This window comes from Trachurus japonicus, chromosome 17, assembly GCF_045865225.1.
Source record: "Trachurus japonicus isolate A0001 chromosome 17, Traja_1.0".
Taxonomy (NCBI): Eukaryota; Metazoa; Chordata; class Actinopteri; order Carangiformes; family Carangidae; genus Trachurus; species Trachurus japonicus.
The window spans coordinates 27,709,803-27,846,808 of record NC_140923.1 but is presented as its reverse complement, the minus strand read 5'-3'; the positions used below and the strand labels follow the sequence as shown (position 1 = coordinate 27,846,808).

The 137,006-nt window shown below is 42.6% G+C and overlaps 6 protein-coding genes across 8 annotated transcripts; 4 read left to right on the top strand and 2 right to left on the bottom strand.

The window, feature by feature from the left end:
- Positions 1-2,306: 2,306 nt before the first annotated feature.
- Positions 2,307-8,441, top strand: LOC146970858 (uncharacterized). The gene is made up of 7 exons (XM_085804713.1): positions 2,307-2,469; positions 5,074-5,218; positions 5,335-5,430; positions 6,834-6,978; positions 7,081-7,226; positions 7,446-7,585; positions 8,144-8,441. Exons 1-7 carry the CDS (start codon positions 2,370-2,372, stop codon positions 8,290-8,292), a joined length of 921 nt encoding a protein of 306 aa, XP_085660839.1. The 5' UTR covers positions 2,307-2,369; the 3' UTR covers positions 8,293-8,441.
- A 3,384-nt stretch (positions 8,442-11,825) lies between these two features.
- On the top strand, positions 11,826-21,405 carry LOC146970857 (actin-related protein 2/3 complex subunit 5-A-like). Its single transcript, XM_085804712.1, has 4 exons — positions 11,826-12,066; positions 14,968-15,040; positions 18,402-18,578; positions 20,722-21,405. Exons 1-4 carry the CDS (start codon positions 11,927-11,929, stop codon positions 20,782-20,784), a joined length of 453 nt encoding a protein of 150 aa, XP_085660838.1. The 5' UTR covers positions 11,826-11,926; the 3' UTR covers positions 20,785-21,405.
- A 6,195-nt stretch (positions 21,406-27,600) lies between these two features.
- On the bottom strand, positions 27,601-40,288 carry rnf2 (ring finger protein 2). Its single transcript, XM_085804711.1, has 8 exons — positions 40,196-40,288; positions 39,733-39,893; positions 32,474-32,556; positions 32,266-32,398; positions 32,075-32,174; positions 30,508-30,680; positions 30,049-30,238; positions 27,601-28,250 (listed from the first exon to the last, which is right to left on the bottom strand). Exons 1-8 carry the CDS (start codon positions 40,280-40,282, stop codon positions 28,149-28,151), a joined length of 1,029 nt encoding a protein of 342 aa, XP_085660837.1. The 5' UTR covers positions 40,283-40,288; the 3' UTR covers positions 27,601-28,148.
- An 8,444-nt stretch (positions 40,289-48,732) lies between these two features.
- On the top strand, positions 48,733-80,002 carry LOC146970855 (ADAMTS-like protein 2). The gene is made up of 20 exons (XM_085804708.1): positions 48,733-48,906; positions 53,465-53,554; positions 54,877-54,980; positions 59,766-59,841; positions 60,784-60,886; positions 61,196-61,341; positions 61,531-61,654; positions 62,035-62,115; positions 62,330-62,505; positions 63,316-63,748; positions 65,120-65,185; positions 74,579-74,942; positions 75,358-75,458; positions 75,613-75,739; positions 76,376-76,589; positions 77,729-77,884; positions 77,967-78,137; positions 78,233-78,409; positions 79,343-79,496; positions 79,647-80,002. Exons 1-20 carry the CDS (start codon positions 48,814-48,816, stop codon positions 79,793-79,795), a joined length of 3,105 nt encoding a protein of 1,034 aa, XP_085660834.1. The 5' UTR covers positions 48,733-48,813; the 3' UTR covers positions 79,796-80,002.
- A 4,940-nt stretch (positions 80,003-84,942) lies between these two features.
- Positions 84,943-89,453, top strand: LOC146970854 (ferric reductase 1). The gene is made up of 6 exons (XM_085804724.1): positions 84,943-85,193; positions 86,744-86,821; positions 86,951-87,027; positions 87,980-88,077; positions 88,353-88,443; positions 89,245-89,453. Exons 1-6 carry the CDS (start codon positions 84,989-84,991, stop codon positions 89,302-89,304), a joined length of 609 nt encoding a protein of 202 aa, XP_085660850.1. The 5' UTR covers positions 84,943-84,988; the 3' UTR covers positions 89,305-89,453.
- A 2,308-nt stretch (positions 89,454-91,761) lies between these two features.
- agla (amylo-alpha-1, 6-glucosidase, 4-alpha-glucanotransferase a) lies at positions 91,762-135,510 on the bottom strand. Of its 3 annotated transcripts, none has more exons than XM_085804720.1 (35): positions 135,417-135,510; positions 133,403-133,530; positions 130,517-130,727; positions 129,538-129,707; positions 125,590-125,793; positions 119,442-119,623; positions 112,670-112,781; positions 112,332-112,458; positions 111,875-111,977; positions 111,513-111,610; positions 110,595-110,734; positions 110,303-110,490; positions 109,355-109,478; positions 107,350-107,513; positions 107,135-107,236; positions 105,398-105,553; positions 105,090-105,240; positions 104,794-104,918; positions 104,585-104,697; positions 104,334-104,468; positions 103,137-103,267; positions 102,815-102,951; positions 102,576-102,709; positions 102,312-102,487; positions 102,095-102,197; positions 101,117-101,240; positions 100,589-100,690; positions 100,336-100,447; positions 100,031-100,166; positions 98,753-98,865; positions 98,453-98,664; positions 98,233-98,330; positions 93,434-93,521; positions 93,181-93,314; positions 91,762-93,089 (listed from the first exon to the last, which is right to left on the bottom strand). In XM_085804720.1, exons 2-35 carry the CDS (start codon positions 133,488-133,490, stop codon positions 92,972-92,974), a joined length of 4,611 nt encoding a protein of 1,536 aa, XP_085660846.1. In that variant the 5' UTR covers positions 133,491-133,530; positions 135,417-135,510; the 3' UTR covers positions 91,762-92,971. The 3 variants fall into 3 exon arrangements, with proteins under 3 accessions (XP_085660846.1, XP_085660843.1, XP_085660844.1); XM_085804717.1 differs by having other exon boundaries at positions 135,454-135,510; XM_085804718.1 differs by lacking the exon at positions 109,355-109,478 and adding an exon at positions 108,929-109,052 and having other exon boundaries at positions 135,454-135,510.
- Positions 135,511-137,006: the final 1,496 nt, after the last annotated feature.

The window sequence follows — 137,006 nt, the reverse complement described above, 5'->3', positions numbered from 1 at the left end:
AGAGCTATGCTACGGAGGCTAATGGGATTTCTTGGTTTTCCTCATCAGATACAAAACGCTCTGGTGGATAAATTGTGACCTGCACATTCACCACGCTATGAGAATAACGGAACGTTACGAGACAAAGTTGTTTTCGAGGCAAATGCAGAGACTGCTTGCCATAAACTGCCCCCGACGGGAACGTGCATGAGTGGTTTTGCATGAATTTACGTCTAAAACAACTCTGTCTCGTAACGTTCCGTTGTTATCTCATAGCGTGGTGAATGTGCAGGTCACAACTTGTCCAGAGCGTTTTACAGTTGTTGGATTGTGTATTTGATGAGTTTGATGAGGGAAACCAAGAAATCCCATGAGCCCCCGTAGCTTAGCTCTGAGCAGCTCGCCGCTCTGCTCCGCTGTTCTGAAAATACCTTGCACCAACAATTAAAGGTAAAGAACCTACTCCTAAAACTATAGGGATTATGGCAATGGGCCAATTTGCCAAAATGTTGAACTATCCCTTTAAGGATAGGTCTGGAGTTCTGTTTTCCTTCAACAAAGCCCCTGTGGAGATTACCAGTAAAACCAACCCTGAGTTTATCCTACTTACTATTGTTTGTGCCATAGAGCTCCTTTGTAACTATACAACACTGATGAACTGGGTGATGTGTTCCTTTAGTGCACATACAGTCTATGAGCATAGTAGCAGTCAGTTTTAAAAGGTCTATGTGTTCAGTAGTTATTACTGGGTTATGACACAGACAGCAGGGAAGTCTGAAAATACTGAGAGTCTGGTCTACTGTTGGTGGTCATAAAAAAAATATCCAATCTGTCCAGAGTACATCAGTATGCTTATTGATGGCATAGTGCCTGTACTGATAACACTGTCCATGGAGTGTGTGCATTGTAAGGTTTTTTTTTTTTTTTTTTTTTAATCTTTCTGTTGAATTGTAGAAACTGACGTATTTACTGTTACAGCTTTTCTGTTTATAGCAGTAAATCTGTTGAACTCTGTATTAAAGTCATTAGAATACTGTGCTGCTAAGGCGGTGATTATCATTTTTTGGATTCATCTGCTGTAGTAGATTTTTATTAGTTTTTAACAGTTAGACTGCATTCCTGTGAAATCTAACAGACCAGGGACATGGAGTGAATCCCTCCCAGGCCTAAACACGGTGGTCCTGGCTCCTGGCAGTATGGAGACAGGGTCTTGTTTACCACTCTTACAACGCTTGATGTAAAATTTCAGCTACTTAACAGTTTAGGGTTTTTTTTACCTTTATGTCAGTGAAGGTTCTCGGTCATCCAGGTCATCATAGTCTTTTGGACAGTAGCCTTCAACTTTAGCACTTCTTTTATCCTGTTTTACATTTCATAACTAAGGATACGTTTGAGTGATCTACTTGGTAGAATATGTTGCTCCAATCCCGCATATATCATTCAGCATTATTAGTGCTATCACATATGGTTTCCCATGCCATGTACACGTGTCCAGTCCACTACTGAACCTTGGACCTTGGACTCTGCACAGACTAGAGAAACTGCATTTCATCATTTTACAATGAGAAGTATTCTTACGTTGTTACACTATTTGCCAGTATTTACACAGTGTGCCAACTTTTGTAGAAATGGGTTGTAATTTACTCTCACAGCAGCAAACAAAGAAACTTTGCAATTCAGAACTTCTTACTAAGGGTATCAGCAGGTTATGTCTGTGTAGGTTCAGGTCATAGTAGTTATAAAGTGTTAAAGTGGAAGGCAACTGGACTTATTTTTCAGTTGTTGGAGATGTTTTGCCTCTAATCTGAAAGACTTCATCAGCTCTACAGAATGGGTCAGGGTGACACCTTGGGGTTGGGGCCCTTGGGGGTGGTCCTAGGAGTGGATTTTAAGGATTATCTGGACTAAAGTCCACCTGGCTCCAACTTTAGCAATCAACATTGTCAACAAGTTATTTTTCTAGTGACTGACTGGACAAAACATAAAACATTCACAAGCAACACTTGAAGTTTTTTTTTTTTTTTTTTTGCACATGTAACCCTACGAGGATTGTTTTGATTGTGACCTCTCTATTGCTACAGAGGGCGCCATTACGTCTCCAATGACTGCCCTTAACTTATTTGACAATGACAGGAAACTCTTTTTCCTGCCTCAAAGTCCAGTTATAATTTATGTTAGTTTATAATTCATAATATGAATGTACCGTACATACGTTAACGTGTGAAAACCAAGAGTTTGGCTGTTTGCTCCATGACTGAGGGCGTTTACTTAGAGCACGTGAAAGCATCAGTTGGTCAACGTGCATCAGCGTGTGTCTCCGCCCCCTGACAGACAGTCAGTGAGTGAGGAGACTACAGACGGTGGACAGACGGAGCAGGAACCTTGTCAAAATGAAGGCGAACAGTTTGAGTCGAATTTGCCTGATTATCGTGTGTGCCGTGGTTTATGTTGCCGTTTTAGTTGTGAACGCTTTGGCCGGAGCGGGAAGAGGTGAGTCTGAACAGTGTCAGACATTTCAATGTTTTCAGAGCAGTAAGTTAACACAAAGACTCAACTGTGAACCGTTAAAGGTTTTATCTTCACTATTTCCTCTCCTTTACATTCTCCTCAATGCGTAACATACGACAGCGGTCCTCCACTTCAAACTGTGCATTGACTGATTATGAAACTCCAGACAAAAGGCAGAGGAGCCAGTTGATGAAGTGCAGCTGGCAGCTCATTATGTCACAACCATTGTTACCAAACACGTTCTCTCGCTTACATGACCGTGTTTGTGTCAGTAGCATGTTTAACGTTAGCTAATAGTTAGCAATTAACTGTTAGCCTACTTGTTTTAGAGAGAGCTGGATTTTTGCTTGTGATCACTTTTTCGAAGAAAAATGGTTTTTGTTTGTTTGTTTGTTTCACCATTTGGAAACGTCTGCTCACCCACAACAGGCAACACATTGATGTACTTCTACTGTCCACTAACTGTTCCTCCGTTTGTGTATTAAAATGTGAATTTCATCCAAAATAACGTTAGATTGAGACCGTCGTGGACCGACCACATCACTAACGTGTTAAAATCAACAGACTTCAGTTTTATTTACAACATTTTTGAGTAAGGCATTGTTTCAGTCAACTAAGAAACTTAAACCCACCGTTTCTGTCTGAGAGACGAAAAGGTTTATTAAAAGTGCAGGGCTTCATCCCTGGACAGGGTGGGGCACTTTCCCTGCGCCAGGAATGCATGGAACACCCCAGAGTGTTGCACCGTTATTTTCCACTTAGCTCCAACCAGCAGCTGGAAACAATTTATTTATTTATCATTGACGATCTAACCAGCAGCCGGAAACAGTTAAATTTATTTATTTATTATACAGAAATTAACCGTAAGCGACAATGATGTGGTGATGATTGAGAGTAACACAGCTGTGTGTTCAAAAGCACTGGCAGAAAGGTACATAACACTGAACTTATAGTAAGCCTACAGTTTAGAGATTGTTTTCCTTCTACACATGTGCTCCTGGCATTTTATGTGAAATATTGTACTGTACATGATGTACTCAATGTTATTACATAAGAAAATTCAGGATAAGATTAAAACAAGGATTAGCCTATTTCTGCTTCAAAAAATGCAGTTTCTTTTTTGAGTACCTCATCATATGTTTGAGCTGTTAGCTCAGTGTTTTTTTTTAACAGAAGTTCAGAGAAAATTGAAAAAAGAAAATGAATGTTTGTGCACCAAGTGCCTATTTAGTGAATCACTGGAAACACAAAGCTCCAGGGAGCCACACGGCTAAAGTAGCTGCATAGAAACTTGATGCATTTCTGTACTTGTAGTGAAGTGGGGTTTTGAATAGAGGACTTTTACTTGCATGGATTATCTGTAGATTATTATGGGCTGCTGCTATTTTTTCTTAAAATATCAATGTACTAGCCTACTTCAACCGCTGCACTAAAATAGGGAGCAAAGTTTCTGAGTTGAAATGTTACTGTTCAGTGCTCATGTTAAACAACAGACATGTCCTTTACTTTTGTCTCTGATAGAATAATCCTGTTGTTTTGATATATTTCACATATCCAAAGAGGCAAGGCAACTTTATTTGTAGAGCCCTGTTTAGGGTCTTCACACTGCATCATAACAACATCCTCTGTCCTTAGACCCTCACATCCACTGAGGGAAAGCTCCCAAGACAAAACAGGAGACACCTCAGGGTCAGAGACGGAGGAGGATCCCTCACCCAGGACGGACAGACAGGACATAGATGTTGTATAAGAAAAAAACGTGGTAGGAGCGCACACCAGAATTGAAGAGGATCTGACAGCCGGAACAAAAACAGTGAAGGAAGAAAAAAGCAGTCACTCGACTCATAGCCTTGATGTAGAAAAATATAATTTATTTAAAAAAAGGACAGACGTTTCGACCTCACACAGGTCTTCCTCAGGGTGTCCTTTTTTAAATAAATTATATTTTTCTATATCAAGTATACAGACAAGAAAACAGTTTATTACACAGAATATGCAAAAACATGGAAATGGTTAAAATGGGAAAGATTTACTGGTGTGGGCGGAGTTATGTTTTGTTTAGTTTTTGGTTAAACAAGCTGATGAAGGCAGCTTCTGGTGGGAGGAAAGGCAGGCAGAGCAGGCCAGTTTAATGGGAGGACTGGATGGCAGACTGGTTCATGGAAAGGGAGGGCATAGGCCGGTTTAACAGCAGGGATGGTGCAGAGAGAGTGAAAGACAGACACCAAGGCCAAACTACAAAGTGCAACAGGTAATGACACATAGGGCTCTTTAGCAGTTCAGTAGACCATGTTTCCTTAAGTTTAATATCCTGAGTTCCAGACCAGGACATGTTAAAGCCTCTGCCTAGTGCCTACACTCATTATTTAGACAATGGTGAATTAGCACCAGTTTTCTGGTCCTTTCCTGTTGAACATGGCACTGCTTCTACATCTACAGCCAGCTTCATAAAGAACTGTTGTCCCCAGTTTGGTGTTGGCTGAACCAACCATATCCAATGTCTTTGTGAACCAGACTTTATTAACCAGTGGCAGGATTGTGAATACTTCTTTTGTGGCTAAAGTCTTTTTCTGTTTTTCTGTTCAGGACCTTTCCATTCCTCTACTGGTAATGTGTCAGCCCGCTATGAGACAGACATCACTCCAGCTGGCTGGACCTTCTCTATCTGGGGGGTTATCTATACCTGGCTCACCCTGATGGTCATCTACATCACCTCATATGTATTCAGAGGGTAAGGAGACATCAGAGTGGTTGTAGTAAATATTTACCAGTGTAGCTTCAGCCTTTCTGTATTCATTACTGTGAGCAACATGCACATGAAACTGATAGCTCTCTTTCTGTTTATAGATCATGGGCACAGTGCCTGCTGCCCTGTGGCTTCTATTTCTGCTGGCTGGCCAATATGGTTATGAACATGACGTGGCTGCTGCTGTGGGACAGAGAGTATGTCTGCCGTGTCTACTAATTAATTTATGTCTTTGCACAAAAAAGCAGAAAACAAAGGGTTAAAATAGTATGAATGTTTTTTGTAGACAGCTGTTGAGAAGAGCACAGACCCTCCACCCAAACTCAGGTTCACAATCAGAATCAGAATCCTTTGGCTGATTGGAGTGTTTGTACAGAATGATCTCTCTATGGAATGATGTCATTTTTATCATTTCAAAGAAAAAAGGGCTATAATAAAGCATATAGAGGGCTTTGGTCTGCCTGTTGGTGACCTGTAATATCAATTATAAATGTACTGTGGTTTAACACAGCCAAGTTAAGAGATGTTCACCTTGGAGCATTTTGATATTAAAGAGGACATGCAACAGCCAGCACACTAAACATAATTCAGTAAATGGATTCTCAGTGTCTTCAAAATGGTCTAACCAACACATGAAACGTAAACATATAAATGGCAAGGCAAGGCGATTTTATTTGTGTCCATTTTTACAAACAGTTTGTCTCAAAGGGCTTCATATGGCATCATAACAACATCTTCTGAAAGAAAAGACAAGTTTAATCTAGCGTTTTTTAGCCAACCGTCTGTGGCTGTCTGCCAGCGGAGGAAACCAATCCATTGACAAACTAAACTTAAATCTTTTCCTTAATGTTTACGTTTCATGTGTTAGTTTGACAATTTTGAAGTACACTGGAAATCCATTTAATGAATTATGTTTTGTTGGCTGGCTGTTGCATGTCCTCTTTAAAAATATAAAATAAGAGGAGAGCCTTATGGTAGGCAGTAGCTGATGTAGTGTTTGCTCAGGAAACAAATCTGCAGTGATTATTATTGTCTTTATACCCGTGATTCCCAACCTTTTTTGGCTTGTGACCCCATTTTGACATCACAAATTTCTGGTGACCCTGTGATCACGTGCAGTCATGTGATCGTGCCAGCTCAGCTATTTTTATATGCTGCATTGTATTTGAACTCAATTTATTGTCGAGAAAGTGAAAGTATAGAATACAGTTGTTTAAGATTGTGTGTGTGGTGATTTTAATCATAAATTTAAAAAAAATAATAATTACCGGTAGTTAAAATAATGTTTATTTTTTATCAATTACTAGACATTTCAGGCGACCCTATTTGAATTCCAGGCGACCCCATGTGGGGTCCCGACCCCAAGGTTGAAAAACACTGCTCTATACATTGAAGTTTATATAGTTAATCATCAGTGCAGTTTAGTGTCTCAGGCTTGTGTGTGGAGCTCTAGTAACAACAGACTGGTTAGCCAATCAGAAGAAGAGGGGAGTTTTGCCTGCAGGGCCTTAGCACCATGAAGCCTGACAGACAGGCTGCTATAGAATTTGCTGAGTGCTGTGTTCATGGTCCTGCTCTGTTTTCTGTCCATGTCTTTCAGGTTGATGCTGGCTGCTCTGGTTGTTATTATTCTAATCGCGATTACCAACTACACCGCCTTGTTCCTCTGCTGCTTTGCCACAGATTACTATGGGATGTGGTTGAAGACATACCATCGTAGGGACCTGGCCTGTCTCACAGTTCTGGTAGGGGCCAGTTAGTGTTAACTTAGGGAGTTGCTTTATTCTGGATGCTGCTGATGGAAGAAGAATCTCATTTCTGTCTCCTCTGGATGTTGACATTTGCAGGTGCAGAACGGCTTGGCTGTGTACACCACATGGACATCCATCGCTTCTCTGATCAACTTCTCATTGGTTCTCCACTTGTGGGGCGTGGACAGGAGCACAGCCGCCACTGCATCTCTGTGCATCCTGTTTGCAGAGGTGATGGCATGGTGAGCTCCGCCTGGACAAACTCCACTGATGAGCATTTCATTAGCAGAGAGGAACACACTCATCATCGGAGACGAGAAGTTGGAGTAGACTTCACTTCATCTCTGATAATGATTTTTTTCACCATAGATCCATCACTTCAGAGGTTAATGAAATGTCACAAGCCTCTGGGAGGAGAGACTGAATATTGGTAATCTCAGTGCTTTCATGTATGTGTGTAGGTTCATCCTTGAGAACTGGGTTCTGGACCGCTGGGTGCGGAACATCCTGTCAGTCTACCCTGTGGTGATCGTAGCGCTGGTTGGAAATGTCCTGAGACACTTTAACCCAGATGATCCCACTCCCAACTCTGTGTTCATGGGTGAGTTCAACACAAACACCAAGACCAGTCTCTGTGAGTTCCCCCACACCAGCAAACAAGCTGCCTCCTTTGTCCTGGGTTAGTCTGTCCTCATCCTGCCATGGGGTGACTCATAGACGTAGCATCGTCCTCCCCTTCCACTTATACTATACTCTATAATCATGTTTTTACTGCCACAGAGGAAAACAACCAACACTGTACTGTAGGCATGGCCCCATTACCAGTTCACCAGTTTACCAGTTTCAGTCTGGAGTCCTGTGGAGACATTTATTTACCTAAACATTTCAAAATGACACATTTTTAGAGCTGTAACTGCAATACCATGAAACTGTGATATTTTTGCTCAACCGTCATAATCTCATACCGGCCCTACCGAACCAAATAGATTGCAGATCAGCTCTCACCCTCTCCCTGGAGGTTGTCAGGATGAGCCACAAATTAAAGAAATTCATAGTCTGTCATCTCTCTGTGTTCCCTAATAGAACTTCCATTTTTAAACTTGAGGTTGTCACGTTCTTGAGGCTGACAGCCCTTTTTTTTCTGCTCGTCTTCCACCAGTTGTCCTGTTGGTGTTGGCGTGCGTCCTGCTGGTTTCCCGGGTGTGTACAGTCATCTGGAGGAACATGTGGAGGCCTCTCCACTCCCCCGGCTCAGCACGACTGATGGTCTCGCCTCTGGACGGCAGCAAGTTCAGGCTCTTTGGTTAAACTGTGCCCTCCCAGCCAACATGCACTCATTTTTAATATTTGCACTGCAGGCTTGATTAGGAAAAGTACCAGTTGTAAATGAAATATTACACTTGTTCAGATGTTCATCTAGTCAGAGAAGAGGGCTCCACTATTAGTTTTTCTACACAACTGAAATACTTTCTTTGAAATGCTTAGCTGTTAACCACTACTTGCATAATGTTGTCTATGTGAAGTACCTTTTATATAAATAGAGTCATTACTTCATTATCATTTTTCTGTTTTAGTGCAGATTTATTGTTGCATTGCTAGAAAGAAATTTTCAGAAATGTTTCCCCACCATGAAGAAAACATCCCATTTTCCTTGTTCCAGTTAACAAGATGGAACATTTGGACATTTTGATACATTTTTTAAAACGTCAATGATGTTGACATCTACAAGTTTGTATAGTTTGCTGTGAATGTAGATGATACAGACCTGAAGAACATGTTGGGCAGATAATTCACTGGGAACACACCTGATCCAACATTCTGGATATATCTTCATCCCACCTTATCCCATGTGCCATAAGTGCCATCAGTCATATCATGAAGCGCCTCTTGGGTCCTGCCCAGTTTTGCACTTAATTATATTTAGTCTTCATTTTGATAATTTCATTGCCTGTATCGTAAAAACTGTATTTTATCCGAGATTCTGTGCAGCATTTAACTTGACCTATTCCACTGTCTAAATGTTTTTTTGTGTGTTTGTCTGTTTTAATGTGTTTATAAGGCCTATGCTGCAAAAAGAATTTCCTCTGAGACAATAAACCTGTGTACTGAAATTAATTGAAGTGTGAGGACTATATATGACACCTGCAGGTGGCTGCAGAGGCAGTGGCATTAAACAGATGAACACCTTGCTTTGACACGTGTCCCCTGGAGCATCCTGCTGCTCACACTTCAGAGACATGTTGAGCACATTCTTGGTGACAAATGTTTTAAATAGTTTTTGTGTTATTTCAGCTGTGGGCAAAGACGAGATAAAACCAGACACTTGTACATCAGAACAACAGAGAACATACTGCTGCTCCAGCACATATGCTGATCCAAGTTCAGTTTCAGGTCGGCAAGCATCAGGCAGTGAAACATGTCTTTCTGTTTTAAGTCTTTGCCATTTCCTCTCTAAGGGCTTCCCATGGTTTATATTTGGCTGTGGGCAGTGTACTGTGGAAGATGGACACGTGCTGTTTGTCTCCATCACCAGGACAACAATGAGTAACTGAGGAAAGTGATGGTGATCCATTGTTCCTTCCTCTCCAGCTCAACCCCCCCACCTCTGATATCAGGTGAAAAGCCTGGTTTCAAATGTTGGATTTTTTTTTTTTACTTTTTCCAGACACTGGGAACTTCATTCACTATTATAGTGACTTATAGTAAAAGCTAACAAGTGAAACAGTACAGCAGAAGGCTCAGTCTTCAGAGGTCTACTCCAGAAGCAGGATTATGGCTCCAGACCGGGCCAGCTCATCTGAGACCACTTGTATGAAAAATATAAAAAGCCCCAAACCAACAACTCAACATGGTAACAGGTAAATAAAAAACAGAGCCTCCATATGAATCCATTTATAGAGCCTGAGCTGGAGAAAAGAGGCAACATGTTCAGACTGATTCCTTTTATCTTTCATTCATGCAAAATGTATCAGTAACTGACATCTTGTTAAAATGGTGTCAGACTATCTGTAGTCTGTATTCATCTAGCTTTTTCTAGATCATCATTATGTGACAACTTTGACAGGACCAACCAGAATAGGAGGAATTATCCTCACTCAAAGAAATTTTGAGTAGATTTTCTGTTGAAAAGACTTACATGCTTTGGAATATTGTATACGTTTGTTTTTTTATCCCTTCATTTTATTTTTCCCTTCTTCTCTTTACATATTTTTTATTTGAGCTTTAATTTAAGATCGTATGTACTGTTGTGCTACCATACTTGGTGTATGTTTCCTTAAAAAAATAGTTATTCACCAGTTTGTTAAAGCAGAAGTAAGTGGTCCGGTCGTTTTCGCTAATGCTGCGTTCCAGGCAGGCTTTTGAAATCGTAAATTACAGCTTCAAGTCACAACTTACGACTTTGTAGCGTTCCAGGCAACCCACTCGTGTTTTTCCGACCTGTTTTACCGGTGAAAGTCACTATAACGACCACTCGTAACTTCCGACCGGTGAACTCGTACCAGATCGAACTGGTACGACTTCACGGTCGGAAAAATACGAGTTTCCTTGAACGCACCATAACAGTCCTCGTCCCTACGTCGCCACATTCACGGCGTCCCTTGGCTGCACACACAGCCCTGCATGCCGTTCTCTCTCCTCATTGGATAAAAACTGTAGGATACGATAAATGTTTTCTCCTCGGCTCAGAGCAGAGCAGAGTGACTGACAGACCCGTGTTTCAGACCAAACACTCTATGTAAGTGATTGCTGTCGGAAGATATAACTATTTAAGACTTATATTAACACAAATAGCTATATCACTTACTTCTGCTTTAATTAACATCAGCTGATAATAGCCACCATCAGCTAATGGTTCCATCAGACTTGGTACAGTGGTTCCTACCAAACACATGACTGTACGGTAGTACTGAGTTTAGGTTTGGCTGATGAATTCAAAGGTCCATCTATAAGAGTCAGCATGTTCCATTCTCTGCTTTCATTTGTCTGTTCCTGTTTTACACTTGTCTCATTTCCTCAATGCATGGAATCCAGTAAGACATGTTTTTTTCTAATGCCTCCTAAACCATATGTGTCAACAAAGGTCAGATGACTGAGACTGGATTTCTGATCAGACAAAACATCATGCATCATTTGATTTGCAGGCCAAGAACTATTTCCTGTCCCAGTGAGAGGCGAAAGGCGTCTGGACTGATGGACACTGGAATGAAAAAAGCAGACACAGCAGGGTATGAAAGGCATGGCAAGTTTCACTCATGAACAAAAAAAGAGTCTTAAAACATTACCATAGGGGTGTCTTGGAATGTGTATGTTTTCCTCAGGGAAATTAAATTTGATATTTTATTCAACTTCATGAACCTTTACTATTCATGCACATGAATCAACAGGCCACATAGTGTAGAAAAAATCTGAAATTTTTAGACAAAAGCCATTAAATTCTGGGGATAGTTTAAATTGTGTTTTGTTTTGGAGGGGAAATATCAGAAATGATTGTTAGATATCAGACATGATGAAAAACACTCAAGGTCCTGAGCAAAGGCGCCATATGTAAGGAGATACTTCATCCTCTCGATCATCACCATCCATTATCATTATCACTTAGTTTGGAAAGACTACCTATCTACTCTATCAGACAGACAAACAATGAGTCAGCAAGTTTGTTTTTTAATTAGTTGGACTTTCTACATTGAATTGGTATGATTTCCATGATAATACCAAAGATATTCAAACCGTCTTTGATCATACTTCAACCCGCTCAGTCACCAGCACTCCTGTCCAGCAGGTGGCGGTAAAAACTAATTCACCCATCGCCAGTGAAACCAAGGAAGAAGATGAACAGGAAGTGAGAAAGTACGGAAGCGGCAGCAGAGCGGACAGCTGAGCTGCAGATCCCTGCTGTCCCCGGAGCAACTCTTTCTCTCAGATAGTCCCCACTGCGTCCAACATGTCCAAAAACACCGTGTCCGACCGCTTCAGGAAAGTGGACGTGGATGAATACGACGAGAACAAGTTCGTGGACGAGGATGACGGAGGAGAGAACCAGGGAGGTCCGGACGAGGCGGAAGTGGACGGTCTGCTCAGACAATATCCTTCTCTACCTGTCTTCTGTCTCTGTCTGTCTCCGTGTGAAGTTTGTCTTCAGTCAGACAGACATCACCGGGCTCGAGAAAACTGTCGCTGCCGCCGTCACGTGCTCAGCTCGCGGCCGTGACGAGGCAGAGCTGTGGGTCTGGTTAGTTAACAGTCGGAGCTTCTCGGTGGTTTTTTACAGTCAGAATATATCTGAGGTGAGTTACTGGTATCGCATTAGTTCAAATAGTGACACTAGAGACACGTCCTGCTCAGTTCCCGCCCTGTTCGTTGCAGGTTTGGAATATTACGTTTTGACTGACTTACTTCCGGTGTCAGGAGGGTGTGGTCGCCTCTAGCTCTGCTGTCTGTCTGTGGGGACTTCCCTGTCCACGGGTCAGCTCAGGTTACTGGGCTCAAATACATCGCCTATTTAATGGCTACTGAAAAGCAGCTGAATCCATTTATTCAGTGAATGTACATTTACTGATTCCCATATATGGTAATATGTTGCTGCTCCTCTACATTATGCAGTTTACAGCTGCTACTGTTACTCTGTTTCCCACAGCGTGATAAACTTAGCTGTCATGTAAAAGCAATTGTTGAACTACTAAAAATAGACAAAATATAAAAATTGACTCCACTGTATTCATAATAACGATAAATAGTATAAGTCTACTCTGGACCTTGGCTGATATTCAATAGTAATGATTATTACAGTATTTCCTGCCATATAGGCTACAATTATCTTCCTCCCTTCACTCCTTCGTAGCTTGATTTGTGACAAAAAACAAATGTATAACCCCCTGCTCCTCCAGATTCTATTGTATAATGTCTTTGCTGGACCCAAACCTCATGTAAACCTAACTTTGTGACTTATTATAAAGTACTTTAAATTATATTTTGCTTATACTCAATTAGAGCTGCAACAATTAATTGATTAATTGCACAATAATCGATTATTAAAGCAGAAGTAAGCGATCCGGTCGTTTTGGCTAACTTTTTATCAGCTGAGTTAGCAGTCCCCGCTCTCGTCATTAGGGATGGGTACCTTTCGCATTTGAATCGATACGGTATCGATACTCGGTACCTGGGAACCGATATCGGTACCAATCGGTACCTGTTTTCGGTACTTTTTGTGTGTGTGGTAATTTAAAAAAAAAAAAAAATCAAAATGTCTAAAATTTTAATATTTACCTCTTAACATCACAACTCCTCAGCCTTTAAGAGTATTTTATGTTTTAGGGATGGGCAATGATTTTCATATAATGGAATAGTCATTCAATGAAAAAAAAAAAAAAGTTTATGAGACTATCGTCTTGTCTGAAAAAAATGTCCGTTTTTACTGAGGAGAAACATGGAAAGACTCCTACAGCCATCAGAAAGCTCTGTGTGAAACTTTGTCAAATAAAAAACAACTGAAACTGCAGTGCAAACTCTGCAACATGTGGACTTCACGTTTTGATGAGGAGAGGGGGAGACTTCATCCTCGTTTAGATCTGCTCTCATTACGTGACGAGGACTTGAATGGCGCCGCTGTGATGAGAAGCGGGACTCGGGAGTCGGGACCGGACCGCTTCGGTACGGATTGTCACAACAGTCCGTTCTTCACGTTAAATGACGGACGGCTGTTTTTCAGGTAGTGATTTTAAACGACGGGCTGGCACTGCTGCTTCTCCGCCTCTCATTTCAGAGAGAGAGAGGGAGAGAGGGAGAGAGAGAGAAGGGGGGCGGGCGCGACTGTGCAGGGCTCATGCAGACTGTCGCACGACGAAGGTGCGTTCAGGTACCGAAATGTGGTACCGATTGACGTTATGTGAATCGATACTCGGTACTTTGGTGGGAATTCAGTCGGTACCAAAAAAGTACCGGATTTCGGTACCCATCCCTACTCGTCATGGATCTATTGGTCCTCGTCCCTACGTCACCACATTCACGCGCATCCCTTGGCTGCACACACAGCCCTTCATGCCGTTCTCTCTCCTCATTGGATAAAGGTTGTAGGATACAAGGAAGTATACAAGACGTTTTCTCCTCGGCTTACAGCAGAGCAGAGTGACTGACAGACCCGTGTTTGGGACCAAACACTCCATGTAAGTGATTGCCGTCGGAAGATATAACTATTTAAGACTTATATTAACACAAATATTCCGCTTACTTCTGCTTTAAATTAATTGTCAACAATTTTGATAATCAAATAATCATTAGAGTAGTTTTTTAAGAAAAAAAGACTAAATTCTGTGATGTCAGCTTCTTAAATGTGAATATTTCTGGTTTCTTTGTTCCTTTATGATAATAAACTGAGTCTCTCTTTGGTTTGTGGACAAAACAAGACATTTGAGGACGTCATCTGGTGGTTTGGGAAACACTGATTAACTTTTTAAAACATTTTATTGACTAAACAACTAATCGATAAATCGTTTAAATAATCGACAGATTAATCGATAATGAAAATAATTCTTAGTTGCAGCCCTATGCTCAATATTCAAGTTAAAAGTAACAGTTAAAGAAACAAATAAAGGTTGTAAACTCATAGTGGCGTTACTTTCTTGAACGATATGGAGAACACTCCCACTACTAGCCAAGATGGAAAGATAGATAGAAGAAACACAGTGGGCCCAATGGATGTTCAAACACACAGGCATCAGTGGTACCATCAACTTTTAAATTGTTTCCATGGTTACCTCAACAAGACCTGTAATTAAAAGCAGACGTCCTGCTATCATCTGTTTTAATAAATCTAGTTTCTATCAGTTTGGTAAACATCCTCCATGGTTAAATGACTGTTGCTGCTGGTTGTGACATTAATGTAAACGCTAGCATAACACCAGGAGAAGGTGTAGGAAACCTTCTCATCTCCGTGTGTTTACACATGTACCATCATGTCTTCTGTGGTCCTTGACTGTTGTTCTGCAAGGGGAACATGAATGGCGCCCTCCTTGCTGTGCTGAAGAATCCTCCAATCAACACCAAGAACCAGAACGCAAAGGTATCGCTGTCTGTCTCCCACTCACTGTCTGTTCCTTTCACTTTCACGCTGATATTCTGTCAATCATCAAGTTTTAAAAGGCAGACTGAACTTTTTCTGCTCTTTCTGCTCTCTTTTTCACGTAGCCAAGTATTGAGATTGAGTGAGATGGCTCTAATTGTGCAGTTTAACAGGAATAGCCATAGTGTTTGTGTCTGACTCAATGCACCAGTCAGCAACCAAAGGAGCAGACGGATGAGCAGCTGAAGCTACCTGATCATTGGCTGCTGCGTTCTCATTCAGCTTTTAATAGCTGTGTGCATCAGCAAAAGAGGAAGAAAGGAAGTCAGTAAATAGATTCAGTCTGTGTCCTGAGAACAAATTATGTGAGATTCATGTTGATTTTCTTTTTTTTTTTAACTTTTTTTTTGTTGTTCTCAGTATATCATTGTATATCATGTATCATTTAAAAAATATATAAGAATAGTAAATGAATTTAGCAATAAAAAAGGGGGGGGGGGGGGCAGTTAGGGTTATCACTGTGTTAGTAATTTCATTATGCGGATCTATCTTTTAAAGGGATAATTCACTCAAAATTGAAATTTCACTCATTATCTACTCATGTCGACTGGGAGAAGTTTCAGAGTCCCCCGTGCCTTCTCTGAGTTACAGCGGGGCTCCGTGCAGCACTGCATGTCCATATGACGGTTGCAAACGGAGCTCACTTTTCTTCGTCCAAAAAGACACACCAAAAAACATCCAAATACCTCCACACAGCTCGTCTGTAATGTCCCTCTTGTATTGAAACCCTAACATGAGAAATTGTTCAGAAAAAAAATTAAATAAGTCTATATTTTAAGCTTGTTTGTAGCAGAAGCTCCCAGTGTTGCTCTTCCGGAATCTCGCACGATTTGCGAAGCCATGAACTGGGTGCAAATGAAAATCCTGCAAGATTTGCACAGACACAGGCAGAGCAGTGAACTGAGACACTGGGAGCTTCCGCTACAAACAAGCTTAAAGGGATTGTTCACCCAAAATTGAAATTTAACTCGTTATCTACTAGGGGTGCAACGGTACAGGTAGCCCACGGTACAATACGTACCTCGGTTTTTGGCCACGGTTCTCGGTACGGTTTCGGTATGTGTTTTGTGCAGAGAACTTTTTTTTTCTCCCAAAATAATGTTTATAATTTATAATATTTCTAATATAGCTCTCCTCTCTATCTCTCTCACTCACACACTCACACACACACACACACACCTGAACTGTCTGTGAACAGCCCCTATTTCCTCCCTCTGCACACTCCTTTAGTCTTTCAGTATGGTGCACACTCTGAAGCCACTTTCAAACAGAGATCGCGCGAATAACTAATTAATTTCCCCCGCGATTGCGATCAGCGACCGCCTGTTTGTTTTCTTTCCCCCCCCCCCCTCTTCTGTGTGTGTGAGCTGCACTTTCAGTGTGATGGGGGGGGGGGGTCACTGTGAGTGTGTGGAGGCTCAACAGTGATTGGACATCAACTCGCGGGGGCGGGCTTTCGCCTTAAACGGCCAGGCACACACATACACGGCACAGCTGCCTGTAAAGCAGGAAGAGCTGATGCAAGCTGAATCTGAAATACCGCGGTCCAAGAGCGTATTGCACCGGTTCGGTATTTTACCGAGAACCGTTGCATCCCTATTATCTACTCACCCTCATGTCGACTAAGGGCTGGGAGAAGTTTCAGAGTCCTCCGTGCCTTCTCTGAGTTAACAGGGGGTCTCGGCGTAGCAGTGCATGTCCATATAACGGTTGCAAATGGATACCAACTGTCTTCGTAACAAAAAGACACACCAAAAAAACATCCAAATACCGACCAGACCCGAACCAGGGTCTGTCCTCTTCCCAGTTCGTCCAAATTTGACGAACCGGGAAGAGGAGCTTTGAGAAGCTTCCGCTACAAACAAGCTTGAAGCATAGACTTATTTAATTTTTTTTCAGAACAATTTCTCATGTTGAGGCTTCAATACAAGAGGGACATTACAGACGAGCACTATGGAGGTATTTGGATGTTTTTTGGTGTGTCTTTTTGGACAAAGAAAAGTGAGGCCCATTCGCTACCGTCATATGGCAGTGCAGTGCTGCACAGAGCCCCACTGTAACTCGGAGAAGGCACGGAGGACTCTGAAACTTCTCCCAGCCCTTAGTCGACATGAGGGTGAGTAGATAATGAGTGCAATTTCAATTTTGAGTGAACTATCCTTTTAACTCACTCTCAGAGAATAGGTTATCTGCTCCGTCATATAGATTTTTCCAGGTGATATGGAGGTGCTCCAGCTGATAAAAATTTGCAGCTCTTCCCTGGATGCCTTCAGGTTTTAGACTAAGTAAGGCGAGTCGTGGGTCAGGTCAACATGAAACCTCCCTAAGGGCTCCATAACCAGAATATGTGGAGATGGTTCCCTATACATTCACCACAGTTTCTTCAGGACATGTCAGTGTGTGTTGAGCTCATCGTTGTGGATATTTGTAGTGTCCAAAAGTCTCTGGTTGTTGCTTTACAACTGAATCCATGTTGATTTTCACATGGGGAATTGTTGATGTACAGCTGCTGTAATGATGATGAACTGGAGCACAGAGGACGTTTGAAAAGCAGAAGTAGATGTCTTCCTGGTTCTCACTGTTCAGACTGGAGTTGTAAAGTAGCACTAACGTTTGGAGTTTCCTTTGCACAGTGATGAGTGATGATTCCTTCTCCATCTCTATGCTCCAAGTCTGTGTATGACACACTTATTCATCTTTGACACGGACTGTTGCAAAATGTCATTTTGCCTGTTGTAAAGCAAACAGAACACTGAAAGACAGGAACCAGCAAACAGACAAGGGAACCAGATGGTGTGGTAACAACCTCATCCACACGTCTATATTCACCACTTGTAAATAAGTCAAATGAAGCAGCTTCCTTTCAGAAGACTCTAGAATTAGATTGGTGATTAGAAATGACCAACACTGTCCATCATTTACACATCTGAGGATTTCCTCTCACATAAAATGACTGGCAACTGTGACAACAATTCATTCATCAATACCCTTTTTCTAACTTGGTTTTTACCCTTGGCAACCATGGCAACTGTTCACAAACCTTTGGTGCCCAGCTACAGTATGTGATGTCTTCCTGGAAAGACGTCTAATGTAAACTTGTCTTTAATTGGGACACACTGAGGTGAGGTGCTGAGATGAGGTTGCCAGTCTCTGTCCTGTTCCCTGACTGTCTGTTGGTTCAGCACTTTGATAATTCTACCATGATTCAACAGCTGAGTCATAAGTACTTAACATTGTGTGTGTGTGTGTGTGTGTGTGTGTGTGTGTGTGTGTGTGTGTGTGTGTGTGTGTGTGTGTGTAGGAGCGAGCAGAGCTGCTGGTGGTCAAGGTGCTGAGCAGCTTCAAGAGCAGTGACATAGAGAAAGCCGTGGGCTCTCTGGACAGAGCAGGAGTGGACCTGCTGATGAAGTACATCTACAGAGGCTTCGAGAAGCCGTCAGACAACAGCAGCGCCGTGCTGCTGCAGTGGCACGAAAAGGTAACAACACAGACTGCACATGGAGCTGCAGCCGCTGAGTTAAAGTGGGCAAATGTCATGAGCAGTGATGGGAATAACTGTGTTATAAAATAACAGCACATTATGTAATAACACCGCTACAGTTACTGCTTCCCTCATTACAACGCTGTTACCTTTACTGACAGGAAAATGCACTAGGGATGTCATGATTATAGATTTTCTTGGTGCGATTATTGTCAGAGAAATAATCACGGTGTTACGATTATCACAATTATTATGCATTAATTAATTTCACGACACTATGAATGTATAAAATCAAATATAGTCCAAAAAAAATTATGTTACTTATTTTAAGTATCTATTAATATAGGACCAATTATTAATCCCCCAGGGGAAGTGTTTGAAATATCCAAGTCATTAATTGTCATCTACACCAGATGTTTAAGTTTATTTTAATCGCTTTTTTAAATTACAAACGACAGGCTAACATTTAAATTCCTACCAATTCAATGTTACATTAGGTAATTGGACCAGTATCTGTGCATTTACCTTTATTTTGGTATTTACCTTTATTTTGGTACACATCTGCTGATATGGTTCCAACATAATCTTTTTTGGAAAGTGACGGTATTTAGAACGCTTTACGATTAAATAATTGATAAAATTAAGTATATTTTTGGGCTTTTTCGTTCCTTTATTAGATAGTACAGTCAAGAGACAGGAAATAGGGACTAACCAACTCACTGTTCCTCCGCACAGACAGGCTCTGTGACGCTGTGTGGTGGAGCCTGTCTGTGACCAACACCAACACTGGTCATGGGCAAATCTAACATCGCAGGAAAAAGCATTCAAGTATTTCCTTTTGTTCACATGTTTATGCTCTGTTACTTTACATCTCACAGCTTGAATTCATTCTGAACCACTAGTGGTTTGATGTCTTTTTGTAGCATCAGTCAGTTTCACTTTCACATGCTCAGTCTGATGTTAACCACAGACCCTGAATCAGCTGATGAGCCCTAATGAGCCAGTCAGAGTCGGACAACTGTAACGGCAAAAGTACCATATGTTGTTGTTGTGAGGTTTTTTTTGTCTGGACCACAACAGTGTGGCTAGTTTTTATATCTCTAATATCGCTGAGTCAGGAATCCCAGGGAAGAGAGGAGCACTTTGAGGACAGTGGAGGACAGGAGACAGTAGGTGCATTTTCCATTATCCCTAGAAATGAAGGAAACAAGTAATGGAAACACCTGAATTTGAAAAACCTCTCAAATATCGCTAAAACATCTTTACACTCTCTTGAGGTGGTTTTTCAGACGTATCAATATAAACTGTATCGCAAAAGTGTAATGGAAACACTTTTTTCGCATTTACACGTCACCGGAGTTGTGTGTGTCCCCAGCTGTTGGACTGGAGGGGACGAATGAACTACGTGTTTTTTGGGCATTTTGGGCATTGTTTCTCAATAAATTAGAAAACCCTTTCCCCGTTTCCATGCATGGTTGAAGGATATTGGCTCGCATCCACGCTCCACTCGCTCCTCCGCCAAAATGTCCCCTCGATGTCACATAAACCAACCCGGGTGTGTGGACACAACCACCGTATATTGTTGTCAGCACATCATCAAGACTGGTGTCCCTGCCAGCTGCCAGCGCCACTTTCAGCAATCAAGCGCTGTTTTCGTCTTTGTTAAAAACAATAACAGCAGCAGCTGAGATCGCTGTACCGTCACCATGGAAACTTAAGATGCTTACGTCCAGCTTCCTCAAAGTGAAGTCTCGTGGGGTAAGAATTACGGGATATCGCGAGACTAGATTACGGCTCATTCGCCAAACAAGGATGTTGTGTGGAAACACCCGCAAATAGCAATTGCACTTTTTCTAAATTTCAGAAATATCACTTTTATTTTTGCAAAAATTTGCAATGGAAACGCAGCTCCTGAGCAGAAAGCTGGAAGTTGGACCGAGGCAGAGGGAGGGGGATGTTATGTTGTTAATGTTATGTGTGTGTTGGAGCCACTCTAGTGTTGTATTGTTTGTACTGTCCTAACTCTGCAGAAGACACACACTCAGGTTTGAACTTCATTTGTATATGCAACTAGTTGTTAATGTTGTTCAGGGGACTGATGTGAGTTTGTCCCTGTGTGTGTCTGTGTGTCTGTCCTCAGGCTCTGGCCGTGGGAGGAGTTGGCTCCATAGTCAGAGTCCTGACCGCCAGGAAGACGGTCTGATGGTCCAGGGTCCACCAGAGTCCCTGTGTGAGCAGACGTCAGCCAATCACTGGCCAAACCCGACGTCACCAGAGCCGACAGAGAGACACGTCTCTACTCTTCTGCTTTTGGACATGACCCCCGTTTATTTTTGTACTGGAACTGAGTGTCTTCTCGACGCAGCTCTTTCCTCTTTTTTTTCTGCATTCACTCTTTTCAGTCACACCTCTGCAGTTTGGAAGCGCTGGCTCTGAGGCGGTGAGGTGCTGGCACCTCACACTGTCTGTCTGCCAGCCACACACACTGAAAACACACTTGGGACGCTTCACTCTGACACATGCTGTCCACAGCAGCTCCTTGTCCTCTCAGACTGCTTCACAGCTGCTCTCATGCCTCTGCTGGCTCGCTCTAACATCCTCCTCTTTCTCCTGCCCCTCCCCCTCCTAAACCACTCATCATCCAAGGTGAGGTGGTGTCTGTCCTGTCCAGGGTCTTTCCCGCCTTTGGCCCAGTGCTTACTGGGTTCTGTTTCCCTAATGTCCTAACATCTTTGTTCTATTTTTTTCTACTTTGACCAATTCCTCATTGCTTCTATTCTTTTATATCTGAAATAAAAAGAAAATAATGTGCTACATCTGCAAACGGACTGATTCCACTTCTGTGTTGCTTGTAGGTAGTGTTGGATTTTCGTCTAATGTCTAATTTAATGAATGATAGAGGATGAGCCAGTGACCAGGCTACCAGCCTCTAGTGTGACATCTTCAGAAAGAAACCAGGTCTAGACTCCAGAGTGCTCAGAAACACTTTGTGATGAGGATGCTGTTGGTGGGGGACACAAAAATTCAAAAAAGAAGAAGGAAAATCCAAGGCACCCCCTCTGACAAAGAAATCTAAAAAGCCTTTATTGAGAGGACTATTTCACTGTGTTGTGTATAGTACATATTCAGGGTTCCCACGCGTCCTGGAAAATCTGGAAAACCTGGAAAATGGTTGACCCATTTTCCAGTCATGGAAAACACATGGAAAATGAGAAAAAAAAGTCAAAGTTGTCCTGGAAAATGATTGATCACATCATGACATCAGCTAGCTCAGAGCTCTATTTGACTTTTTCAGACTCTGCTAAGGATTTAGTTTCCAAAAAACAAACAACAACAACAAAAAAACATGTTTGTGCTGTTGAATGTCTCATTATTTCTAAGCATTTAAGAGATTATTAAATAAGTTAGAGCTGTAGACTGCACATCTTTAAATCCGATTTCTGGGAGAGAGAATTAGAGAGAGGAATAAACATAGAAACAAACTGATTAAATGTACAAAATAAGGTACCATTGTCGAAAAGAACACTTATCTAAAGCATGAATGGGACAGGGGATGAATCAGTGTATGGCGTAAAAGCTCATGTTTGTCAGATTGTAGCAACTGAAAATGTCCTGGAAAAGTCCTGGAAAACGATTTCAAGAAAAGAGTGGGAACCCTGATATTAAAACTAGAGCTTTGTGGTACAAACAGCCCTCCTCAGGATGTGACCCCCAGCTCACAGAAGCCCCTTAACTCTTTCGCGACCACACTAATTGCTCAGCACATCCGCTCCGGACCCATGGGCACTAACTCATCCCGTACAGTCAGACCTGTTGGTGGAAGCTTCAGTACCGTACCAGCTAAATTTTAAAAGAAAATAAATTTTGTACACGCACTTGAATATAAGCCGCAGGTTTTTCATGTTGTAACATGAGATATTTACACAGAAAGACAGTGCACGGAAGATGTGTAGAACTATGCAAGTCCGCTCGCTTTTTCGCTGTTTCGGTTACGCTCCTCTCAGCCATGTGCATTTGTTGACAACGAAGCCGGCGAAAAATCAATACGGAGCGGTGGATAATGTTACGGCGTGTGTGCGTTTGTGTAGTCTTAACTGTCACTGAACAAAACATTACGGAGCGCAGAGACGAGAGCTGGCCGGGACACCGGGGTGGCAGCCAGGTAGGCTACTTTGTTGCAAGGTTGGTTTTCAGCCGTGAGACGCAGGTGAAGACAGAGAGCCTCCGTTGTCACTCATAACAAGTCACAAGTCATGTAGGCTACGATCACTGCGGAGCTTTTTAAATAGCCACGGGAGAAATCCTGCTTAGTTTTTTTTTCAAACTGCCTGAACGGGGCACCAGCACGGCACAAACAGACATGCCTGATTAGAAACACTGCACCAACACAGACTGTGGCACCAACACTGAAAACTAGTGTCTTCTTCGGCGCAGCGCATAGGCTAATCTTTCCCTCTGTCTCACTTGCGCTTCCTGCTAGAGCCCCCAGGGAGGCCGTTATAGTAAAAATGTATTAGCCGCAGGGTTCAAAGCGTGTGAAAAAAGTCCGGAAGTTACGTTACTGAGAACTCAAAACGCAGAAACTGCTGTGGCACATCTTGGACCAGTCCTGCATTTTCTACTACGTCCTATTGAAATTATGAAAACCTACTTTTGGCTTTTTAAAACAAAGAATTTCATCAATTTGACAACATAAACTGCAGCTACAACACAACGAGAGGACAAACCAGGGTTGGCTCTAGCCATTTTGGTGTGAGATTACTCCCCAAACATTTTAGAAATAAGAGAATAAGAAACATTAGTCTGGCTTTATTAGTTTGTTTTCAAAAAGTTCCATTAAACTGCTTCTTTATATCAAGGCCATTCTTTTCATCATTCCCATTTGTATCTTTGTCATCATGTCTTGTATATGTACAGTATATGTGGATGTGTAACAACATCTGTAAGTGCAGTTTTTCATGTCCATGAGACTACGGTATGTGAAGTTTCCTGAAGGAATAATCAACATCAAAAAGACCTCTCCACATCATATCTCACACACTGCTGATCCGATCCAGTGTGTCATATGATGTTCCACTGACATTCCCAACACAGACCCATCATATCACTTTCACTCTCCTGCCACAAAAAATCTGTAGATACTACTTTTTTTTTTGCAGTTAATCAGCACATCCAGATGTCTTCCAGGACAGTTTGGCCAATTGAAATAATTCAAATTTAAAGTCAAATTTGAGTTTAATTGTCTTTCTAGAGAGAAGCATCCATACCACAGCTGCTGAACTGGTCTCCTGAGCAGGACCATAAAACAAATACAGTTTGGTACAATAAGATCTTTATTGGCATCGAGGGAAAAGTCGTGAAAAGTCAGAAAACACAAATGATGTGGTTCAAAAGAGGAGGTTAAGAGCACATGATGGTGGTTCCTAGGTACAGGAACCTGAAGCATCTTCGCCCAGATACTGACGGAGCCGTTTGCGCTGAAACCCAGGATCCTGTCATCACAACTGAAACCATCAGCTGGCACGTAAGGAAATGAGACGCATATGTGAGCAGAACTGCAGAGACACCAAAGGTGTGAAGACAAAGTTTCCAGATGTTCACGAAACATTAATAGATGGTGTCAGACTACAAGGGACAGGATGGACTGAAGGTTTCAGCTCATCTTCCATTTGCAGAAGACTTCAAATGTGTTTTTTGGTCCATCAAGGTGTTATGAAGCGGGTGATGGGAGTTGTTTAGAATGGCCTCTACCATCTTCAGTGTCCATCTCTCCACCATGTGAATCCATCAGGGAAACATGACTGAAGTCTTCCATCATGGCTGACAGCAGAAAGGACCTATAGGACTACATCTCCACTTCCAAGTCTTCATCTTTAACACCAACACCTCTTCATCTCAGCTGGAACAGGGTGCTGTCCTCCAGATCTGCTCCGTTTTCAATGAAAGAATCTCCTCTCCTGAACAAACTCATCTCCTCACAGAAATATCCATCAGTCAGAAGTTGACAAAATACGACAAAAACACAACAACAAAAAAGGAAAGGTTGAGCAAAAACTCAAGAGCTACCAGACTTTGCTGCAGCCAGTTGAAGCTCATGTTCTGGAATTGGCAGTGTGTTGTCGTTGTAGTTTGTCTCACCAGGTTTTTCTGAGTGGGACAATATACCAGATCAGGTTCAGAATAAAAAGTTTTAATATTGGGACATTTATGACACAAACATGGCCAGCTTCACATACTCACTCATGCTCTCACGTCCTAACAATGTAACAACTGCTCCTGGGTTTCTGTCCATCAGCTTCATGGAGACTAAAAACCCTCATCAAGTGTCTGTCCTCACGATGAAACACATCAAACCCAAAATGAACCCCCTCCTCTTCTGTGAGGTCATACTGGTGCAGTCTTTTAGAAGTCATGTTCCACTGGTGAGACTGCAGCACAGGGAGTAGGAGTGTTCAGATAGTGAATGAGATGGTGAATACTGTCTATGGTGCTGCAAAAAATACCCTCCCCACCCCACCCCGCTCCAATCACACAGACTCCCTCCACTCCATGTTACAAAAGACATTTATAAAAGGACAAGCAGCCACAGATTAAAGACAGTTTGTTTCTACAGGCAACAGATCAACACAACAGCCACGGGACTCTCCCTAACAGACCAGGGTTGACTCCTCAGTCTGTTACATGTGCTTCTTTAGCTTCTCCATCACTCTCATCTCTCCGTTCAATTTGCAGTCAGCAGCCGTTCAGATCTTCACCACTGTCTGGTTTTATTTGAAAGATGACAGACACAGCAAAAAAACAAAAACACAAAAAAAAAACCATCCAAAAAAAAAAAAAAATTAAGAACACTTGTAATATTACTGAAAAGAATTAAACAAAAACTCAATTATGTCTGCTTCAACTTATAGCTTCATATCACCGTGTACTGTATATGGGATGGGATGTGTCTGCATTACCCCCTGCTGGTCAAAACTATTATGTTCTTCACTGTGGACTGAGATGTTACTGCTTAGATTTTATTAGTCCCATCCAGCCCAGTGTGACAACTGCATGTTTGAACACTAGAGTTTATTTGCAGAGGTGTATGGAGGCTGAAACACAAGTCAGAGTGTTGGGGTCAATAAAGTTTACGCAATAGTGGGTATCGGCGGTCTGTTTGGAAGTCACTGTGTCTTGTTCCTTGTTCGCTTTTGCTGTTTTTTTATCACATTAGCACCACCTACAGGTCAGAGGAATGCTGCAGCAGGATTGTGTTATGCGTCATCCATATGCAATGTGTGCACAAGATAAACAATAGTCCCAAATTTCTGAGAGGCCAAAAAACCCCAGATTGGATTTTTAAAAGCAGAATCTGCTATTGCTACATAGCCAACGTTATAATTTAACAGCAGCTTCCTTATTGGTCTTCCAGAGAGCTTTAGTCTTTGTTGTGTTAATAATACAAGTCGTTACAATCAACCTATCAGCTACTCCTTAAGACTGGACACTACAGTGACTCAATCTGAAAATGACAAGTAACAACCAGGGGCTAGCTGGTTAGCATGCTAACTTCAGTAATGAAGAAATAGATAAAGATGCAAAAGAAGTTAACACTGGAGCTTCCACATCTGGAGACAGCTGTTGGTGCGTAGATGAATGAAATTTGAAGCTGAGCTTTTGTTTGTTGTAGACTCTTTAAGTTTAGCTATTGCTACATAGCTAATGTAAGCATTAACAGCTGTTAGCTCCTTTAGCCATCATTCATTACTTAATGTTAAATTTATGTAGATGTAATTCACCTCAGGCAAATGTCCAGCAGATCATTACAAGTTTTTTTATGCAATGTTCATGTATCTACTTTTCAAGAATAACAGGTATAAAGGTGCTCAGATTCAGCTGCTCAGCTTCAGATCAAGAAATTCACTTGAAAACAAAGATTGTTCAATCTGGATTGTGGAAATTCAACATTCACCATGAAAAGTTTTAACATTCAGGGTATCAAAGATATCAAACAATTTCTTTAATCTCATCTATTAATTCAAAAACTCTTTCAGATGAAAAACTACAAACCAAAGACTTAATCTCTCGAAAAATAAATTCCAAAACTTGAAATAATCCGAACATTTGAGAGAGGAAATTTCAAACCACGTGAAATTAAATAGGAGACAATTCAAATTCTGCTGAAACTTAATTTCAATGGGATGTATTCAGTTGCAAAAAAAAAAACTTCTCAAAACTTTCATGGCTTGTCTTTACTACCATACATGCCAGATTCATGAGCATTGGGAATATGTCTATGGGCATTTACAGCACCGGTGTCAGCCTGGTGTATGCAGCATTACCATCTTGTGACATGGGATCAATTTTAAAGGGATAGTTCAACATTTTGGCAAATTGGCCCATTGCCATAATCGCTATAGTCATAGCAGTAGGTTTGTTACCTTTAATTGTCGGTGTAAGCTGAGCGGAGCGGCGAGCTGCTCAGGCCTCTACGGAGGCTAAGGGAATTTCTTGGTTTTCCTCATCAAACTCATCAAATACACAACCTAACAACTCCAAAAGGCTGTCGTGGACAAGTTGTGAGCTGCACAATCACCACGCTATGAGATAACAACGTAACGTTATGAGACGGAGCTGTTTTAGAGGTAAATTCATGCAAAACCGCTGATGCGCGTTGCGTTCAGGGACAGTTTTTCAGCAAGCAGACTCTGTATTTACCCTGTATTTACCTCGAAAACGGCTCCATTTCGTAATGTTCCATTATTATCTCATAGCGTGGTGAATGTGCAGGTCACAACTTGTCCACGAAAGTGTTTTGGAGTTTTGGGATTTTGTATTTGATGAGTTTGATGAGGGAAACCAAGAAATTCCATTAGCCTCCATAGCGTAGCTCTGAGCACCTCGCCGCTCCGCTCCTCCGTTCTAAAAATAGCTTACACCGACAAATAAAGGTAACGAACCTACTGCTATGACTATAGCGATTATGGCAATGGGCCAATTTGCCAAAATGTTGAACTATCCCTTTAACAATGTGGTCCAAATTTTCAGAAGCTGGACACAGGGAGTTGGTCTCTAAAGCTCTGAATCAACCAGTGATGGATGCGTCTCACAGTGAGATCCAGGAACAGGAACTGGTCGGCCTTAGTCTGAGACAGACTGGGATCACACAGCAGAGAAGGGGCCTTTACTGAAGACAAATACAGTATAATACAATGTCTTTACTTGGACAACAGCACATTGCTAAATTCAGACTGAATGGACCCTGGTTTTCTGATATGGAGAGAATCTACACTGTTCACAGTCCATTATCTGAGATTGACCTGCTAGCTGCTGTACTGATCTGCTACCTCCTACTGAGAGAAAGATAGAAAGAGACACAGAAAGATACAGAGAATATAAAACAAGGGTTTTTTTTTTCTTTATACAAGAGTCCTTTTGAGGGTTTCACCATTCCCCTTAATCTCCTTCAGACACACACATTCCTCTCCTCTTGTTTCTGTGTGCGCAGGTGTAGCCGAGTCCGTCTGTTTACTTCTTACTGGTGACTGTGTGTGTGTTTGTGTGTATGCGTTGTGTGTTTTCATGTGTCTACTTGTGTTCTTTAGTGGGGGCAAAGTAGAGCTCCATGGGTTTGTTCACCTTCCAGTACTTTTCGCTGACCAGCTCCAGAGAGAAGGAACCATTCAGGACCTGTGGACAGAGTCGGATATTTGAGACATGCCTGGCTGTTCTTACACTCTTTTGTTGTCAAGTCTGTCATTCCAGTCCACCTTAAAGGGATAGTTCAACATTTTGGCAAATTGGCCCATTGCCATAATCTCTGTAGTCTAAAGAGTAGGTTTGTTACCTTTAATTCACCACGCTATGAGATAATAACGTTTTCGAGGTAAATTCATGCAAAACAGCTGATGTGCGTTGCCTTCAGGGACAGTTTTTCAGCCTCGAAATCAGCGCCATCTCATAGCGTGGTGAATGTGCAGGTCATAACTTGTCCACCAGAGCGTTTTGGAGTTGTTGGATTGTGTATTTGATGAGTTTGATGAGGGAAACCAAGAAATTCCATTAGCCTCCGTAGCGTAGCTCTGAGCAGCTCGCCACTCTGCTCCACCGTTCTAAAAATAGTTTACACCGACAATTAAAGGTGACGAACCTACTGCTATGACTATAGCGATTATGGCAATGGGCCAATTTTCCAAAATGTTGAACTATCCCTATACTTCACCCAAAATCGATAATTCATCAAAACTCTTTTGGAGTTCCGGGGGGGCGGGGGCGGATAGAGCTCACTTCTGAATCGTCCAAAACACAGACTATGAAACATCCAGATACCTCCATACAGCTCGTCCGTACTGACCCAAGTGTCGTGAAATGAAAATGTTGTTTGGAAAGAATTAATGTGATCTGTGTTTTTAGCCTTGTTGTAGTAGTAGCTCCCAGTGGCTGCGTGAGATTTGCTGCAAGATGTTCTTCCGTTTACATCATACATCCAGTGGTTTACAACGACGAACGAACATCTCGCAGCAAATCTCGCACATGCACACAAACATCAACAGAGCCACTGGGAGCTACTACTACAACAAGGAAACAAACAGAGAACACAGCCATTATATGAAAATCTGCAGCCAGCCGGAACTGCCCTGGAACTCCAAAAGCGTTTTGATAACTCCAAACCCTTCCTTGGGACGGTGAGTAGAAAATTGGTGAATTATCGATTTTGGGTGAAATATCCCTTTAAGGGAGACGTCTGTTTCAGCTGATGTGCAGACTGTTCCCTCCCTCTCCTTCTCTGCTAAAACCATGGCATTTCACAAACTCCAAGTTTTCTGTCAAGTTAAGTTTTGTAGAACAGCCCAGCTAGAAAACCACTCAACAACGTGTAAAAACATCTGTGGTGGATGAAGCCAGCCTCCACGCTCCACGCTCCAGGCTTTCTATTAGCAGATATCTCAGAAATTCATGATGCCGATGGTTCAGAGAACAGTAATCGCGATTCGACCTCTACTTTATGCAAATTTGGTCCGTCCAACGCAATGCAGCCGGCTCATGAAACTCAGTTCAAACCATCACACTAGGCAGTGTTGATCAAATATGAATCAAAATTCTGTTACAGCACTGCCCATTTTCCGCCTACAATGTTTTCAGAAACATACTTTAGTGTATTGTTTGGCTATAAAATGAGATCGTATGTGACCAGGCCGCCATGTTGAAATCGGCAGAGCAAAAATCAAGCTCCGCCCACTCGCTGGAGCGTTCAGTGATCTGTTGCGTCCAGATCCATTCTCGCCGGATTTGTTGCATCTCCACCATAAGGAGTGACATGGTTACATGCACACGCACACAGAGTAAAGAGACTGAGCTGCTAGCCATACATACAACAGTACCGTCGCCTCAGAGCGCGTGTGTGAGCTACTTCCATCAGTGGTTCTGTGTTTTCACAACCTCTTTGGGAGGCTGTGGGCTGTGTGTGTGACTGTGTGTGTGTACTCACAGTGAACTGGTTTCCAGCAGTGGGTATGTAGATGGTGTACTGTTTCTCTGAAGCTGCCTCCACGTTAACAGGACTGGCTTCAGCGTTTCTTCTCAGCTCCTCCAGAGCCAATCGGACAGCCAGGTATTTAGATAGGTGATCCACTGTAGCGTTGCCGGACGTCTTGATGTAGCGCGGGACAAACTCCACACTGCAGACACACACAACGGGTAAATAGGTAGACACAGTTGATGAGGACACAGAATGAGACATGAATGTGGTCAGACACTGATGTCAAGTTCAGGAGAGATTGAGAAATGCAACAACAATGCAAGACTTTGGTGTGTACTCTTAGTATTGCATCTCTGTGACCATATACATGCGAAAAAAAAGCTAAGCAACACACACACAGTCAAGAGATGGAAACCTCGAAAAAGTAGAAGTCAACTTTAAAGTGAAGCTGTGTTTGTGTGGCGCTACCTGTTGTGGCCGTCGTCCTTCTCCATCAGTGTGGGATGTGGCCTGAACACCAGCTCTATTTCACTTGCACCGCCGTCAATCACAGAATCCCCGCCCCCGTTCTCAGCAGCGTTGTCCATGTCCAGACCGCTGTCATCACTGGTCTTGGTGCGTTTAATGCTCGGACCTGCCTCCTGAGAACACACAGTAAAAACACATATTCAGTGAGTTGTTCCTAGGCTTGACGTTACAACCACTGCACTGCGCTGCAGCTGATTCCAGCTGTGTTAGTAAGTTGTGACACTCAGTTTGCTTGTTCTGTTGCAGCTCCCTCCTCTCTGGCATAAACCACAAGTCAGTCTGCTGCCTCTAGCTGCTTCAGAACGCAGCAGCTCGGCTTCTCTCCGGCTTTAACGCACAACATTACATCACCCTCCTCCTCCTCCATTCCCTTCACTGGCTCCCTGTCCAATTTAAAATTCATCCTTATTTTTTTCTGATCACCTTTAAAGGTCCAGTGTGTAAAATGGGGGGAAAACCATGCGTTCAGATTCTAGATCGCAGCGCTCACTTGCTCCTACTCACCCCTTCCGTCGGAAAATATACGGTGGCCTCTGAGGACAAAAAAACTTTATTTCATAGCGATTATACACTTATACAAATATATTCATGGGTAGCAGATTCAGATTCAGCCAATTAACCTTGACAATTATTACACACCAGACCTTTAAAGCACACTGGAGCCTGCCATTTTGTAAACTCTGTTTATACAGTAAATCACCTTTTATAAACAGAGTGATTATTATCATGATCAGGTGGAAGAAGGAGCTAAAAGAACGTGAGTGTTAGAAATGTGTGATACATCAGTGTTTCCTCTACATTCATTTAGGAGTGGCGGGCCGCCATTCCTAAATCCTAGCCGCCGCTCCTTCAAATTTCTTTTTTTTTTTCATTGCACCCCCGCCGCATGTCTCCACCTCCAGCAGAGTCCTGCAGTGGGTCAGGTACTTGTGACTAATAAGGTAAACTAACTATCTTGCTCAGTATCTACTCTTTGGTTCTTTTTCTAACTCTGTTATCAAAGAACCAGGGATTATGTTAAGTAACCCAACGTTACTCCTCAGCGGGGGCGGGGGCGTCATATCACGGCGACTACTCTTGCTCTCTTCTTTCGATCCTCTCGTCAGCTGCTCCAAACAAACTCATCATTAACGGACCACAGTGTGGTTTTCCACACAGCAGTCTGAACTCAGGTGAAAGAATAACAACAGTCTCAGTAGCCTACAGATCAGTGGTCGCTGCTGCCGCTGTGTTTTTAAACTTAGCGGGTTTGATTCTCGTGTCGACGTCGCGTTCAAGTGCTAGTGGAAAAGCAAAAAAAGAAAAACGAGTAGAGTGTTGAGCTGAGTCGTGCTAGTGGAAAAGGGCCATAAATAATAACCCCCCAAAAGTGTCTCAATCCGCTGGGTTTCTCACTAAACAACGTTGACATGTTGTTGTTTTTTTTGGGTGGGGGTCGGGGGGGTCGCCGCCACTACTTAAAAAAATCCTTGCAGAAACACAGTACATGTAGTAAATGCCATCTCACCTGGTTGCTGTGGACAGAAGCGTTGCTACAGTGGGAGGAGTCTCCGTTGTCTTCAGCTCCGCTCCCGTTCTCCACTGTGTGTCTCTTACCACGCTGCAGTCTGCCGGCAGCAAAGACACATCGACTTGATTAGACTTTGAGTCTACATGGTTATGACTGCTGTGAGTGTGTGTGGAGGCCGGCCTGTGTACCTGGTCATAGCCTGTATCTTCAGTCCCTCCTCTATGCTGTGGGACAGGGCTTGCTGGTTGTTGTGTTTGCTGATGCGTGCCAACACTCTCTCCTGGTGGGCTTCGTACTCGTCGCGGCTGGGATATATCTTACCTGAAAATGACACACATGTGATGTGGCTGACCTGTGACAAACAGCTGATCAAGATTAAAACCCTTCTTTACTTACTAATCAGAGCGTCAAAGTTGGGGTCTGGGCGGAGTGACCTCTTAGACACCAGCTTCTTACGACAGGTGGGACACTCTTTGTTACTGCGGAGACATGGAGGACAGACAAACACTTCAACCAATGCAGATAAAACTATGTGAGTGCTGTATCTGAGTGGAAATATATGGAGCGCTGACAGAATTATTGAACTTTTTTTTTTTTTAATTGAAAAATTATCAGCAGGTACTCTAATTCATTATTTGTGTATTACTATAATACTAATATTACTGAATCGATATTGAAGCATTTAAATCAATATTGAATCAAATTGATATAGAATCAAATTGTGACCTAAAGAATCAAAATAAAATCGAATTGTGAGATTCTTAACAATACCCAGCCCTAATGTGTGGTAATTAAAGTTATTTTATCTCTTAAAAAAAAAAAGAAAAAAAAAAAAGTGAAAACTTCTGAAATTTTAATATTTATTTTTCTACAACAGCACAACTCCTCAGCCTTTAAGAGTATTTACGTTTTAGGGATGGGCAATGATTTTCAAATTATCAAATAGTCATTCAATGAAAAAAAAGTCAAATAGTTTACGGAACTATTGTCTTGATTGAAAAAATGTAAATGTCCCTTTTTACTGTTGCAGAAGGGGAAACATGGAGAGACTCCTACAACCATCAGAAAGATCTGTGTGGAACTCAAATAAAAAAACAACGTATTGACGAGATGAGACTTCATCCTTGTTTAGCTGTGCTCCCATTACCTGACTTAATTGAACGCAACGCAAAGGTGTGTTCAGGTACCGAAACGTGGTACCGCTGGACTTCACGTGAATCGATACTCGGTAGGAATACGGCTGATACCAATAAAAGTACCAAATTCGGTACCCATCCCTAGTGTGTGAAGTACTGGGACGAGAAGATACAAATAGCTTGATGTGATTTATTAAGTCCGGAAGTCTTTGACTGCATCTGAATTGAAGACCTTTAAAAAGGAGGTGCTAATCAGCCCAGCCCATTACACACAATGGGCAAGTTGGACAAGTTCCTATCTGCATTTCCTGGTGTCTGTATCTGTTTCTGTGTCCAGGTTTCAGGTGGTGTCCCTAAAGCCAGGGACACACCGAGCCGAGCGTCGGGCCTCGTCGGACGGCGTCGGGAGCTCGTCTGTTTGGTGTGTTCCTCTCCGTCGGGGAGCGTCGGGTCTTGTCGGGTCTCGTCGGGGCCGATTGAACATGCTCAGTCGGGACTCGTCGGCCGTCTGGAGAGTAGACTCGTCGGGTACTCTGATTGGCTGTGTGCTAGCTATGGCGATTCTGATTGGCGGTGCCCTAAGCGAATCAGCGCGGTGTGTGGGAGGGACGGAAGTGACCACAGTAAACAAACGGTGTCCTAGCCTGTCCTACAGTAAAAATGGTATATAAAATAAAAAGAGGAGTAAAGCAATATATTAAGCGGCAATATATATATATATATTTAAACATCAAAGATGTTCAATCAAACCCACATAGTTTGAAACAACGTTCAAAACACACACAGCTCACAACTAAGCATATAAAGCCCGCTAGCTTAATGCTAACGTGTAATGTAAAACACCATAGACGGGCTAACAGAAATTAGCATCGGCTATCGTCAATTCGCGGCAACCGAGCCACAGCAGTAAGCTGCTAAAAACTGTTTTAATTTCGGCTTTAGCGCTGTTAACGCGTGGCTGGTTAAATTGTTTTTGGGAGATTAGTTGGTCTCATTGATGAAATTAACTGTGGCAGTGGCATTAGTTTGTTTGAATGAAAAGTGAGCAGGGCTGAATTTGTCTGTATTTCTATGGGGGAGTCCTCGCCACTCAATCGCTCTGGTCGGCAGTCGGGGCAGTGTGTTTCACTTTTTCCTTTCTCCCGACGAGAGGCGACAGACTCGTCGGCCAAAGCCGTCGGCGTCGGGACGCGTCGGGAAGCGTCGTGGTGGTGTGTCAGGGGCTTAACCCTTTAAGGATGCCTCCTCTCCTCCCTCTCCAGGACCTGAGTGCTCAGCCCTGGGACTGGGATTGAGACCTCGCCGCTGCCTTCATCCCATCTTTGATCCCTTGCTCTCACCGGAGCATTTAGGGCCATCGGACCAGATACAGTGTTGAAGTGTCCAGCCTGAGCTCAGTGCCATACACAGCTCAACACTGGTCAGAGAGATCAGGGGTAGACAATAAGGGAAATTTGCCACAGGCCCTCTGGGCCAGTGGCTTTTGAAGATCACTGGCCCCACCATTCTAACCACTGGCCCAGGACAATAGGTATCGATCCCCATATTAACGAAAAACAACATATCCCAGCCAATTCCTGCGGTCTCGCCATCGAGGCTGGAACTTTCTGATACCATTACTAGTCAATTTCCAACATTCTTGATACTTATTCAATACCACGATCTTGTAGTTTCTTGAGATTTTGGGGGATTATTTTGTTATATGTATTTTAGTGATTATGTATGAGTTGGTATATTTGTGTTTAATTTTTGTATGTTGTTATTTATTTGAGTCTGATGTAAAGGATTTATATCCTGTATCAGATATTTTTCATTCAATTTCATTAAAGAAGGTCAAAAAAAGTGCTTTTAAATTCATCAGGCTACTTTATTTAATAAATAAATAACTGTTTCACATATTTAGCCTCCACTGTGGTTTAACAATGAAGTAAAAACAGAGTTAAAATGGTAAATATGCCTCAACACAAACATCAAGTTATGTAGTCATTACTTTTATCCTCCAAGTAGTTCAGTGATATAACTGTTGTTCTCATTCATTCACGTTTAGGCTGTTTCCACAGATTGGTGCAAAACTGACTCATTGTTTCATTTTCAGCTCAGTTTTGCGTTTACACACGTTTTTTTGTTGTTGTTATTATGGTCTAAATGTCACGTGACGTGCCACCGCTGTGGCGCACACCGAACAGCTGGCGCCCCAGCGCGAGCTCTGGCCCGTGTGTAACGTTCGCGTCGGTCCCGACAGGACTCGACCCGACGCGCTGAGGAGGAGGGAAGTTTCATGGTTAAGAAAAAGGTTTTTATCGGTTCTTGTGACGACCTTCTATCAGCAGCAGTGAGTGAGCTGGAGCTGCAGCTGCAGCTGCTTGCAGGTGGTGCTGACGTGCCAGGGCACAGCGCTGGCTGCGCACAGAAAGTAGATGTCTCTGTCGTTGATCGGGTCGGGATCTCTTAGCACTAATTACCGAGACGATTTGACAGTTATCATTTCAAACCACAGGAATTTAATGTGAAATTAGATTTATTTATTTACTTGTTATATTTTTTTCAAGGCATTATTTTCACTGGCCCCACCGGGCCAGTGTTTGGAGCGTTCTGGTGGCCCTGACGGTTTGAAAAGTACGTCCGGGCCACCGGGCCATTTATATTGTCGACCCCTGGAGATAAGCACTTTTTTTGTGTGCCATCTTCTCTGAACTTCATGTGTTGCTCTTCTTGTTTCACCAACTGTATTTAATTTCTCATGTAGCGTTCCTTCTATGCAGTAACTCAACCATATGTTTTTATGGCACTTCCTTGAATATCTTAACTCCATTGAATCTAATTTCATTTTGCACTTGTGGCCATTCGGTTTTCCATCCAAACTCTCAACTCCCTCATTTAAACACTGTTGTCATTACCACCAAGTGAACCACTCGCAAAAATATGCAGCGACCTACCAGGTAAAATGTTACTACGGACACGTAATTTAACACGCTTTACTCGGGATCTTAGTGAAACAGGCCCACTGTGTGTTTAGGGAAGTAACCAACACCATAATATGATGTCAGCCTCAGTACATGGAAGTCACATCTCTTGTTTGACTACTGTCTGTTTGTTTAAATTAAACTGGACACTGTACAATATCAGGAATCTACTTGAAAGATTGATTGACCAGACCTATGAAAACTGAGGCAGGATGACATGAAGACCTGCCCCTGGTCGAAGTCTGTTGCGTTCTGGAGTTGAAGTCAATAAAAACCAGACTATTGTGGATCTCAGTCTGAGGCTGAGAGACTAAATAAGGCTTATAGCCCAGGCTCAGGGCCTCTTGGTGGATCTCCTGTTGGACTGTTTGCCATTTGCGCTTAGTTCTTACCATGGCAGCCCAGGTTCGCATCCAGGCTGTGGCCTTTTGTTATGTGTACACTGAGGTTTACACCTAATGTAGAATTACTGTTAACACAAGGGCTGCCAGAATGAACTTCGCTATTCGAACAGAATTCAAATTATTTAAAAAAATGAGAACATTCAAAAGGTGGAAACTGATGTTCGAACGTGTACCGTCCACAACAACCAAATTAATGTGGTGTGTCGCGACATTCGGGGTAGTGGTTGTTGATAAAACAAACTATTTTGTTGTTGTTGTGCGACATAGAGCTGCAGCTTCAAATTTACGAGCAGAGTTTATTTGACTGGGGCGGTGGCCTACGTGTTCCCACACTACACATACATTCTTCTTTTTATATCGATCGATCCACAGCGTGCCGATCAGGGATCAACTGTGATCCGTTGCACCACTACTTATAATATTTTGATTTCCCTTCTTGAAATTTTATTTTGAGATGGTAAAACTTAAATGTGTTGCAAATCTGTTACATAACAGATTTGATTGGAATGCCCTTTAGTGGACATGGGACGTAATAATGAGCTGGTATGGGTGTATATAATGAGCTAAAAAAAGAGAGAATTGGAATATAATTTGAATATTTAACGTAAAAAGCGTTAGAAATTTGAATCTGATTTGGGGGGAAGACTGACAGCCCCAGTTTACATACTCTCAACAGCCTGAGAAGTCACCACAGCTGACAATGGCCCTCATTTATCAAACTTGCGCAGGATCTGGTGTAGATTCTGGTGTAAATACCAGTGTACCCCAAGTGTCACGTGTGATTTACTAAAAGTGTGTACGCTGCTGATTTCGGCGTAGAACCGGCGTGGTGGTGATAAATCCGGCGGCTGAAAATGAGCGTAATTTAAATGTCACGCCCCGATATATTCCTGCTTTAGAGGCGTCGCCCTGCCCCTTTTACGACATGGAGACACGGAAGACGGCCAAGAAGACGGACTTTACTGACGTTACCGCGTTGAACAGGGAGAGGGCGGCAACATTAAATATCTGCACATTGATAGATTGATAGATTTTGTGATTGATAAGCGTCATCCCGATGGATGGAGGCTGCAGACGCACGTGTCACCGACCACCTCAGGAAACCCAGCGATTTCATGAAATGCTCCTGCAGTTTACTAAACACAAGTGACTGAGGAGAAATCATATGGGCATATTACTGCTGCGAACGCGACTTTATGACCATCAGCACCGCTGGCATGGTTCGGCTGATGGAGGGATGTGAAACACCGGCCCGATGTCCCGCTGACAGGTCCCGGTGGCGGGGAAGAAAAAAAAAAACACTCCGCCGCGGAGATCAGCTGTATCTGGACAGGTAGCGGAGCCCCCCACCCCCGCAACCGGGGGCTCCAGTGTCCGGCAGAGAGAGAGACTGAGGAGCCGTCCGGTCATGCTCTGGTGCAGGAGATGTTGGAAGTTTGTGTGTGTGATCTAACCTAACAATAACAGGTCTGTCTGTCATTGACTGTTTCTGTTTACACAGCTGATTAACGAACATCTGTCACATCGTGGTTTTTAATTCATCTCAGTTGCTCAAAATAAAAGTCGAGTTAAATTTTCAACACGGACTTGGTTGTAGCGTTTCTTTTTTTTTTTTTTGGCTACTTTTTATCTTTTTATCAATATAAACAACAACAACATGTGATCCACATCGCTGCGTTATTAGACTATGGTTTAATAATCATTTTGACACAGCAGCACTCCTTCCTGCATGTTCTACGCTGGTTCCAAATGTGCGTACACCTGGTCAGAGCTGGCGTGAGATTTGTGCGTACCGTACGCTCACGCTCAGATTGATAAATGCCGATCCTTGCGGTGAATTTGGTGTACACCCATTTTTTTGGTGTACGCAAGTTTGATAAATGAGGGCCAATATGTCTAGTGTGCCTGAGAACAGGGCTTTAGTTAGAGGGTTGTAACTGCAGGGTTTCCGCTACATGTAATTGATCGTGGCGCACCGCCACGGCAAAATAAAAGCCGCCACACCTTCAGAATGATGATTTTTTTTTTTTTTTTTTAATGTTAAAACAATGTAAAGCAGGTTTTCCACTAGGGGTTGCACAGACTAGTCCCCTGCTCCACAATGACGTTTTGAGCTTGACGTCGACTAGTCGCTGATCATGTAACAGTAGGCTACAAGAGTAGCGGCTTGAAACAACAGCTGAGTGGCTGAATGAAAAAAATACGAGCGCCGTCAAGCTGGATAGAACAATCTCGTACCAGACAGGAAGTCGGGCACAGAAAAGGAGAGAGAATCCGGTCAATTTTCAAAATAAAATAAATGATGATTAAGTTTGCTTGTCCGTCTATAAATATTTATCAGTTGCGTCTGCACACAAGACACATCCATAGGCTACATACAGCGCTAGAGACAGACCTGTGTGTGTGGAAAACCGAGTAGCCTACAGACGGGTCGATGTTTGACCGGCGTGGAGAGAGAGAGCAGGAGAAACTGCTGCTTCCGCGGGCTGTGTGTCCGGGCTGCCGGCAATTAAAAAAAAAAAAAAAAAAACTCCGCTCATATCGACAGCTTTACGTCGCGCACAACAACAACAGCAACCAACCAGGAAAAACTAAAACTGTGAGTGAAACTGTGAGTGAGCAGGACTGTGATGGTGACGAGGCCTGTGTGTCGTTTTCCTCCCTAATTGTTTAATGAACAGTAGCTACAGTATTTTCTTTTGCACCTGTATATGTTACAAAAAAACAAACAGATTTACAGCTTGTTGTTTATAAAGCTGCTGTTCTGTGGACTCATTTCTGTGCGTGAGCTGTCAGTCAGTGAATACAGATTGGTCGCCGCGGTCGCTCCGGTCGCTTTTGGTGTGAACGCCCAGTAAGAGATGACAACATCAGTAACAGTCACTTTCAGGTATCTGTAATCAGCACATTCACAGTAGTTTTGAACTCTAATTTGTTCTTTAGCCTTGTCTTGTTTTTCCTTTGCCTGACTGTGGAGGCCACACCTGACACTCTGCCCTCCCTCCGAGCTCACCATCACTCATTCTGAACTACTCTATTAGACTCCCTCAATGAGGTGGGATGATCAGAAACCTGAAAGCCACCGCAGAAACATGGGGGTTGGGGTGACAGGGGTGGGGTTTCCTGGTTCCTACTGCGAGGTACAAACTCACCCAGATCTCAAAGCTGTGATGATACAGTCCGCGCAGAAGCGGTGCAGGCATTCTTTAGTCGTCATTGTGTTCTTCAGCATGTCCAGACAGATAGGACACATTAGTTCGCTGTGCAAGGACCTTGGTGACACCGCTATCTCCAGTCCATCTGTTATTGCTTCCTGTGTCGGTACGAAACAGATTGAGATCTCGTTTACTACACACTCATCTATCTGAAGCATCGTTCGGTGTCTTAATTTCACTTTTCATACAACAACCTAATACAAAGTGTTTTACAGAATAAAACCAAACAAGGTCCTTTATTTACACATGAACCAAGTGAACCACATGAACCTGAGTTAACACTGACGACAATGACAGTGTGATATAAAATAATAAATAATAAAATACAAAAACAGAACAAGTATTGAGCTGAGTAAAACCAGAAATACAAGTGATGCGCTCCTCTGAGGAACATACGTACCTGTGGAGTTCTCTGCAGCTCATACAGACTCAGCTCCCAGGTCTTACTGAGGGGTTGCACCCCGTTGGTCTGAACTGTCTGAGTCATCACTGCACTGCAACTGAAACACACAAAACACAGTCGTTTTTTTTCTTTCTAGGATGCATTGACACTTATGAATACAAAATTTTAGGCAAAATTAGGCAATTTGAAAGTGAAAGTTCCAAAGCTGTAGCACATGTGGTTGATTTGTTATGAATTTATTTTCAATGGTTTGAAATTTAGAGGCACGCTGTAACGCCACCATCAGGACTATTGATTGTGTTTCCAGTTGAGGACATCTGGCATTTTGATATATCATCATCATCACACTAGCCGGGGCCTGAACCCACAACCTCTGACACCAAGAAGCAGCCCCTAACTAACTGAGCTAATTGACTGGAATTGGGACCTGGTGTGTGGCTTCTCAAATAGACTCATGCCTTGTCCACACGAGCCCGGGTATTTTTGAAACCGTGAACATATGTTCCCGGTTGTATGTCCTGTCCACACGCAACCGTGCTTTTGGAACCCTGAAACCGTGGTTTTTTGAAACCGGAGTCCAGGGTGGGGTTTTGGGCCGGGGTTGGTTTCACCGGGTGCGTGTGGACACTGCAACCGTGATTGTTTTTCTCGTTTACGTCATAGCTGCACACGTGCTGATGTAAACACTGCCAGCTGCAGAGGTTGTTTGCAGCGGCAGGAGTTGACGTGAGCTCGCAAAAATGGAGGTGACCCTAGTGGATTTTTATCACTTTTTTTTTTACATCATCTAAATGCTATTTGTATAGTTTTTCGATGAGAAAAATATAACGAAACGGTCGTCAGGGCGATCCTCTTGTCAGCTCCAAACTCACCCTCAATCACAGACCACAGCTGGTTTTCCACACAGCATCATTAACAGTAACAAGTGACACTACAGATCAGCGGGGGTGTGTTTTTAAAATTACAGAACTACTACAGTAGCGCCGCAGTTTCTTATTCCCCACATTGTTTGATTGAGAGTTTTTCGGGATGATTTTCATGAATGAACAGGCAATGGCCTATGTCACTGTCAGACCGGGTACGACGGGAGGGGGGGGGGGTCGCATCATGCAGTGATAAAAAAGAGCCTATGCGGAGATGAGGAACGAGCCAAAAGCCGAAAATGTATTCGTGACGTCCGCGGTCGATATAAAGTGGATATGTTTCACTCATCCATGTTTTGACAGACAACACAACAGCCAGTGATAAGGAGTTGCGCCTCACCGACAGCTCAGCCAGCCAGGTGATGCACACAGCACAACAACACAGCGCAGCAACATGTGCAGGCTGCTGCAGCAGTGCACGTCAAAGGGACACCGCCGAACATAAAATAAATAGGCTACACGTAGTTTTGAAATTGTTTTTGCGCATGTTTTCATCCATAAAATGACCAAAAATGAACACTATAAGCGGATTTCTTGATAACGAATTATTTAAACAGCATTTGTATAGAAATGATTCCGTCCCAAGCCTTTTGATCCATAAGCGGTTTCCACTGTATTTTGATTGGTTAAAACAGCCTTCCACACGTGCGGATTTCACGGTTGCGTGTGTACGGAGTGTTTTTATTACACCACTGGTGTGGACGCGAAGCAAAACTCCGGTTTCAAAAATACCCGGGCTCGTGTGGACTAGGCCTCAGATGTCATAAATACTGTTATCTAAACAAAATTCTGATGTCAATGACGTATAAGGGTTTTCAACATCGCAGTTTTAAAATACAAAAAAAGAATATCTTTTGCAACTGTTCAAACATCAAGGATGTTGTGTATACAAAAATTAATGTTAAATTTTTTAATTTTTTAATTTTAGTGTTTTTTCATATAGATGAATTGCCCGTGGCCTTAAAAAATGTCATGTGGTGCGAGCATAATTTATCTGAAAATTAATACATTTTCTTAACATACTTAATTTTTTTTTAATATAAATTATCAGTAATATCAAGTACATAGAAACAAAGTGTTTGCATTTCATTTGAATTTTTGCAAATAATACTCTCATATTTAGCTCGTTTTTTGTAGTTGACCGAATAATTTTTTCTTTAAATTGCATAATACTGATAAAAATGTTTTAAAAAATACCTTTCACTTAAGCATATTGTATCAGTTATTAATGTTTAAGTTACAGAAATTAGTTATATTAATTTGTATTTTATATAGGTATTGTCATTATCACCACATGGTCGTGGCAAATGACCTAAAGACATTGTATCATTAAAAATCAATTTAAAGAGACCAATAAACAATTAATTTCAAGCAAATTTCATATTTAAACCATATTTTATTAACATTTCAAACATGAAAACAAACATTTCACATTTTTTTTGACAAAAATCTAACCGTGTGTGCACGTGGCCCAGGCCTTTTTGAACTTTGCCCAATCTTGGCCCAGCATGTACCATTGGTTTGGTAGGAATTTTGAGAGTTTTTAAATTTAAACGCACATGTCCTTGGAGTTTTCTAAATCTGGCATGGGGCCAGACATTTCTGTAAAGTTTTTTTTTCACTGATTATGCATGGGAAGTAGGAGGAGGAGGAGAAATCTAATAAAATCTTTAGCTATTCTTTTGCAGGTGTCATGCTTTCTCTGGGCAGGAGTGAGCATTCATTTATGCTATTTTGTCTTAAAGCAGAAGTAAGCGATCCGGTCGTTTTGGCTAATGCTGCGTTCCAGGCAGGCTTTTGAAACCGTAAATTAACAGCTTCAAGTCACGACTTACGACTTTGTAGCGTTCCAGGCAACCCACTCGTGTTTTTCCGACCTGTTTTACCTGTGAAAGTAACTATAACGGCCACTCGTAACTTCCCACCCGTGAACTCGTACCAGATCTAACTGGTACGACTTCACAGTCGGAAAAACACAAGTTAATTTGAACGCACCATAACGTCCTTGTCCCTACGTCACCACATTCAGGCGCATCCCTTGGCTGCACACACAGACCTGCATGCCGTTCTCTCTCCTCATTGGATAAAACTTGTAGGATACGAGAAAAGTTTTCTCCTCGGCTCAGAGCAGAGTGACTGACAGACCCGTGTTTCGGTCCAAACACTCTATGTAAGTGATTGCTGTTGGAAGATATAACTATTTAAGACTTATATTAACACAAAAATATCGCTTACTTCTGCTTTAAGGTCATTTTAGGTGTTTTCTAAGTCATGAACATGTATGAATCAACTAAACCTGAATGACAACAAAAAGGTTATTTTTATTTCGAAATACTATGTTTAAGACATTTAGGTCATGAATATTATATCAATTTAGTTTCATATTAGAAAATCTAATGTTAAGAAGGGTTTTTAAAATGTCACACTTGGACTGCATGATTTAAATGGATGAGTGAATGAATGAATGAATGATTAAATAAATCATCATATTACTTGTTTTTGGCTGATATTATAATATTTGATTTCATCTTAATCTGTTTTTTTCCCCCCCGTTTTCCCTGAAAAAAATATTTAAATGATCATGTGATTTCCACTGAGTCTTGGATCAAACAAACTTGTTCCTTCATGTCTGGACAATGTGATACGTAAACTAGTGCTGTCAATCGATTAAAATATTTAATCACAATTAATCTCATGACTGTCATATTTAACTTGCGATTAATCGCACATTTTTATCTATTCTAAATGTCCCTTGAATTATCAACATGGAAAAGTGGGTAGGCTTGCTTTGTGCAAATGTTTTTTTGATTGAAAACAACATGTACACTGTGAGAAATAAGGGTTCCAAAAGGTTTCTTCTAGAAGGGCTCAGCTCCTACCCAGAACCATTTGCTTCTGAAAAAGCCTGTTTTGAAGGGGTTCCAGGAACCACAAACCAAAAAGGGTTCTCCTATGAGGACAAGCCAAAAAACCTTATATGGTTCTAGTTAGCACTTTTATTAAGTTTAATTTTAATCCTGTTGCACCAGAACTTTAAACTGTGATCTAGGGTTAATTTTAAACTGACAGTGGAGGAGGTTTAATTTTTTCAATGGCTGCATTTTTGAGGTGGAGTGAGCAAAATTAATTGAGAGACAGGCTCTGTCTCTCAATTTTCTCTCTTTTGCTTTGTTTTGTTGCGCACAGAGACGTTTCTGGGCGGAGAGAGACGGTGTTTTCTCTGACAAAGCTCAGGTGAAGTTACTGCAGCAGAGTAGGAGGCTCAGGGCTGCTAGCAGCACTAGCTGTCTCTGATGCTAACGAGTGCTAGCACGTCTCTCTCTCTCTTAGCAGCAGCAGTCAGGAGGACAAAAGAAAGAAATACACTCTGAGTGAAGCGCTGGAGCTGCAGACCGATTCCTGACCGTCACTGACAACTAAAGCCTCGACTGGTAACAAGTATGAGGGCCGTTGTGGGGAGTAGTGGTAGTGGTTAGCATCCACCACTAACACCGTCTTCCCAGCTCGGCTCTCCTGTTTAAAAAAACAAAACAAAACAGGCTCCGTGTTGGTGACAGCGGGTATCGGCCATAGACTGTAAAAAGAAGTATCGGCCCAGACTGTATTTTGTTTCCTCTGCGGTCTTGACTGCTGCTGTCAGGGGCAGGAGGCTAGTCTACACAGTTGAGCCGCCTAGCTTGAATGTTTTGTTTACAAACTGCAACGAACAAAACTCCATTTTGCATATTTAATTAGTTTCCTTCACACTTCCCTACTGATTTAAATCAATTTAAACTCAGTTTAAATATTTAAACTGAGTTTTACTAAACTGAGATTAATTTTAAGTGGTGCAACAGAGCTCTGCTTAATTTTAAACATGGATTAACTCATTTTAAACTGAGTTTTACTCATCTCTGATTAGAGCTAATCTTAGATTAAATTAAACCTTGTTGGTGCAATCCATTTTCATCCGTTCATTGATAGACAGTTTTACATTGTGTGAGATTTTGTTTCAAATGTGAATGACTAAAAGTGAGACTGTTAGTGTGAAATATAAACACTTTAGAGTAAAAATTAAACTGAGGTTTAAAGGGAGGTTTAGCCTAAATCTAATCTGTCTTAATTTTGAACTAGGTTTAATGCAACAGAATTTAAACTTAAACCATGATTTAATCTGGTTTTAAAGTTAAACCTTGTTGGTGCAATCCAGCAACTGACTAACCCCAGAATCATTAGGAGAGAGAGAAGCAGTGAGGAGCATGAGGGTGCTTCAGAGGATGAAAGTTTTGACTCATCTGATGAGTCAAAACTTGAGAAAGATTATGACTCTCTCTCGTCTTTTACGAGAGAGAGTTCAGACTTCAGCCTGCTCAGACAGCAGTGCCACAGCTCCAGCTCTGTATTTATGAGTAGGCTATACATTGTGTGTTTTAATCAATCCTGTAACATACAGTTGACCGCGGTACCGGCAGAGTGACAGTCCAAATTGACAATTGCGTAATTGTCCCGAAAAAAATTAAATAAGTCCACATTCCAAGCATGTTTGTAGCATTAGCTCCGGAGTGTCTATTGTCCGGTCTTCCGCTGCCAGCGCGCATGCGCAAGGTTCGCACTGATACTGAGACCGACTGAGACTCGAGTCGGTCTCAGTGCGAACCTTGCGCATGCGCGCTGGCAGCGGAAGACCGGACAACAGACACTCCGGAGCTAATGCTACAAACATGCTTGGAATGTGGACTTATTTAATTTTTTTCGGGACAATTACGCAATTTGGGGCTTCAGCACAAGACGGACATTACATACGAGCAGCATGGAGGTATTTGGATGTTTTTTTGTGTGTGTTTTTTTACGAAGAGCTCTGGTGTCCCTTTACAACCGTTGCATTGAAATGCACTGCTACGACAAGACCCCCTGTAACTAAGAGAAGGGACGGTGGACTCTGAAAGTTCTTCCAGCCCTTAGTCAACATGAGGGTGAGTAGATAATGAGCGAAATATCATTCTAGGGTGAACTATCCCTTTAACAATGTGGACGAGACTACAGCTGTTACTTTGTTCCCAACAGTGACTCCCGACATTAAACCAGAGTTGCTTCTATAGATATTCTATATCTTCTAAACTCTGACATGTCAAACTGTAGGATGTGTAGAGGACTAATTCATCTGTCTAACCATCAGAACTATGACACCTGAAATTGTTTACTAGGTCACAAAGAACATTAATCTTGCGATAAAAAAATTGACTTTGTTAAAATTGATTTGCGTTAACGTGTTAATAACACAATATTTTTGACAGCACTAACGCAATTACTACAATTCTTATGGTATTCACAATGCACAACCATATTGTGACATGAAACAAATAAAAACTGCAGCTCCACGAACTTGAATATTTGATCTAGGATTGGTAATATTATGGTGTTGATTATATTTATGACATGGTATCACTACAAGTAATCTGACTAATTAGGATAAGAGTCTATTTTATAAGTTTTTGATTATTCAAACATCTCAATTTAGTAAATTTAAATGGACAGTTCAGAGCTGATCTTTGCCTCTTCATCAGTACATCACAGCTTTAATTCATGACCAGGATACCTTGCAAGCAACCAGGGGTTACACACCTTGGATATTTGGCCTGATGTGCCACATGACAGCCCTCAGAGACAGCAAATGAAAGTAAAGAAAGCTGGATTCTTCATATATGCTCACAGATTGTTGAGTTTTAATGACCATATTGGCATACACGTGACAGACAGAGGGGATAGTGGGGGTGGTCCTGATTGAACACACTGGATGGTTAAAGGTAAACTTGCCTATATATCCACACAGACTTACTTATTTTTTTTTTTTTTTTTTTTTAAAGGAAAACAACAACAACAGCTGCTAATAAATATGCCAGGACACCTTGACCAGAACTTACACATTTTCTGTGCCGCAATCATTTATTCATGTAAAAAAAAAAAAAAAAAAATACAAAACCCAACGTGTCATACCACAGTCTCTTACATGTTCTCTTCGCCTTTTGTCTTATTATTGTTTTTGCTCGCTAGAACGACACAAGGGGGGGACACATTATATTCTGCAGCTCGTATCGGTAACGTTCTAGCTAACCAACAGCAATTAAGAGACAGACCACCCGCACAATATTTCATGTAAAATCTACGGCGCTCGGCTAATGCGAACTAGCTTCCACGGAAGGTAGCTATTCTCCGTAACGCTGCCATCAGAGACAAAATAAGCTCAGGATATAGCTCGCATGAATCCGACACATGACCACTAATGTACAGGATGTGTGAAACAATATCCTTGTGTCCATATAAATGTAACATTTTAATGATACAAGAAGCCTAAATGTGAAATATTGCGAGGGAGTCGTGAATGTAATTTGTCGCTGTGACAGAGGGAAAAACAACAACAGAGAAAAGAGCCGATGCATCAGTCTTCTGAGGAAAGCGACGAGATATTTACACGTTATTCCCATCATCTAACCTCTGGGAACGGTCGGCGACACACATACATGCAAACAAAGCGGCGAAATATTAACAAATTGTAAAAATATGATTGTTTCTGTACTTACATTTTCAGTTGTGGGTACGAACCGATCCAACCAGCGCGTTCAGGCGACGGCAATATGGCGGTTGCTCAGAAAGCGATGTAGTCTGGGAAATCGAGGCGGTATGCCAGGGACTCTGCAGGAGTCCCTTGGGCTTTTTTAGAGCATGGGAAGTTGATGCAACGTACAGGGTGTTTTGTGCACATCTTGGTCCAGCATCATCCAATATTTCGTTATTTAAGATGACTAGGGATTGATGTTCCGAACACTGGCTCTATATGCTCACACTGCAAACCTTAATGCTCAATTCGTATTTTTTTTGCTCAGATCCTATTTTTTTTGTTTGGCTGTTCACATCACCATCTAGATGGCCTGTATCAGATTCCAGTGAACGGTTTGCGGTTCCGAACTGACCCACATGCGCAAAAGATGGGCGCGAGTAGGAAGAATAGTGTCAAACGCAGTGTAGCCTTTTTTCTGATGAGCACGTATTCAACTCTGCATGATTCAACTCTAACGGCGTTTTTTAAATTAATTAAAAGATTAAGAAAGAAGAGGGAAGGAATATTTTGTTTCATCACTTCTTTCAGTGTTTTCCCTCTATTAAAAATCAGAATCACGAGCTATAGTCTCTATGGAATTGATACTAGATAACTGCACACTTTGTTCATTTTGCAGGTCAAATGTTGTAATTTTGTTGTGTAAAACCTATAACACAAATAAGTGGCTGGCTGTATTTACTAAAAACATTTGAGCCTCATATTGCTACAGTTGTTGTGTGTGTGGTAACCATAATTTGTTGGTAGCCTATATTGACAACTTAATTTGCACAGTGAGAGGCCTCTTGAGACATTGAGATAGTGTAGTCATTTCAAATGTGTTAACAACATAGTCCCAACAAAAGAAAAAAAACCTGCAAAAAAAAACAACAACAACAACCCAGCAACAAACAAACAAACAAATAATTTCATCCTATTCTCAGTGAAGGTATCCGTGTGCGCGAGTGTACATTTGTGAGCGCGAGCGACACAAGGAGGCGTGGTTACATCAAAAAGGGGGGATGAAGGGGGAGGGATGAAGAGGGCAGAAGTAGTGGAGTTGAGTGTGGAGCGGAGGTAAGGGGAGGGCGAGAGTTGTCGGTCCATGACATGAATGAACCATGTTCGGTAACGGAGGGTTAGCTCTCCCGGTTTGCTCATTTCTCCTGCTACACCTCCCGGTTCTCCCGCTACCGAGCAGCTGGTCCGTTAAGGTAAATAACTCGCGGAGTGGTCGTTTGATGATTGAGAGCACCGTAGAGTCATCCATTAGCACAGCCGTTTAAAGTTATGAAGGGGGGACTAGTTAGTCTGCTCCAGTCGAGAGCAGCAGTCACTTCTCCGGTCTGTCACTTTGATGCTGCTTTAAGTACCGTCCAGCCCGCTGTGCAGTTTTGACCTTAGACTCATTCCTGGAGCCAGTTGTCAGAGATGTAACTACCTCAGCACTGGAAATGTCTGAGTTACCAGCTCTACTCCCAGAAAGTACGAGCTCCGAACACAACACACACATAACCACAGTGTTATGTGAAGGTAAGCTAACTGTTACCGACTCACTGCGGGGACATCACTGCTCTCTGAGGCGAACCTCCTGGAAAGTTGATGCATCTTTTAATTAACTCGGTGCGTTTACAGCCGTGGAGCTGAACGGTAACGACTGTCTGAAATCTGTTTTCACCAGACGATGGTCACAGCAGCGGAGAAGTGACATTTGTGTCAGTAGTAAATGGTGTTTGGTTATCCCTTCTCCCCCCGAGCCACTGAAGAATGAGGTTCCCCCAGAGATCAATCCACATCAAATGATTGGGACCTGTTATGTGTGGTTTACTTTAATCACCAGATTAAAATTCTTTCTGAGTGGGGTAACATGTTTGGACTGTTACTGCTTTACCCCCATTCACCGTATCTGTTTGTTTATGATGGTGTAGCAAAAGCAGAAACTTTGTTGAACTTGGACCATTTTTTATAGGATGCAACAAAGTTTCCAACCATGTCCCTGTTTCATTCAGGCAGATCACTGTAAATGCACAGCATGCAAATAAGAGCTTTTGTGTATTGTGTAGGCTATAGGCTACTAACAATTTTCACATGAATTTGCAGTTTTCGTCTCTGCTGTAATGATTTTTGCTCAGAATTGTTTTTGTCTTTGGTATGAGAAATACGTTTGCTGTCTGCTAGTAGAACAATTTGAGATTTAGATAATATAGCCTAACAGTCATTCACTGAGATGCTGCTTTGTAGTAAAATTGAATGAAAAATTCAGTTCGACAACCATTCATGAATAACATTTGGTTTTATTGGAGACTTACTGGTTTAGTCATTATTTCCCCTTGAAGACCATTATTTAGACAAACGTGTTTTTTCTAAAAGAAAAAAAAACTAATTTTGTCTGTCTCATGTTAGTAATGGTTCAACAATGTTTTCAAGCTGTCAGTTTTAAATGGATAGACTTCAGCCTTCATTTCTTCATACTAATCTTCAACACTTCAAGTAATTTCAAACTTTTCATACAGCCTCCTTCTTAGATGTTTAACTTTTACTCTTCAGGTATTGTTTCATTTTTTCAAGATTGCTTCAGCCGCTTCTTCACTTAATTAACCATTGTTTCAACAATTTATTCAGCTCATTCAGCTTTCAGCATTCACCCGTATTTCCTTCAGGAAATGCATTCTCTAGTTTTGTCTTTCTTTGTAAGGTAAATGATTAAGTTATTTAGTTTGTCAGACAGAAAATACATATGAGTGAAGGATGTTGACCCCAATCTGCTAGGGATGCACCGATGCGGTTCCAGGGTGCCATTCCGAAGGGCCGCCACTCCGAACGTTTACTTTAATTTGTCGGAATGCCGACCCTTAATTATTTATGGGAAAAGGGTGCCATTACGAACCTGAAAGAAAGGGTGCCATTCCGAACCTGAAAAAATCTTGAATGGTTTACGGCACGGAGTAAATAAACCTAATTGCGGTGGTAGCGTAGTGGTCAGAGCATCTGCGCTTGACGTGGTGGATCAGGGTTCGACTCCCGGGGGAGGTACATATTAACTGAGATTTTATTGGCCTCTACCTAACCTTTTTACTAAACTTAACCAACTCCTTTCTACATTGCCTAAACCTAACCAAAGCACAGAGCAAGGACATTTATTTTCAGCAGGAGTGCCGCGGCTGCATCAGACCATGGATGTAATGCATCAGACTCGCACCTGGGTGAAACTTTGGAGGCGGAGGGGGAGGGGGAGGGGCCGGTCGGGCGCTGTCCCCGCGGCGCGTCGTGTCAAGCCGGGCAGGAAGTCAAACCACGAGAGAATCCGGTCAATTTTCAAAATAAAACACATTCGGAACGGCGGCCCCTCGGGAAGTTCGAAATGACGGACCTTCGGGAATTTTCGGACTGGCAGACCGTCGGAATGGCGGTCCTTCGGAATGGCGGTCGCCCCCCCACCGATGCATCGGCCGCGTTAACTGCCATCGGCCATCGGCAAAAAAAGATGACATTCACCGATGGCAGTGGCCGATGTTTATGTTGGTTTAAATGCCGCATGAATGCTGTGCTCGGGAGGAACCTTTATTTTTTCATTTTTTCTGGGGGGGAAGATATTAGTGGTGCAACGGATCATCATTGATCCGTGATCTGTTCGGATCAATATCTTCGGTTAGGTACACATTTAATCCGCGGATTGATTTTTGAAAAAAAAGTTGCGCGCAATAAACACACTTGTTAAGTGCAGCGTGGTCATGGCGAGCGGAGGAACGGAGGAGCTTGAACGCCCCTTGTCATTTAAATCCCCTTTATGGGCTTAATACACCCGTTAGAGAACTCGCCTGGTCGCTTTTTTTTTCTAACCTCTGCCTGGCCACGTGTATGTTTACAACGAAGCCAGCGAGAAATCAATAAATGGAGCGGTGGATTAGGCTACTGTTATAAACATTACGTTACGCAGCGCGTCTGTGTCGCGGTGCCACAGAGACAAGAGCTGGGACACGGACACCGCGGGGCGGCCAGGTAGCCTGCTACACTGATGTTGCAACGAGAGAGACGCCAGGTGAAGGCAGAGAGCCTCCGTTCTCACTCGTAACCAGTCACATGTAGTTAACTATCACAATTACTCTGGGGCTTTTTAATTGAGGTAAAAATGTAGCATAGCCACGGGAGAAATCCTGCTTAGTTCCTCTTTCAGTGTAGCCTACATTATACAGATTAGGCCTATTTTTAGTTCATAAACCGTTTGGAAAAAAAAACCTTTCATCATTCTGTCTCTGTGTTACTGCAGATAAAGGGGGTTAGGGAGAGAAGTCTAAGTAATTTGACATAGTTGAGCATTTTATTTTAAAAAAAGAAAGTAATGCTATAGTTACTTTTCCTGGTAACTACTTTTACCATGTAGCAACTCTAATACTAACTCTAGGCCACTGTAAGTGTTTTAAGGTTACCGTATGTCAAATAAAAATTGACTGAATTTGTGCTCATTAAATAATAATATGATGAAGAGCTGAAAGACTTTTAAAATAGTTCAGTAATGTTTCTGTGGCACCAAAGACGGAATAAATAACGAAAAGAAAAAACATCGGCATCGGCCATCGGCCAAGTTGTTATTTTAAACATCGGTATCGGCATCGGCCCAGAATTTCACTATCGGTGCATCCCTAATAGAAACATCTCTGCACAAAAAGCACATCTACTATTAAGCTGCACAATTCTCTGTAAGTTAAATGAAGTGTCAGCTGAAAAACAAAAAGAGTGATCTGCTCCCTCACCAAGACGCTTGATTGTTAAACTGTGTAAATAAGACAACATGGTGACGGCTAGCAGTCTGTGAGCCAGGCAGACTTGAGCTCTCATGAATGAAATTTGTTGCAGTACAATTAGTGTAATAGTGTAAGTTCTTCCTCTAAATAAAACCTGTTTTAGTTCCTGCGCATGTGAATAAACTGACCAGAGATCTGATAAATGTCTTTAATTTGTTTGGTTAGCACATATTATTTAATTCCATCCATCTATATTTGGCATTGGCAATGAGAGACAAAAAAACTTATACTGCAAAGAGAATTTAAAAAGCCCTAGATTTGTGGATGTGGAGCAGAGCCTCATGGATCAAGCTGACTACTCATAAAAATGATGGCAGTAGTAAAAAGGGATAGTTGTGTAATGTACACAAAAACTGGCATGACATCTAATATTTTTTTTTTGGCAAAGGTTGTTTAAAGATGATGTCTTCCAACAGTGGTAAAGCAGCCTTTGCACATTATTACACACAAATGTAATGCACCCTAGCAGCAGTGACGCAATGCTTTCTATTTAAAGGTTTATGTTCATCGTGGTAACATCACAGTTTGAAATGGCTTGAGTTGATTTGACTTCATCTTTTCTAAGTCAGGGTTCGTGTTAGGGGTATGGAATACTCTCTGTGTGTGTGTGTGTGTGTGTGTGTGTGTGTGTGTGTGTGTGTGTGTGTGTGTGTGTGTGTGTGTGTGTGTGTGTGTGTGTGTGTGTGTGTGTGTGTGTGTGTGTGTGTGTGTGTGTGTGTGTGTGTGTGTGGTGTGTGTGTGTGTGTGTGTGTGTGTGTGTGTGTGTGTGTGTGTGTGTGTGAGACAGCAGTTAGCCACAAAGATACTCTAGTGTTGTGGTTAACAGATGGAACTTTTACATATTTAGTTACCAATGACTTAAAGGGTCTTTTCAGCTGAACTGAGATTACTGGGTCCATGTCCTCCAAGTTCAAATGGATGTGTACTTGTGTGTGTGTGTGTGTCTGTGTATGTGGTGTGTGTCTGTCAGGACAGAAGTGAAGGGAGGGTGGAGCAGGGTAACATCCAGCTACAGTCACACAGCCATGGAAGCCTGAATGTCAGACAGACGAGCAACAAGGTACTGCAGTTAACACTCACTTTCTTTTTTAACCATTCATCATCTTCTTTTTGTGAAGTGTATTGTTGTCTGACTGTAATCAATATGTTAAGTTGTCCAGTGTTTGTGTGTTGATATCCAGAAGGAGATGTATTAGTGATATAAAATTCCAAAAATCGTCTTGTATAGTATACCTAAAGTAGATATGTCTGCAGTCACAGTTGCTAGATGTCTTCTTGGTCAGCTGGACCGTCTTTCTCTTGACCAATAGTTGTGTCTACATGCACACTCTGGCTTTGAGTCTTTCTTCTGATTGGCTGTTTATTGAGTGAGTACATAGAAATATTTGGGAAAAAAAGCTACTACTTTAGTTCACAAAACTCCAGAAGTCCTGAAAGCTTATTGTGTGGCTGTGTACATTTTTCTGTGGCACAATATTTACAATATTAACATAGGACATGGAGATGTTTTATTATCAAAGAGGACATAGGAACCTTAATACTGCATGGACCTTTAACAAGACCCAATGATAGTTTACATAGATTGAAACAGTTGGCCTATAGCTGCCCCAGTGTGTGATTACGGACTCCATCGTTTGTATCGCTCTGGTTTTGGCAGCTCTTCCTTTTTGACAGACATCCCCAGCAAAAATCCATGTTCATAGCCTTCTAAACAGAATGGTGAGGCGGAACAAGGGTGCAACATTCCCACCTTGAACAGACTGGGTAGAATGGGCTTTGAACATTCTAGGCATTCTAACATTGTGCCTGAAAAGTTCCCTGTCAGTTCACATAAGGTCTCCAAGCTCAACCAATCATATCCTTCTCTTTAAGTTTAGATATAATTGGATAGATATAGATAGATATAATTGGCCAGGTTTATTGGCAAAATCTACCCATGAATATATTAGTATAAGTGTATAATAATTGCTATAAAATAAAATTAGTTTGGTTTTCATAGTCTTATAATTCTTCTTTTATATCTACATAACAAGGGTCTTGTTTTAGAGAGTGTCGCCATCTTGCGGCGCCATGTTTTACGGCAGCTCGAACGGAAAATCCAAAATTTTACACACTGGACCTTTAATGTCAAGGACATCACACACCAACTACTTATATGTAGTTGTTGCTAGTGCTTTTGGTTGAAACCTAAACACAAGTTGGAGGCAACACTCCATCATCCCAGGTTTTTATCTTCTCTTGTCTGAATTATTAAGGCTGCTGCAATTTTTTTTCATAACCCCCAAACATCAGCTTGATCCAGCTAGTTAAAATAACATGTTTGTTGTTGAAATAACATGTTTGTTTAGGTTGTTTTTCCTAACCGTATACTTTTTCCTGTAGGAGGAGGTGTTTCAGTGGTGGGGGGAATGGTCCAGCTGGTCCTCCTGCTCCAGGAGCTGTGGAGGAGGAGTGAGGAGTCAGGAGAGACACTGTCTTATACAGAGGTAGTGTGTTTACAGGAAAAAAAAAAGCTATATGGATGCACAGACACATTTTGTGAGGAGGGAAACTGGTTACAAACAAAAATCTCAAGGTGGAAACAGGTGTGAACATGAACCATCTGTAGTTGTTCAAAGCGGGATCATCTGTTGTCCTCAGATTGTGAGCTTGCGAGGAAGGATTATGACCATGTCCTAGGAATTCTTGTGGGATGTATGGGGGCAGTGGGATTTGGTGTGTTCGTTCACCTTTGCCAACAAAAGCTCGTAAATCTGTGTTTTGTTTGTCCTTGTGAGACACACTTGTGAGTTTCTTCCAGGTGCACTGCTTTTCTCCCACGGTCCAACAATGTTCAGCTTAGACTGATTGGCAATAGTTGTGGGTGGAGTGTGTGGGGGAAAACTTTGATTACAGTCAATATTACAAGAATGTATTCATAAAATTACAAGAGGAAAGTCATAATTTCAAGAGTAAAAATTACAAATTTAAGAGTAAAATCATCGGACTGATTTCAGTATTCCAAAAATAATAATTCTCTCAGAATTCAACATTTTTAAAGGTACATTGCGTAGGAATTACTCCCATGATCTAGCGTTGCGGTTGTATATCGCAAGGAACTCAATCGTATTTTTCATGCTGCATTCACATGAAATTGGGCAGACGGCAAGACGGACGACAGCCGCTGCAAGTAATGGCATAAATAAGCCTCTATGTAAACAAGTGGTCTGTCAGCACGAGGCAAAACAATACACGTGACAATATGTTGTCATGGTGATGTCGTATTGTTTATCTGACCCACGTTTTACCGGCTTTCTCTTGACTTCCGTGACTAAAATGACATCTGGTTTGTTACCGACGGCCGTCTGCCTGACTGCACGTGAATGCAGCATCAGTGTAACGCTCCATTCCTCCTCACTGCGTTACCGCGGTGACTTTTCACAGATGCCACCTCGACCTGAGCCGACGGCTCCGGTGTCTCCGGTGAGTTTCCGTGGTTTCCTACCGTCACGCTGCCACTGAACGTAAAAACATGGCGACACGACATGGCAGCCAGCACCGAGCTTACTCACTCCATGTAGATATGAATGATATGAACGGCAAATTCAGAGCTAACCGGAACACTTCAGTTTGTTGATGGGGGTGATTACTGATTAATGAAAAACATACTTTTGAACGAAATAATCGATTTTCGTGAATAGATAACAGGAGAAATTACACAATGTCCCTTTAAAGACCCCCTCCCATGAAAATCGTGTTTTTCGTGCTTTTCACATGTTCCTGTGGCATTTTTCTTGTGTTAGAGCACATATCAGCAGAAAAGGAAGTGCAAAATTGCATTTCTGAGTTTTTCTGCCTTCAAATTGCTGTGAACCAACCTGTGCGCAGAGCAGCGCAGTCTCCGCCCAATGAGCTGGTTTTAAAATGACCAAAAAGGGTCGCAGGAGGGGGACTTTAAGTCTTGTAATATTTGTCTCGGTGAAATGATTGAAAGACTTTTCTTTGAATGTTATTACTTGACTCTCAAAATAAGAACTTCATTCTCAAAATTGTAGATTAGTTTTTTTTACCCATCAGAGTGTGGGTGTGAATGTGAGCATGGATGGTTGTTTGTCTCTATGTATGAACGCTGTAATAGACGGTCCTGTCCAGGGCGGACCTCACGTCTCACCTAGTGTTAGCTGGGATTGAGTCCCTCAAAGGACAGAATATAGGTAGTGTGTGTGTTTGTTACCTTTGACCTTCTCCTGTCAGACTTGGGGAAGTTTCTGTCAACCAAGATTAATGCCACTCTGCCTTCACTATTGGCCCTCTGTTTCTCCCCCTCTCCACCTTTCCTCACCTTTCTTTCTACAACATTTCTCTTTTTTCTTCTTACTTTTAGTCCTCTTTCCACTTCCATCTTTTTTCCCGTTGTCACCATACACTCTTCTCCTCTCTTGAGAAAGTTTACTGCTTCCACTTCCCTTTCCTGCTTTTCTTCTATCCCCTCTTCCTCTCCTCATCACCCTCTACCAATTAGATGTGACACTCTCACATAGTGACCTCCCGCTCACCTCTTCCTGCTGTCTCTTCTACTTCACCGTCTAAACAGTGTAGGAGGATGGGCTGAAGAAAGAGAGACATGGATAGACAGAGGAGGTGTTTATGTGTGGGGGTTTTGGGGTGTGGGGTTGACATGGTAATGAAAGACAGATGCATTAACTCTCTGTTAGAATTCTTTAGGTCCTCCCCAAGTTACATGTAGAATTGGAATCATATTGAACATACGGTAATCTACAGCACTCTTGGTACAACTGGTGCAAACATGTAAAGTTGTGGTATTTAGAAGAGCTGTGACCCATATTGATACATTTCAAAATGCTGGTTTAAAGATTCTTACTGCTTCATTGTCAAAAGAGCCAAGTTATTCATGTTCTTTAGTTCATCACATTTTATGTTTCCTCTGAGGACAAAAATGTGCGTACATGCTACATTATTTACACAGTCACAACAGAACTATAAACATGAGGTTTTATGATTTATTAGTTATATTTGCTGCATTAGCTGTTAGCTGCCATTATTTTTCGTAAGCGGGGGGAGAATTTATTGCTCAGATTTTGTAATATTGCCTCTCATAACCCTGCGCTTTTCCTCAAGTAGCCTCTCCCTCTTTTTTTTTTTTGCTCTGCTCGTGCTAAGTGTGCCTGCACTCATGTAGTTGTTTGCACAGATCTCAAACTACATGTTCTACTTGCACTCAGGCTGCTTCTGTGCACATCCACTGAGGAAAAACTCTCAAGAAAAAACAGGAGAAACCTTACGGTGAGCAACAGAGGAGGGATCCCTCACCCAGGACAGAGATGCAATAGATGTTGTATACAGAGAAGGAAGCACTTTATAACGCAGAAGATGCAAAAACATGGAAATTATTACTAATTAGTTAATTATTATTTAATTAGTGCAAATCGACTACATTAAGGAAATACGGAAGAGGATTAGGGCCTACTGTGAAATAAAAGGGAATTCTGATTTCTGGAAAAGTCAGAATTCTGAGTTAAAGGTCAGAATGCTGAGACTGAAGTCAGAATTCTGTGTTTAAAGTAAGAATTCTGAGTTAAAGGTCAGAATTCTAAGATAAAAGTCAGAATGCTGAGACTAAGTCAGAATTCTGAGTTAAAGGTCAGAATTCTCCGTTTAAAGTCAGAATTCTGAGAAGGGCGTCAGAACTCATGTGTATCCCTAACAGTGGTCCTAATACTCTTTTGTAAGAAAGTGCACTGAAAGTGCATTATAAACACCAGTTAAACATGTTGGGGATTTAGAAAAGAAGGTACTCTCAGAAGGGATTGGTTCCACCGCAGGGACCCCATGGATTAGAAATGGACTGAGATTGTCTGATGTGCACTAAACTGTCGTCCTTGAAGGAACACAGTGGCTAAGAAGGAGCATGAAGCTGTATGAAAGTTTCTTGCAATCTTAGTTTGGGATGAAGGTACAATTTTGATAATGATATAATGATGAAGAGTCTGATTGGCTCTCCAAGTTTAGTCCTGGAGAAGTTTAGATCAAGGTGGTGATCCTTCAGATTCCATGCAGATGGAAATGACAGGTATAGCTGGGTGTCAACAGCAGTGATATGAGAAGCCATGTGAGCAGATAAATTGGCCCAATACGGTGGTATATATTCCAAAGCGGAGGGTTCCCATGACTAATCCTTGGGGTACTCCCGTAGGGAAGGACCCTTGCCATGACACCAGGAAGGAGCACTTGGTGAGATAAGATTTAAACCAAGATTCCCATGTTAGAGCAGATGGATTGCAGGATTTGATGGATCACTGTAGCTAAGGCTGCTCAGAGGGCCAGCAAGATTAGAACTGGGCTCAGACCTGCAGCTCAAGCTGCCCTTAATGCTTTGGTCACAGACAACATTACAGTGTCCAGTGCTCTTACAGCCAGACTGGTTCTCATCTGGAAGTTGTTCCATGGTAAGAACTCTGAAAAACCTTTCTCTCTATAAACTTGGATAGGAACGGAAGCAGAGAGGTAGGGAGGAGTTACAAGGCTGGTAGAATGGACAGAGGTATGGATTTGAGGTGCATGGTTTGTTGGGTTAATAGGATAATACTAGTTCACATGTGGCTGCTGGTCAGATGTTTTTACATATTATCATGTTGCCACCTCCTTTCTGCTTTTGGTGAAGATATCACCTCAGAGGTTTCTGTCTGATGGGGGTGGTGGAGGATTGTTTGTGGTACAGCTGATCTTATCATTGTAGAAAGCAGTTTTGACAGCTCTGATGCTGGATGAGAAAGAAACAAGGAGCGACAAGGTCTGCAGGGTCGTTGGTTTTGTGCCACCTGCGACTGGTGCACAGTTTCCTCACAGTATCAAGTCAGCCACAGGTAAGACAGGTTTGAGTTGGCAGGACCCGGGGTATCCAGGCATGAGCTCACATCAGAGCAGAACCACTCTGTAGCTATTGAGCTTTACTGAGGAAGTGGGTGGCGGGTAGTGGAGGGCACAGTGGAATGAAACCAGAAGCACTAGGGTAGAGGATAATAATGATAATAATAATAATAATAATAATAATAATAATAATGCTATATAATAATGGATAGGTGCAGAGATGCAGAGGTGTGACTGTCAGATTTTCTGTGGCACAGTTTCAGGTGAGAATGAGGTCAAGTACTTAACCAGCTTTGGGAGTTGGAAGGCTGTCTCCCTGCTGTATGATTTCATGCATTCTGTGTGGTGTCCATGAAATCCGCTATATTAACCACCTTGTATTCTGTGTCCTGTCTCTGTCTCAGGCTGTCCACCACCCAGAACATAAACAGCTCATATTGTGTTGGCTCTCCTAAACAGTACCAGCTCTGTCCAAATCAGGTATGATGCTACACTGATATTTTTGACACTAAAGTTGAAATTGAATGTGTGACATTACTGTTTTAAGATATATGTAAACTAGACCAAAGAAATCTCATGGTAACGATCATATTGTTGCCCACCAATGACTTCATGCAGCAGTTTCCTACCAGAAGCATAAAAATCAAAAAGACTTGAACTATGGTATATATTTTAACTCTATTAAGAATAGTACTCATCGGATGTCTGCATCCTAAGTTATCACATACAAAAGCTAAAGGTAAGGCAGCCCAGCTGACAACTCTAAGACCACCTGTGTCTGTCAAATAGCATCAGAGGAGCATTGACCATTCATGATCATTTGGTGTATCTACTGGTTTTAATCACCTGGGGCCTCATGTACAAATGTTTCATGCTCAGAAAAATGTTGCGTACACCATCTTTCACACTCACAGGCAACTGTATGAAGAGTGAAATGAATGTGAGAGTTTGCGTTCCTCCACATTAGCTTTATGTTTACTCTACACATGTTTCACTAGGAATGGATTTATAACATTAGACCAGATGGCAAAACCTACTTCTAAGAGCCTTATTAATAATATTAATAATGCATGCACATATGCACATATACTTGTGGCATATGCATCTTTCCTGTCTGGCGTGCACACCATGTTTTAGCATGGAATCTCCACCCCAGTCTCCTTTGTTTTTGAGAAAAGAGCTGTACCAATGATACTGATTTGAACTACCTAGTCAGTGTCTTTTGGAGAGGATGAGACCCTGTGGATAATTAAAAGTAATTTTGTTCTTATTTTGAATGAGTGTCCTCTAGCAGCAAAAGTTACATAGGCCTTCTGTGCTTTCAGCAGCGGTTATATGGAAGCGATTAGAGGAAAACTAAGCATCTATTGTCATGTTTGAATTGTCCTTTAAACTGTGTGTGTGTGTTGTTGTGTTTGCCAGCCCTGTCCCAGCCCCAGTGTTAGCTTTAAGCAGCACCAGTGCTCCCAGTTTAACTCTAAAGCCTTTGGAAGAAGATACTACCAGTGGATACCTCTCTACCCAGGTATTCTGTCTATCTGTGTAACTGTCTACACTGTACTATATGAACATTCAAATCTTGGATGTTGTCCTTTTCTTGAATAAATGAAAATGAATAGTTTCAAAATTGTCAGTTGTGCATCTGCTACAAAAAATCATTCAGCTTGACTGTGTATGTGGGGAATTTCTTCAAGTCTTACTAACTTCCTGATTTACTTGAGCTAAAGCTGCATGAGGCAGCTTTTGCAGTCCAGCTGAATTTCATTACACCAAAATTATCAATTGTAATGTCAGTGAAGTAAATGTCTGTGAAAATATGTAATTTCTTGTTTAGGTGATTACATCAGCATCTCCAATAAGCCATGTGACCTGCAGTGTACAACCATCAGTGGTGAGCGACAGCTGCTGGTTCCTGCCCATGACGGTACATTCTGTCGCGATACTAAATACCACGGAGTCTGTATAGAGGGAAAATGTCAGGTAATCCAACCAAGGAAAACTGGCCCTTTCGTCTTTTTTGTGTAAGAATGATATTTATTGAATTCATTCAGTGTCATACACAATGTTCTTAATTTCTTAAATAAATAGGACAAAGTTTGATTGTTAAACTGAAAGACTGAACGAGACAAACTTTCAGATATCTTCCAATGTTTTGAACTTCCCGTGCAGCCTGTAGGTTGTGAGGGGAAACTGTACAGCAGTAAGACAGTGGACAGATGTGGAGTCTGTGGAGGCAACGGGGCGTCATGCCAGCGCATCTCTGGATCATACAGGAAGGCACTCACACAGTTAGGTAACACACACACAAAGATACATGTAGACAGATGTACACACAAGTAGAAATGATGCACTATTATCATGAAAGTCAAGTAATCAGGTGGTGGATTTTCTTACACTGATGCAACAATATTAAAATGCTGGATCCAATTTCAAATTGAACCTTTGTGGAAGCAGATAGCAAGGCTGTTGACTCTTAGGGCATGTCGATGCTTTAGGAAACACTAATACTAAAATACTAATACTAAATTCTCAGAACCCAGCACATAGTATAGTAATCAGACTCTGCTTGGCTAGACGATACCAAATCAAAGCTTGTGATTTGGTGTGATGTGCCTCTGGAGCTGGGTTGATGTGTACCACATCAGACAATCCAGCCTGTATTTTTGTCATCAGGCTACGTGTTCATCACCAACATCCCAGCTGGAGCCACAGACATTCAGATCATAGAGAGACGCAAGATGGAGAACATCCTGGGTGAGAACCTACAACTTCTGTAAGGTCAATATACTGAATACGAAATCACCAGATCTAAATAAACATTTCATACACAGAGGTGCTCTTGAGATGTTTAAATGTATCATGACTTAAGATCGATGGAGCGTGGTCTAGACAAGAACCAGGAACTACAGGTGTTTGGATTCTGATCCAGTTCTGATCTCACCCCCCTCATATTTTCTGTCTTATCCAGCCCTGTCCGATGAAGCTGGTAATTTCTTCTTCAATGGAAACACAGTTTTTGACAATCCTCAAAACTTCCGAGTGGCGGGAACAGTGTTCAAATACCGACGTCCAAGCAACGTGTTCTCTGATGGGCTGGAGTACGTCATCGCCCAGGGTCCAACGCTGCAGGGCCTCAATGTTATGGTAGGACACACACTTTGTTAATATGTGTTTGATTGTTATGCCTCCATCTCGGTTGTCTGTATGTCTGTTCCATTTCCTTGAAAAAGAAATAGAAAATGCACACACATCCCAAAATCTAAAGGCTGGGTGCCAGACAAAAAATGTCGACACACCAGCAGCAGCTCCAAGGTAATAGTTTATTATCACCTATTTCCTGACGTTTCGGGTAAAAACCCTTCTTCAGACACGAAGCAGGTGAACGAACCTTTATTTGTACCCGGCTTACATTTTTGATGTTCGGAAAAAGGTGGATACACACACATATTATAAAAAAGGAATACAGTATGTGCACTTGCATGTTCAAGAAAGCACTGCTACTAAAATCACATGACCCACATCAGGAAATAAACTGTCATACGATCATGTAATAAAATCTAAGACAAGCCACTGGGTATAATGCATCAAATCAGGCGATATACAGCTAGTAATGTGAGGAAGGTCCATCAGAAGTCACCGAAGTAACAGGAAAATATGTAATATGTTCCATTTCCTTGGAAATGATATTACAGTAATGTCTTGATGTTTGGCATCAGCCACTTGGACTCTAGGATGAACTGATTCGATTTTTTTACTCAAAGGTCCAAGGCCATGGTCACAATGAGCCCATATACCGGTAATCCGTTTTGGCCTTGTGATCTGGTTCTCTTTGTCATGGTTTGAGGGAACTACTAAAAATTGAATGCAAAGAGACAAACAACCTCACACATACAATAACAATTCTGTTGCATCGCAGTGTGAAGTCAAATCAGTGATTTTTATCTTTTTATGTAGTACTACAACTTGAATGGGAAGCTCCCTCACATCACCTACGAGTACACCATCCCCCTCAAGTCTTATGACATCACTGCTGCAGACAGAGTCACTACAAGCCCCGGCCACTCCCATCTTAACTTCACCTACAATGAGTTAAACGAGGATGTGGCAGATGAAGGAGTCAGACTGACCAACCACAGCAGAGAGAGCGTGACATCTCTCCATCACTATAACGCTCAGTTCGGGGCTGACGACCAATCGGATATTCAGCTTCAGGAGGAAGAAGAAGAAGACAAGGAAGAAGAAGAAGAAGAGGTTGTGTGGGAAATCCAGACCCCCAGCCCTCCCCCACCAGCAGCCATGTTGGTCTACAGACCAGCTGATGTCACCAGTCATGTATTCAGCCACAATGATGTGGAAGAGCGGAGACCTCCTGCACCACCTGGATACCGTGAGTCACAGACTGCTCTTTTACATCAATGACTTATTTTTGTGTCGAGGCTGCCAGTAGACAGACAACTGTAATAATAATCAATGAAGGAAGTCTATAGAGATTTGGTTGATCTAACTTTTTGAAATTAGCTTTTTTCCTTGTTGTTGTTTCCTGACATCATACAATACATTCAGAAAAGTATGTTATGTCACAGTGTTTGCTTAAAGCAGAAGTAAGCGGAATATTTGTGTTAATATAAGTCTTAAATAGTTATATCTTCCGACAGCAATCACTTACATAGAGTGTTTGGTCTGAAACACGGGTCTGTCAGTCACTCTGCTCTGCTGTAAGCCGAGGAGAAAACTTTGCTTGTATCCTACAACCTTTATCCAATGAGGAGAGAGAACGGCATAAAGGGGCGGTCCTCTCTGTGTGTGCAGCCAAGGGATGCGCGTGAATGTGGTGACGTTAAAAATTAAAATTAAAATTGTTAACATTTTTTTGTTCCCTCACCACCCATAATTCTGAAAATTAATTGACAATTAAAAACTGAAATATCACACTGACACAAGTTTCAGACACTTACCCATGACCTGGAAATGTAGCTTTGGTTCCTCCATTTGTTTTGATCATCTCTGAGCTGTTGCTACCCCCTGACTGGAATTCACCTCTGGTAAACTCAACTCAATAGACTTAATGTGGTATTTGGGGAAAAAAATACATTATGGAGAATTAAGTCTAGGTAGATCAGGGGATATTGAATTAAGCACTTTGAGCATAAGGCTACAACATAATGCATCTGAACACTGATAACAACATAACATGGCTGATACACTGTCCAGTCAAGCTCTAATGGCCAGTTATTGGTCTAACAGACTTGGACAGGATTTGTTTTAGAAAACATCCTGACCTTAAAGGGATAGTTCAACATTTTGGCAAATTGGCCCATTTCCTTAATCCCTATAGTCATAGCAGTAGGTTTATTACCTTTATTTGTCGGTGCAAGCTGTTTTTAGAATGGCGGAGCAGAGCGGCGAGCTGCTCAGAGCTATGCTACAGAGGTTTCCCTCATCAAACTCATCAAATACACAATCCAACAACTCCAAAATGCTCTGGTGGACAACTTATGACCTGCACATTCACCACGCTATGAGATAATAACAGAACGTTACGAGACAGAGTTGTTTTAGAGGAAAATGCAGAGAGTGCTTGCTGAAAATGACTATAGGGATTATGGCAAATTTGGGCCAATTTGCCAAAATGTTGAACTATCCCTTTAACATGAAGAACATGTTCACTCTTCTGTTTCCTTCTGTCCTGCCTCCTACAGCTTACCTGACTGTCTCTGCCTGTTTATCTCATTGTTTGTTTGGTTTTCTGATAATTAAGGGAGTTCCTCCAATTTGATTGATGAGCCATCCACTGCTGATAACACTGTAGTCCTCCCTTTTCCAGGTAGGAAAGATTTACTCAGCTGTTTTCCATTGTTCAATTCTAACATTTATTCTTTATTAGGGCCCGAGCGGCGACTGCGACCCCTATTGTAATTGCTCTGTATAGTATTATTCTTTCTTTCTTTCATTATTTTTCTCTCAAAAGGATCGCATTTTTGGAGGCTTCAACATGCCCCAAAACGCGTCAAATTTGGCATGCACATCAGGCCTCGCAAAAAATTTGATATTTTAAAGTCTTTGGGAATGGGCGTGGTCAAATGGCTAAATAGCGCCCCCTAGAAAATTTCAAAACATCAGCCCCGCCTTTGTGTTTCACCTAGACGTATGAAATTTGGTGGGCTTATAGAACATGCCAAGACGCCCAAAAAATCCTCTTAACGACATGGTGAAATCACAACAGGAAGTCAGCCATTTTGATTTGAACTTTTGACCTTTTTGAACGAACTCCTCCTAGGGATTGACTTCAAATTGGCTACAGACCATCGAGATGCAACTCTGATCAAAAGTTATTAAAAGAATGTCTGTAGGTCAAAGGGCGTGGCTTCTAGGGAATTTTGGCGACTTTTCGTTTGCTCGCCATTTGACCTTCGAACAGCTCTAACGTCCACATACTTTATCCGATCAGCTTCAAACTTGCTGGACATGATGATGGCTGCGTTCTGAACGTCCCGATATATTAATTTCCTACGTCACTCATAGCGCCCCCCGGTGGTAACAGGAAGTGGCCAGGTTTTACTTTAACGTGTACTTGTGAGAAAGCCCTAGAGGTGAGGCACCACCTACTGGTCAGAGACGGTAACGCGGGCTGGTGAAGTTGGGAAATGCCAGCAGCAGAGCAGACTGAAGCTGCACAGACTTTCTGTGTGTTCTTTTGTTCCTTATCCTGTGTGCGTTCCTGAAGAAATACCACATACCCATACAGATACGTACATATTGTACAATGTGGTTGAAGTCCAACAAGCTTTATTAACTCTTTCGCGACCATTGACGAGTAAACTCGTCACAGCCTGCCGAACGTTCACGACCATTGACGAGTAAACTCGTCAAAACCGTTTTTTTACAGATTACGATAATAGACACTCTGAGGTACCCTGTGTGTGAATATGGTAGTCCTCTGATATGTAAAACTGTTTTAAACTAAAATCAAAACATAATGTTTTTTATAAACTGTGTGATCTTGGTTTTGTTTGAGCAATCGTTCTCCTTGAATGCTGCTCTGCACCGCTGCACTCCACGCTGCCACACCCCCCAGATTTGCCTACAAATATATTTATTTAGCCGTAGAAATGATTTGGGAGACATGCCACACTGCAGAGTACCGGTAAAATGAGCAGATTGCCACTTGACACAAAAGTGCGTTTTTCTCTGAAACTAGAGCGGGAGCTCCGTTTTTGGAGAAACCCAGCTCTCTTCTTCTACTTCGTACTCACGAACGAAACGGCGGAAAAACTCGCCGTTTTTTCGAGGAGCACATTGGAAAGTCACTCTTCAACCACGTGAAAACCGTTTGTTTCTAGGTGATGTACAGAGTTCGGTTCGACGTGAGAAAAAGGTAAACAAATAGCCAAAAACATGTGGTCCTGAGCGGATGTGCTGAGGAATTAGTGTGGTCGCGAAAGAGTTAAAGAAGAAAGATTTGATCTCCCTCTCTCCAAGTGCCTTGATTCTTTAACTGGATTCATCGTCCATAAATCCACCACCTCAACCAGCTATCCTGTTTTCTGAGGCTCACCCTCTAACATTGGTCCTTCGAGCCGGATTGAGTGCAACCTAAGAAGAGGATTATGGACAACGCAGCATCAGGCGACGCAGAGCCCCGAAGACGTCCACAGAGAGAGCATCGCTTACCTGGATGACTACGATGTTGGATTCCAGCCATCTGCTTACCTGGATGACTACGATGTTGGATTCCAGCCATCTGCGCACCCAGACCCACTGGCTACTGTTTCCCACTCTAGCAGCCACCACAGCAGTAACCATAGCAGGTCGTCCAACAGAAGTTCACACAGCCATAGCAGATCCAGTAGGCGTACAGGTTACTCAGTTGGTACTTTTCCTACTCAGGGTCTCTCAACCACACAAGCTGCCATCTTGGAAGAGAGAATGAAGCAGTTGGAGCTGGAAGATATCCGCCATATGATTGAGCATGAGACTCAAGCTGACCTTGAGTGTAAACTGCTGGATGATCAGGCCAAGGAAGCACAGCGACTCCAAGATGAGGCACTCAAAGCCAGAGAAGCACTCACTAGGCGGCTAGAAAGAGAGCGGCTAACGAGGGCTGAACAGGACCTTGAGATCGCTAAGCTTCGTTCGTCTATGCTTTCTAATAGCTGGACACCTGCACATTCATCTTCACACTCCGTCAAGTCAGACGATTGCCTGGGCTTACCAACGCCAGTGCAGGGAAGACAGGCTGACACGTTTCTATCCACTTCCCGGCTCTCACAGTCTACCCAGTTATTTCCAACACCTGCTCCTGCAGTGCTGCCGTCGATTCCTCCCCCACAAGCGATACAAGTCATTCCAGTCTCTACAGCGCCTCCTACTGGACCACAGCGAATGCTGCAACCTGCTGCCACCCCAGCGATACCTGCGCCCCTGGCAAACTCAACAGCACAGCTCCAGGGTCCAGTACCAATGGCACCTAGGTCTGTGAGACTACCACCTGGCCCAGCATTAGTGCCCACTCTTGCGATACAACCTGTGCCACCACCTTCAGCACATGTCATCACCTCAGCAACACTCGCCCATACTCGCCCTCGGGTAGTGTCGTCCTTTCAGTCACAACTCCCTAGTGGCCTAGCACCGGCAACGAGTTCACACTCTAACCAACCTCCTCCTGCCAATCCAGTAGAGTCTCAATCTTCGACAGTGTACCAGTCCGCTTACAGCTACAGCCAACCAGCCATGAATCTATTCAACACTGCTCAGCACGCCAGCCATGGAGCTCTGCCACTCTTCTTGACTCACCACGGGCAACAGACTGCTCCAGTTCTCTCTGCTCCCTTCCCTGGTTACACACCGCTACCCGGAGCCGAGTTACTCCTTGCAACAGCCCTTGGAATCCCTCGACCTTCCCTGCCAGTGTTCGAGAGTGGTCGGGAGAGTGACTTTGCTCTGCTCAAGCTTGCACTAGACAACGTCCCGGGAAGCAACCTTCACCTCAGCGAGCAATATAAATACCAAGTGTTGATCGGACACATTAAGCTCCCAAGTGCACTGCAGCTTGCCAAGGCATACATGCATGACCTGGCACCATATACGAGTGCACTGCAGGCAAGATAAGTACGGGCAGTGACGACAGCTGGTCCAGAGTGAGCTCGGTGCCATACTCAACGCGCCCGCGCTCAAGATGGGTGACGCCAACGCCTTCGACTCGTTCGCCTTGTCCGTCCAGTCCTTGGTAGGCATGTTAAAGACCCTCGAGGGACAAAATGGATATGAGCTCCATTGCGGCTCACACGTTGATCGCCTGCTCAGCAAGATGCCTCCCACCTACCGCGATGGCTTCGTTGAGTATTGCCTGCGATATGATATTCTGCAGACTGGCACCGACAGAACCTACACTCTTCAGGACTTGGCTACCTGGCTCCAAACAAAGTCTCAAACGAGGCGCATCTCCAGTCGAGCAGCCACGCTGTATCAGACTGATACCCCCCGACCAGTCAGGAGAGATCAACGAACCGCTCAACCCAAAGAGAAGCCAACAACTGTGTGTCTCAGTGTAGCTGAGAAGGTATTCAAGGAAGAGGCATTCGGGGCAGAGCCGACACAGGCGAAGGCCAAACCCAAGCCCAAACCTTACTGTCCATATTGTGACAGTCAGGACCACTACCTTAATTCCTGCGAGAAATTCAAGAAGCTGAACACCGACCAGGTCTTAAAGTGGCTCAAGGATGGCAAGCGGTGTCGTAAATGCGGACGCAATCACACTGAGGACCGGTGCACGCTTAAACGCCCTTGTAAAACCTGTAAGGAAACGCACCTCACAGTCTTGCATGAGTCAGTTCAGGAAACCAAACAGAAGGTGTACGCAGTCAGTCTACATCCTACAAAAGTGTATCTGGACCGGCCCAATAGATCTCAAAGAGTAATGCTGAAGGTGGTCAAGGTCCTCCTCCATAACGGCAACCGGAGGATGGAAACTTATGCAGTGCTCGATGACGGATCAGAAAGGAGCATCGTCCTTCCTCAAGTAGTACAGCAGCTCAACCTCGTCTGCCATCCGGAGACTCTACCCCTGCAGACTGTGCACCAAAGCGTTAAGCAACTCAATGGCGCCTCAGTCTCACTGGAGGTTTCATCACCACTACGGCCATCCGAGAAGCACCTGATATCTCACGCCTTCACTGCAGAGGGATTGGCTCTCACTGAGCACACCTATCCAGTTGCCGTGCTGCAGCAGAAATACAAACACCTCAGAGAGCTTCCCTTACCCCCGGTGAACCGCGCCCAACCTCTACTCCTAATCGGGTCGGATATGCCACACCTGATTACCCCAGTCCAACCAGTGCATGCAGAGCCATCAGGCGGACCTGTTGCTATCTGCACTCAGCTAGGCTGGTCGCTTCAAGGGCCAGTTGATGCTGTCCATCTCTCACCTGGAGTCCAGCAGTGTCTGCATGTTGCCACAGTCTCAGCTTCCAGTGAGGTTTTCAGGAATGTGGAACGCCTCTGGCAAATGGACACTTTGCCCTACAGTGAGAAGGCTGCCACGCGCTCGAAGGAAGACCAACAAGCTCTCGCTCTGCTCCAGACAGCCACCACTAGAGTGACAGTAGATGGCATTCCATGCTATGCCACTCCTCTTCTTCGCCGTACAACTGATGTAGCTCTCTGGGCTCCTGCAGAAGCAGTGCTCCCTAGGCTTCGCAGCACAGAACGGAGGAAGTAAGCTGGAGGAAGCAGGCTACGTATCAAAGGTCTCACCAGGGGAAGCCAGCCAGTCATCAGAGTCAGGTTTATTCCACACCACATGGTCCACCACAACGGAAAGGACAGAGTTGTCTTCGACTGTTCATTCCAATACAGAGGGCAGTCACTGAACGAGCTCCTGTTGCCTGGACCAACCTTAGGGCCGTCCCTACTTGGTGTCTTGCTTAGGTTCCATCAGCATTAGGTTGCTGTGAGTGGGGACATAAAAGCGATGTTCCACCAGATCCGCTTGCAGCCCACTGACACACCGGTGCTGAGGTTCATCTGGAGAGACATGCAGAGGGAGGAGGAGCCAACCATCTATGAATGGCAGGTGCTGCCATTCGGCACTACATGCAGCCTGTCGAGGTCGTGGAGCACTCCTTTTACGTGGACAATTGTCTACATAGTACCCGCACTACTGCTGACGCCAAAGCCCTCATTGATGACTTACGGAAGCTACTCCTGAAAGGAGGATTTGATCTCAGGCAGTGGGCGAGCAATGTGCCAGCAGTGATCAAGCATCTTCCCCCAGAAGCCAAATCAGAGTGCTGTGAGCTTTGGTTGTCTAAGGGCAGTAACAACTTGCAGGAGTCGACCTTGGGCCTCCAGTGGAACTTCCTCACCGACTCTCTAGGCTTTAAGCTCCGTCCAGCGGACCACCTCGAGCCAACACTGAGGAACATTTATAAAGCCCTAGCGAGCCAGTATGATCCACTGGGCTTTATCATTCCCTTCACCACCAGGGCTAAGGTCCTCATCCAGGATATCTGGAAGCAAGACATCGGATGGGATGATCCGATTGAACCCCAGTCCCTGAGAGAGCAGTGGACAGCTTGGGTGACTGAGCTCCCTGATCTTATTCACCTCAAATTCCCCTGGACGTACGCACCTCCATGTGCTGACAAGCCTACTGCATCCACAGAGCTTCACGTCTTCTGTGACGCATCAGAGAGAGCGTACGGTTCCGTAGCATACCTACGCACCATCGATGACCAAGGTCACGTCTACACCTCCTTTGTGCTAGCCAGATCACGAGTGGCACCGAAGAAACGCCTGAGCATGCCACGTCTGGAACTTAGTGCAGCGCTTACTGGCGCTCAACTCGCCAAGCTTATTCAGACAGAGCTGACCATGCCTATCCAGCAGACGTTCCTCTGGTCAGACTCCACTACGGTGCTCCAATGGCTGAGATCAGAGTCGTGCCGTTACAAGGTCTTCGTTGGCACACGTATTGCGGAGATTCAAACCCTTACCGAGGTAGCCAGCTGGGGATATGTGGACTCTGCGAGAAATCCGGCCTCAGTTCCACACCTGGAAGGATCTAGTCCAGAAGACAAGTCTACAGAAGACAAGTCTACAGGGAAGACTGAAGTGGCAGACTACTGGAGGCCAGATGGCCATGGACCAGGTGGTCCTGATTGTTGATCCGCAACTCCCACGCGCTCTCTGGCCGGTGGGAAAGGTGGTCGAGATCTATCCTGGAGCAGATGGTAACATCAGAACAGCCAAGGTCAAGGTTAAGGGCAAGAATTACATCCGGCCGGTGGCCCGGCTCATTCAGCTGCCCAGGATCAGAGACCCAGAGGATAACGAGAGCTGATGGACTTTCTCCATGATTTCAAATGTCCTCAAGGTAGACATTTGGGGGCGGCTGTGAGAAAGCCCTAGAGGTGAGGCACCACCTACTGGTCAGAGACGGTAACGCAGTCTGGTGAAGTTGGGAAATGCCAGCAGGGATTTTGCCCGATTGACTTCAAATTGGCTACAGACCATCGAGATGCAACTCTGATCAAAAGTTATTAAAAGAATGTCTGTAGGTCAAAGGGCGTGGCTTCTATAGGGCCTTGCGAATTTTGGCGACTTTTCGTTTGCTCGCCATTTGACCTTCGAACAGCTCTAACGTCCACATACTTTATCCGATCAACTTCAAACTTGCTGGACATGATGATGGCTGCGTTCTGAACGTCCCGATATATTAATTTCCTACGTCACTCATAGCGCCCCCAGTGGTAACAGGAAGTGGCCAGGTTTTACTTTAACTTGTACTTGTGAGAAAGCCCTAGAGGTGAGGCACCACCTACTGGTCAGAGACGGTAACGCGGGCTGGTGAAGTTGGGAAATGCCAGCAGCAGAGCAGACTGAAGCTGCACAGACTTTCTGTGTGTTCTTTTGTTCCTTATCCTGTGTGCGTTCCTGAAGAAATACCACATACTCATACAAACAGATACGTACATATTGTACAATGTGGTTGAAGTCCAACAAGCTTTATTAAAGAAGAAAGATTTGATCTCCCTCTCTCCAAGTGCCTTGATTCTTTAACTGGAGTCATCGTCCATAAATCCACCACCTCAACCAGCTATCCTGTTTTCTGAGGCTCACCCTCTAACAGTACTGATGGCACATAGTTGACCCCATCAACTTCATTCCACTTCTAATACATGCAGAACTAGTTGGTGAAGCTACATCATGAACGCTGTGAAGCTGCGAGTAATGGCGTCCGTGTGGCGATGCGGCGACTATCGTCCCTCGCCACGAAATTACATTTGCCCTTTTGATGGCTTTAATGAACTCGTATCTTCGTGAAATTTGATACACGGGTCCAGAGTGGAGACCTCTTCCATTTTTTGCCTCCTTCCAGGTTTTTTCTCCCTTTCAACTTCACGCCACAGCCCCAACATGCCTCAGGCCCCGCGGTCGCATGGGTGAGCGAGGGCCCGTCATCGCCGCTTGCGGCTTTAATTAATTAATTTAATTATTATGATATGGTGCACATTAGTGATTCTTAACTCATTGAGTGCCGCGCTCCTTTCCAAAGTTTTAGTCAAGTGTACCGGCAAATTAGACCATATTTGACTTTTTATTTTAGAGCCATAGTGTATTCTATATTATTGCCACCAACACATACTGTAGCTCATTTGAAAGGTTTAACTTTATCCTTCAAATGGCCACAAACCGTTTGTTTCTACGTGCCTCCGTTCCTGAGAAAAGTCAAGCTAAACATGGCTGGGTTTCACCAAAATCCCTCCTTTTTTTCTAGAAAAGGAGATAGAGCGTCTTTTATGAAAGGTGCGCTGTTTGTGCCTGTCGCTCTTCAGACACTCGCATTTCTGGATCAAAGGGCTCGTATAAGATAAATATACACAACAATTGTTGTTCTATTCACAAAACCACCATCGGGGGCGGGGGGGGCGCCACTAAACAGCAATAACACAGACGCACCGTGCCGTGTCACAGCCTCTCGCCGCGGAACGTGAGGCTCTGCCGGCCACAGCGGCTCGCGAACACCGGTCCCGCCGGTGGTCGCGGTCCGTCTGTGGTACGGGTCGGTGGTGCCGGTCTGCTTTGGTCCAGAGACCATCAGATTTTACCGCGGGAGGACTTTGGGGAGGACACGGTGTTGCTCCAGATGAAGACCGGGCGGGACTGTCGGCTGAGAGCTTCCTGGTTCAGCTCCCAGCTGCTGCAGCCTCGCAGGTGAGAGCAGAGCAGCTGCTGCATCCACATGCAGAACTCCGTTTGCAGAAGCTGAGTTATGATAAAAAACTTCCAGATCATGAGCTGTCATGTGACTTTGATCGTCATCTATTTCAGTTCTCCTCGTCGTAGAGTCCCCAAATTTACATATAATGTGTATTAAAGTGTCTATTTTCATAATTTAAAAAAAAAGCAAAAAACGAAAAATTTCGTTTTTGGCACTCAACGCATGGGAACGAAAAACGAGAAATTACGTGGTTGGCACTCAATGAGTTAAGGAGCAATTTAGTAAACTATTTAACCAATAATTACTGGATCTGCAGACACTTTCTCCTAACACATCTTCAGCTAAGTTAAGTCAACCACACCGGACCTTATATTTTTGTCGCTGTCACTCGTATCGTTCCTTTGTCGCTTAGCTGCAATCGCTCATCAGTTTGGCAAAGACTCGCCTGTTCGCTATGATGACGTCATGCCCACTGCCATGTCTCTCTGTTTACACCGGCAACACCGGGATTACGGCAGCCAATCAGCATTGAGCGACAAGCGACTGACGAACAGAAAAATTATGTCTACTTGGGATTTCCCATCTCAAGCGACAAGCGATTTTTTTCCTCTGTCACTCGGAGCCCCAGCGATTTTTTGCCTGATCAATTAACCGCTCAGTCCTTCATTTGCATTGACTTAATATGTAAACTCGTCGCCAGCAACAAAAATAAAAGGTCCGGTGTGAATACACCTTAATTGGTGTGGGATAGTTCACAGTATGGCAAATATTCCACACAAAAAGAATAAAGAGGCTGGAAGTGGTATGTGTTATGTTTCTTGCTGCACAGGCATAGGTTGTGTGTGAGGAAGTGGATGCTGCTGATGAGCCAAAAGTTGAAGGATCTCTTTTGAAATTTCAGTATTTTTTGGTCAGTGTGGGCCCCTTCTGTATTGCTGGTCAGTTATCTCAGATTGTTGTAAAACCCCTCAGTTCATTCATGCTGTCCATTCACAGGTAGTCAAAGTGTTCATTCTGCAGCCCTGCCTGAAGAGACTCCCTATCTCCTGCTGGAGGACCTACACTGCAACCAGACACACTCACACACTCACTCCCTCACAGAGTCAAACACATACTCTGTCAAACGCACGCACACTGATCCACAGTCTCACACAGAAACACACCTGGAGACATTGTCCCCCACGGACACAGAAACACACACAGGCACACAGATGGAAATCCACCCTGACACGCTCAGAGTTTCTGACACACACTCTGTCACACACATAGAAACAGAACCTGGCACACACTCAGACACACACTCTGCCATTGTGGTGCAGCTGCAGCAGGTGTCTGCAGCTCAGGCAGCCAACACAGAGAGGTAGGAGGGAACACGATACCTACACTCAAGTACACTACTTATTTATACAGTATGTTCATAAGCTCCACCGTTTACTGCTAATTACAGTAACCACATGTGTTTTCCACTCATCTCTTGAATTGTACCAGGTTTCTTTTTTGTGTCTATGATGAAAGACAGGAAAGTGACAGTAAAGCAGCAGGATGGACAGATCATTATACACAGTGATGTTTCTTCTTGTGTAAAATAACAAGGAACTGATTACTGATGGACATACATACACATTTACAATGTTAAAATCATTAAGAAAATTGATTAACATAACATTTTGTTATGTAAGCACAATCATTTTTGCATTAATAGGCTTTTCTAAGATCAATGGGTCAGTCAGGTTTCATGACCATGCTTGCCTGTGTGTGTTTCTGATTCTCTCTAGCAATGACTTTGATGTGGGTCTGGACCCAGATATTAGTCTAGCAGACATGTATCGCTGGAAGGTTTCTGCTTACGCTCCATGCAGCTCCACCTGTACAACAGGTAAACTCATATAATATTAAGGTACCAATATGATAGTACCTACATGTAGTGAATTTCAAATATAGTTCTATACATTCAGTATAATGCACGCAGATAAATGTTGCTGATCTCCGTCTGTGTATACTCTGTTAACATTGTGTCTGTGCATCACCAGGAATTACCACTAGCTATGCCCTTTGTGTTCGATATGATGGTACTGAAGTTGATGACAGTTACTGTGACACTGTGACCAGGCCAGAGCCCACACACGAGTTCTGCACTGGGAAGGAATGTCCTCCAAGGTACGACCTTTTACTAATTTAAACCTACTGACACAAACTACTAGCCTGACCAGCCAGACTATATCATTAAAATGTATAGTCTGGCAACGACCGGTAGACCTCGGCTCAATCCAGGGGGCGGGATGAAGGCTGTCTTTCAAACTGCCTCTGCACCAATAGGGTAGCACTACGACCAATCAGAGCAAAGAGCAGGATGACGTTAGCCTGACAAACCAATTAAAATGTATGTCGTCATCGTGTGAAGCCCACCCAACGTCTCTCTAAACAGCGCTGTGATTGGTGAACACAAACGGTGTTCGAGACTCAAAAAGTTCCTATGGCTCGTTTCTAGACCCACCTGCGGAGCAAATATATTTGCTGCCGCTAGGGTGCATCTAGATTTCTGGGCTAACAAACTACACAAAACTGAACTGGAACCAGCTGATCTGTGACTGGGACCAGCTGATACGTCACTATAAAGACACTGGGATCATCAATGTTTTTTCAAGAACCATTTTTTCCAGGGATTAACCTCAGTTCTGTACATGCTAGTTTTAAAATGTTCGACTAAAATGGACTAAAATGGTTTTCCTCATTTTCCTCACCTGAAAATGAACAACTTTACCAGCTAACACCATCTCACTGGTTCCTACTCAGGTGGGAGACCAGTGGTTGGAGTGAGTGCTCTCGAACATGTGGTGAAGGTGTTCAGTACCGCACGGTGCGCTGCTGGAAGATGCTGTCCCCGGGTCTGGACTCCTCCGTCTACGACTCCCTGTGTCTGTCACATGACCTGCACAAACCAGCCAACAGAAAGGTCTGTCATGGCCAGAGCTGTGGACCTCAATGGGAGGTGTCTGAGTGGTCCGAGGTAAGAAAGCAAGTGCAGTGTTTCTGATTTTGTCATATTGATTGTTTTGATTTTGGTCTCTACACAAATCCATGGAAAGATGGTATAAATATTACCTGGAGAAGTGAGAGCATTGTTGTTGTAGCTCCCTGTTTTCTATACATATCATTACAAAGCTTCACTTAGCACACCACACTTGGCCACCACACACCACACACTGACTAATGGCTGTACGACCCCCTTCGTATAGTTGCTGAGGCCAGGCGTGGTCCCACTTTACATTCTAGGGCTGCACCCAGCTGAGCTCCACTTCTCTTAAATCGCCTCAAATCAAACACAGTCTTCTTGAAACTGGGTAACCCTCTCAAGAGCCTCCATTCCTTACAGCTGCTCCTTGGGTCTCTAGATTGCGCAAACCCCTCCACAGTGACAAGTTTGAGACGGTTACCCCTGCTCTGAGAAGCAAAATGCATGGAGCAACATCTCAGATATCCAATAGGTCCAAACGCCTCGATTTTCAGACTCCACACAGGGCTCCAGACTGACTTTTTTTTTTTTTACAAGGAGGACAGTGGTCCCTTACTTAAAATTTGAGGAGCACAAGCAGAAAATTTAGGGGCTGAACCGTTGACTGAGCAAATATTCCCATTTTTAAATTTGATTAATTGTTGTTTCTATCTGTGGAGCAACATTGTTGCCACAAGAGTCTTTTTCTAGTGTCTTTTGTGTAGATTTTATAGTGGCTTTGTTGTTTTACCTGTCATCATCATCGTAGAGTTGTGCTGTTTTGCCTCTTTGTCTCTTCCTCTCTCTTACCTTAGTGCCTGTTGTGTCTTTAAATGTCAAGCACTATGCTGTAATACCGTAATTAGCCCGTTTGGGGACAATAAAGATTTACTTGACTTTATACTTAACTCATACATGATCTTCACACACATTGGACTGCCACCTGTAATGACAGATTCCAGATTCTTTGTGTCACCCCGTCCATGTTTCACCAGTGTTAAAAGGAAAAGCAAATTTGCTGGTTGAAAAATTTACCTGCACCGTCTCAAATTTTAGGGTCAAAATGCCTCCATTCAGGGGCAGTCTGGAGCCCTGCCATGTGCAGAGAATGATTACGTCCTGTAAAAATAACTGATTTCAAATTTGTGTGTCAGTGCTCAGCACGCTGCGGCTCTCGGGGGGTTCGGACTCGGGAGGTTCGCTGCTCCATGGAAATGAAACTGTGTAACATGTCGTCCAAGCCGATAGAGACTGAGGAGTGTGAGGGTCTGCCCTGTGACCGACGGTGGACAGTTTCTGACTGGGGACCTGTGAGTTAAACAACACACACACACACACACACACCCTTTAATATTTAGTTCATGAAACTGACTAGTTGTGTTGATGTGCCAGTGCTCAGGTGTGTGTGGAGTGGGGAGAATGGTGCGTGCAGTGACGTGTCGATCATCAGGTGGGGTAGTGATGTCAGAGGAGCAGTGTGACCAATCACTGCGCCCGCTGGCCATCTATCCGTGTGGTGACAGGAACTGCCCCCCCCACTGGGTTGAGCAGGAATGGCAGCAGGTAAATTCTTTTAACTGGTGGTGGTGCGTGTGCATGTCAGTTACTCCGTAAAGATATGTTAAGTTTGTTCTGTTTGTCGTTTGTGGGTGTGTCAGTGTGATGCTAAGTGTGGCCGCGGCGTGCGGCAGCGTCAGGTGGTGTGTGCCGGCCTGGAGAGTGGTGTGTTCAAAGAGTTTCCAGAGAGCAGCTGTGACCAAGGCAACAAGCCAGAGACTAGCTCCTCCTGCTTCCAGAGACCCTGCTCCAAGTGGTTCACCACATCCTGGTCCCAGGTAGCTCACCGCCAGCTGCTCGACTGCAACAGACATCTGAAACCACAGGGGGTTATGGTGTCCAGTCTACACCTAGAAACCTTTATAGCCTCAATGAAAACATCCCTAGTGTGAACTAACATTTATTTTCTTCCTGTTCGACAGTTGCAGCCTCAGAAGTTCAAACTAAAATATGTTTTTATGTCAACATTTAAACTGGGACTATTATCAGCCTATATATAAAGAAGCTGAATATTAGAGAATATTTGGAGTGAATTTAATTAAAGGGATAGTTCAACACTTTGGCAAATTGGCCCATTGCCATAATCCCTATATACAAGTTGTGACCTGCACATTCACCACGCTATGAGATAACAGAATGTTACGAGACAGAGTCGTTTTTGAGGTAAATGCAGATACTGCTTGCTGAAAAACTGTCCCTGAAGGCAACGCGCATCAGCGGTTTTGCATGAATTTACCTCTAAAATGACTCTGTCCTGAACGTTCCGTTATTATCTCATAGCGTGGTGAATGTGCAGGTCACAACTTGTTCACAAGAGGCGTCGGGGGGCGTTGGCTTGTGTATTTGATGAGTTTGATGAGGGAAACCAAGAAATCCCATTAGCCTCCGTAGCGCAGCTCTGAACAGCTCGCCGCTCGGCTCGGCGGTTCTAAAAATAGCAAATAAAGGTAACAAACCTACTGTTATGACTATAGGGATTATGCCAATGGGCCAATTTGCCAAAATGTTGAACTATCCCTTTAAGATGTAAACTGACAGGATCATTCATGTTGATCAGCAGTTTTCTTCATCTTATTCTACATGAAAAAAAAAGATTAGTAGTAACAGAGATGTGATTGCTGTACTTTTTACCCTTTAATGTCAGTAAAATATTGTTTTGTGTGTCCAGCTGTATTTGAAGTGAAAGCAAAGTCCCCTTTGTCCCCCCTCAGTGCAGTAAGACCTGTGGGATTGGAGTCCAGGTTCGAGAAGTCAAGTGCTACCAGGGGGAGGAGCTTGTAACCAGGGGCCACAGCTGCGACTCTGCCCTCAAGCCAGAAGCCAGACAGAGCTGTGAAACCCAGAGCTGTCCGACAGAAGCACCAGGTACAAAAACAAACGCTGTGTGAGCGTCTCACGGAGCTGATGCAACATGTCGGAGCACTTTCAGGAGGAGAAATCACCTGTAGATGCGTCACTGTCACTAAGTGTTTTTCTGCTGCATCCTAATGAAAGGCCTTCTGTGTGTCGTTCCAGCGGCCGCCCCGGCAGAATCGGTATCTGTAGACGAGTCGTGCCAGGACAAGCCGACGGCCAACTGTGCCCTGGTGCTGAAGGTGAAGCTGTGTTCCCACTGGTACTACAGAAAGGCCTGCTGCCAGTCCTGTAAGGCACCAAGGTCCTGAAGTCTTCACTGTAACCTCTCACCTGGACTCCTCAGCACCAACCACTGGTACCAGCGGCCACACCACATTCTTACCGCACAGACGCCTGCTGCTAGCAACATGAGGACATTGACATAACCTTGTTACCCTTACACTATGGCTGATGTCATCCTGTGAAGTCAGCCTGTGGCCACTGTCTCCTTCCTGTCACTTCTACTCTTGGTACCTGTTGCGCCGCATTATATAATAATGTAATAGATTTTCACCTCATGATGTAATAACGCCGCATTTTGTAATAATCTGCCACATTTTGTAATAAAATTCTTGAACGCAACATGTAATAAACTTTTCCACATTTTGTAATCAGTTGTTACATAATGTATCCAATTATAACAAAATGCGGGTGTTGCACTTTTTTTCTGGAAAAAAATGTGCATTATGTAACAACTTGCAAAATGCAACAAAGTTTATTACATGTTGTGTTCAAGAATTGTATTACAAAATGTGGCAGATTATTACAAAATGCGGCTTTTATTACATCATGAGGTGGAAATCTATTACATTATTACATAATGCAGTGTTTTTACATCATGTGGCGCTACAGTCTCTGCATTTTTAAATGCTGTAGCATCAGATCCTCCAATCAGAATTACCTCCGAGTGCAAAAGCAGGCAGATGGGAACCTCCTGCCTTGTGTCAGTACTTGACAACTGGACATTTACCTAAAAGTAGTGTACACTGCTTCCTCTGACCACTTAGCCAGTGTGCTACCTACACTATTCACTGACCCCTCCTCCCCAGACACACACAGTCTTTTGATAAATATCCCATTTTAATGACTCTGTGTCTGCCCATTTGTCCATCACTGTGGGCCCTCCCTTACACACAGACACACAAAGAGTAACGCAAGTGGCTTCAGACTGACACAGTTGTGATTTTCCTAGCCGGCACCCACATAGTTTAAATATCAAATACTCTTATACGTGTGCCCATGGACTTGTTGGTCTTAAAAAGAGGTGTGGCCCTGGTCTGAAGTCAGTGGCACAGTTTTTTTTTTTATCTGAAGGGTGCGTTGTCAGGGGCACAGAGCACACACACTGTGCCTGTTACACACAAGCAGAGCCTGGCTTTTAAAGGGAATGGCAGACGGCACTGTGACGGTTTATTAGATGTTACACCCACAATGAATAATGAAAAGATGAAGTCCAACCACTCTGACCCATGTGTCTGTCCCACAGAATGTTTTCTTCACTGTTGAAATAGCAAAAAAGCCAAGTCCACACCCTGGTGCCACAGGCTTTAGACCATGAGCTTTGGATCTATACAGTATGTTTACAGTCTGTCCTGTCCATCAGCCCTTGTTAATGTGTAAACTAGACACAGATTTACCACAACGCTCTGCAGTGTCAGGCTCAATGAGTAGTCTACTGTTAGTCTTTGTTGTTGTGAAACAGCCTGACTGACTAAAAAACAGTCGACAACTTACTACCAGGCTAACTTAGCACGCAGACCGGTGTTACCATGGTAATGTGGTAATCAGTTAAGCTTTCCAGTAGCACCCAGAAACCAGAAATGGGAAAACATGGCTCATCATTTGAGCATCGAGAAGGGAAAGAGTTTTTAGACGCATCTCTTTATTTTTTATTGTTCAGCTCTTCATGTTATTTAATTTCCCAGAATTCACTTCACCACAGTCTGGTCTAAGATGGTTAAGAACTAAACCTGGTGCAACATATGAGTCCACATTCAGTCTGTCCAAGCCACAGTTAAAGTCTGTCTAGACCCTGGGAAAGCCTTGGTCCTGCTACACACACACAACCTCACAGAGAGTTTAGCCAAAACCAGAACCAGATCAGAACCAGAGACCACCTGGCAGACCACAACAGTTAGCACAGTTAGCATCTTTTTCTTGTTTATGTTGTTGGTTAGCTTGTGACTGGCTGACACAGTGTCAGTGGCTGTACAGATGCTGACTCTCCTGTCCGTACTGACAAGGTCTCAGGTTTATTCAGTTGACAGGACTGGACCCTCAGGTTTGTGACGTTTGTGTGAGTCTGTGTTGATGACACAGGCCAAGGTTTAAACACTCATCACATGTATGTTAATAAGGTGAAACACTTGATCTTCATCACTGGAGGCGTTAAAGTACAAACTAGAGCTGCAACTAACGATTATTTTCATTATCCATTAATCTGTTGATGATTTAAACGATTAATGAATTAGTTGTTTGGTCAATAAAATGTTAAAAAATGTTGAAAAATGTCAATCAGTGTTTCCCAAACCACAATATGACGTCCTCAAATGTATCAATAAACTGACATACTCAGTTTATTGTCACAAAGGAACAAAGAAACCAGAAATATTCACATTTAAGAAGCTGAAATCAGAGAATTTGGACTTTTTTCTTCTTAAAGGGGCATTGTGTAACTTCTCCTGTTATTTCTTCACGAAAATCGATTATTTCGTTCAAAAGTATGTTTGTTGCACAGAGGCTTGTTTATGTCGTTACGTACAGCAGTTGTCGTTCGTCTGCCCAATTTCACGTGAATGCAGCATGAAAAATATGATTGAGTTGCTTGCGATATACAACCGCAACGCTAGATGGGAGTAATTCCTACACAATGTACCTTTAAAAAACTACTCAAACTGATTATTCGATTATCAAACTAGTTAAGTTTTAATGTAATAATTGATTATTGCACGATGAATCGATTAATTGTTGCAGCTCTAGTACAAACTACATGGAAAATACATCACTGGAGTTTCTGCTTGAAAGATGTAAGAGCAGCACAGCAGCAGCTGAGGAGCAGGAGTGTGGTGCTCTGGGTGCAGATGGAGATGGTCGGGGATACGCTCATCTATTCAATACACTGTGTACGTCTCTCCCTAAGTGTTGTTTACCTGTTGTTATCCTGCCCACAGAGCTGCTGTTGATTTTGTTTATTGTATCACACATACAGAATAAAAGTGTGGCTGTTCGTGACGAGCACCTGTGTGAGTGTGTGAGAACTGACCAGGTCGTGCAGACTATTTAATCACGATGTGAGGACCTAACTGAAGGGAAGCTTAGGTTTCACTTGTTAGCAGCTTAACAGTGGTAATTGAAGCTGGGCATGAATGTTCTTAAACATAAACAGGTCCATGCCTCAGTTAGCTACCACCAGAAACACGACCTGTTTGTCCCTCTGTGTTGTTGTGTTGTTATAGTTGACCATTGTGTTGTTGAGGAGACTCACCCCTCTCACCCGCATATTGTCATGGTTTCAAAAGGAGGGATCCCAGTGGATCACTCCTTGGTGAAACCAAATCACACACATGAGTGCACACCAATTACCTGTCTGAGGCTGAGCTGGTCTCCACAAAGCACTCCAGCTCCTGGTCCAGGAACAGCAGCCACAGACCGCACCGCAGCAGTCAGTGTATCTGTCAGCAGGAGAACAAGGTGAGCTCCACTTCCACTCATCACATCACACACGTTTATATTGCTGTTTATAATAATTTAATAATGAACCTACACATTACCATTGGCAGTGTTGCTGCAATATCAGAATACAGCAAACACCATTAGTCATGTTATTGCATCACATTTCAAATTGTTCTGTTCATGTTACTGATTTTTGATCCATTGAAGGTTCATTTTTTTCATTGAGTAGTTTTAATGTAGTGTAGTTAATGCAGTCAGGAGGAAAGTCATGATAGGACAAGAAAAGAATTGTAATGTTAAAGAATTAAACATGAGAGAAAGCAGGATGGGGGTGAGCACTGGTGATGATGATGAGATGATAATGAGTATCTCCTCCTACAATTCCAAATTTATTCTCATTATGTTATGCCTTTTTTTTAACCAGATAAATGTGAACGTTATACTCCATCTGAAGTTACACTGCAAAAACTTGAAATCTTTCCAAGAAGATTTGTCGTATTTCTTGTCACAATGTCTACTTTCTAGTCAAAACTAAACTCTTTTCACTTAAATTAAGACTCATCACCTAAAAATGAACTTGTTTTGAGATACATTTTCATTTGTTTCAAACAAATTTTCACTTGAAATAAGTAGAAAAATTTGCCAGTGAAAGCAGGTTTTTTGTGCTTGTAATAAGGAAGAAAAACTTGATCCACTATCAGATTTTTCTACTTATTTCAAGTGAAAATATGCTTGAAAGAAGTAAAAAGTGTCTAAAAATTGGCTGATGAATCTTATTTTAAGTATAATGAGATTTGTTTTGACTAGAAATTACATTTTGACTAGAAATAAGACAAAGATTTTGAGTTTTTGCAGTGTAGGGGTGATCTAACTGTCAGTGTGACACAGAAAGAACTGAAAGAACTTCCCACGACCAGTGCAGCAGTGTGAAACCCCTCTATTATAGTAAAACAAGAAGCAGTGAATTCAACTGAAATATTAATTTACATACATGAGTAAATATCAAGTAGCCAGGCTAGCGCCGCCTACTGGTTCCGGCAAATTTCATTTGCCTCAACCATGTAGTCAGGAAACTAGCAATGCGTTTCGGTTTGCTCCGTCCGCTAATCAGCGAACAGACGGGTAAGTGAAGGCGATGACGTTGAACTCAAGCGCTCAAGATTAACCTATGAGCTTAACCGGTGTATAGCACACGTGACCACCAAGCAGCAGCGATTAGTTGAAGCAAATGTAAGCAACCGCCTCCCGGAAGCAAACGAATCCCTATGGCTCGTGTTCAGACGCTATATGAAATGTAATGAAATAAGCCGCTGATGCATCAGGCTAAATATCAAGCCCCACATTAAACAAGAACATGATTAAGTAAAATAAGCCGCTATGATTGAATTCTTAAAGCAGTTAACATGGAGACATTAAAAAAAAGAGTCCATCCGGGCTCAGAGCTCCAGACAGGTGGTTGACTTTAGTTCTCATGTAGATTGATTAATTGTATTTTATTGATGTATTTGTAATGAAAATGAACGGTAGTGTAGTGGGAACATGACCATGGCCTGCTCAATAAAACCCAGATGCTGCTGCATGTCCACCAGCCCATGTATGTGCATTTCTGGGACTTATTACATTCTTTAGAAATTCTTGCATTATTGTTTTTTACAAAGCCCATTACTGAGACTCTCCATGGGTCTCATTTCAATCATGTGTCTTCTTCCCGCTTCTGGTGTTCCATGGGACAGCGTGTTGTTGCTGTGTGAGACTAACATCTGGCTCTGCTGTGTGTCCGCCTGTTCCAGATGCCTCTCAAAGCCTCTGCGTCGCTCTTCGTGCTGATGTGTTTGTGCTGTGTGGAAGAATGTGTGTCTTTCCCCAACGGCTCTGTGGCGTTTTCCTGTGGCAACTTGATGCCCGTGCACCCGCCCTACACCCCCTCCACCAGCAGCCCTCCCTTCAACCTGTCCACCTCTAGTGCCACCTACAGGCCTGGTGATGTCATTACAGGTACATCTGTGCTCCATCCATCCATGTTGCAGGCTCACTATTTGTCAAGATCTAGTTAAAGGGATAGTTCAACATTTTTGGCAAATTGGCCTATTGCCATAATCCCTATAGTCATAGCAGTAGGTTCATTACCTTTAATTATCGGTGCATGTTGTTTTGAGATCTGCGGGGGAGATTTCAGCAAAGACAATGGACAATGTCCCTCATCAAACTCATCAAATACACAATCCAACAACTCTAAAACGCTCTGGTGGACAAGTTGTGACCTGCACATTCACCACGCTATGAGATAATAACAGAACATTACGAGGCGGAGTTGTGGCAAATGCGTAGCCGGAACTACATTCCAGACACGGCTGCTGGGCGGAGTGATTTCAAAAGCGCAAGTAGTTCTGAGTATTTGCTTCATGTGTTGTAATGTTACATGATTATTTCATAGCGTGGTGAATGTGCAGGTCACAACTTGTCCATCAGAGTGTTTTAGAGTTGTTGGATTGTGTATTTGATTAGTTTGATGAGGGTCAGGGGACCTGTACCATTCACCTCCATTGTGTAAGCTGAGCAGCTCACGTCTATGGTGAGAGGAGAATTTGCCAAAATGTTCAACTATCCCTTTAATACTAAGTCTCATTAGTCTTACTAATGACTTGCAACTGGTAAAAAGCAGTAGTCAACTGTATAACACATACATTAGAACACATTATAAGTTACCAGTTATAAATAATACTAACTAATAATTTATGATTAATTGTACACTGTATAACTAGAGTCATTTTCAGCAGTTAGAGATGTAGAGTGCAACTGTTGTAAAACTAGGATGGTGATTATAATGTTATACATATAATACTGAGGACAGCAGGTAGATGTCAATAAGACTACAGAGACCTCAGATTATAAATGTGTTCATTTGATTTGCCTGATGAAACCCTCTGACACTGAGAAGCAGCAACTACAGATGATGGATGGTGCTGGAACCTAAGGAAGTTCAGTGTGGGCTCACTTGACAATCTCATTAATAAACTACATATTATAAACTATAATAAATCATTAGCACTGCTTGTCTTATTGGAAATAGGTAACAATATTCCTAATGCAAATCTTTCTCATTGGTTGTAGTATTTGTAGTTTAATTTTTACTCCCCCCCCCCCTCTAAACCAGTATTCTTGCTCTTCACTCTTTAGCCTCCTCCAAATCCCTTTGACCCCACCCTCTGTCCCAGGGGTGGTGTTGTGGTGTTGAGTAACAGTTCAGGGGTCATAAGTCGTGTTTGGAGGAATTTCCTTTGACCTGACTCTTACCCTCAGACTGGCTGCATCCCTCTTCTCCTCCACATGTCATTAACACATTCCATCAGCAGCTTTGTTTACACTACTTCACTCAGAGTTTGAACTCAGCTCAGATGCAACGAAGCCCTCCTCCCCTCTCCTTCCTTTTCTCCCAGCAGCACACCCCTCTCACAAATTCCTCTTTCCAACCCCAGTTTATCCTCCCAGCCTCTGCACCGCCTGTGTGATGAGACCATGAATCCCTCTCTGATTGTCTCCTGCAGTGACGGTGGAGGTGGAGAAGAACAGCTCCACAGAGTTCCAGGGTTTCCTCTTACAGGCCAGGAGCAGACAGGGACAAGGTATTACAGTGTGTGCATGTTTATTTGTCATGTGTGTTCGTCTTTGTCATGAAATCGAGGCTCAGATTCATCATGAAGTGATTATTTCTAGCTGTTTGTAGGGTTACAGGTTTGTGTTTGTGTGTCCAGCTCTGCTGTGGCCTGTGGGGAAATTCACCAACATTAACTCCACCCTCTTCACTGCACTGCCCTGTAAAGACATGGAGGTAGGTGTTACATCTCTGCCGTGTCTTTGCTTTCTGTTATCAAGGATATTGATGGGAATAGCAAACATATAGGAACAAAATGCAGTTCAATTTTAGGACTTAGAAGGTCTCAGTCAGTACGTTTACATGACACTTGAAAAAACAAATTATTGCCTTAACCCGACTATAACTGGACAACTGAAGTGCATGTAAACGCCTTAGTCCGAAGTCAGAGTTCTCCAACTCCGATTAAGACACCCAGATAACGCCTTAGTCGGACTGAAGCTGGACAACGCATGTGCGCATGCTCCACAACAGTAGAGACAGCACAAAGTGGAGCAGAGAAGCCGCCCGAACCCGGCAAAGTAAAGAAAAAAACCCAACATCAGCGCAGATTCAATGCATTTCACACAGCGCGACCATGTCCTGTAGACATTTTATACCACTGAAATAGAGTATTGAAAATAAATAGAACAAAAACTGATACTGAATACAAAATGTGCTCTGTGAACCTTGATAATAAATGTGATGTGATGACTGATGGGAAATATTCCTGTCAGACTCCAGCTGGGGACTCTGAACTGAGCACCTTTGTCTCCCTGTGGTTGAAAACCTCACTGAACATGGCTGAACACCCTGTAGTGTAACAGTCCACTGGGCCATCTGAACACATCTAGAACAGCAAATCAAAAAGAGAAGCTCCTCTCTCCTGATTGGCCCACTGACCTTTTGTCATTAGAGCTCCAGACAGAGGCCTGATAAGTCTGGCTTTAGTTTGTGGGGTTCCTCAAACCACCAGTAGGCTACACCTCCTATCAACATGGAAACACACGCCTTGAGAATTATGTTACGTGTGTGTGTGTGTGTGCGTGTGTGCGTGTGTGCGTGCGTGCGTGCGTGCGTGCGTGCGTGCGTGCGTGCGTGCGTGCGTGCGTGCGTGCGTGCGTGCGTGCGTGTGTGCGTGTGTGTGTAGAACTCATCCATTAGTCAGGCATCAGGAGCCAAGAAAAAGAAGGTCCAGCTGACCTGGGAGGCACCTAGCAACAGTCACTATGGAGATATCTACTTCAGGTAGATGAAAGTACACACACACACACACACACACACACACACACACACACACACACACACACACACACACACACACACACACAGATTGTATCTTTGTGTGTCTGTATCCAAGTGTGTTTTACTGGTGCTGCAGCTATTGACAATGACATCACTACATCTGACTCCATGTTGACCTGGATCCACTGACTCAGATTTCATGTCCTTGGGGTGGTTGTTGATGATGATGATGATGATGTTGTTGTTTGTTGTTTGTTGTTTGTTGTTGTGGTTGCCAGTGCCACCCTGGTCCAGGACTACACCAGGTTCTGGGTGGGGCTGAACAGCAGCGCTGTGAGACTGGACACCAGTGGAAACTCTGCAGCTGCAGTGAGTTGTGACTGAGTGGAACACACCAACACCTACAGTAACACTGAGGACAATGAGACTGTCATTGGGACGGATCCAGATGATCAGCTGACACCTGAAGGATTCCAGCTGCTGTTGCTCAGACACAAGTCGTACTTCTGCTACACACACAACTTCATGTCATTCATATCACAACTAGGGGTGTAACGATACTTTGATCCACATCGATATATCGATTCCATAATCAGTGAGTCAATAGCATCGATCCAAAATGGAAACATTGATCAAATATTGATACATATCGTAATTTAAAAGATGCACCTTTATCAGGAAATCCCCCTGGCCTATATTATATAGCCTATATATTATATTAGTCATCTGCTGCAATGTCATATTTTCTATTTGCAAAGACATGTGTAACTAATTATTAGACATAAAATATTTCAGTCCTGCTTTAAACAGAAACTTAATGTTCTTCTAGTTTTCTTCTTCTATAGGACGTGAAAATTGTAAAGCTCAGTGAATCAGAATGTGACACTTTATATTGAACAGGAGGCTGATTTGAGTTTTTCATTGAAATATCTGGTTGATTATATTTCTGTGTCGTGATATGAATGGAAGTGACTGTGTTGAATCAGCAGATGATTTTGTTTCATATCGATCACTCATCCCTGAATTCAGTCAAATCCAAATCATATCATGACCAGTGTGTGAAATCAACGGACATCTGTGATAGCCAATCACAGAGAGTCACTGACAGCCTCTGTCTGTGGTTTGTCGTCATGCTGCTTCCTGTCTGAGCTTCTCTGTGTTTCTCCTCAGGTCATCTCCTCTTCAGCTCTGTCCTTCGTCAGTTTACTGGGTCTGGCTGCCTACTGCTGACACACACACACGCTGAAGACTAGTGGACATGGTTACATCGAAATGAGAATTAAATGTTTTGTTTTTAATGAATGAATTTAGTGAGAATGTTGTGTTGCTGTTATTTGATGTAAATCAAGTCAACAAGAAGCTGATATAAACTAACAATGCAGATATTTTTATTCATTCAGTGATTCTTTTCTCTTCATAATAATGTGACTGTCACTGGTCAGTAAGACAGCAGGTGTACCTTGAATCATGGGAGCTGTAGTTCCTGAAGTGTCCAGCACCACAGCCTCCGTCTCAGCAACTGGTTTCAGTTTTGTAAAGGAAACAGATGAAAGTAGAGCAGGAACATCTAAATCTGAATAAATCACGGACAGCCATGTTTTGTCTCTGTCTCCTCATTTTTCATGGGAGAGTTTTGGACATGACATAAACCAATCAGAGAGCTGTCTCCCTTCAAAGCCACACACACCTGGACCAGGTGGACTGGCTGCTATTATATTCTACAGGCAGGTGGGACAATGAAAATGGAATTCAACTATTACATCATTATTTTCAACGTGTGTCTGTTACTTAGGTAGAAATAAAATGAAAACGGATTAATCACAATGTCATTTTCATTGTAAACTGAATAGTGTTAGCACTATACTGTACTGTGCAGCAGTATATTTTTTTGGCGTTTTTGCCTTTTATTTGATAGCACATAGTGAGATAGACAGGAAAGGGGGAGGCAGAGAGAGGGGGAATGACATGCAGGAAAGGTCTGCCCGACACGGGATTCGAACCGGGGACGCCTGCGTTGAGGACTGTAGCCTCTACATGGGGCGGCGGCCGCCTTAACCACTGCCACGCACCGCCCCGAGCATGCCCAAACTTTTGACTGGTATTAAAGGGAAAGTTAGGTTCAAATTCAAATTAACATTTGAATATTGTCCACTGCAGTAGTAGTATTCCCTCTGTAGGCTTTCATGGTGAATGTGTGAGTATTGATTTCATAAATGTCATAATATAAACATCTATCAGAGATGTTAGTGGTCGGTTGTCCTCAGCAACAGTTGTGTACATTCTTAAGCTGGACAAATGAATGAAATAAGAATCAACTAGCATATGAGCACAGATGTGTATGGTGAAGAACAGCAGCACAGCAGGTGTTTCCGTCAGTGACTGAGATGCAGCTTTAGCTGTGGCTTGTGGGTTGGACTGGACCTGATGCTGCAGTGGTAAAGACTTTATGAGACCCTGAAACACCTCAGCTGAAGTTGTGTTTGGGTTTTGTGTGTCTGCTCATGTTTTAAAGGAGACATATTCTGCCCCCTTTCCACAAATTAAAATAGTTCCCAGGTGTCTTAAACACGTGTGTGACATGCTTCAGTCAAAATACCCCAAGGATCAAACATCACAGCTCTTTTCATCCTCTCAAAACAGCCCTGTTCGGAACGGCTGGTTTAAGTGCCTGTCCCTTTAAATGCAAATGAACCACTGCTTGCCCCGCCCCACTCCTTCTACCAGTCCCAGGTAGGGGTGGGGTTTTGCAAATTCTAAACCAAGTTACATCACTGAAAGACAACTGAGGGAACAGCTCATAAAACCATGTTGATTTCAACCTAGGGAGCCTGAAAATTACAGTTTTGTTTGGTCAATTCTCACATTTTACATCAATTGTACATCAATACAGTACATATAAATTATGAATGTTTTTATGTTATATGTATATGCCCATATGGTATTTTACATAGGCCTATACTAACAGGATATGTGATGTTTATATATTTAAACAGACAGTGAGGAGTTTTTTTTGGTTATAAGAGTATCATATTAATGTGGATGAATCTACATTACCACTTGTTAATGAGTCCATTTTTGATAAATAAATTGTTATTTTGTTATTATTGTTAGTGGTTGACTCGCCTAGCATTTCCTACTTTCGGTTTCACGGACACTGCCGGGCGGGTCATGGGAATAACGCCGCCGGATCACCGTTTATGGTCGGAACTACAACGGTATCTGATCGTCTTCGAACCTCCGACTTTCATTCTTGATCAATGAAAACATTCTTGGCAAATGTTTTGGCTTTTGTCCGTCTTCCGCCGGCCCAAGAATTTCACCGTGCGTGCGGAGGCTCATGGGAAATGTAGTGCGAAAACACATCGCTTTCCAAAACTCCTCGTTGTCCCTTCAAATGTTTTGTAATGTTGGTCTACTATAAACACACATAGCAATAGATTGTTCCTTTTCTGACTGGATCCATACATATATGTTTTTACTTCATATATAGCCCATGTATATTTGTTTGTTCCTCTCCTACAGTCGAGCACCTCATCAGTTCACCCTTTGGTGCTGTTGGTGTGTGTGATGTGATGTGATGTTGAAGTTATATCAGTCGTCATGTGTTTACTTCACCCTTGAATATAACGTGAACAAGTAGATAAAGATGTTGTGCTGAGGAGACAAGAAGTGACAGAGAGCAGAAGATCAAATCCAGAGGAGTTTAAAACACTTACACACCAGTGATACATGTGTTAGTGAAGATACACACAGACTTCTCACTAATTGATCTGCTCTCACCAGGTTCTCTCTGTTTCTGACAGCAGTAATGTTTTCTGTTAAATTTCACTACATGTTATATAGACACCCATCATCAGGAGACGTCGACAGCATGGTTACACACACGAGGAAGAAAAGCTACGTTCATGCTAACACACAGCTGAGTGATGGCAACAGTCCTACTGGAGAAATATTCATGTGTAAAGGCATCGGGTGGTGCGTTCAGGGAACAGCACAGTTTACAGAACTCTGCACGTCACTGGTGCAGCGGCTGGTCTTCAGTCACCTGGTGGTGTGTTCAGGTGTTCAGGTCACTTGTTGAGACAGAAGGTAAGAGGACAGTGAGGAGGTAGGACTCTAGGCGTAAACACAGTGACGGGTTTGTTCAGTCCTAAAGAGCCGTGTTTGTTGCTCTAATGCACAGTGAATGGTTTCAGTGGTTTGGATATGACATCATATCTCCTGGTGGATGCTGGTGTATTAAAAGGAAAAGAAACAGCAGCAGCACCTGCTCCTCAGTTTTTTATCTGTCCAACTGCTGAACTGGGATTTGATTATTTGGACTTGTTGAAGTCAGACTGGTAAATAAAGATTTTCAGGTTCAGGAGTTTAGACAGAAAACTGGAGGACAGACATATTCTACAGAATGAAATACTGTGGTGGTGACTGCAGGAGCATTGACAGGTTCAGGTTCAGGTTGTATCTGGAGGTTTACAGATGAGTGAGGACCAGCAGTGCAGCAAAGGTGTTGTATTTTAGAACTAACACTAAAGAACATCTGCTCTGAAGCTGCTTCTTGTTTCAAACTAACTGCTGTAATGCTGCTAAATCTATGGAACATGAGCAGGCTGCTAAATACCAGGATTCCCAACTTAACAAACACCAGAAAGACACACATGGTTGAGGAGATAGGCGTTAACTAACTGCTCACCTGACCATGAGTCTGAAGCTACTCTAACAGCTCCTGGATCAGCTGTGTTGAAGTTGACCACACAGGAAACAAGTGCCTCCAATTTAAAACAGGTTTAAACACAGTTTTTTTTTTTTCCAACTACACATAAATGCAGCATGAGCAGTGTCGGGGGGACAACAGGAAGTGTGAAACCAGGGGACGAGCTGACTGCTACGCTGGCGTCACCTAGAGGTCAAAGAGGACCTCCAGCACGGTGGCCAGGGACCAGGCCTGGGTCTCACAGCTGAATGGGCAGTACTGGCCGTTCTCATTGGTCAGCTCCGGCAGACCCTTCCAATGAGACCTGAGACAGCAGAGGACAGAGCAGAGTGGTCAGAGACAGAGGACACAGAGCTGCAGAGCCAGGTGGGCGGAGGCGGGGGAGACAGGTGTACCTCTCCAGGTGGGTGTAGTGTTGAGACAGAACGTTCTTCACCAGGGTCACTGTCCTGGTGTAGGCGTCGCCCCCCAGCTTCTTGGCAAAGTAGAGTTTGGCACGCAGGAAGTAGCCGACTGGCCACAGCCACTCCTACACACACACACACACACACACACACACACACACACACACACACACACACACAGGTTAAGTGTCAAACTGAACACAACCTTCAGCAGTCAGTGATGTTTGGGGACGTGGGAACTCACCGGTCCCTGGTGGTAGTTGAAGCCTCTGGCCAAATTGTAGTTGTCGTTGTCCAGTGCGTTGTCATAGACACCACAGTACACCATATCACTATGACAACACAAAGACGTAGCATGACTATGAGACTGTGAAACGCACAAGCTAAACAACACGAGCCGATTGCCATAATCCCTATAGTCATGGCAGTAGGTTCATTACCTTTAATTGTCGGTGTAAGCTATTTTTAGATCGGCGGGGCAGAGACATGAGCTCTGCATGGCGCACAGTATTTCCGCCTTCCCCTCATCAAACTCATCAAATACACAATCCAACAACTCCGAAACGCTCTCGTTGACAAATTGTGACCTGCACATTCACCACGCTATGAAATAATAATGGAACATTACGAGACGGAGTTGTTTTCGAGGTAAATGCGTAGCCGGAACTACATTCCAGACACGGCTGCTGGGCGGAGTGATTTCAAAAGCTAGTTCTGAGTATTTGCTTCATGTATTGTAATGTTACATAATTATACGTTATTATCTCATAGCGTGGTAAATGTGCAGGTCACAACTTGTCCACCAGATAGTTGGGTCATTTACAGAAGTTCCGTGACCGTGGAGAGCGAAGGTTCGTTTCTCACTGGATTTGTTATCTATGAAGGTTAAATAGAAAATTTAGCTAGGGTGCCCCGCCCAAAAATGTGGGGAAATTTTTTGAGAGCCCTAAATCCAAAATGGCTACCGTCCGCCAAGCTGGAAATGATCTTTTCAATGGTTTGGCCCACAGTGCTGCATAATACATGGTTTCTATGACTATTTGGGTCAAGAAGTTCATAAATGATGTAGATTTATTGATTTGACCTATTTTTGACCTTCAAATTCAAGATGGATGCCAATTTTTGGCCCTTTAAATGGCCATTTTTCTAAATCGTCATAGAGCCTCAATATTAGGCTCAAATGAAAGCTCTGCTCATACTGAGTTCAGTTTACGACAGTAAAATTACAAGTAGGCCACACAGAAGTCATCTCAAAGGTCAAAAAGATCAAGGTTTGTGGTGAGAAACAAACTTTGCTGATGTTCTTTTCCATTAGTTACCCGAACTGTGTTGGTCAGTGGTCCCATCAATTCATTATGAACCAGGAAATCATTTTACACTTCTCAATAGCATACAATATCTCTAAAGTTGTCTTCTGCAGTTATTCAACAAAGCTTACCTTACTCTTTAATAATACCACACTCAACCAATGCTAGTGAGTCGGGCGGCTTGTCGGGTCCGAGCTTCAGCACCCATGTGTCGGGCCACATTGGGTTTCAATCAATACGGGGATAAACTTTGCACACAAGCCCTCCAAGCAAAATTTTAATTTGGGGCCTGCTATTACTGCCAATAATACTGATTATTGATTATTTACACACCTACTACAAACTTATTTAATTTTTCTAATCAGTCATTACGAATCATCATCCTAGTCTGGCTTCTTTTTACACATCTAGCCTATGTTTTTTTTTTTAATCAGAAATGGTACCAAATTCAGCTGAATGTGCAGCCTGGGGTTGATTTACACTCAACATTCAAATGATATAGTACTCAAGTGTGATGCTATGAACTAGGCCTACAAAAAGTAACAAAATAAACCAATAAACAATGCATTTGCTGTAAACACGTCATCTGCTTTTTAATCTTTGGTTTAAAATAAACTGCACAAGTGCACAAATGTGCAACAACAACTTGAAGTGCAACAACAACAACTAAGGGTAATTGTAATTATGCAGGATTTCTGTAGGGATCGACAGAAGTTACGCACTACAGATTTAAAAAAATGAATTGTTTTTTGGGGTCCCAGTGGGCATGGGGCCCAAAGCAGGTGTTAAGTTTGCTTATGCTTTGGGCCGGCTCTGTCTGCAAGCATAACTAAACAATCACAAGTGGCTTAAGGGTCAACAGGTAGATCACAGAAAAAAATAAATAAAACGGTGACTATGTGGTGGCCGCTGGCTGTCCTGGACTACCGGCAGTTCTGTGATTCTGCAGAATACACAGATGGCCTGTCCGCCCCTGCCCCTGACCAATATTCATTCATTCATTCATTCATTCATTCTCTAGACTGCTTATCCTGCACTAAGGTTGCCAGTCTATCGCAGGGTTAACATACAGACAGACAACCGTTCACACTCACACCTATCAGAGTTAGAGTCACCAATTAACCTCACCTGCATGTCTTTGGTCTGTGGGAGGAAGCCAGAGTACCCAGAGAGAACCCACATGCACAGGGGGAACATGCAAACTCCACACACAGGGGCCCCACGGGCCTGATCAATATCACCAATATATCACCGCAATAAAAGAAATCCTCCTCCTCCTCACTCAGTCACTCCCACCCATTTACAGTATTATCTGTTGTGAGGGATAATACCAGCTATGGATTAGCTTTAGTTGTGAAAAAATGTGACCATGTTTGACATTACAAACAAACATAAAACCCCAGTCTATAACTCCTTGCCATAGCTACATAGGTAGTTTGCAGGTGACGTCACATGGAACGTCACAACTGCAGATGGGATGGGATGGGATGGCAGGAAGTGTTTTGCCGACAGGATAACGGTTGGAAAATGCCCAAGTTTTGCGCTGCTACGGCTGTACAAACCAGTCAAACCGGGAAAAACAAAATAATAACAACATTGAGGGAGAAAGAAGTTATTATCTCAATTATGTGACTGAAACATGGCATGTAATTCCCACCAGCCGCGTGGTGTTCACAGCTCGGGGCCGTTCACCGCCTGACGGCGGAGGAAGAGGTGTCATAAGACGGCCGAGGCAGATGCAACTTTTCAATGATGCGCCACAAGTCTGAGACGCCCCGTCTGCCTTGGCCGTCTTACTGACCCACCGTCCGTCCGATCCTCCGCCCGATCCTCCGCCCTTCCTGATCGGCTCCGAGCTGCAAACACCCCACAGATGAAAGCGGGGCGGTTGGTTTTTGCTCCAGTCCAGTCTCTCCACTCTGCTGGCCTTTTTTTTCCACTTTTCCTCAGTGTGTATGGATCACATCCGATATCTTTTTCTATTTTTAGACAATACCTGCTACTTGCAGGCTCACCCAACACTTTTGAGTACTTGCTTTCCATTAATTTCAAATCACCGTTCTCCACTTCCTGCCCCCCATCTGAACTTCACGCGTCATCGGAATCATGTGACTGCACACCACCTATTGGTGCACATAAAATATTACCTGGTTGTGGATTATCATTGAGCTGTTAGATTGACTCCGCCTATGGAATGATGCCAATATGTCATGATTACATGCAAAGCAATTAGCTAGCGGTGATGTTACACAAGCATGACATATTATGGATTTGCACCGTCAACAAAATCGGTCACTTACTAACTTACGTCATTTAATTGCAATATATAGTATGACATGAGCATACACTTACACTGTCGTTACATATTGCAGCCCTAATTTCAGACCCACCAATTAAATCCTGAACACAGAGATGTTGAAACAGCCTCTGAGGCCTAGCTCCACAATGACATTATGAATGGCAAAAACGCTTTTTACATGTTTACCCACTCTTTAAAGCAGATATCAGTGGAATGTTTTTGTTAATATAAGTCCTAAATAGTCCTATTTTCCGTCAGCAATCACTTACATGAAGTATTTCAGCCTAAACACGAGTCTCTCCGTCACTCTGCTCTGCTGTAACCCGAGGAGAAAATTTTCCTTGTGGGATACAAGTGTTATCCAATGAGGGGAGAGAACGGCATGAAGGGCTGTGTGTGCAGCCAAGGGATGCGCGTGAATGTGGTGACGTAGCACGAGGACCAATTGATGCCTGACAAGGGCGGGGGCTGCTAACTCATGGTGCGTTCAAGGAAACTCGTACTTTGTGTTTTTCCTTCCTGTGAAGTCATACCAGTTCGATCTGGTACGAGTTCACGGGTCGGAAGTTACGAGTGGCCGTTATAGGGAACTTTCACAGACAACAGGACGGTAAAAACACGAGCTACGGGTTACCTGGAACGCTACCAAGTCGTAGTTGTGACTTGAAGCTGTAACTTACGGTTTCAAAAGCCTGCCTTGAACACAGCATTAGCCGAAACGGCCGTGCCACTGATATCTGCTTTAAGTTTCCACACGCTAATGTCATTGGAAAATTCCTAGCTGAGACACTTTGAGGAATTGGGGCTGACTGATTTGGGAATCACTGCAGAAAACAACTTAAGAGATATTTTATGCTATTGAGAAGTGTAAAATGATTTCCTGGTTCATAATGAATTGATGGGACCACTGACCAACACCTTCGCTCTCCACGGTCACGGAACTTTTGTAAATGACCCAACTAAGAGTGTTTTGGAGTTGTTGGATTGTGATTTGATGAGTTTGATGAGGGAAAGGTGGAAATACAGTGCGCTGTGCAGAGCTCACGCCTCTGTCCTGCCAATCTAAAAACAGCTTGCACCGACAATTAAAGGTAATGAACCTACTGCTAAGACTATAGGGATTATGGCAATAGGCGAATTAGCCAAAATGTTGAACTATCCCTTTAAGATGAAACTCTGAACATAATCTGGTCGGGACCAGGTTATTTTCAGCGTCGTGGTACCATGTTAACTCTGATTGGGGCTTTAGGTTTTGTTGAGCCAGATCATGAACACAAAGCCTGGCTATTTGAGCCTCCTTCATAGTACAGCCCTCTGGTGGCCATCACCTTCTTCTGAAACCACCGGCAGAGAACTGTCTTGTTACTGACTATTAAACCTGTTAAATTGAAGTGGTTAGAAAGTGTGTGTGTGTGTGTGTGTGTGCAGGTGGATTACTCAGGGTCCAGCGTCTTCACTCCCAGTGGTCCCAGTAGTTTCTTCTCAGCCACGTCCAGAGCATGCCAGGCTCTGTCCACTGTGAACAGCTCTGGAGCCTTAAACAAGAAACGTCATGTCAGGCAGCCAATCACAGTCTGTCCACACATCACTCAGCCAATCAATCGATAGATATGATAATGATAAAAACATCAAGTTGCTAGACTGGGTGTCCACCTACCACCACCATGGCGATGGTGAAGTTGGGTCTCAGCTGGTAGTCGCACCAGGGGCTGGAGGCTCCGTAGCTGTCTTTGTAGATGCCCTTCTTATGCACCAGGTCAGGGTGTTTCTCGTTGGGGTCCTTGGGGTCGCCTGACACCCAGAACCCGTTCTCAAAGGAGTTCTGGAGCTGCTGGTTCCACTGAGAGTAAGAGATGAACACTTCTTGACCTGGAACAGAGGAAACAGCTGCTGTCATTCAGAGAGAACACAGACGACATGTCACTGCATGTGTACAGTATGTGTGTGTGTTTATTACCGTCTCTGTGTACTTCAACTCCGTCATAAGGGAACAGTCCTTTGCCATGGAGCTCCACCACCCAGCGAACAGTAGATTTACTGAGACCAACGATCTCCACAGCTGCTCCGTCTCTGCTCAGAGTCACAGAGAACCAGTCACCAACTGACTTCATAACAACAAATATACATGTCAACACTCTATCTATGAATGTATCACCACTTGAGCAACAGACGTCATTTGGGGGGGAAATCATAGCCTTTTCATAGTGGTCTTAACTGTGACCAGTACTCTGACCTCTGTGGAGGAAAGAATCTTTGATTTCAACTCATGTTTTGTCCAGTATTATCATAATTTATTCCAGAAGCATACTGCATTCACTTGGGAAAAAAAACCTAATTTTTTTTGAGTAATTTTTTTTTTTGATTTTTTTTTTTCAGTTTTTGTGACTAACTTTTCCCCCTGTTTTTCGGAGTAATTTTTTTCCCCTGTTTTTTGTGGTAATTTTTTTTCCTCCCGTTTTTTTGAATATTTTTTTTCTGACTCAAAGAGAATTCAAAATCTCACGAGAAGCTTACCTGCAAGTAACGTTTCATTTTGCTGCGGTCAAGCCTCCACTTCATCATGGATCTGTTAGATCTATAAAATCCATATTAGATCCATGATATGTATATGCTCCACTTAAAAAAATACAGTCAAGGTATCCCCGACATTGTTTTGCACTAGGCCTACATGTACATATATAGAGCCTGTAAGGACAGGTGCATGATTTGCAAGGTGATGCAGATTTTCAAAGGAAAAGCCCACTCATTTTTCTTATTTTCACTGTGTTCCCTGTAAATTCAGATTGATATTGGAAGGAGACTACTGTCATTACAGAACACCACCCTCAGAGAGTGTCACCTTTATTTTGAAATCAGTCCTTACTTTACCTGCAGGTGGGAGTTTCTCATGGGAATTTAAAATCTTGTTAAGTCAGAAAATAAAATTAGTCAGAAAAACAGGATTTTTCTTTTTCTCAAGTGAATGCAATACTCTTCCATATTTTATTGTCCTATCACCTTTTCCAAAGTCAAATCTGACTGAACATCATCTTGTTCTGCTTAAGACACTAATAAAACGTATTGAAAAATTACATAAGATACTCACTTACAATCATGTCAATGAAGAAAAAAAAAAAAAAAACGAATAGTGGTGAGAATGTGGCTGCTGTGGAGCAGATGGTTGGAGGTGATGTGTGATGTGTGATGTGTGATGTGTGTGTGTGTGTGTGTGTGTGTGTGTGTGTGTGTGTGTTACCTGGGTGTAGCAGGCATTCCTCTGTTCCTGGCTCTCTCGCTCTCTCCCATCTTGTCCATCCATGTGCCACAGTTGAAGCGGTTCCCTCCACTCACAAAGCCTGTGGCTGGGTCCACCTTAGCAGACACATTGAACCCTGGAGGAGACAGACACATCATTATACACTACTCTACATGTTCAGTCTGTCATGCACACACACACTCTCACACACACACTCTCTCACACACACACTCTCTCACACACACACACACACACACACACACACACACACACACACACACACACACACACACACACAGCTTCACCTTCATCTCTCATGTTCATGTCGATCTTGGATCCAGCATTTCTCTCTCGGAACGAAATTCCCTGCAGGTGGCGCTGCAGAGCCTCCTGGATCACATCATAGAGAGGCTGCTCCTACACACACACACACACACACACACACACACACACACACGAATAAACTATAGTGAGTAAACTCTGACAATGTTGGTTACAGGTGGTGGTGGTTTCAAAACCTACACTGAGGTGTTTGTGTGTGTGTGTGTGTGTACATACCACCTCTCCAGGTCTGCAGGGCTCACAGTCATCAGTGGGGTACATGCGTGTTACTGGGCAGCGGAGAATCTCGTGTCCTTGAGGAACATGGTTTGCGTAGTCCTGAGCAAAATAACATCATGACATCATTCTCCTGATTCATTTATTTAAAGGTACATTGTGTAGGAATTACTCCCATCTAGCGTTGCGGTTGTATTATCACAAGCAACTCAATCGTATTTTTCATGCTGCATTCACATGAAATTGGGCAGACGGCAGACAGACGACAGCCGCTGCACATAATGGCATAAGCAAGCCTCTATGTAAACAAGTGGTCCGTCATAATGAGGCAAAACAATACACTTGACAATATGTTGTCATGGCGATTTCGTATTGTTTACCTGACCCACGTTTTACCGGCTTTCTCTCGACTTCTGTGACTAAAATGACATCTGGTTTGTTACAGACGTTCGTCTGCCCGACTGCACGTGAATGCAGCAGTAGATGGAGGGTTGTGGAGTATGATGGTGGTTCATTTAGAGGCTGTACCTGGATGCACTGCAGCCACCACCACACAGCATCACGGCAGTTGAATCTGGCACAGCGACCCTCGCCCAGCAGATTGGGGATCAGACCGTGACGCAACGTCCCCGCAAAGGCCAGGATAATGTTACTATGGAGACCAGCGGATGAGAAATCAGAACAGTTCTATATGTGAGTTGAGTTAGTGTGGGCTAAACTCCATTATCTGAACCAAATCCTCATCAATTAATAATCAGCTCTGACACAAGTTGCAGATCTGATGTCACCTTTGTGTAAAACTCTCAACACATTCTACTAAAACACACTGTGCACCATGATGCACTGGTGATGCACTGGCCAACACAGGTAGCAGAAGATGAACACAATTAAAGCACAAGAAGGAGATAACCTGAGGAGGAAGAGGACCAAGACTAGTCATTTCAAAGGAAATTGGAGCAACTGTAAAAGAGTATGTTCTTGTTCATGTTCTCCTTCATCCACTTTTCTTCTGAAATGACTGTTCTCAGTCTTGTTCTCGCCCTCATGTCTTTATGATCATGTACTTATCATTTGTCTCAGGTTTTAGTGTTTGTAAATTCTGAAACCAAAGATGAAATACTTTATAGCTCACAGTAGGTCAGACTGTCACTGAGCTTTAAAGAATGAACATTTCTGGAGCTCTGTGCTCTGATCACAGTTTCCATTCTTCTTTGAGTGTGTCATGAATGATCTGTGGTTAGAGTTTGATTTTGTGCACAGATAAAAACTGTTTTAAGGTGTGCGTGTTCAGTTTTGCAACAAGTATCAAGAGGTTTGGTCAAAGTAGTCTGACTTTTGAGTTGTGTGTTTTGATGCTTTAAAGAAATGTGTTTTAGCCGGTGATACATGAAGGTTTGGTTGTTCTGGGACAAATGGTGTCTGGGTAACTGATAAAGATAGTACAGGAATGCAGCTGTATCCAGTCTCCTCTACAAAGTGTTATAGGAAGCGTCCATGCACACACACCGAGCCTCAGTGTGTCTTCCAGTGAGCAGCATCAGTCCTCTGAGAGCGATGAAGGTGTCTCTGCCCCAGCAGCGGAATATTCCAGAGGAGAAGTGAGGAAGACCTGGAGAATCCAGACAGATTAGCTTCCATACAGAGTGTATACTGTAGATATTAATTCTGAAATCCTCCAGACGTGACAGTTTTCTGACACTGTGTGTATTAAATGTGTTTCTACCTGCAGCCAGAGAGACACAGCACTGCTCCTTCTGGCCTGTGATGGGACTGATGCGATAGGGAACGCCGTCGAGCTTCTCAGAGACGGGGGGGAGGGCAGGGAAGCGTCCCACTCCACACATCTGAAGTGAACCGAGCGCCAGGTGACGAACGAAGGTGGAGCCGTTCTGGACAAAACTGTTGCGACAAAAAAGCAAAGTGCAACACATCAGTGTCAGGTTTAACATTCAGATCTCAGTGACACAGCTACCGGGGTGTCTCCCACCTGGACATCTGCTTGTAGGTCGCATCTAGGGCTGTGACGTAGGTTGAAACCAGTATGGCGTCAAAGTAAGAGGGGATGAGGTAGCGTGGGATGTGCTTCAGGTAGCTAAACATGGCTACCAACCACTGACCCACCTGTGGAGCCACAGTAACCACAGACACACTTTATTGTTGATCTGCTTATCTTCAAATAGGTAAAACCACAACTATTCGTGTGGCTAAGCTAAGAAAATGTCTCACTTGAGCCAGAGGTCCTTCTCTGTGGACCAGTCTGTTGGAGACAAAGTCAATGAGCCAGTCTCCTTGTCTGAGGTTAGAGCACACTGGATGTCCCAGGTCATTGTTTGGACGCATGTCGGCCAACACTGACATCAGACCTGCAGAGAGACCACACACACATTCACACACAGGAACAAACGCCTGACCTGCTGAGTCTGTCTGATGACCTCACACAACTCCACGTCAAATAACTTTCTGGCTCCATGTCTGGTGATGTTTTTTTTGCTGTACTGTAGATGCAGTATGAAACCTGCTGTCATATATCATATTATTCCATATGTACCTTGCAGTCCAGCATATTTGAGGCTCTCCCATCCGGGGATGCTGTAGCAGCCTCCTCCGTCCTCCTGTTCCTCTGAGTCACAGCGGAACAGCAGGACGTTCAGGTCGGCCAGCGTCAGCTTGGACATCAGCCTGAGAAAAGCACACCACTTCAAAATGAAAGGCCACATTTGCTGCTTCACCAAATGAAATACTGTCTGTGCTGATTTTTCCTTATCCCACTCAGTAATATATACACTGCCTATAAAAAGTATACACCCATTTGGATGATGTCACCTTATCAGGAATCGTGGTTGAGATACTTTGACTTTTTTTAACAAGAATTTAAAAAAAAAAATTAAAAAAAGCTCTTTTAAGGATAATTGCCGTTTTTTACAATCTGAACCTTATTTCTAGCATAAAATACGATCATTTACTCACCCAGATAACTTTGGTGTTATTACAAGTCGACAAAATTAGATCCAGCCGAGAGTCGCATATATCCATATAATGTGAGTCTACAGGGCAGCAGAATGAAGCGAAATTTGTTCATTTCACCAATATTTTGTTATGATATGCTAGTGCTATTCCCCTCTGAGTCCAGGGTTAGCCGTTAGCAACATCCGAGGTCTGTAGGTTGACCTACTGACCTGGATAATATCATCTCTGAGCGCCGCGCGGCACAGCTTGTTGCTACCGCTTATACTATGGTTCGTTTCCGCGTGTTTCCGACTTGTCAGAATAAAATGAGCAGCTGGACGAAGTTCAGCTTCTACAGGCTTCCTCTCTGCAACCTGGACTCACTAAAGCTAAAAATGGACCCAAATGCCGAAGCGAAATGATTATTATCAGAATGAGCCGGGCAGCGGTCAGAGATGACGTCATATATGTTGATAACAGGTAACCCCGGACTCAGAGGGGAATAGCACTAGCGGTATCATAACAACATATTAGTGAAATGAATGAGTTTTGTGGCAGATAATGTGTTATTTAGAGGCTGCATTCTGCTGCCCTGTAGACTCATATTATATGGATATACGTGGCTCTCGGCTGGAGGTAATTTCGTCAGAACGACTTCATGTGTACCCACATCTGTCTGTGCCCACATCCCCCCACCAATTGTCAACAGCTCTATTAGACATTTGTGTGTGCTATAGTAGTGACAACTAATGTAGAGTAATGAGATAGTTTGTTCTAATCAGACCTCGTGTGTACTCACTGTGCCAGAGGCTTCTGCATCACATCAGGTGGGTTTTCATCTACGACGCTGCCTCTCTTGTATTTTGGGCTGAACTGGGAGAGGTAATATCTCAGCACCCCCACCAGCTTCTGGGCTTTGGGGTCCAAACTCACCCTGACAGGAGGAGAGCGAGAGACAGGACATTAGTCAACAGGCGATAAGACTGAGAAGGGAAGATGCTGTGCAGTATACTCTCTGCAGTTCTGAGCGTGTGTGTGTGTGTTGTTTACCTGAAGGCGATGACGCTGCCAGGGGTCAGCTTCTGAAAGTTGATCTCCTGCACAAACTCTGAGCGACCTTTAGAGGTCGCCCCGCCCTGCTTCACCACTGTGCTGTCCTGCAACTGGGTCACATATTGGAATTATTTTATTATCAATGAGTTCCTTCCTTTTCAATAACACTAATGAGCCTAATAACAATCTGAAGAAATAATATTTACAGAGATATGCTCTTTTATTTCCACAGTGTATTCTGGCATGCCGTTGATGAAGCTGTTATGCTTATTATAGCTCCCAGCATGCCTTTCCACTGTCCTCGCCTCCAGCACCACTTCCTCTATCTTCCCTAGAGAGAGGAAGAGAAATAAGAACATCTAATCTGGTTATGTCGTTCAAGCTGAATTAGAAATAAAGACAGTGTAAGAAAGAGAAAGAAACACATACATACAAAGGTAATTAATGATAAATAACAAATTAAATATTCATTGATTTCTAACATGAATGTGATCAGTTATACCAGGTATGAACATGGGTGGGACGGTGGCGTTGTACTGGTGGTTTTGGGGGTTCCAGAAGGCGGTCCTGCACACGGCCACCACAGACTGGTGGGTGCTGGGACAGTGACGAGTCACTGCAACAACATCTGCATCAACCTGGTCCACATACACCTAATGAGAAGGACGCACACAGGTTAAACTGCTGCAGACAGGTGACCTCTGGGAAATGTAGTACACAAATACAACAGTTCTGATAAAGCACTGGCGCCTTCATGGTTATGCTGCTGTTGTGTTGTGTCCATGCAGCACACACACCACTGTCCTGTACCTGTATGAATCCCTGGGCAGCCAGTTCCTGGTGCAGCTTATTGAGAGCCAGTTTCCCTGCTATGATGCCAGTGTGGGGTCCAACCTCACCAGCGGAGGAGGGGGCTGCTGAGGGGTTCCACTTGGGGTAATAACGCTCTTCCTTCACCACAGAGATCTACACACATATATACACACACAGATTGACACAAAGAACTGTCAGGACTGTTTGTTAAAGCTACAGTTGGCAACAGTTATTTAGTCATATTTGCTGGAGCTGTCACTATATTCTGATAGTAGGACATGAAATGCGTCATTTAGGAAACATATATCAGCAAAATCTCAGATTGTTCAATTAATCAATTGATTTTGTGGTTGTTAGATTCTCTTATATTTCAAATTACAAGTTAAAAATACTGAATACATTCAAACCTGCAAAGTTAAGTGCGAGAACAGCTGGGTGGCCGTATCTCTGGTAGGTTGCATTACCAGATGGACACTTCATCAGCCAATCAGAATTGGCATAATGAGGGAAGTGACTCTGAGGTGAGTCACAGTGTGACTTGTTATGAGACTCTCACTTATGTTATTTAAAGAAACAAGGTAACATACAGAACCTTCATTTTTGAACTCTTGAGATTTCAGCTCTTTGACAAGTAGAAAACCACAGAGAAAGGTAGAAAAAAAGTGTTAAAAAGGACGTTGCTGCAAATGACCAAACCTTTTACTCATACTACAGAAATGATGGTGTCTTCATCTAAACTTGAATGCAGCTTCTTTGGTAGTTAAATGGTTGCTGTTCAGCAGTCAAAACAGGCTGTAAAAATGCTGAGATTGAATCAGCTCACTTGTTACTGTGATGCTGAGGCTTTTTTTTTTTTTTTTTTTTTAAATTTATTTTTATTAAGGTTCAATCAGGACACATATTGTTCTTTAGATATGGTTTCCACAGAACCATGCATTTTTCTGTAGCACAGGCTACTAAACAGTTATGAATAAACATTACAAAGCAAGTAACAGCTTACAAACATACAAACATAAACACATAAATACACCACCAGAGTCATCCATGTTATGTCACTTAGTGAGGGATATTGAAGCTCAGTCCAGAGGGATCCACAGCATCAAAAACTGGTTGCCATACCTTTGTAAAGCCCTCCAAGTTATCATGAATGCTATAAGTCAATTTTTCCAAAGGGATTATACTCATTAACTCTTTGTACCAATCGTCCAATGTAGGAGTGTTTTTATGAATCCAAAACTTAAGAATAGTTTTTCGTGCCATATACAAGAGTATTCCAATGAGTTTTGCGTTGTGGTTGTTCCTTGCGCTCGAGACCTTGGCCGCCAGAATACACTGAAGAGGTGATAAATCCAAGTTATGTCCAATCAAAGTGTCCAGTTCTTTCTTAACCTCATTCCAAAACATTTGTATCTTCGAGCATTTCCAAAACATATGTGCATAGGTACCAATTTCTCTGTCACATTTATTACAGTTAGAGGAGCTGAGACCAAGCCTGCCTCTCATCAGAGGTGTATAGTGGAGTCTGTGTAAAATTTTAAATTGTCTCTCTCTGTCATTATTACAGCTCAGAATGGTTAATGTGTTTTTCATAATTGTTGTCCAAGTATGCTGAGGCTTTTTTTATCTGGATTTTCAAACTGTTTTCAAAACTCTTCATTACCCACCCATAGCTATGGTTGACCTGCTCAGAAATACTGTTGAACCAATCTGTGTATGTGTGTGTGTGAGAGTAACCTGATGGGGGACCAGTTCATCATATCCTCTGGTGGAACCTGTAGCACAGCAGGCCATAGAGACAATAGCAGAGCTGGGCAGTGAGTCCAAGGCCGAGCGCAGCTGCAAACACAGGAACACTGACTCTAGTACAGCTCAACTTTTTCAACAAACATGATGCATTGTATAACGAGTTATCAGCATCCTACCAAACCCCGATCCCAACAGAGACCCACCTGGATGGGACACTCGTTGTCATGAGTTACATCAAGGAACATGGCGTGGGCGATGGAGGGCATAAGTGGGCGGAGACTGGGCTGAACAAAGGCTCCCACCGGCTCCCCTCCGTAGCGATAGACCAATCGGCCCTCCTCATGGCTGTCGCCAGCCGACATGGCCTCTGTGGACAGGGTGGGTGGTTAGAAGGGGTTGGTGAGACGGGGAAGGGCTGCAGCACCCTGGGTCAGTTCACATATTCAAGTTTGGTGCAGTTCTGGCCACATTCCAATCTGACAGACAACACAAGCCTGACTTTAGTTTTTTTTTTTTTTAAATACACACAGGATCAAAAACTAACAACCACCAAAAGCTGGAATCAAGCATTACATGCAGTTTGTAATTGGATTATTTTTTCTTCCTGTTCTCTGTGCCTGTAGAGGTCCAATCAGTGATCATCATCACTGGCTGGATCATAATCATCATTAGTAGTACTATGAATTCTAATTTTTCTCAGCTGAAAGTGCTCATAAAGCAAAAACGACTTAACAAACAACTGGATTCTCATATCATCTAGTCTACTCATGTTGTTATCAATTTCACACATGAGCTCATAAATCAAGTAACCAAGCCTGGTGTATGTTTATGGAGCGCCCAGCATTGCTATGGAGTCTAGAGACATTTTGGATTTGTTCAAAATCTGCTCATTACAATTCTATGAATAAAGCTGAGTAATGTTTGACTAAAGTGGACGTGACCTTGAATGCCTACAGAGCTTTTACGCAGCTCAGATTTTTTTTTACACATGTGATATCAACTTATGTCAAAGTGTGTGTAACACATGGTTACTAATTCAACAGCACTTCACACATACCGTATGGTATTTAAATGCATGCAAGATGCTTGGGCCCTGATGACTGCCAGCAGCAGCTAGATTCTGTCTTATGAGTGATGCTTCCAGTAGTTCCTGCCTGGTTTTCTTGGATTCATTTTGTAGCTTTCCTTTTGTCATTAAAACATAATCTCTGTCTTGCAATGTTACATTATTATTTCATAGCGTGGTGAATATGCAGCTCACAACTTGTCCACCAGAGCGTTTTGGAGGTATTGGATTGTGTATTTAGTTTGATGAGGGAAATGTGGAAATACAATGAGCCTCTGTTGCGTTAGCTGAGCAGCTCGCATCTCTGCCCCGCCGATCTAAAAACAGCTTGCACCGACAATTAAAGGTAATGAACCTACTGCTATGACTATAGGGATTATGGCAATAGGCAAATTTGCCAAAATATTGAAATATCCCTTTAACAGATTAGATTTCTGGTTAAGAGCATAGTAATACATGCCATATAGGGATGCTAAGTAAACTACTAGCTGTGTGTGGGTCAATTAATGGTACGGTGGCAGGAATGGTGCTGACACATAACAGGTCACATGGCTGACTAGAGTACTGACTACTACTATTTACTAACCACCCAAATGTACTTTCCTAAAGACAATATGCACAAGCAACATAGAGGCCTAGTCAGTATGTCTACTCTCTACTTGGACAGTCACCATTATGCTCTGTACATGTAGGTGGATATAACGTGTGTGCATTACCTCGTATGAGTGATGAGATCCCTAGCTTGGTAACGAAGATATTATCCAGCTCCTCGCTACCAGTGAACAGTTCAGCCACCACATACAGGTTAGGACACACTGTTCTGGCCACGTCCAGCATGAACTGGTCAACCACAGCAAGGCAACACACCGAAGAGCAAGAGGTGAGTGTGGGGAGAGAGGTGGGAGCGGGGCAGAAGGTAAGGAGCAAAAAAGTTTGGGGAAGAAGAGGGAGGAGAATTCATGTGGAAGGGACACAGCCAGTTAGTGAACACGGCATGCAGTCATACAGTCCACCAAGAGAGTGAGAGTACGGAGAGACAGAGGGAGGTGTTTGGGTTTGAAAAGGAACAATGCAGAACGATGCAGTGAAAAAGACAAGGAAGAGAGAAGAACATCACGTTAGCTCGTGCAACAGTTTTGTACCTCGTATAAGGCTGCTTATTCCCAGCCGGTTAACAAACACATTGTCAATGAGCTCACTTCCTGTAAACAGTTCAGCTATCACATACAGATTGGGTCTGACCGCTCGGGCAGCATCTAACATTGCCTGGACGAGACAATACAGCAGCAGTACAGACAGGGAGAGAAGAAGAGTCTGTTGTTAACAGGGTTACACTGACAAACGATATGCTTCTACCATCATACATACTGTAAAGTAGACACAATGACCAGTTTAACTCCTGGGCGTGAGGCAGCCGTGGCTGTGCTGACTCAAGTTGTCAATGCAGTTCTATAAAGCTGCAGATTATCCTTAATAACTACCACAAGCTCTTTGTCACAATTTCTCTATATGGAAGTTTAAAAATCCCAATATGGATTTATATGGTTTAATCACCCACATAAATACTGTACTTGTAGAATGTCATGCACTACAGTGTAAGAGGCTGACATTACTCATCAACATGTCCCATGTTAGTTGAAACCACTATTGTACGTGTGTGTGCGTGTGTGTTGAGTCAACTCCATGAGTAATCAGATCATCTCTAAGGTTGTACTGTGAAACGTCTTCCTACTTTCACTTGTTTTGTTTGGAGTGTTTCCTTGTTTTGATGGTGCTGATGATATTATTATCATGATTCTGCTGAACATGAGGGATTTCTAGTTTTTGATTATGCAGGTTTGGCTTCTCCTTCCTCAACCGCTCATCTCTGCACAGTCCAAAAAGTATAGAATGAACCCAGTCGACTGTCTTAACTCTGCTGCTTCTGCATCTGACGAATTGTTGATTTATTTTTTCTTCCTTTTTTATTTTGAGGTCCAAGCCCCTTGAGATGCATCATCTCATTTCTCACAGCAAGGTCCTCAAAGGATTGGAAAGCAACATTGATACAATGTAAGCCCTGCACCTCCAGAGTTAGACTGTGATAATACCTCAGCAACATGTAAAGGTGTAGAGTGGCAGTTATCCAGTCGGACTCCGTGGAAGTATTTGGCTGTGATCTCAGTGTATTTCTTCATGTGGGCCCACAGGTATGGACAGTCCTCAGGTCCGTTGCCATAGCGCAGTTTCACACTGTCACCCCAGCAGATGAGCTCGCGACGTATGTACACGTTAGAGCCTACAGAGAGCAAAGATACACTTTAATGCTGATTTCCTATATGAACTACTTACAATCTAAAAGGGGTTAGATTCTCAGATAGGTGAGTTATCCTGTTTGTGTACCTGGCTCAGCAAAGTTGCGCAGTGGATCGTCGCTCATCACCCAGCCGTTGTGAGCCAGGAAGTGACAGATCTTGTCTGGCTTGTCCAGCAGCTGCATTTCCTGCTCCAGAGTCAGGTCCTGATACGGGTACGTGAAGTACCTGAGACAGACAGATGAAAACACTCTGATCCACCAATACAATACTTCCCTTCACTACTGGAACTACCATGAACCTTTCCCTCTTATCTGATTCAGTTTTGCTGTTTCTACCTGGCTAGAACTACTCTGTATAGTACACAAAGTGACTCTTCAATTTCATGAGGGAGACAAAGGCTTTTATTGAGACGACTCAGGTACAGTGTTTCTAGAAGCACACTAGCACTAAGAGCACTCACTATCCACAAAGCACTGGAGGCTCTTTGTGGCTTCTCCAAGTTTTTACATGCTGTATAAAGCAGGTAGTTGATGGCATCATCAGCATCAATGTCAGCCTGGTATGTAGACTGAAGCGGATCCAGGCATAAAACCTCAGTTCAGAGCACTGGGCAGAGAATCTGCTGTAAACAGCACTTTAGAGCTTGCATAAGAAATACATATCTGCATTGTTGTCTTGGACCCTTGAGGCAATATGGATGTTGTTGCTTAAAACTGAAAAGATATTTTCATCTCTCTTGTTTCTTGTCTTCTTTCCTCTGTCTCCTCTTTTTTCCAGACATCATGGTGTTTCCCAGTTGAAGCACTAACTGCATCTGCACTAGCAACTGTCTGTCAGTAGCTCTTCTATTTTCTATTGACTCTGGACAGGACACAGGCATGGAAAAGTATGGATATATTTTAACCCTTAGCAACTGTATGTGGTTTGGTGGTATGCAAGCTTTCAGTCATGCATCAGAAATCACAAGTCCAACTCTATTTTCTGTCTCAAATAAAACTCTTACCTGGTAACGAGAGGGTTCTTCCTGGTAACAGGACCCAGTTTGGGGCCATGACCGGCCAGGCGCTCATACACAACATTTCCCACAACGCAGTTGGCAGCCTGGAGGGAAAGAGAGGGATAACATGATAGAAAACCATTTAAAGATAACCCTGAATGTGGATGCTCCCCTCTACATGCTAATACTATCTATGTTCTGATATTAACACTGTACTGAAGAGGATAGTGGATAGTGTCAAATCCACCTGACATGAGGAATTTTTTCCTCATTGACTCCACTGGGAGAAATGACAACGGCTGTTGGCGCCATTAGCCGTGTTTGGTGCTGAAGTCCACATATGTATGGTACACAACATGTTACCTCACCTGCTCCTGATGCTGCATCACATTTCGGTTCTGTTCTTCATTCAGCTCGTTCAGCCTCCCTGTCAGCCAACCACAACACTCCTCAATGTGATTTGGGGAAGAGCTACAGAGACAGAGAGAGAGGAAACATGCTCTGTATACAATAAACTGTATGGACACATACTGTACATATAAAGGCATAGGTCACTACAATCCCCCAGGTCTGGATTACTATCATGCTGTTCATACATTTCATTAGAACTCAACTGCATATGTTAGCTTTCCAGTTCATAATCTATCATAATCATACAAATAATTTTATGAACAAAAGGGGGCTTTTTTTTTAAGTTAATTTAACGAAAGCCACTGCTGCGAAAGACACATACATTAACTTGACCTGACGTAAATGCATGAAAGAACTAAATACAAAAAAACAGGCAGCAAAACCGACAGTACAGCATGTTGTTGTGACGCAGACCTTTGAGGTACAAATGTCTCCAGAGCAGAGTCCATGTCCACTGTGTTGCCGTAGCGACGGTACTGTGGGTCCTGGATGATCTTTAGGCCCTTCTTGCCACCAGTCTTACTATGGTCTGGTTTGGTGCCTTTAATAAAAAAAGAGGCATGTTAAGGAAAATTTTAAGTAAAGAAGTATGTAAGTAAGTATTAAGTATTTTAAGAGTGCTGCCACATTTAGGCCTTCCTGGATACACATTTTACATGTGTCCATTTCATCTATGGTCTGACACCATTCTTGAAACGATTATGTAGTTTGCAGCAACACTATAATGAGGATTGCTGATTTCCAATACATACCATTCTGCAGTAGGACCCTGAACTTCTCCACAGCATTAGCCACTTTGACCTGGAAGAACTCCCACAGTTTGATCTGAGGATACACATCCTTCCACAACACACTGCGGATGGCCTGATTCACACAAATCAACAAATAAGAGAGAGAAGAAAACCCATGTGATATCACATATATGGTTGTCATTAATAAACAAGCTGTTGTTACTGTGCAGTAGCTGTTATTGTTTGCAAACTGTCAGAAAAGAGAGAAACATTTAAAGGGATATTTCAACATTTTGGCAAATTGGCCCATTGCCAAAATCCCTCAGGTCATAGCAGTAGGTTCATTACCTTTAATTGTTGCTGCAAACTCAGCTAACACTACTGAGGCGTATGGTATTTCCGGGTTTCTAGGGCTGACCCAAAAAATTCAAAGCTTCAAAGCTTCGTTCCTTGCCATGGTAATCGATCATGAAAGTCCGTGATCAATTTTTTTTCCCCTCCTTTTTCCCTTTTTGACACCGGTTCTCATCGGCAATTGTTTTTTTTTATTATTATTATTTATTATTTTTTCAAATTTTCTTTCAACAATTACAGTGTCAGGGCACACCATACATACATAGTTAAACACTCTTCCTTATATCAATGTCCTTATTGTTCAGTGGCAATGGTGGTGTCCTCTTCTGTAATCGGTCCATTTTTCACATTTGTCCTCAAATTGTGTCTCTTGTAGTCTCAGTTTATGTGTGATTTTCTCCACTACAAAAATCTCTTCCATAGTGCACATCCACTGCTCCTCCGTCGGGGGGTCTACTTTGTACCACATTCTGGTAATTGTTTTTTTACTAGCTGACAGCAATACTTTAACAAGATACTCATCCTCTTTTTGTATTGTATCTTGTGTTAGATTCCCCAAGTAGAGTATCTTACATGTTTTTGGTATCTCATATCCTATTATTTTTGGTAAACCCCTCCATATTTTGTCCCAGTATCCTTTTAACTTTTGGCAGGACCAGAATATATGTGTATGGTCAGCATCCATGTGGCCACATGCTCTCCAGCATGGCTGCTGAATAGACACCGCCCCTTTTTTAATTTTGGGGGTTATAAAAAATCTGACCGTATTCTTCCAGTTGAATTCTCTCCAGATCCTGGAGCTAGTGGACGTGCAATGTGTTTTACAAATATTAAACCACTCTTCCTCTGTTATTTGTTCTTTTAATTCCTTTTCCCATTTTTCTTTGATATAAAGAGAGGAAGACTTTCTACATGACATCAAACTTTTATAAAGGACTGAGATTACTCTCCATTTTTTTTACCTTCATAAGCTCTCTGAAATACCTCAATAACCTCATTATCAGTATCAGTTTTTATCTCTTTCTCATAATACAGTAATCCTTTATTTGCAGGTAGCGATATTGTTCATGTTCATCTAATCCAAATCTATCCCTCATCTTCTCAAAACTCTGCAGCTTACCCCGTTCAACCATTGTACATATTGCTGTGATCCCTTTTTTTGCCCATTGTTTAAACCCTTTGTCATTTATCCCAGGTATAAACCTATCGTCAAATGCTTACCAGCTCAAATTCTTTACCTCTTTCTCTAGTTTATACCTTTCAACAACGGTATTCCATATTTCAATTGTATTTTTGGTTATTACATTCAATTGGTTACCTATTTTTCCCAGTAGGCCTTTATATGCTATCAAGTTTCGTACTTCAACGCCCGCCTGCTCTATTTCTATACTTTTCCATCTTGAAAAATACTCATTGTTACACCAACATATCAAGATAGGTTCACGTAGGTTGTGAATATAAGTTATAGTAATATTTCTCAAATACCTTTTCTATTTCTTCTGGTTCATATAGAATTTTATTGGTCACAGGCTCCCTCATTTTATGTATATTAGTTATTGCTTGTTGTTTCCTAATGCGTCTAGCCATGACTTTAGTGGCTTTAGATCCTCCCTCATAGTAAGTCTGTTTTATAAACCTTGCTTTCCTTTCCACCTCTTCCAACAATATATCATCTATTTTTTTCCTAACTTCTTTAATCTGATTCAGTGTGTCTGAATCTTTTGATTGCTTGTGTTGCTGTTCCAGTTCTTTTAATTTTTCAATTTGTTTCTGATATGTTTCTAGTCTGACCTTCTTTAAAAATGCTGTGTGAGAAATCAACCTCCCTCTAATCACTGCCTTCAGGCCATCCCATAAGATTGTCGGATCAACTTCCCCATTGTCATTTTCCTCCCAGTATCTAATTATTTCCCCTTTTATTTCTTTAACTAATCTCTTATTGTTCAGTATGCCTTCGTTGAGTCTCCATACTGTATTTTTCCTCCTGTCATTCAAATGAATTTTTAAATAGATTGCACTGTGGTCTGACACATCGGCCACTCCTATTTTACATTCCCTCACTTTGTGTATCTCCTTTACTCATTAAAAAATAATCAATTCTGGAGTACATGGCATGTGGAGCTGAATAGTGGGTATAATCCCGGTCAAGTAGGTGAAGTTTTCGCCATACAGCCTGTATATCCATTTCTGACATCATTGTATTCATGTACTTATTAATTTGTTTTTTGTTTCTCCTCATACTTGTAGTGTCTAACCCATAATTCAGTACCACATTAAAATCCCCACCACACACTAATGTCCCATCTGTTTCCAAATTTATAAGATCAAAAACTTTTTCATAAAATGCTTTTCCACTTTCTGGAGGAGCATACACATTGAGCAGTGTCACCAATTGGTTTTCTAATTTCCCTTTTATCATGATATATCTTCCCTTCTTGTCACTGATTTCTTTGATCAGTTCAAAGTTTACTGTGTTAGAGATCAGTATCATCACGCCCCTCTTGTGATTATGCCCAAAGGAACTGGAAAATGAGTTCCTGTAGCCCAACTTTTTAAACTTTACATGTTCCTCCTGTGATAGGTGAGTTTCTTGAAGAAAGATAACCTGCATTTTCTCTCTCCTAAATTTAGATAAAGTTTTATTTCTTTTTTTGATATTGTTTAAGCCGTTAATATTCAGTGACACCACCATTATATCATTACGTTGCATTGTTTATATCCCTTGAAATAGTGCCTAGTCCCTCCACTGTAATGTTGTCAACCAACGTTTTCTCATGAACAAGGTATGAACGAACACAAAAACTGAACTCCCCAGCAAAAAAGGACCTCACTGCCCATGGGCCCTGTCTCCCTGTTGGTGGGAGTGGGGGGTAACTTTTTTTTAACAGAAGGCCCCCCCTAGTGGTTTGGGGTGTACCTAAGATAGGCCTTCCCATACTACTAGATAAGTCCAACAGTCACTAACTTAATAGCTCTCTCCGTCGATTCACATGTAAACATAAACATTAGAGAAGTCTCATTTGTAGGGGAGGGGGGGTGATCTTAAAATTCCCCATTTCAAGTCTTCCTTAGTGGTACCCTTCCTGTTGTAACAAAAATAAATAAATAAATAAATAAAATCCTCCAGTTTGCCCATCAAAACAAACAACCAAACAAAACAAAAACAAAAACAAAGGAGGATGGGGCACATATTATCTGTAGCCTATGGCTCTATTTGCTTACCCAGCCAACGTGTAGTCTTTAACTTAAAAACAGGAGGCATTTAACTCTTCTGGGTTACCTAGGAACTCTTCCCCTCCCTCTATCTCTCTTTCTCCGTCTTCATCGTCTCCTCATCTTCTAAATTCTTGCAGCTTTGCTCTCGCTCGGTTCGCCGCGTCTTGACCGGCGTCCTCGAGTGTGCCGGTGTTATGGCGAGAAGTGCCTGCTTGCCGAGATCTGCACGCCACACAACAAATGTGGAACTGGATCATTCATTACAGGGACGGGGATGCAGTATTCGGCACAGCTGTTTTTGGACCTACCGAGATTTGCATCCCCTGGCATTCCACGAGCGACATGCAGATCTTGGCAAGCAGGCACTTTTCAACACATGCCAAGAAGTGCCTGCTCTGCTGGCGTTACGCACATTGTACGGTTTAGGTGTTTATACATATGAACATTCATAGATGTAGCAAGTAGTGTAATTGACTAAAACAGCCAGGGGATGCAAATCTCGGCAGGTCCAAAAACTGCTGTGCCGAATACTGCATCCCCGTCCCCGTAATGAATGATCCAGTTCCACATTTGTTGTGTGGCGTGCAGATCTCGGCAAGCAGGCACTTCTCGGCATAACACCTGGCCCTTGGTTTATCACCTGCCTCTCTCCGACGCGTTGCCATGGTGAAGCTCTCTGGATCCGTTCCCCCAGTGACGGTTTGCTGATGTGCTGCTCACCCATCTCCAGCCCTCTTTCCCGCATGTTCTGCGCCGAGTCCTCAGCGTTGTTGTAGATCTTGGGCCCGTCTGACCAGTGAATCCTTATCCTACTCAGAGGTGTCTGGAAGCGTATCTTTTTGTCTTTCAGAGTCTTTTTAATTTCCGAGTAGGATTTACGTTTTTTCAACACCTCGGTGGGGTAGTCGTGGTCGAAAAATACCTGCCATGCCTCCCCTCGACTATTATTTTCTCTTTCCAGGCTTTAGCAAGAATGCTCTCTTTCAGGGCCGGTTTTAGCTATGGGCAATGTGGGCGACTGCGACAGGATCAGGTTTTTAAAAGGATCCTGGACTGTCATGATGTTTATAATGAGCAACGTCTCGCTGTTTCCAAAACCACACCAACTTCAGCAGAGACGTGAGTTTAATCACATTTTTAGTTTAGCCTACAGATGGAACAGTGGTTCCTGTCATATATTCAAAATATCATCGTGTTGCTGGCCCTACACTCACAAACAAAACCTATTTTAAATTGTGTATTTTTTTTAGAGGTTCAGAGGCTGTAGTCAAGCTGCTTAGTTTTAATATAGGCTAAGCCTATAATTTTATGTGATTGGCTATTTAAAAAAATAATTTAAATATGGCTGGATGATCAGTAACAAATTAAACTGTGGTTTGACAAATTCAAACACATTTATTGATGATTTAATTTAAAGGAGCCATGGTAGCCTATAAGATCATATGTGAGATCAAATTTAGTGTTAAAGGCGCTCAGGCAGGTGATTTTGAAATACACTAAAAGTAATCCAGAAAGTATTCAGAATACATTACTTTACTTGAGTAATCGAAATGCATTACAGATTACAGATTTTGGGACATGTAATCAGTAATAGGGGAATACATTTTAAAAGAAACCCCCCCAACAGTGATTATAATATATTCTTGTGTTTGTTTGTTGGTGTTTTTTTTTTTTTGGGGGGGGGGGGGGGGGGGCCAGGGATGGTTTCGCCCAGGGCGTAAAACTAACCAGGACCGCCTCTGCAGTCTCTTTGGTCTCATATTTAAGAAAATTGACCACAATGGACCTCGGGGATGCTCCCGGTGGCGGTTTCTTACTGAGACTTCTGTGCGCGCGTTGAATATGGAGCTCGGTTCCCACCGGTAACGCGAGTTCTCGGCGGAGGAGTCCCTCCACCAGTTCTGTCACAGACTCATTGTCCCGTTCAGCCACATTGTAAATCCTCAAATTACAACGTCTTCCGTGTCCCTCCACTTCGGTCAACTTCTCTTGGAGTTTTGTTTGCTGTTTCAATAGAGTGAGGATGGCTTCCTTCGCCTCGATGTTCCACTCCTCCAACTCCGCCAGTCGCTCCTGTGCCTCAGTGATATCCTTCCGCTGCTCTTGTATTTCCGCGACATTTTGTGCCAATTTTCGGTTAGTTTCATCCTTAAAGCCGGCAAACTCTCGCCTCACCTCCTCTTTAAATTCGTCTTTGAATGTTGCGAGGTCTTTTTTCATCTCCCTTTTTAGGTCGCGTATCTCTCTTGTAATATCAGCGAGTCCCTCGAGTAACGTGTGGGCCTGCGTGTAGTCATCATTTTCCCCACTTGCCGCCTCGTCTTCAGACTTGTGTTCTTCTTGGTCTCTGGACATTGTTTTTTTCCTTAAACTTCTCTGCCCTCGTCCCCCACTCATTGTTGATCAGTTTGGAATTCATGTTCTCGATATTTTCGTAGTTTGGGGGAAAATATTGTCTAATTGACTCAGGAGCTCTGCTCTATGCTGCCATCTTGCTCCGTGTCGCCCCGGAAGTCCCTCATCGGCAATTGTTACATTAAAATGAGTAGGCGACTTGGCATCCTAGAAACCTGCCTGATTTTGGAGATATGCAGTGTTTGTTTGCCATTACTTTCATTATTTCCGCTCGCGCCCCCCGTCAGACGCTACGATGGCGCACCCCGCCGGCCACCGAAGCTTCGATTAAAATCGATTTTATGTCCGCGAAGCTTCGATTATCAAAATATGATAATCGGGTCAGCCCTACGGGTTTCCCTCATCAAACTCATCAAATACACAATCCAACACCTCCTCAACACTCTGGTGGACAAGTTGTGACCTGCACATTCACAACACTATAAAATAATAATGCCTACATAGCGTTAGCTGAGCAGCTTGTATCTCTGCTCCACCATTCTGAAAACAGCTTGCACCAACAATTAAAGGTAACAAAACTACTGCTATGACTATAGGGATTATGGCAATGGGCGCATTTGCCTAAATGTTGAAATATCCCTTTAACATTAGCAGATATCATTGAGAGTTTAGAAAACACACCATTACACAAGGTTTAAAAATATATATTCAACATGTCAACATACCAGAGGTGAGGTGATATTCACACTAATTAATGCCACAAATCCCTCTGGTTGTTACACACAATCAAGAAATGCCACTTGGTATTATTCTGCTATACCAAGTGTATTTATGATGTACAGTGCTTGGCTGAGTTGTGTGAGCTCACATTCAGCTGGCCTTCATTGGTAATATCAGGGGGAAGTCCTTGAGCCGTGTAGCGTCCGTCTGCCACTCTGGTGGTTAAGTGCCAGATGGCTCTGTCTAGGACCCAGGCTGGACGCAGGTGGGGAGAGTTAACCAGGTTGTAGCCACACTCTGGATGTTCATGTATCCACCCACTGTTGGCAGCTGTAAGGAAAAAGTTGAAACAATGAATTGAAACCACCACCATGAAGCAGTTTTACAACCATGTGCAGTGATTTTTGTCAGACTTTTTTTTAGGGATCTGTAGACAATTTGATACCAAGTCAAAGTGTAAATCAGCCGTTACTCCATCTAACCTTTTAATCAGGATCATTTTACTGCTTGACCTTTTCTGAGAGGGGGAGAGAGGACGAGGTCACGAAGGCAGACGGGTGCACAAGAAACACATGGTCCTAGACTTACAGCTGAGTTGACTAAAGTCTCAGAAAAAGATGTGAGTGACTAGTCAAGTTGGCACCAGGAATACAGTTGCTTAAACTAATTATTAATATTGTATTAACGTACAACCTGAGCAGAACGCATGAGAAAGTAAGGTGGTAAGTGGGACAGGTGATTTGGTAATTTGATCTAGAAACTGAAACTAAGGTCGTATGTAGGCTTAGTCTAAATAAACGGGCTGTGACCTCTTGACCAGAGCAATGGAGTATTGCATCATCACATTCCATGTTGACAAAATGCCACATTGAAGCTAGCACAGTTTATGTTAGCAACTCTCTACAAACCAAAGGGATATTGTTCACCTATAGGAGCTGTGATACTGATCAAAGTGTGTATAATGTTAATTCTAATTGAGTTTTCTGAGAATCCTCTGTTCACATTTCTATTTAACAGGTAGATTTATCATTTATCATTAGCAGCATCACTTGTCTTACCATGAACCTTAAAAGTAAATAGCAGGTGAGAAGCAAAGTGAGTGCAACAACTCTTCAACAGTGTTTCTTCAATCCAGTAACGCAACCTGATACTTGAAAAGAGTATCAGGTTGCAATGTAATGTTCTCAATGTAAATCTGACCCTGGACCTGACCACCCATCCTTTTTTCTGTGTAGCTTTCAAATGTGTAATGAAATAATCAAAGTTCACTTTTTTTTTGTAATTCTTCAAAAAAAAAAAAAAAGAAAAAATATATATATATATATTTCTGGGGCTTTTTTGGCCTTTAATGGACAGGAGAGTTGAGAGAGAGACAGGAAATGGGAGGCAGAGAGGGGGGGGTAACACGCAGGATAGGACCGCTTGGCACGGGTTTCGAACCAGGGTCGCCTGCAGGACTAGCCTCAACACATGGGGCGGGTGCTCTACCAACGGAGCTAAACACCGCCCCATTCTTCAAGAATTTTTAATGGTAGTGTTCAAGACATATTGTTTGTGCAGTTTTAGCTTGCGGAGAAGGTTTTTCCAGCAAGTGTATCTGTAAACACAAACGTGGAAGCTCATTGATAATGGCACTCCAGCAGTAATTGATTCCCTCGTTAGTGCGGTGTATTAGTGTTAAGTAAGTAAGGTTTTATATAGCACCTTTCACAGATAAAATCACAAAGTGCTTCACAACAAAATAAAATACAACAGTAAAAACATAAAAATACAATGAATAAAACAATTTAACACATTAACTAAAAGCCTTCTTAAATAAAAAAAAAAACAGGTTTCAGCTGTTTTCTAAAAGAGTCCACAGATTCAGAGCATCTTAGAGAGAGAGGCAGGCCATTCCAGAGTTTGGGTGCACTGTCTGAAAGGACCGGTCACCTCTGGTCTTAAAGTGCGTGTGAGGAACCACCAACAACTCTGACCTGACGACCTCATAGTACAGGCAGGTATACATAAAGTTTAATCAGGTCAGAGATGTAAGGGGCTGCTTGACCATGTAAGGCTCTAAAAGTAAGGACCAGAATTAAAAAGAAAATTGATTCTAAATGGACTGGTAACCAATGCAGGGAAGCTAAAACAGGGGTGATGTGTGCTCTTTAGTGAGTGTGAGTTAAAAGCCGTGCAGCTGCATCCTGTACAGTCTGGAGAAGGTCAACCTCTTTAGGCAGGTAAAAAGGCTGTTACAGTCTAGACGAGAAGAAATAAAAGCATGAATGACCATCTCAAGTTCAGCTTTTGACACCATATCACTTCATTTTGCAATGTTCCTCAGGTGGAAAAGGCAGTTTCTAATTAATTGTCTGGAGTGCTGCTCTAGCGACATTGCAGAATCAAGAATGACACCCAAGTTTCTGAGGCTTGACTGAACAGATAAGCCTGTCATTACAAAGGCCTGTCAATATTCTGACATTGTGCAGGAGACGATAAAAAGTCAATCAGCATCACTTTTAATTATTCCCACCTCTGTTCCGTCACTGCCAAATAGCATATACGTGCACATGTACCTTTGAGCAACAATAGGCATGTTGTAAAGGCACTTCACCACTGCTAGATTATGAGCACTGCCGCTAGAATTTCACACGGCTGCTGCCGGTATCAGTGAACTACTGTACCTATGATTTTAGTGTGAGAACGACAGCACCTGATGTTATCTTGGAATTGTTTTGAGTCATTTACCAGTGAATCAAATCCTCCTGGACACTCTCCTCATTCTTCAAAGTTAGAGCAGCATGACTGTTTTATTGAATAGAGCAGAGTGTAATGAGCAAGCAGCAGTGTAGTGGTAATGAAGCAGTGTGGTGGGGGATGGACAAGGGGAGGGAAGAGATAAAGATGCTCTGCAGAAAACTACATGGTATATGCTGCATAATGATTGCCATTCATCATCCAAATGTGTCACCTTAGTTTCTGGCAGCTTACTGCAGATTCATTGAGACCTGTCATCATAAAACATCAAAGATGTCTAATGTTTTTATTTGTGTGCTTACTAGGGTTGGGCGGTAATACGGTCATAAGGTATACCGCGGTATCTTAAAATAGCAACGGTATCAGTTTCGTTACCGTCATTAAAAAAACCTGCAATGCACTCATATAGGGGCCTGATATACTGTATTACCTACTAAATATAATTGATTTTACTGCCTAAAGTGTATGTTAAGCACCTACATGTGTGTGGTTGAGTTTTCAGTTTTACTCCAGTAGTATCATGTTTTCCTTTCAGGAGACGTTTGATAAAGTTGATGAACATGACGTCGTCACGTGACGGCTCAGAGAAGAGAGAGAGGAAAAGACAGCAAGTCGCGCATATAGTGAGTTGGTCCTCAAGAAAAAACACAACTTCTGTTCTGCAGATGTTTTTTTTGCCAATGTTATAAAAACACACAGAGACGCTGTTACAGCTGCGTTGTGATGTGGCTCAGCTGATCAGCGCTGCGATGGAGGTTAGATCTTCTAATGTTGGATTCATTTTATAAATACAAAGTGCAGCCAAACAGCCGGCTGAAGAGAGACGAACAGCAGAGCTCCTCTGACAGCTCCTCTGTGCAGCTGCAGGTGAATCGGTTGGAGAAGCAGCGCTGTAATTATCTTTTTTTTTTTAAACAGCGCCATCCACATTATATTTTAGCTATTTGTTAATGTTGGTAATGTACATGTTTTGTTATTGTTTCAGTACGGTATTCTTATACTGCGGTAAAATGTGGAGGAGGTTTAACTGTATCAACATTTGGATACCACCCAACCCTAGTGGTTACTTCTGTGCATTGTGGTGGATATCAGCCATCATTTACAGGCTTCAGACCAGGGGGAAGGTTTGAGGTTAAACTCCAGACATGCTTTAGTGTTCTTACAGTGCTGGCCTAGTGTGTATGCCACTGAAGGTATGTTGAAGCCAGTGTTGGGGGTAACGAATTACTGTAACGATATTACTTTTTTGGGTAACGAAGTAAAGTAACGCATTACACTAAAAATATTGGTAACTACACTACTTTACTAGACCATAGGAACGCGCTTTCCTGCGTTACCCAAGCCGTGTTTGTCTGTGTGTAGAGTTTCGATCTGTTCGGTGCAGTCATGTGTGCGTGCTGGTTGTGTGCCTGCTACCTGCATGAGCACGTTGCCATAGAGATCGATTTGAGTCGAGTGACGTTGCTGCCGGTGCGAGAGGGAAATGGAGACGGAGACTGGGGGTTTCGGCCAGTGGCGATATTCTCATTACTTTCAGTTCAGAAAGAGGCAAATCAACATATTGTCGAGCTGCAGCAGAAGAAACGAGGGAGACTATCTATGTGGGTGGTAAAAAAAAAAAAAAAACTCGGCAAACGAGGAAGAGCTGCTGTGATCAGTGTTGGGCAGCAGGTGCTGACCAGAGGGATCACAGACGGAGTGAAGGCAGCGGTGACGTCTCATTCCCGGTCCCAGAGGGAGGAGAGGAGCGCAGCGCGACGGACTTGCAGCGTGTGTAACGGTGCTTAAAGGACTTGTAACACCTAGAAAACTCCACAGTTTGCTGGAAATCACCCAGACGCAAGGAAATGCAGATATAGCTTTTGCCCTGGTACATATTAATTCAGTATCCGCAGCCATTTGTGGCAAAGCTGTGCCAGTTAAGACTTGCCTTTCAAACGTGCTAAATAAAGACACAAAAACTTCCACCGCAATCTCTTTCAGGTTAAAAATAATATTTATAAATAAATCTATTTGCATCTACTCCTCCCAATATTTTGCACGTTCTGGCAGAAACGCTCATCATAGCTATTTGCATATATATATATATATATATATATATATATATATATATACAGTTATGTTCATAATAATAGCAGTGTGTTTAAAAAGGTGAGTAAACCTCAAAATTCTTCAAATAAATTGTATTTTAAGGAACACAACTGCATTGGGGACACTGCACATTCTATTTCAAACCAAGAAAATTGGAAAAAGTAATTTAATTTGATAATATTTTACAGAAAGTCAAGAAATATAATGTTCAAAAAAATAGCAGTGTTGACATCTTTTTTTACACGTTGCTGGTGTGTTTGGGGTCATTGTCTTGTTTGGGGTCATTTCCTCTTCAGTACACGGCAACATGACTACTTCCAGTATTCTGGTGTACTCAAACTGATCCATGATCCCTGGTATGCGATAAATAGGACCAACACCATAGTACGAGAAACATCCCCATATCATGATGCTTGCACCACCATGCTTCACCGTCTTCACTGTGTACTGTGGCTTGAATTCAGTGTTTGCAGGACGTCTGACAAACTGTGGCCCTTAGACCCAAAAAGAACAATCTTACTCTCATCAGTCCACAAAATATTACGCCATTTCTTTTTAGGCCAGTCAATGTGTTATTTGTCAAATTGTAACCGCTTCATTACATGTATTTTTTTTAACAATGGGACTTTGCGGGGGCTTCTTGGTGGTAGCTTGGCTTCACATAGACGTTGTCTGATTGTTACAGTACTCACAGGCAATCTTAGATCTTATTTGATACTCCTGGAGCTGATCATTGGCTGAGCCTTTGCCATTTTGGTTATTCTCCGATCCCTTCGAATAGTCGTTTTTCTTTTTCTTCCTCGCCTTTCTGGTTTTGGCTGCCATTTTAAAGCGTTTGATATCATTTTAGCTGAACAGCCTATCATTTTCTGCACTTCTTTATAGGGTTTCCCCTCTTTTATTAATTTCTTAATCAAAGAATGCTCTTCTTCTTAACAGTGTCTTGAACAACCCATTTTACTCTGTTTTTCAAGGACAAATGCACAGCCAGCATCTGCAGCATCAGTTGCCTTGATCCTTGAATAAGGGCCACCTGTTTAACACCTATTTTTTTTCACATAATCAATGACCTCAATAATTGAACCTGGCACTGCTATTTTTTTGAACACGCCCCTTTCAGTAAATGATTCAGTTTCACAGAATCATCAATTTTTAGTAACTTCTCCGACATTGGTTGAAGCAAGTGGACCAATGGCATGGGAAGTATGATTTTCTTGACTGATCAAGTGACAGTTTAGTTTATAAAATGTCTGACAATAGTGAAAAAGTTTCCAAAAGGCCAAGATAACATCATCAAAAAGTTTCTTTTATCCTGCCAACAAGCCAAAATACAGATGACGTCTGGCTCAATGTTGGACATGACAAAGAAACACATTTACACATTTTAGATGCTGGAGGAAGAAGTTTGGACCAACTTGCTGGAAAATAAAAGAGCTGGACACATAAATATACAATAACATACTCACCAGTATGATTATACACCACATCAGTAATGCACATCATGTTCCAGTCTTTCCTCATCTTCTCTACCAGGGCACCCACATCTTCCCAGCCGTAATTGCGACCCGTTGGGCTGAACTCAGGGCTGAAGCTCAGCTGGTCGGCTAAAGAGTAACAGGACCTGGACTCTCCTAGGGTCTGCAGAGGAGTGAGGTGGATCATGTTGTATCCTGGGAGAGAAACAAGGACACAGTTATTAAAACCATACTTGGACAGCATTAAGTAAGGGATAATGTAGAGTGAGCCGGTCGTTATGGAGAAATAAACCCCGACAGGATGAATAGAACCCCTCTGCTTTGTGTCAGGTTTTCATTCATCCTGAAGGGGTTTATTTCTCCATAAAGACCAGGCTTACTCTACATCATCCTGCTTATTACACGGCTTACGAGTGAAACAAATAATTTGAGACACAATGCTGATCAAAATTTGACTTTTATTGATTTCTAAACTGCATCATTTAGCATATAAATCTGTCCATCGTGTAAGTCACATTTCCTCTGTTTTGCTAACCCTCCTCCCAGACGTATGCATTTGTTTTCAACAAAGCCGTTGAGAAATCAATCCGTGAAACACAAAAAATCGATTCACATAAATATCGCAATATGTTTTTTGACGATTTTTAAATCGATGATTTTTTTTTCTTTTAATATTGTGCAATGTGCATTTGTTAGCCTCTTTTACATACAGAGAGTCCAGGTTTTGAAAAGGGTTTACAGTAAGTTCACTTTATAATGGAGTATGTTAATTTATAGGCTCCTACAGTATTTGTGTGCAGATAAATGTTAAAAATGCAGACTAAAAATCGAGAAAATCTGCAATATCGTAGAATCGCAATTTAAATCGAATCGCCATCCAAAAAATCGTAGAAGAATCGAATCGGGAGAAAAGCATATCGTCCCAGCCCTAGTATGTATATTGTGTAGTCTTATCTGTTATACACAGGAGATTGCGGGTTACAGGGCTTGTTTGTGTGGCGGTGCGGCAGAAACGAGAGCTGGGACACTGGGTTGAAGGCAGAGAGCCTCCGTTCTCCCTGGAACAAGTTACAAGTCATTGATTTAACCAGCACTAGGACTCTGGAGCTGTTTAATTAAGGTAAAAATGAACCCTAAGGTAAATATCCTGCATAGTTCCTCTTTAACCTCTTTTCCTCTTACTCTGATCAGATCGGCACAAGCGCGCCCCGTAAACCGCAATCTCTTCAGATTACGATATCTCGACAGATAAGACTACACAAATATTATTACTCCCAAAATCAAACAGCTTCAGAAAGGTCAGACAAGTTATGGAAAGTGTTGGAGAGAGTGTGGAAACGCACAGGTGGACCATTTCCATGTCTTCTGGGACTGTCCGATTATACATTCTTTCTGGCGGGATGTAGTGGTGAAAATTAATTCAATATTGGGCTTTGAGATTAAACATGATTTTTGTACAATTTATCTTGGTAATATTTCCCCCACAATCAGTGTTACTGATAATTATTTGATTAAAATAATGTTGGTCTCCGCTAAAAAAGCTATTACGAGAAGATGGCTATCGAAAGAGTCTCCATCTAAAGAAGAGTGGACTGCAATTGTAAAACAAATGTATAACATGGAAAAACTGACTTTTTCCTTGAACTTGAACATGGACAAATTCACTGTATTATGGAGGAAATGGACAGCTCATCCTGAATAAGCGACACTATCACAACTTGTGCTCTGTTTTATCTTTTTATTTTTCAATTTATTTACTTTTTTATTTTTTGCTTGAGTACAGTGCCCTCTACTGTCCTATTTGATGTGCTCTCTCAGTCTTGTTGTACACTAGTGTGTGAATGGTTTAGTCCTGTTTTGACAAGAAGAGTAGACTGTGGATAAACAGAACAAAAATGATTGAAGTAACTCTAAACCCTGGATCTACCGCTTATATACATAATGTTATATCTTTCCCTGTGTAACGATATATTTGCGTACATTTTTCCGTCTGTGCACTTTCTTCCTTGTTCTTCTTTCTTGTTCCTTTTTCTTTTTCTCCATTATATTGTAAATTGAATGATTCAATAAAAATAAAGTTTAAAAAAAAAAAAAAGACTACACAAATATACACATCATAACATGTATATGATAATCCACTGATCCACTGACTGATTATCAAAGGCTTTGTTGAAAACAAATGCACACGACGGGGAGGAGGCTTAGCAAAACAGCAGAGAAGTGACCGGACTTGCAGATGCACCAAATGATGCAATTTATAAATCAATAAAAGTCGTATTTTGATCAACATTATGTCTCAAATTAATTATTTCACTCATAAGCTGTGTAATAAGCGGCATAATGTAGAGTTAGTCAGTTGTTATGGAGAAATAACAAAAAACCTCAGTTACTCTACATTATCCCTTGCATACAGTAACATTCCATGCTGTATAATTCGATAAAAGTAAAGGTAACAAACATTCTGTATATTGAGAGACCCTGATAAGGTGTAACAGCTGCATTGGCAGTAGAACTAAAGTCAAATACTAAAACCAAAGATTGGCTGTCAATATAATGCAGTGACTTCAGATGAGCTCTAGGGTTCCTCTCCAGTTTCAGACGGGGATCCTGGTCGTCTTTCTGTTTTAGTCTCTTCTGTACTAGAATTAACTTATCACTGCCATACAGTAGATGCAACAGTCATAGAACAAGACAAGAAGTGCAAACCTCAACCTTAGACAATCTAATCTGAAGGTTCATGATTCATGAAGAGTATTATAAAGATCTCTGAGAAGGAAAACACATGATTCTTGCATTTATAACTTCATGGTCTTTTGCTGATCATACATCTGGAGGAGCAGCTGGATCATGTATGTCAGAGCATGTGTATGCTGGTGTTAGATCCAACAGACCTTTCAGGTCTCTTTCCTGGACCAGCTCTCCAGTTAAAGGGTCTGAGTCCTCAGTATAAGGACATATATTATCCAGTAGTACTCCTGAAGACCTGTTTAAGCTGTTGATGAGGAATCTGGCCTAACTCGTCACTACCTCCATCCAGATGTTCACCCCACCTCCTCAAGCAGAGCTGCTCTAACCCCTGGCATTGTATATTGCTAGGGCAGATTTTAAGAATAGAAAAATAAGCCCTAGGGGGGTCTGTTGAAAATATCTATACAGTAAGTGGACAAAAAACTAGACTAACATTTAAGAACTTAAAGAATGCCATGCACACTTAACCTTTTATTATCAGGAGTAGCAGCATAGGAGGAGGAGGAGGACCTGCTGTTTTAGATTTATATACAAAGGCTTGGAGAATAGACCTTCAGAGTGTGACATCTATATTTGCACAAAAACTAGACTCGATTTTAAAAGTCTTTAAATTATTAGTAAATAAAAGACTGTATGTGAGGGAGGGATAAGTGAATATGTGTGTGAATGGGCGAGTGTGAAAAGTAGTGTAAAAATTGTTAATCTCCACATGAGTAGGTGGTGTGCCACTTATCAACATGTGAGCACCTGGTGAGAATACACCATCTGTGGTTGATCTACTGGCTCACTAGAACAAACTGTCAAATGTAACATAAAACACATACAGTAGGTGGTCAGATAAATAATGTTCAATAAAGTGACAATATTGACACCAGATCCAAGATATGGCCATGATTATGTGCAGGTCCTATATGTAGATTAATAGAATGTTACAAAATACAGTCGCTTGTCTTTATGAACATTCAATTCACCAGCTACAACGACTCTCTCAAATGAGAAGGTAGAAACTCAGACAATTCAAATAAAAGTAGAATTTGTTTTTCCTGATTACGGGCTGTATGCATTTCTCTGCGTGAAGCTTTGATACTTTCTTTTATAGTTGATTAGTTGATATGCTTATTTACTTTATTTTCCTACCAGGCTGTTGTCCAGACCAGGACTCATCTGACCTGTATAGTACTAAATACACACCTGACTCCTTGGCTACTCTCAGTCTATCAGGCCAGTCATCCAGGTGTCCCAGGCATTTGGACAGGTAGGTCTGGATGGTGATGCAGTCCATAGGCAGCACGTGGTTGTCTGCTCCGACACGGAGAACAGGATCCACCACGATGTATCCTGCTCCTGACCGCTCTGTGTCCCTGCAACACCAGAGGCAATTACATGATGGTTAGAGGCTGAGGTGAAAGTGTTTTTTGTAGTACTTGAAACACACAATTAGTATGAAGGGCAAGGCAAAGCAAAGACAGACAGTGCAGATGGCAGGAAGTGACCGGCGGGATGTGGACCAAGGCCAATCCAAATCCATTTCATCATGTTCAGTTCAAACAGAAAACCACAGGGCCGTGCTGGCATGAACTTCATGAACCACACATACAATCAATAGACAACAGCTGGATCTGGGTCATGTGAACAGCTTTCTGTTGTTTGTGTAATTACACAAAATCTATTTACAAAATGACATGATCGCTCTTCCACTACAGCTCAGTACTCAGGTGTACTTTATTACCTCCTATATTACCTCACCTGCCTTTCTAGAATATTTCAGCAAAACTAATTGAGATGCTGATGGTAGACATGAGAGAATAACACACACTGCTGGTAATGAGCGTCTCTGAGGAAAGCAATGAAATTAAGCCACAGCAGTGTAAAGAAAACCATGGGCTTCAGATGACAAGAAGACGAAACTATACACTGAAAATCTAAAAGCTTAGAACTAATTGACCAATTTCATTTGAATGTATTTGTTTTGCTTTTATATTTTGCAGTTTTGAGTTCATCCAGAGCTGAATTCTCTTCATTGTGGGAGAAAAAAACTACTTTATACCACTCCAACACACAGGAAATTAACCTGAACCCGACAATTAGTCATAGAAGGGACTCCCAAAGTGATCCTTCTGTGAGGGCCATGGGATGTTGCTGTATGGTAGCTGTTAATAGGAAGTCTTACCCACGTCCAAAGTAGTACTGATAGGACCCGGCGGTCTTGAGGTCCAGAGCACAGAATTTATCAGAGTCATCTTCCTTCCCTGATGGGTAGTTCCACTCTAAAACACGGAACTTGTTGCGTTCAAACTTCTGCCCTTCAGCTGGGTAGTTGGTATGCACCACCACCCTCCGGCCCTGGAGACTCGGACCCAGACGGAACTGCAGCTCAAAACCTGAGGACACAGAGAAGCTTTGCTCATGACTCACACAAAAGACAACAAAATAAAAGACGTGTGACCGGGCTGAACGGTGGTGGTGGACCAGGCAGAACCAGGACATTAGGACAAATTAAAGACACCGATTTGTGGACGACCTGCTCTACCTGCTGAGCCACAGCAGCCCATACACACAAATGCAAACGTAATGAGTTACTATAGCTGCAACTAATGATTATTTTCATTATCAATTAATCTGTCGATTATTTAACATAACTCTAACACTTCTAAGGTAAAGTTTTACAAAACAACAAAATCAGATGGTGTAAATGACCAATAAGTTTAATGTGGTGACTATTTACTGAGAAAAGCCAGCAACCAATACACACCACATACAGCTATTTCAGTTTGAACCTGTGGTTACCATGAGTCTGGACATGTTTGAAAGGGTTCATTCAGTTTGTGCACCAGTGTGTAACATACAACAGTCAAACTGATGTCTTCTCTGCTTCTACCCTGGCTGGTACAGAGCCACTCAGACACACAACTCTGCCCCTGGGAAATGAACAAGAGAAATACCTCACACAACAGCCGACTCACACTGAATCACAGCGTGATCTATGAGAAATGTCAGACTTCCTGGTCCCTCACAGTTGGCTATATTTAGTCCAGTTTCATAGGCAGCTCACAAAATCCCTATCAGGTTCAGAGCGCTGTTAATGTCAAGAGGGACACTTGTCTCCTCAACACACAGCAGGCGGCTCCTTCTTTCGCCACACACACTAACAGACAGGCCTAAACTGAACTAGACTCCGTGTGTAATCAAACATTCTCCCTAAAACATACAGAGAACTGTCCACATCAGGATTTGAGAGAAGTTGATGGTGATGCTGTTCATCACAGACAATACAACCACCAGTAATAGAAAATGATCAAATGCACAGTTTGAGACATGTTTGCATGGTGATGCATGCTAAAGAAGAAGCTCATTGTTGCAAGATTGTTGGTGTTAATTGGAATTGTGCTTTAAGAACACTGTGTTCCTGCCAACAGTAAGATTTCATATGTGACTTCATAATGAGTCTCACAGTATCACTGCATCCTTTTCCTCTGTAAATGTCATAGTATTAAGTATGTAAGTGTCTATAAAACCACCAAGTCATCAAATATTAGAAAGTGGTCATATCCATGTCCCTTGTTCCATATGTAGGGCCCTATCCACAAGTTTCCGAACGTCATCTATGGGCAAACCCGGAAGCCGGTTTTGCCGGTTTGGGGGAATTGTACGGTTACGTTTCCATGGTTTTCAGTCGTTGTCATAGTTGCGGTAAACGCATGAATCTATTAACGCTGGCTTTTAACACGGATGTCAATTTGTGTGATATCCACTGTTAAAAGCTGGTGTGATGATCCATGCATTTTACAGATTTTCATTGGAAAAAAAAAAAAAAAAACATTTACCGCGACTACTGAAACCATGGAAACGTAAACATAAAATTCCACCGGAAGAGCAAAACAGGCTACGTTTTTGACTTTCGGAAAAAGGTGGATAAAATCAGTTTGATTTTTCCCCAAATTCCGTTTTTTCCATTTTAATTTTTGGGAATTCTGTTTTTTTACTTTTTACTCTTGTTTTACTTCCAAAAAGAGTGTGTTTTTAATGTTAATGACTAAAATGTACACTAATATCTAAATAGAAATTATTTTAAATTTATCGAGGTAACAAACAAACAACACTTGTCCTTCATAACTTAACAACAAATACTGCATGATGCAACGTAACACCGCAATATAAGTACTTCAAGTAGCTACAGTACCAACAAATATTAATGTTTGAGCTTTATACTGTTTCCAGTAAAATAAATATATTAGTTTAAAAAATAACTTCCTTGTTTTTCACATGGCTTTTGGACAATAAGTGGTCATTGCATGTATTTTTACACTTCCAGTCAACAGAATATTGGCAGAATTTGCAAAACAACAAGTATGTATAGTTACTACCTGTACTTTTTTGGGAAAGTAACTAGTAACTCTACAACTTAGCAACTGAATTACTACATTATAAAAGTAACTAATTACCAGGAAAAGTAACTATTGCGTTACTTTTTTAAATAAAATGCTCAAATATGTCAAAGTTCTTGGACTTGCCCCCCTAACCCTCTAACCATAACGGAGGAATACTGAGTTTTTTGGTTAGTTCCATATAAACGGCTTTTTCTGACTAGTTGATGGACTGAAAAAAATGTGTATAACGTACACTTCAACTGGTGTATTATTTGACTGATGGTGACACAGCAAACACAGAAGACAGCCAATGGACCTCAGTGTTTAAAGAGGATCCAGGAAACCAGGGAGGACTTTCATCATGGAGCAGACTTCAGAGAGATGGTCCGAGTGTTTTTTGGCCTAAAACATTCTGGTCTGCTTTTTGATTCTCAGTCTATACTTTGTTCTCTGAGCCATGATGGATCTTGGCACTGACTGACCTGGTCACTGTCCAGTCACTTCTCATTTCCAATGACATGCATCATACATGACTTACAGAACTACACACAATGTTGTTTCAGCGAGCCTACAGTCATGTATGAAGAAAACCTGTGAGAAGACTTCCATGTATTATGACTGCACATTTTAAATTCTCAACAACACACAAAATATCAGTGTGAAAAATAGCAGTTAAAAAGAAGCTTTACCTTGTTCAAGTCTGAACAGCGTTCTTTCTAAATTCTCCTTTTCGTTCAGCATTAGGACTCTGATTTGCTTCAGGTGTTGTGGTAACATCTTGAGAAGATCTCTCCAATGTTAATGGATGCCCTGCCTCCTGCAAAGAGGAGAGACGTGTAAACATGACGCCTGCTTTCTCTGAATTCAGAGGAATTCACCCCCCCCCCCCCCCCCCCCCCCACACACACACACACACACACACTTTGATCTGACAGTATATTCTGTCAACAGAAAGGATGGAGGAACTTTAACCCACTGGCTGAACTGTTGGTATGAGAAGTATTTCCTGAGATGCATTGTGTGCCACTGCAATGCTCTACTTCTACACACTATTTGTTTTTCCTTTCTGCTATGATTGCAGCAGGGCCAGCCCTGTCAATACAAAGTCTATGACTGAGTGAGTGATAAGGTTTCATCATTGGTTTGACTGTTTGTGTAAGAAGAGGGGAAAGAGCAGACATATAGAGATGAAACCAGATGGCAACAGTGTCCTTAACAGGCAGCACACACTGAGCAAACACAGTAGAGATGTACCTCCTTTTGATGTGGTATTGTTTTGCACTAAGTATGTGGTTGATATTAACCTTTGATTTTGTCTAATTTGTTATTCTCATTTAGGTGGTTGAGTTTGGTTTATTAACTCATTTATTAGTTATCCTGTGTGGATTTTTGTTCATCTTGATTACAACAAAGGGTTAAATGTTAAAGACAGGTTTTTAGACAGTTTCACCAGGTGATTGAGACATGAGTTGTGCAAACTGTTGTAACACTGTATGAGGATGTCTGTTGTAATCATCCACCACAATGTATGTGTGTACAATATTATAGAGGATCAAGTTTTACAAAAGCAACAGATTTAGGTCTTTATATTTAGATCAGAGCCTTACTACATACTTGAACAGTCGCCTAGTTCAGTCTTCAAACTGTATTTTAGAATCATTATACAATGCTTCTGACTATTTGTGCTTTTTGATGTGCTGTTCTGTATACTTGCTCAATGAAAAGAAAAAAAAAGGAGCCTAGTTCGGTAGCACAGTGACACACAGGGGCCCAGACATACACATAGGAGCAGACAGGGCAGTGAAAGCTGCTGCAGGCCGAGGAGCAGGTGAACGCATCCACAGTCACTGAACCCCAACGCTCCCTCTGAGTCTGCGCACTGCTCCGCTCCGATAGACACAAGGTCAGGAATCCAGCCCTTAATGTCACGCCACCTATTTATAAAACTCTTCTCAGTGCTCTTTAGTGTGTTTGGCACTTTGTGTCCATACCGACACAATGTGACAAACAGCAGTATAGCCGTACAATCACGGCCAAGACGACGGTAGATAATTATTCGCCGCGGTGATGCAACAGCCTCTGAAGCGACCGTCCTGCTGCACCACACAGTCACAGTTTAATGTTGTCTTCCTGTTAACACATAGGCTACATTATACTCTATGAAACCTAATGCGAGAGGAGAGTGAGCGTCAGTAACCATTTAGCCTAACAATTCGGCAAATGTAGCCTATAACTTTAAAAAGCAACTCATCTTAATGAAAAGAGCATTAATAAGTTGTGGTTCCCGTATTGACACAGTCTCGTCTCGTCTCAATGCACTGAAGTGGGCGGCGCCGCCGAGTCGGAAATTTGTTGAAGAAAGTAACGTTGGGTCTTTGAGAGCATTTCCAACTAGTATAGTGTTTCATGACGTAACATTATGAACGTGCACCATGAAGCACGGTAACGTTAAAACGTTACGTTACCGACAGTTAGAAATGAGTTAGAAATTATTACCAACAGTCGTTACCAACGAGCTTGAATGTGCTGCTACTTCTCCACATTAACATGTTACCGCAAGTTACCGAGCGAGAAGCATCACTTTATAATGACCCAACAGTTAGCTCGACTTATTTCACCTAGCTAACGCAGCTGGTAACGTTAGTCCACCCTGCGACCTGGCAGGCAGCCACATGCTAGACCCCGAGAAGCTGCACAACTCACAGTAGCGACATGACAGTGCAGAAGCGTTGTCTTTCACCTGTCAGTTGTGTGGTGAGTCCGTCACAGCAGCAGGAGAGCAGTTAGCAGCCACACTGCTCGGGTTTTCCTGGACTGACAGTGACTGAGAGGAGGGGGCGTGGCCGGCTGCAGACCGAGCTGCTGTTGGCCCGTTACCGTAATAACCCGAGTACAGCGCAACATCTGTCCTTACGTAATTGCATTAGCTGCATGATGAATGGGGTAAAGGAGAGCACTTTCCTAAATGCTATATGCACTGTTAATTACTACTGGCAATAAGAAGAACAAACACCACAAAAGAAAATGAATTCACATCGATCAACACACCTGAGCCTGAGCTGGATTTTAGATCTCCATAATTACGCACGCGCGCGTGTGTGATTATTACATTATAAGACTGACAAGAAAATGACAGAAATATGGAGACTATATGTTAACAAAATTGATCTAAAATGAATCTATGCAGTGCTCAGCGGAGATTCAGTGGCTGCTGATTATATAGGCTATACTGAACAATATTAAAGAAATCCTGTCTGGAAAAACAAGTCCCATATCCCATACAAATATTCAGACATGAAAGAGTCGGAGCATTCATTCCTCCTGCGGTTCCCAACACATGAACGTATCATTTAGCCCACACACACACACAAATAGACAGGGCAGTTACGTAACCTGGCACTGCAGTGCAGTTGCTGTAGAGGCCTGTCTGCTGCCAGAGCATTGGCTAATGTTATAATGCCAGTGTTAGGCCTCTGCCATACACTGACATCAGATCAAATAAATTAAAATCAAGTAAATGAAAATTTCAACAATCAGATTTATGTAAGGCCTACCTGATTATGTTTGTAAACATATTACATAAACATTTATTACATTTTTCTAGCATCTCTTTATATCGTTGTAGCCTACATCTTTAAACATCACATCTAACAATCAGCTGTGTTCATTAAGATTCAGTTGACACAAATCCACAAAACTGACATTATGCAACTGTCATTTATTTATTTTATTGTTTTATGTAATAAAAAAAGATTAATTTCTTCTGTATTTTGAGGCATCCTGAAAACAGAGACTGTTAGTTGAAACCCATAGTGATTACTGTAAATGCCTCATGTCTGTATAGTTCTCTCCATTTGTATCCATTCAAGTTCATTGTCCATGAAGAAATTCACAGAAAGCTCACGTAATCTGCTTTATCAGTCTGAGTTTGTGTTCTGTTTTTTATTATTATTATGCAGGATCCAAATGCAGACGCAGGACACAGAGGGTTGGAATAAACAAAACTTGACTTTAGAATCCAAAATATGGCAAGCTGATCAAAGAGGAACATGAAAAGGCAGCAGAAACACAGGGAACTAAACAGTGAACTAACAAAGAACTGATACAGTGTAGAATCACAGAGCCGACCTACACAGACGAAACACAGAGAACTGACACAGGGCTGGAGGTTAAATTGCCTATACCAGGAACTGAGTTAATGAGACACAGGTAGGATGATCACACAAAGACATACGTGAGGAAATCACAGGTCGAGACCACAGGAAGAAACATGAGAACATTTCACAATAAAAC

What these genes read in the sequence shown, in the direction of transcription:
- LOC146970858 (XM_085804713.1), top strand. Translation starts at nt 2,370, where the DNA reads ATGAAGGCGAACAGTTTGAGTCGAATTTGCCTGATTATCGTGTGTGCC. An exon ending in ACCTCATATGTATTCAGAGG is followed by an intron (nt 5,219 to 5,334) that starts GTAAGGAGACAT and finishes TTCTGTTTATAG; the next exon opens with ATCATGGGCACAGTGCCTGC. An exon ending in TTTGCAGAGGTGATGGCATG is followed by an intron (nt 7,227 to 7,445) that starts GTGAGCTCCGCC and finishes GTATGTGTGTAG; the next exon opens with GTTCATCCTTGAGAACTGGG.
- LOC146970857 (XM_085804712.1), top strand. Translation starts at nt 11,927, where the DNA reads ATGTCCAAAAACACCGTGTCCGACCGCTTCAGGAAAGTGGACGTGGAT. An exon ending in GTGGACGGTCTGCTCAGACA is followed by an intron (nt 12,067 to 14,967) that starts ATATCCTTCTCT and finishes GTTGTTCTGCAA; the next exon opens with GGGGAACATGAATGGCGCCC. An exon ending in CCAAGAACCAGAACGCAAAG is followed by an intron (nt 15,041 to 18,401) that starts GTATCGCTGTCT and finishes GTGTGTGTGTAG; the next exon opens with GAGCGAGCAGAGCTGCTGGT.
- rnf2 (XM_085804711.1), bottom strand. Translation starts at nt 40,282, where the DNA reads ATGACTCAGACAGTTCAGACCAACGGGGTGCAACCCCTCAGTAAGACC. An exon ending in ATCACAGCTTTGAGATCTGG is followed by an intron (nt 32,557 to 39,732) that starts GTGAGTTTGTAC and finishes ATGTCTCCGCAG; the next exon opens with TAACAAAGAGTGTCCCACCT. An exon ending in AAGATACAGGCTATGACCAG is followed by an intron (nt 32,175 to 32,265) that starts GTACACAGGCCG and finishes TGCTGCCGGCAG; the next exon opens with ACTGCAGCGTGGTAAGAGAC.
- LOC146970855 (XM_085804708.1), top strand. Translation starts at nt 48,814, where the DNA reads ATGTTCGGTAACGGAGGGTTAGCTCTCCCGGTTTGCTCATTTCTCCTG. An exon ending in GTGGATACCTCTCTACCCAG is followed by an intron (nt 60,887 to 61,195) that starts GTATTCTGTCTA and finishes TTTCTTGTTTAG; the next exon opens with GTGATTACATCAGCATCTCC. An exon ending in CAGGCAGCCAACACAGAGAG is followed by an intron (nt 74,943 to 75,357) that starts GTAGGAGGGAAC and finishes GATTCTCTCTAG; the next exon opens with CAATGACTTTGATGTGGGTC.
- LOC146970854 (XM_085804724.1), top strand. Translation starts at nt 84,989, where the DNA reads ATGCCTCTCAAAGCCTCTGCGTCGCTCTTCGTGCTGATGTGTTTGTGC. An exon ending in GCCTGGTGATGTCATTACAG is followed by an intron (nt 85,194 to 86,743) that starts GTACATCTGTGC and finishes TGTCTCCTGCAG; the next exon opens with TGACGGTGGAGGTGGAGAAG. An exon ending in TGCCCTGTAAAGACATGGAG is followed by an intron (nt 87,028 to 87,979) that starts GTAGGTGTTACA and finishes GTGTGTGTGTAG; the next exon opens with AACTCATCCATTAGTCAGGC.
- agla (XM_085804720.1), bottom strand. Translation starts at nt 133,490, where the DNA reads ATGTTACCACAACACCTGAAGCAAATCAGAGTCCTAATGCTGAACGAA. An exon ending in TCACCATCGCCATGGTGGTG is followed by an intron (nt 98,331 to 98,452) that starts GTAGGTGGACAC and finishes TTCTTGTTTAAG; the next exon opens with GCTCCAGAGCTGTTCACAGT. An exon ending in CACTACACCCACCTGGAGAG is followed by an intron (nt 93,090 to 93,180) that starts GTACACCTGTCT and finishes CTGCTGTCTCAG; the next exon opens with GTCTCATTGGAAGGGTCTGC.